This window comes from Schistocerca serialis, chromosome 6 (assembly GCF_023864345.2).
Source record: "Schistocerca serialis cubense isolate TAMUIC-IGC-003099 chromosome 6, iqSchSeri2.2, whole genome shotgun sequence".
Taxonomy (NCBI): domain Eukaryota; kingdom Metazoa; phylum Arthropoda; class Insecta; order Orthoptera; family Acrididae; genus Schistocerca; species Schistocerca serialis.
Genome location: NC_064643.1, coordinates 231398617 through 231542795, shown reverse-complemented (window position 1 = coordinate 231542795; position 144179 = coordinate 231398617). Strand labels below are relative to the sequence as shown.

Here is a 144179-nt window from a genome sequence, read left to right as displayed (position 1 = left end):
CCATAGAAATTGAAAAACACGACAGGAATTTCAGTTGGAAGGAGAAGGGCGTGAAACTGAATGACATCTGTTGTCCAGTTCTCCTCATTCTAAACAAGTGCGGAAGCAAGAGGAAACGGTTTTGCTGTAGTCATTTCCATGCTAGGGTCTGAACTGGACGCTCAAAGAATCTACGATCCCCCCTTGGAAATATCCTCCTCAGATGGGAACGAAACGTTGGTTTTTAAGGTGAAAGCCATTCGACGACGGCGTAATAACCGGGAACACTTTATTATTTGTGTATGGAGGAAACCACAGCATCTCAGTCCCTAACAGTGGTGCTGGGAAGCGTGACCATCCGAAACAAGTAAAATGTGCCCTTGAGATCTGTATTTGTTCAGATGGAAGGAAGACAATACCTGACTGGCCTTCTATGCACATTCGGAGATCTGAATCGATGATCGATTTGGCAACCCTTTTGAATATTAGGTTTTCTTTGTAATGCCTTTTCTGATTATAAAACGAGGAATAGGATTCTCCTGCTGCAGACCTTACGGTCGGAGTCGAACCCTACTCTCCTGTATTAGCATGATAAAAATTCTTATGTGGGCTGAATAAAGCACTTTTCGCCTGGTCCCAATAATATTTGTCTAAAACCCTGGTCCAATGTGACAGATGGTCCGAATCAGATCAGGTTCAATAAATAACTAAATACATAAATAAATAAAACACACTGTCGGAAAGAAGTACAGCACCTGAAAACAATTTTCATCCAATGGTGACACATAAAACTTGGAGAATAGTAGATAGATAACGGTTTCGACATCAAGCGCCAACAGATAGCATAGTTGCATGGCTACCAGAGCGCAGTCTGTCTTTTAAAAGGGAACGCTCGCTGCCAGAAGTCTCTGTGTGCTACAAACGTGTGAAGCAAGCAGGTTACCATGCTACGGAGATGCACTCATGCTTCCTACAGCCAACTGAGCAAGTTTGGAAAGGCTTAAATTGTGGCTTTCCAAGTGGAAGGATGGTCATTTCCGTGAACTGCGACACAAGTTGGACGTGCTACGTCAGTTGTGCAACGAAACTGATGTCAGTGGTCACGTGAACATTCATATACCAAAAGAAGTTCTGGACGTCCACGCAGCACACATGCCTGCCAGGATCGTCGTATTGGAAGGGCAGCCGTGGCAAATCGCACACCTACCACAGCACAGATACATTGATTTCTGAGCCCTGACGTGTTTACAACGGCCTGTGAGGCCGAGCGGTTCTAGGAACTTCAGTTCGGAACCGCACGACCGCTACGGTCGCAGGTTCGAATCCTGCCTCGGGCATGGATGTGTGTGCTGTCCTTAGGTTAGTTAGGTTTAAGTAGTTCTAAGTTGTAGGGGACTAATGACCACAGCTGTTAAGTTCCATAGTGCTCAGTGCCATTTGACGTGTTTACACGAACTGTTGCGAATCGGTTATTATCATTGGGACTATGGAGCACACACCTCTAACCCGCCTTCCATTCAAGCCACAGCATCGACGTCCACGGCTCGACTGGTGCGGTAAGAGAATCACTTGGAAAATGGAACAGCGCGCCGTGGTCCTCAGCGGAGAAAGCAGGTTCTGCCCGCAAACAAGTGATGCTCGTGAGCGCTTACAATGTACAACTGGTGAGCACATCTCCTCGAGTGCGTTCGTCCGAGACACATTTACGGTCTGCCGTGCGATAAGGTTCAACTCTCGTTCACCTTTGGCGTTTCTGGAAGGGACTCTAACCAGTGCTCGGAACGCGCAGAATGCTGTTAATGTTCTATCTTGCCACAAGAAACGATATGATGTTCCAACAGGATAATGTTCACCCACACATTGGCCGTGAAATTCAACGCGCTATGCAAGACGTTGTAATGGTTTTTTTATTTACGTGACCATTACGCCACTCCAACCCCAGTTCTCGATACCAGTAATATCGTACTACTTTTCTGCGAAGTAACAGACATTTTTTGTGACAATATTCACATTTTGTATTATTAATGTATAGGTACTCCGATGTATCGATATATTACACTGATATGATTCTTGTGTGTATTCATTTCTGTGAGACTTTCATAATCTTTGACAAACTTGTAACCGTTTTGGCGTGAAAGCGCACAGAGCAGTCTTCGTTTCATTTTGGAAAAGTTATTATTTCGCTTTGTAAAAGAACAGTCAAGTCTTGTGATTGGTTGAAGTGGAAATTAAATATATCAAGATTGATGATGATGTGACAATTAAGAAGAAGTATATGTGAATTTACAAGAAGTTTATTAAAAATATGGATCGTGAACATCAAGTAAAAAATTATTTCTACCATACCATTGTTCTGATCTGAGAGTGTTTCATCATTAAGAATTTCCTGAAAAAAGCATTTGTTAGGTCTTCAAATATTGCTAAAATACAGATCGGTGCCATCTAGCAGTCAAAGTGGAATCACCCTAGAATCAACAAGTTGAGCCATAACAACTGCAACGAAATCTACGTGGGAATCCATTCAATATAGGTGCCAAAATATATGACTTTTTTACAGTGACTTCATTATTTCCATTCTGACGATACCATCCACAGTCAATAACTTTGTTGTTACCCGATAAAGTGAACATGTGCTGCGTGAGCAACATTATTAATCTGATTTCTATCCTACTTTGCAAGTGGTGGTATTGTTAGAACGTGCAGCGAATTCCCTGCCCAGCAAGATCTCGGAACTTTTCTCCAGTCGAGCACATGTGGAATTGACGGGACGAGAAGTGACTCGTAAGGCACCTCAACAAATAACTCTTACAGAACTACATGAACGGGTGGAGCAGGCATGGTGTAACGTAACCCAGGACAGCATTCTCTATCTGTACGATCAACTGGATACCACAGTCAATGACTGCATTGCCACCAGTGGATGCTACGCTATGTACTCATATGGATGTTTCCACATGGATCGGTACTTGGTACCTCAGAAACGCTAGTGCGCTTGACATGTAATTGCAGTCATTTCATGTATTCCATATGCAAAAAGGTGGGAATTTGAGGAGATGAGACCTGGACAAACTGATTAAACCAGAGCTTGTACAGAGTTTCAGGGAGAGCATAAGGGAACAATTGTCACCAATGGAGGAAATACTTACAGTAGAAGAAGAATGGGTAGCTCTGAGGGATGAAGTAGTGAAGGCAGCAGAGGATCAAGTAGGTAAAAAGACGAGGTCTAGTAGAAATCTTTGGGCAACAGAAGAGATATTGAATTTAATTGATGAAAGGAGAAAACATAAAACTGCAGTAAATGAAGCAGGCAAAAAGGAATACAAACGTCTCAAAAATGAGATCGACAGGAAGTGCAAAATGGCTAAGCAGGCATGGCTAGAGGACAAATGTAAGGGTGTAGAGGCTTATCTCACTAGGGGTAAGATAGATACTGCCTACAGGAAAATTAAAGAGACCTTTGGAGAACCACTTGCATGAATATCAAGAGCTCAGATGGAAATCCAGTTCTAAACAAAGAGGGGAAAGCAGAAAGGTGGAAGGAGTATATAGAGGGTCTATACAAGGGCGACGTACTTGAGGACAATATTCTAGAAATGGAAGAGAATGTAGATAAAAACGAAATGGGAGATTCAACACTGAGTGAAGAGTTCGACAGAGCACTGAAAGACCTGAGTCGAAACAAGGCCCCTGGAGTAGGCAACATTCCATTAGAACTACTGACAGCCTTGGGAAAGCCACTCCTGACAAAACTCTACCATCTGGTGAGCAAGATGTGTGAGACAGGCGAAATACCCTCAGAAGAATAAAATAATTCCAATCCCAAAGAAAGCAGGTGTTGACAGATGTGAAAATTACCAAACAATCAGTTTAATAAGCCACGGCTGCAAAATACTAACGCGAATTCTTTACAGACGAGTGGAAAAACTAGTACAAGCCGACCTTGGGGAAGATCAGTTTGGATTCCGTAGAAATATTGGAACACGTGAGGCAATATTGGCCTTACGACTTATCTTGGAAGAAAGATTGAGGAAAGGCAAACCTACGTTTCTAGCATTTGAAGACTTAGAAAAAGCTTTTGACAATGTTGACTGGAATACTCTCTTTCAATTTCTAAAGGTGGCAGGAATAAAATACAACGAGCGAAAGGCTGTTTACAATTTGTACAGAAACCAGATGGCAGTTATAAGAGTCGAGGCACGTGAAAGGGAAGCAGTGGTTGGGAAGGGAGTGAGACAGGTTTGTAGCTACTCCCCGATGTTATTCAATCTGTGTACTGAGCAAGCAGTAAAGGAAACAAAAGAAAAATTCGGAGTAGGTATTAAAATCCATGGAGAAGAAATAAAAACTTTGAGGTTCGGCGATGACATTGTAATTCTGTCAGCAAAGGACTTAGAAGAGCAGTTAAACGGAATGGACAGTGTCTTGAAAGGAGGATATAAGATGAACATCAACAGAAGCAAACCGAGGATAATGGAATGTAGTCGAATTAAGTCGGGTGATGCTGAGGGAATTATTTAGGAAATGAGACAAAGTAGTTTAGGAGTTTTGCTATTTGGGGAGCAAAATAACTGATGATGGTCGAAGTAGAGAGGATATAGTATGTAGACTGGCAATGGCAAGGGAAGCGTTTCTGAAGAAGAGAAATTTGTTAACATGGGGCATAGATTTAAGTGTCAGGAAGTCGTATCTGAAAGTATTTGTATGGAGCGTGAAACATGGGCGATAAATAGTTTGGACAAGAGGAGAACAGAAGCTTTTGAAATGTGGTGCTACAGAAGAATGCTGAGAATTAGATGGGAAGGTCACATAACTAATGAGGAGGTATTGAATGGAATTGGGGAGAAGAGGAGTTTGTGGCACAACTTGACAAGAAGAAGGGACCTGTTGGTAGGACATGTTCTGAGGCATCAAGGGATCACAAATTTAGCCTTGGAGGGCAGCGTGGAGGGTAAAAATCGTAGAGGGAGACCAAGAGATGAATACACTAAGCAGATTCAGAAGGATTTAGGTTGCAGTAAGTACTGGGAGATGAAGAAGCTTGCACAGGGTAGAGTAGCATGGAGAGCTGCATCAAACCAGTCTCAGGACTGAGATCACAACAACAACAACAACAACATATCCATTGTTGCAGCAATAAATCTGATGATAAATTCGGAAGATCCAAATATATTGCGTAATTTGCTGATCTGTATGAGGCTGTTACTGCATCGCTGAAAGAACGAGATTGTGTTTCCGTATACGAAGTACAGAAGCGGTAACAAGAACCCCTCCTGTCCAGTTGTTTCTAAACGGTATCAGAAAACTCTTACTTCACGTTGCCCTCAAGATAAATTCCTGTTGTTTAGGTGGCGGTGGGTCATTTAAAATTCTGGGCACGTCGTGGGCGGCGGCCGCTAGGTGCTCTAAAAATAAAAGAATAAAATACTACAAAGGAAGGAAATGCGGAGGAGAACTGAGGGGAGCGGGGGATGGGGAACGATGGTGTTGGGGGAGCCAGTGGGTGCCGGTTCGGGCGCCTCGTAGCATCCACCTCGAGCCCCACCTCCGGTGGCGGGGCGTTTCTAAATCCCTCATCTTCCGGAATCCTCTTTGCTATATAAAACATACCAGGCAGAAAACGCCTGCACGCCGCAGCGGGAATGGCCCGAATTGGGCGGCGGTTGGAGGAAAAACGAGCACCGTGGGAGGTGGGGGAGAGGCGGTAGGGTGGCTGAGGGGTGAGGGGGTGTGTGGCTAGGGGACCAGACTGCAGTTGCCGGAAGAGGTGGAGTGGGATGGAGCGGGGAATCGAGCAGGGGGGGGGGGGGAGGAGGGGGGAGAAAATTGATTACGAACAGAGGCAGGAAATGCGGCCATCATTCACACTTGGGGGACTGCGCTCCCCTGAGAATTGCGTGTACACCTCGCGCAAATAACGGGCGATCCCCCGCCACTTGAGCGAGCGGACCGTGTGTGGCAGCGCTGCGCTGTGCACGGGAATAATCAGACAGGATGGGGGATGCGCGTTTTTTTCCAGCTGCGAGAGCGGGTACCGGCCGAGAAGACTAACACAGCGGAAAACAAAGGATGAGTAGAAAAAAAGCTCTGCAGGCTCTTGACGTGACGGCGGTGGGGAGGGGGGGGGGGGGGGAGGGCATAGGGGTAGTAGGGAAATCTATGCACTCATCATCACGATCCGAATTTCCATTTCAGGGCCCTACTATTACACCACTTGGAAATATTGTACGCTTCTCATTTGTGTCTGCAATGTGTTTGGTTCCCCGTTAGCGATGATATTTATTCCATTTTCTTAGAAGATCTGTGGGATGTCCAACCAAGCCCTGACTAACATACAAACAGCAGTGCCAGTTATTTGATCAAAAGTATCAGGACTGCTATTAGTGGACTCTAGTAATGGGAGTGTCCATCGTTAACCTTTCTGACGCTAGAACTGTGCCGTGGAAACTCACAGTATGGCGTCTGAATGTGTCTGACAAGGAGACGACACGACCGTAGGGTGGGGGATTTGTCCGAAATTTTGTGTGGTGAAAGAGGACCCGTAACACCTCACGTGGTTAAAATATTAGGACGCTCTACTCGGAAAATCCCGGGAAAAAGCAATCCAAAGTTTCTTAGGTGCCTTATGAGTATAAAATGTTAGTCCAGTGCCGACACGCCGTCTGGCTTAGATGTTTAGGCCTCGGATTCTTATGCCAGAGGCCTCGGGTTCGATTCATCCTCTGCCACTTTTTTTTTTCTTCTGTTGCATGCAAAATTGCAGCGCATTGTTACAGAAGAATCGTGAAATTAATTCCCGGGAAGATTGTATAAAAATTCATTCTATAATTCACCAATATTCCGAGACATGATTCAATATGCCTAGTTTGCCTCAAAATTATCAGAAACTCAAGATATATTCGTAAATGTTAATAGGGAATGTTTTTGTACAGATTTATTGCAAACGCCCTGTGATTGAAAAAAAATCCGCCTTTATATGTTGCGCAAGATGTCGCAAAAATTATTGATTTGTTTGTTTTTACGATAATTACCACTGCGGTTCTTGTTTATAACTATTATGTGTATAAAAACTAAACGTTTCCCAATCGACTTTGTTATTCTGATTAAAAACCCAATGTTTCCCCTCATATAATTTACAGTTAAAAATGGAAAACCCACCGCCATGAATTGTGTCGTTGGACAAAAAGAAAATAATTTTTATTCAATTAAGTAACTAATTTGTTAAACATAATGTAGGTTTGGGAAACTTTCTGAATAATTGGTGGAATAACAGAAGAAAATGAAACAGATGAAAAAAAGTGCTAGAAGAAGAATCGAACCTGAGATCTCTGACATAGACTCAGGGCATAAACATCTAGGCCAGACGGCGGCTCCGCATCGGGCTAACATTTTACACTCAAAAGGCACCTAAGAAATTTTGGATCGATTTTTCCCGGGGTTTTCCGGGTAGTGCCTCCTAACATTTTAACCACGTGAGGTGTTAGCGGTCCTCTTTCACCACACAAAATTTCGGACAAATCCCCGACCCCACGGGCGTGAAGTCTCCTTGTGAGAGGATTGACAGCTTATTCGGCCTCAAGAGCTGATGTCAGAGCAAACAGAAATGTTGGAGGCTAGGGTCTAAAGCGAGGTTCACGTTCTAACACACCACGAAAGTGTTCATTGGATTCCGATCGAAACTTCTGGCAAGATAATCTGTTTCAGGAATGTTATTGTACATGAACCAATTTCCTACTGATGCTGTTTCGCGACATGGTGCTTTCTGTTGATACAGTCAGCGGCCCCAGCACTGTTCCCTTATTGTACGCACCCAACGCACTGCTGTGAAATGTGTTTGTATCATTCCGCATTTAGCGTTTCCTAGAACGTAAATGAGGATCAAACCCTAACCACGTAAAATCATAAAATCGTCCTATACCATACCACCCACCTCCTCCGTACTTCACACCTGGCGCCATACACTATGACAGGTAACGTTCTCCGGGCATTCGAGAAACCTTCACTCGTCCATCTGATTGCCACAGGGTATACCGTGATTCAGCACCTCAAGGTTCTTGTTTCCAGTCATTCACTGTCCAGTTGCATCACTCTTTACACCATTTTTGCTGTCACTTAGTACTGACTACAGAAATACGTGGCTTATGACTAGCTGATTGCCCACTGTACCCCATTCTTTTTAAATCCTTATGCAAAGTCATTGTGCCAGCTGGACTGCTGGTAGACTTTGATACTCACTTCTGCTTATTTCATGCGATTTCTTACAACAACCCTCCACAAGTCTCCACGGTCTCTGTCGTGTGCATCACGTCTGCCTGGTCTTGATTTACCTGTCGTTACTTCACAATGACATCACAAAGGTCGATTCAGGCATCTTTAGAAGAGACGAAATATCCCTTAGGGATTTGTTACTCAGGTGACATCCAATCGCAAGCTCACTTCCAAAATCGCTGTTCCATCGTGAGCGACCAATGCTGCTGTTAGCGCTTATCTACTGACCACACACTACTCCCCGCCTGCTTTTAAACTGGTGAATTCTGGGTTACAAAGGAGTGTCTGGACATTTTTGATCTGATTGTCTTGTTGTATACGACTAATGACTAATGAAATTACCCCACTTTCAGTTTAACCGTACCATTAGTTACCTATTCTGACAAATCAGTTTGTTACCAGAGGCTCAAGGTGCAAAGAATGTGCTCACAATCGACACATATCTAGTAACTATCACGAATGTGAGTGCCGGCTCATAATCTAATTCTTTTTAATATGGAAACTGGTTGTCTCCGTTATGTGTTCTTGAGCCACGAATATGAGTACTGAGGACTAGACGGCTACAAGCTTGAACACACTATGGAGATTACTGTAATTTTCTGGTTTGTCATCTTATTTGTGTGCTCCACTTCCACCAACAGAATGCGTTCTTGTAGTTAATCACCGCCTTCAGGGCTGGGTAAAGGGAACAGTTAAGAATCGCTCACACGAAGCTCCGCGTAAATTGTGTCTTTGTTCATATCAGTAAAAACGTGCTGAAGCTGTTGCCCGTGCTGTTCAGAGTCTGTAGGTATACGTACTTCAACTTCTGACAGGTATGGATTTGCATTAATTCACGAGATACCCTTCACACTGCATCCGTAACAAACTGTTCTTATTTACGATTCCGCTTGTAACTGTCGTGATGAGAATAAATGTAATCTGCAAGACGCTATAACGAAGCAAACGTTGAGAAATTTGTGAGATATTCCCATTTAATGAATATTTTCATTAGCATTGAAAGTTTACACCACGGTATCAAGTCTGTGGATGTTCATGTCTCCCGAAACCGTCTGTTGTTGTTGACCGTTAATCTTACGACACCAGTCTCTTAGTCGACAGACAATAATTATTATTTAATCTTCCACTCACTATTACAGACGGAGCAAATATATCCCGTATCTCAACTTCGTGTGCTTCGGTACCCTACGGACAACGGGCAGCTAAACTACTGTACGCTAGCAAACCGCGTTATTGTAGCTTGATGTTTCAAACGTTTAAAAACTTCGGCATTTGCAGATGAATACTGTGTTGGTAATCCATCTACGTAACAAATTCTGTCATTGGATCGATTGACAGTAGAAAAGTCGATGTATTTCCTGTGGAAAAACGTATAACTAATGTGCTGACCGACAAACAATAACTTTGGCCCGTAACAGTATCACTTCACCATGGTGACTACTATCCTCTTCTTGCAGTTAAGAAATCACACCACCTCCAGAGTCACTTACAACATCACTATTCAGCGGCACAAAACACATCATCCACTGTTCAGTACTTAATAGCTTAAACGAAACCTACAGGATTATTAGGAAAAAGGAAGCACCCGTACGAAACTGGTACTACCTCCGAATGACGATTAATACTAGTTTGAAATTGAAATCTTCATGTTTTAATGGCTTGTATACGTAAATTATGATAATCTTTTAATATTCCTCACTGTGATTAGTTGTGAATTTGGGCAGGTTGTGAATTCGTTAGACTTTGAGCAAGAGGTATTTTGAATTCGTTATAAGAATTTGTCTATTCAGCTTATGTTTTAAAATGTATTCTGAATTTCCTATATAAATTGAATCTTTATATCATCTTGTCTGATGTTTTCATTACTTTGCTAGTCTGCTCACGTAACTGACTGGTCGGCGAGCCTGACTGCCATGGAATGGGCCTGGGTTCGATTCACGGCCTGGTTTGATATTTTCATGGCTTGGGGACTGGGTGTTTTGTTGTCCTTATCATCATGTTACCATCGTCATCGGCACGCAGGTCGTCCACTGTGGCCTCAACTGCAGAGACTTGTAACTCGGCAGCCTAACTTCTCCAGGTGGTGCACCAGACCATGACCGACAATCATCTGATTTCATTTAATTATGTCGTTTGTGCAATTATGGACACTGCCTCAAACCATTCTAGTATACTGCAGTGAAAAACGTTAGTTCGAAATAATTAAAGTACCATAACATATTAACCACCCAGCGGACATGAATGATAGTGTGGAAGTATGTTTGCCAGAGGTCTCCTAGTCGTTTGCAGTATGTTGGGTGTCACATGGCGTGACTTCAGCGTGATTGTCGATCCAAATGAAGCTGCCAAGACAACACGAGGCAGTTTAAGGATCGGGAAAAGACATGTTCGTTTGTCAGCGAGCAGTTACTACGCAATGTGTTGGTGTTTTTCATTAGAACGTGACCGGGCGGCCGTATTAGGGTGATTTCACTGGGAAGGTGAAAGAGGAACGATGGGTAACGAGTGTAGGCCATGAGCTCGCTATTGTCCACAGCATAGTTTCGCATGCATGGGGAGCGTTCCGAACCACAGGCACTGCTGGCCGGAAGAGTGGAGTTGTTCAACAACGGTCAGCTGCAGCGGCAGATGACTCCTGTGTTGTGCTACGTGCAACAAGGGACCCACGTCCAAGAGCGTGTGTAATTGCAACCACATTTGACACGACTGCAGCGCATGAAGTCTTAGATGCCACAGTCGCATTGCGATTGCATGGGGTTAGTTTCATGGCTCGATGGCCTGTGCGTTGTTTCATTGAAACTCGCACATGGGTGTCAACGGCGATGGTGCCAAGCGCACAGCTCCAGGAACTACGAGAAGAGGAGGAGCGTGCTATTCTCGGATGAAAGCAGATTCAGTCTGAATAGTGATTCAGGACGTACTCTAATATGGCGAGACGTCGGACCACGTAATGCACCCAGGAACATTGTCGGACATGACCGTTCAGATGGTCAGATTGTTATGGTGTGGCAGGGCATATGTAATGTGGCATGCACGTTCCGCCCTCCAAATCTTCGGACACGGTAAACCCACCAGTCGACGCTATTTTGACACTGTACTCCTTCAGCATGTACGTCTTTTCATGGGTGTACTCGCCCTTCTTTTTCATGGATGGCAAAGCGGGACTGCCCCAAACAGTGCAGGCGAAGGAAGTCATGGAAGGAGGTGTCCGATGACTGCTTTGGCATTCCCCTTCCCCTGACTAAATCCCATCGAGATAGAGTGGGGTGCACTAAAGAGATGTACTGTAACACGCCCCTTACTCCAACGACCAACCAACAACGCGAAGTAATACAAAAAAACAAAATCATCAACGTCAGGGTCAGCGATCAGATACGGAATCGTCATCATTCCACATCCACGCTACATCAATGGTGCTACCTTTAATGTCCTTCCATAGACTCGGTTGGGGCTAGAAAGGTGTATAGATTTGGGAAAGGAAACAGCGTCCGATGGGGCAGTTTTTGTCAATGAGGAACTCAAGGATTGCTTTCGAGACTTTTCATCATATTCCTGCATCTTCTGAAAACCAGTTCTTAAGTGACCAGTTTTCCACATAGCATTCCTTGAACTTGCTCCTATGGTTTCTCTGTACATCACGCCGATGATTTCCTCTGTAGTGAATAGGCAACAGTGATTTTTTCACATTAAATGGATTTACACTCCTGGGAATTGAAATAAGAAGACCGTGAATTCATTGTCCCAGGAAGGGGAAACTTTATTGACACATTCCTGGGGTCAGATACATCACATGATCACACTGACAGAATCACAGGCACATAGACACAGGCAACAGAGCATGCACAATGTCGGCACTAGTACAGTGTATATCCACCTTTCGCAGCAATGCAGGCTGCTATTCTCCCATGGAGACGATCGTAGAGATGCTGGATGTAGTCCTGTGGAACGGCTTGCCATGCCATTTCCACCTGGCGCCTCAGTTGGACCAGCGTTCGTGCTGGATGTGCAGACCGCGTGACACGACGCTTCATCCAGTCCCAAACATGCTCAATGGGGGACAGATCCGGAGATCTTGCTGGCCAGGGTAGTTGACTTACACCTTCTAGAGCACGTTGGGTGGCACGGGATACATGCGGACGTGCATTGTCCTGCTGGAACAGCAAGTTCCCTTGCCGGTCTAGGAATGGTAGAACGATGGGTTCGATGACGGTTTGGATGTACCGTGCACTATTCAGTGTCCCCTCGACGATCACCAGTGGTGTACGGCCAGTGTAGGAGATCGCTCCCCAACCATGATGCCGGGTGTTGGCCCTGTGTGCCTCGGTCGTATGCAGTCCTGATTGTGGCGCTCACCTGCACGGCGCCAAACACGCATACGACCATCATTGGCACCAAGGCAGAAGCGACTCTCATCGCTGAAGACGACACGTCTCCATTCGTCCCTCCATTCACGCCTGTCGCGACACCACTGGAGGCGGGCTGGACGATGTTGGGGCGTGAGCGGAAGACGGCCTAATGGTGTGCGGGACCGTAGCCCAGCTTCATGGAGACGGTTGCGAATGGTCCTCGCCGATACCCCAGGAGCAACAGTGTCCCTAATTTGCTGGGAAGTGGCGGTGCGGTCCCCTACGGCACTGCGTAGGATCCTACGGTCTTGGCGTGCATCCGTGCGTCGCTGCGGTCCGGTCCCAGGTCGACGGGCACGTGCACCTTCCGCCGACCACTGGCGACAGCATCGATGTACTGTGGAGACCTCACGCCCCACGTGTTGAGCAATTCGGCGGTACGTCCACCCGGCCTCCCGCATGCCCACTATACGCCCTCGCTCAAAGTCCGTCAACTGCACATACGGTTCACGTCCACGCTGTCGCGGCATGCTACCAGTGTTAAAGACTGCGATGGAGCTCCGTATGCCACGGCAAACTGGCTGACACTGACGGCGGCGGTGGACAAATGCTGCGCAGCTAGCGCTATTCGACGGCCAACACCGCGGTTCCTGGTGTGTCCGCTGTGCCGTGCGTGTGATCATTGCTTGTACAGCCCTTTCGCAGTGTCCGGAGCAAGTATGGTGGGTCTGACACACCGGTGTCAATGTGTTCTTTTTTCCATTTCCAGGAGTGTATATGCTTATGACTATCAATAATAAATAATGATGATGTCATGATGATGATCCGTTCTGTCCACGTAGCAGCCCCATCACTTTAATCTCAGCACTCAAGCCCTTCTACCGGTTTTCCACCACCTATTTCGCAGCTGCTTATGTTTCTTATTTTACGTGTGCCTTTTCCACCTTACATTTGTCTCCAGATCAGCATCTTAGACGCCTCGAAATACATTTCCTCTCTCTGTAGCAGGGTCCAAATTTCTCCAAAGGACAGAGCAACGTTCCACACAAAAAACGAACACTTCGCTAAACTTCTCCTGAGTTGTTTATTTAGTAGCCCATTGAAAATAATTATCATTCTACAAACTGTCGTTTCGATATAACTATATTTTTCTTCATTTGTAGATGACATGACATTTTGCCGTTTATTTTACGTCCGATGTACTTGAAATTAAGAACTTGTTCCAGAACAGCACCACATTTTTTCTCTTTTTTCTTTCCTCATTGCCTTGTAAAAACCATTCATTGCCTCAGTCTTTTACACGTTTATCTAGATTCGATACCCCTCATGGGTGGTGTTTAACTTGTCGTTAGTTGCCTTTCATTGTCATCAGCTAGTTATAAATTTGGCTGTCCTTCCTTCTTTTATCACATCACTCCTTTCTTGGAAGTAGTTTTTAACTGTGTCATCTAGTTCTTAAAGATAGTCGGTGAAGGAAGATAACCATCCTAACTCCTTCCTCAATCTTTATTCAGTCACTGATCTCATGCCCGTTTCTTACTTCCACTTGTGTCGTATTTAGATTTCTTCTTAGTCTCTTTTCCTTCCATTTAAATTTGGTCTGATCCTACATATATAAAATTTTAGTCCAACGAACTCTATCAAAGGCCTTTTCCGAGTGACTACAAACAGCACACCCTTTCCTCTGTTACCCTGGGTACTTTTCCTCGAGTATTTGCATCAGCCAATTGGACCTTAAAAGGTCATCGGACAGACTTATAGTTGTCCCCTCAAAAGATCAGACTGATTTGTTTTGGAGCACTGTAGATGGTATAAAACTTGCGACAAATGGTCGTGACTCTCCACGGCAGACTGAATAGTGGAACAGTGAAGTAGTGTATTTGTACCCCAGTATGTATTTCAGCACAGTAAGATGGGCCCACGTGGAAAAGTGACGCAATAACTAAGAGCAGCTGTCGTGTTTGGACGCACTGTAGACGAAAACTGAATGAAGGTGCACAATTTATTGGTGCATCGAATCGAACGGCCAGAAAGTCTACAAGAAATGGCATACTACTTGCAGCAGTATGTGATGGCACAAGTACGGAATCCGTACACAGGTCTTAACCTACACTGACCTGAGACCAGTCTCTAACCTTGTCAGTAACAACTGATTCCAAACAAGGCACAATTTCTGCTGTTAGTAAATGAAGATCCATCTCAACATGTTGCCGGGAGAACATTACGAAGGGAAATATATACAATGGGCATTCAGAATCGGGTACCTAGTAAAAGACCATCGCTCACAGTGGAACACAAACTACCACGTCTGTAATGGACAATCCAACAACCCTGAAACTGGACAATAACTTACTGGAGGGTATTGTGCGGTCCGACGAAACGCGATTTCGCCTCCTTTCAAATGACGCAATGCGGCGAGTGCATTTACGACCGAATAGGATGTTTTACCTCACACTGTTTGTGGACGATATAGTCCACAGGGAGTAATAATGACTGAATAGCTGCAACTGAATATAGCATCCCTCAAGAAACCTTGCCAAATGAGACGATTGTCAAAGCTAGAGACAGTGTGGCACAGGTATTAGCGCGATGTCTCCTAAGGGTGACTAACTTTCACTTCGTTTCTGTTTTCTGTCTGTTTCAACTGAATAGTGATTTTCCCTGTCAACAAGCCAAAATCCGAATAGCTGTCCGTTTCTGGTACTATGTTAGCAGCTTCCAAAATTTTTATTTCTTCTCTGTATCTATTCCAGTCAGGAGAAAGTCCAAGTTATCTTTTTCGTCTGTCCTGTTCGTAACATGTATCTCCATTGATTAATCAATCAGTCAACTGAACTCAGCAAAGTTATCTCGTTTTCCTGTACATTTCATTACGTGTATTTCCAATAATTAAGGAGATTTGCACAAAGAGTTCTGGGCTCTCTTGCCGCAAAAATTGGGATAAAATTCCAAGCTTTCAATGATACCCTCCATTTTCGTGGTCAGGGACTAAAACTAGCTGTCGTGAACTGGCGAATTCCTTCTTTTATATCCACTGGACGGCATCTGATTCATGTTGGCGTGTACAGAGGTGGCCCGTCTACGTCCACAGATTTCTACTGCGCTATCTAGTGTTGCTTGCAGCGCCATCCATCACCTCAGGTGGTGAACTGTGAAAAGCATTCGCCTGTGTTTTTCTGTGTTAAGTGCACGCTTCCGTACACTGCTAAGTGCATACCTGGTGTCTTTATTCATTTGTCTGAACAGTTCGCCGAGACTACAACATTCAAGTCAGCCACTACTTTTAATCATTCCACCTTCTATTTTTCCTCCATCTTGTAAGTTTTACTTTAGTAACATCTCAGGTTGTCCGCTGTGTGGCATGCCTATGACTGTTCTTCCTAGATTTTTCTTATTTTCATCAGCTTTCACTGCTGTCGACCTTCCATACAAGTATCTTATCTTCGACTTGTGGTCCTGATACGGTGCTGACATCATGAATGTTTTTACTTCTGGGTAAATCGCTCGGACTGCGTTACTTGCATACTCTGCGTTCTGTTTTCCTATCATTTCAGAGACTGCCATTACACTCGGATTCGTTTTTTCTCAATTTCACCTTCAAGTATTCCAGCTATTCCTCGTGTACGAGGATTCAAGAATTTAATGCTGCTATTCTTAATCGCAGTCTTATTCTTGTTCCAATGTATGCTCCCTCAGTACGCCCCAACGGGGGTATCCAAACGGGAAGACATTTTATGGAGTCGATACACTTAAAAAAAAGAAGAAAGAGGTTCACAAATTATTGAGTAAGCTAATAACGCGTTGGTACACCTTTGGAAGCAGGTATTCGGCTTGACATTGATTGACACATTTGTTGGATGTTCTCCTGAGTGATACAGTGCCAAATTCTATCCGATCGGAGCATTAGATAGTCAAAATCCTGAGATGCTTGGAGGGACCTGTATTGAGGAGCCTGTATGGAGGGTCCTGCTTTGGAGGGCACTGCCTAGAATGTTTCAAACGTTCTCAATTACGGAGAGGCCTTTCTGTTCAAGGTATGGTTCGGCAAACACGAAAACAGGCAGTTCCGACTCTCGCTGTATGTAGCTGGGCATTGTATTGCTGAAATGTAGGCCCAGTATGGCTTGCAATGAGAAGCAATAAAACGGAACGTAGAATATCGTCGACGTACAGCTGTGCTGCAAGGGTGCCACAGATGACAACCAAAGCGTCTTTAGAAAAGAAATTCCCCCCCCCCCCCCGTCCCGCGCCCAAAACCATCTCTACTGGTTTTCGGACGTATGGCGGGTGACGGTAGAGTTGGTATCCCACTACAGTCCGGGTCGTTGTATACACGTCTTAGGCCTGGAATCTTGTTGATTAGAGTAGAATTGGTTTCAATGATGAGTTGCATTTCCAAATGACCCGCGATGGGAAGCGACAGCAGTGGGATACCTATCGCAATATCGCACGCTATACGGTGCGACAGCGAGTACTGATGGTCTGTAATGTCATTGCTAATCATAGCAGGACCCCGTTGTGTATTATCCGGTGCACTCCTGCAGCACAGCGATCCGTCGACGACATTCTACGCCGCGTTTTGTAGTCCTTGACTGCAAGCCATCCGGACAACGGCTAATGCTTGCCCCCACATGGCGAAACTTTCTACTGCTGGTCGTCATGATTGGAAAACCCTGCCTTGGCCAGCAGTGTCGCCAAATTTCTCCTCTCTCCAAATAGTGCAGGATTTTCACTATGTAACGCGCCAGTTCGACAAAATTAGGCACGATATCTCTCAAGAGAACGTATTGGTCATTACCAACTCCAACAACTGCTTCCTTAAAGGCAAGATCTGGATCAGCGTGTTATTGACTTGCTCAATTTGTGAGGCTCTCTTGAATGTTTTCCTGAAATTGTAACCATATGTTTTTTCTGTACATGTACATATTTACGTTCCATTCGGTAATTACTTTCTTGCGCTTTAAAGTGTTTGCTCTGAAAAAACTCATCATGATGGTTATACAGTTTCTCTCCAGATATGTGGTAGCACCACCATTGTATACTGAGGGATATAATAAATATTGTAATAACAGGTAATAGAATAAGGAAGAATAAGAGACATTGTTCAGCAAAAAAAAAAGTTTGAGATTAGCATCCTTTTGTCAGATTAGAACAACCTCTTGGTGTACACGTCATTTGTAGTTTTGAAGATCTATTCGTTCTACTAACGTCTATATGTGGTTCTCTTCATGGCTGCGGGCTATCTTCTTTGCTGTCTTTAGTGGGTTGTTTTATTTTCTTACTATCAAATTGTTGTTACATATTAAAATTTAGAGAAACATTTAGTGCAAAAGGTTTACAATTGTGAGTGGAGAATTGTTGTAAAATATTGTACGTCATTTGATTACAGTTCACAGTTGATATATGTATTAACGACTTGATGCACTGTATGTTGTTTATTACATTATGTCTAAAATTCTAGTTACAGCTTAATTGGAAAGAGAGTGCATGTATGCATTATTTTACACACCTTACATGAAGCTATTGGGTATTTATGTTGGCAGCTAGGCTGCTACACAATCTACAAATTTGCCATCTGCAAGCAGCGAAGCGCAATTTTTACTTTTCTGTTTATTATGCATTTAGAAACGGAAATAAATATACATCAGGTTTTATTATTATTTTTAACGTACGGCTTTGATGTCGTAGTGTTCTCTCACATGTTTTGGCGAGGTGAATTCGCTGATTTCTGTGACTTATGGTGGTTTGCCAACACACTTTCTGTGAATTTTCAAACATGAGCAGAGGTTTCGCCGCCATTACGCGTTGTTCTAGCTGTGTAGACTGAATTCGCAAATGGTGGTGGTTTGAGGTCAGTGGAATGCAGGTTACTGGTTGTCTGGGTCAGAGGAGTAGATAAAGCAATCGATTTGTGACAGTTCGTTGGGTCACTGTGGTGCCAACTGCTGCTCAAACTGATGCTGCAGATGCAGTACGATGCGAGAGGCCCACATGTCGAACACCATGGTCTACTCTTTCAATAGTGCCACGTGGCCGTTTGGAGCCCAGTCTTCTTGCGACTGTAGACTCTCGTAACCACTGCTGCCAACAATCATGTACAGTGGTTAGATTCCTGCCAGTTCTTTCTGCAATATCGCAGAAGGAAAATCCAACTTGTCGTAACCCTGTTACACGATCTCGTTCTAATTCAATTAGGTGCTGATAATGGCGTCTTGCTTCTCTTAAAGGCACTGTTGACTAACGTCAACTCACCGCGTCCAAACCGAAAGGTAGCTAACGCTCACGACCACTATAGTGTGTATTGAAAGCAAACCTGATTTGCATCCTCAAAGCGGCGCTACTAGCATCACATATGCGACTGCTGTCAAACTTGAATAGACGTCACGCGTAGCAACTTTCGTTTATTTCGCACAACTGCTTCTGATGCTGCGATTTTTTTCTGTCAGTGTAGAACCGAAAGGAATCGTTCTGCACGAAGTTGAACAAATACGTCAGAATATTCCCACTCAAGGTGTACAAAAAACTACTGAGACAAGAGAAGTACTGTTGAGTTCCATAAGGTAATACATGAAATTTCGGGCAGAATAAGTAACATGTGGAACGAATTTTTGCACATCTTGCATTTATAGCGTTTAATACGCTACCGCTCTGATCAAACACTTCTGTGTGCTAGCCCTGCTTTCACTTCAGTGGGTTTCATTATAGTTGAACAGCCCTAGTATCGAACATGTCCATTTATGAAGCTTAACGTGCTGATATCTGAGAATTTGCGTGTATCTTTTCCATTGTATTTGTCTCATACAATCCTCCATGTCTGACACTTGCATGAGGTAAACTATGCCCATAACAACATCCTCATGTTCACAAACTTGTTTTACCATTTTTTCTTTTTGTTTGAAAAACGGCCCCTGTTCAGAGAGAATGACCTTCCATGTACGTAGATAATGTAATTTGCAGAACTTTAAAACAGACAGTCCGATAGGGCAATTTCTGTTTATTTTTCCTTTTAAATGATAAACACACCAAGACTGATGAGCTTTTGAATGACTGTCGTGACGTTATCTTCAGTCAATACTAATCGTAACACGAGCCTTATTTCTTCTGTTACGTCACTGTGTGAAACATGGGACCATAAAATCTTCTAAGTCTTGTCCTTCTTCATTTTGGATAAAACTAAACATGCGAAAATTAAACAGAGATTATGATACACTATTATGATTCTGAAAATCTAGAAGCTGGACCTTAGCTTGACGTAAGGCACAGCTATTAACCAGACATCAATGTACCGCGGGTTTCACCCTGCCAGTATGCCAGAAATACAACTGCAGAGATCATATCTCACCAGCAGCTGTTATGATGCCAGGTAGCAGCTGCATACCGCCCCACATGCAGTGCTGCTGTCACTGGCAATATCTCACGAATCACGTACCACTGACATGGTTACCCCTTTTTTCGGCTATACGCTCGCTCTCCAGTCAGTCAACATCGGAAGTTCACGGTTCACGGTTCTCTCAGTTTGACACCGATCGCTTCGCGGTCCATCAATCAGAAATCCATTCGCCGAGTGTGCAATACATTCATGGCCTTACGCCGGCAACGCCAGTCGTCCACATCCTGGAGCCTGTTGCCTCGCAGTTGTGTCCTAATCTGTGAGTCGTTGCTAATGCACAAACCACGGACTGCGCCCACGTACGAACATTTCCCGATCATGTCAGTGGTAACCTATCAGGAAGAACCAGCGATTTCGTCTGTGATACCCCTTTAGATCCCACCAGAAAACGTTTAGAAACTGCGGCAGCATTAACGGAGATGCCACATACATCATAATAAACCGTGACTTTGTCAGTTCAGCAGACGTCCGTAGGGTTACATTGTTCGTTGGGTACCTGGACAAATATCAAGCTGGGATCTTTTTTTATATTTAACGTAGTTTTGTGTGTCAGATCTCAGTCCTTCAGGAACGTATCTGTCATAAAGGCACGTTACGTCAGAACGACGACTGAAGAAATTATTATAGAGAAACGTTGGAATAATTATTTTTAATTATTATTAGTTCTGGTGAAGGCTTACGGAAACATGTGACGTTGCTTCTTTGACAATAATAGTATACTGATTGAGAATTGAAAAAAACAGAAATTAATTGTTATTCCTACAAGTCATCAGTTCTCATGTATCTAACTACGAGTTTTAAAATATTTTTACAGCTCCTAATAACTGTTCTGCAATGCTCCTGCACGCATCTGAGAACTTACCTCGTCTTGAAGCTGCAACAGAGTGATCAGCGACATGCTGAAATATTTCAATATTAATACTGCGATCCATTCAGCATGCAATGCAAGGTCTCAATAACTGCAGCAACTACTACCACATTTTTAAATTATCTAAACTGAATGGTCAAGACTTTACTTACAATATTAAAAAAATACATAATTTTTAACATTGACAAACCTTACAAAGACCTTACTTATTTCACAGCGTCTAGATTCAATTAACACGTCTCTGCCCACAACAAAGATACGAATATTACCCTCAATATAAGAATAACAAATCTGACAAAATACTTCCAGTTCGCAAGCAAGCAACATCTACGCACAATAAAAGAAGGCAAATTACCAAAAATCCGCAATTAATACCAAAGCCTCCTCCGGCGCTACTTGCACGATCACGGCAGGCTGTGACCTATCTCATGTTGCGCGGCTTTTCTCCACCAGAGGCTGCATCCGACCACTTCCGATTCCTCTCAACTCTTCGCTCCTATTACTCGCGATAATAATATGTCACACTCATAGTCTATGTATGCAGACCACAGCAAAATCATTGGTAAACTTTACAGTCAAGTCTTAGTGTCCAACTTTAATAACCCTCCACCTTCACATTTAAGAATTCGTGGGGTGATTCTTGCCTAACACGTTGGAAAGGAGCAAATGCAAAATTCTTACATAGCAAAATTGAGGAAAGTAGCATCGTTTCGGTTACAAAAGTGGTAGAATACATGCACGTAAGCATAAGATTATGTAGGTTATGTACATTATAGGGAACTAATGAGCCATACAATGCAGTCAAGAAGAAATAATATGCAAGTATCATCTTGTGCATGTAAACACTCATCTCCACCTGACATTTATAATACTTCATTACACAGGATAACAAAAGTTATAGTTCTCCAGGAGTGTAAAAACAATCTTTCAATTGCGTAGATACTAATATTACACAGAATTGCAAATAATGCAAATGCAGAGAAAAGTCGCAAGTATACAAGTTTCATTGTGCAGATTAGCACTTATATCTGCTTGAGATTGACGGTTATTCATTTGACAAGATATCAAAAAGATATTTACAATTCTTGAAGAGAGTAAAGATCAGATGGCAATAAAAACAACAGGTAAAGAAACACTCATTTTAGGTGCAGCAGACTCAGGGCAACTTACACTATATCCGCTGAAAACCACACCAAAATGTTTTAGTGTTTCTATATTCTGATAAAGATCCTGTACAGAATCAGTAGTAATAGCATAAGGCAAAGAATACTTTGTTGGTTACCAAAGCATTTATGAAGATCATAAAAGCATTGACGTTGTGTCCCTTTGAGAAAATAGGCTCTCATAATTGACGCAGAAGATCAAAAGTCTCCTATATGGCACAATAATAGGACAAATTGTAATGAATAAATGAATAACAGTAAGTTATATTCGCTTGTATATGAAAGTCAGCATTATGTGAAGAGGCACATAATCTTAGAGCTAATTAAATGACTCAAAATATGTATGACCACAGATAATTACCTGATGGTACAGTACACAGTGGCCATAAAGTACTTGTATTGATCCAGTACATGCTAAATGTGTGACATATAACATCACTGAATGACATACAGTTTAGTCCAAAAACATTAATGGTGACAAAATAAATCTCTGTGAATATATATCACTACGACTTTATCTTAGAATAAAGTTAGCACAAACAGAGCCTTCACGGATCTCGTACAGCTGTGGATTGCTTCCTTTAAAGATTGTACATTCCTTAACTTGTCTGGTTCCATAAATATCTGCAAAAAAAACCTCTTCCTCATTGAATCGTATATAATGTCCCGTCTGTCTTTCTCAGAACAGCACACTTCATTAACCTTCAGCATAATATCCTACGAATCATAATGCACTTCGGATAATATAACATAATTGGGTCTTAATAAACCATAATTACACTATAAGGCTCACATGGCAATCCTAAAGCAAAATTCCTCATCATATTCCATATGTATATCGCAGACCACTCCCTAGATTCGTCATGTGTATGCATACAACTCTGATATTATCACTCTTCAAAATGCTTCCTAAACTGGAGAACAAGCATGAGTCAGAAGTATCCCTGGTTAAACTACTGACCATCAGAAGTACATTTCTCAGTTGGGAAGCACTTATACACAGTCTCTCATCCAAAACAAAGTCAGCACTTATACCTCTATAATTCATTACCTACTTCACGAAGCACGTACGTACAGAAAAGTTCATCCCCTGCACACCAATCTGTCTGGTAAAGATACAGAAAAATGTACATCACAAATTATAACAAGACACAAGAAACTTCATTATACGTGCAAACTATCTTCCTGAAGAAAAATTATTATCTTACTGTACTTTGGTAAAAATATGTAGTGGCTATCATAGGAGCCACAGCTGTTGCAGTGCATTTTCTTACTTTAGCTTTCAGCATTGTTTCATATTCTTTAACTAATCATTATATCTTTAAATGTATCTCGTACTGTCAGTCTAATTAATAGGGAATTTTAATGAATAGTTATGATCTATTTTTTGTGTGTAAACGAAAGTACTTTCAATTATCTAAGCATAGTATGACAAGGTGATAACACAGCGGAAACTGACAATTTTTTCGTATCAGTATTTGCATTACGACAATATGGAATGATGAGTCATCTGCGAACAATTTGAATTCAACTGTTATTATTCTGAGCCTACTGTTACAGTATCTAACTGAAATATAATTCTGTTGTCTTATTTCATGAGTTTGGAACTCTTCTTTTGAGACCTTGGTACAGCAGAGTGCTTTATTTACGCTGACAATCTTTAGTCAGACCTTAATTATTCCACAGTGTCCGTATTCAACAAACACATCTCTGACCACAGCAAAGATACGAATATTACTCTCAATGTATGCAAAACAAATCCGACAAAATCCCTCCATTGTGCAAGCAAACAACAACTACGCGCAATATGAAAGGCAAATTAAAAAACGTTCTCAATTAGTACCAAAGACTCCTCCGGCGATACTGCCACTATCACGGCAGGCTGCGACCTCACATATGGCGCGGCTCTCCACCGCAGGCTCCGTCCGATCACTCCCCACTCCTCTCAACAACTGTTCTCGGGCTACTACTCGCGATAACAATATGTGAGACTGCGAGTTTGTGTATGCACACCAGAGCGGAATCATTGTTCAACGTTAAACAGAAGTATTAACGTCCTACTTTTTAGTATGAAACGAATCTAACATTTGTCAGCATTTTTTCTATTGAAGCGAGCTGATAGCAATTAATGTTATATCGTACTAGCCGTCACCAAGCGCACAAAAATTTGAAGATCTTGCAGCCATGCGTACTGTCGTAAAAACTCTGCTGAAGCTAAGTAATGTAATTCTGCTCTTTTACCAAACTGTATCTGTTGTAATTTTTTTTCTGTTCCTATAGTGGAGTTTATTTCATTTCTTGGTGTCCTTACTTAATCTCATTAGGTAATCATGTTTGTTTACAATTTTGGCATCATGTAATATATGTGACTTCCTTCTGAAGAAGATATCCTTAGTGGTATCGATGCCTGGTCATGGTTTTTACCTTAAACTTATGCAATCGGTTGGCTGTAAAGTTATATGCAGAAAATTTTTATGAATGATGATGTAGTAATTTCTAGAGTAAGACGGTGATTACCTTGTGGAAAAGTGGTGTGTATAATTGGAACTGTGTTGACACCCTCTTGGAGTGGAGATTTTTATGTTTATTTGCAAAATTAAGATGATGTTAAAATGTATACACGTTTGTTAACCCAGCACCACCTCTCCACAATGACCAGTTCAGCTACAATTAACAAGTCGCTCCAGGCAACAAAGTTGAAAATGATCCCATTTATGGCTACCTTTCAGCTATTACTGGTGTAACGCAAATTATTATTATTTATTACTTTTACTTGTTTATCTGACGTGCTCCGTTACATTATAATATTACATGAAACAGTTAAACTAAAACGTTATCTGAATTGTCTATTACCAAAGATAAAACAAACCATACAGTTCCATCAGGTACAGTTCTTTCCAAAAAGAAAAAAAAATTTGAATACATCTCTTTCCAAAGTAAAGAAATAAGAATAAATCAAAACACAGCAGTTTACTGAGACATCACGTTTATATCTTACTTGTATAGATGTTTATCTTGGATTATATGCTAGCATTCTAGCATACATCCAGGTTTTTTGGGGTACAGGCTGCGTAGACTTATTATTCACCAGAGTACTGCCATACATCATTTGTCATTTCATATTCGTAAGTAGATCTATGCATAGTCCATAACAGCGCGCTGAATGTGTGACATAAGTATGATATAGATTCTTTACGAATTATTGATCAGCTTAGCGATTTCTCCTCCCCTTCCTTTCTGGAAATAGAATCTCTAAATCTTGCACTGGGGAAAAGGGTCGTTTTCCCCCAGCGAGGGAACTAGCGCCACACCGCCGTAAATCGTAAAGAATCTGGTTATCTGCTCCGTTCTCGAACACTGGTTCACATTTCGATAAAGCCTCACACACACAATAGCTTACCATATTTTCGAGGAAATACATAAAATGACTACAGTGAAGCGTTACGAAGTCATGAATAACCATGCACGATATCAAAATTACAGTTTTCAAAGGTGAGGGATGCAGTAGAAGCCTTAGCACTCCATTGTAATAAGAGAGTTAAAACGATCTTTGTCATACGAAGTATGTAAAAGAAAATAACGTAACTTAATTTGGCGTGGTTCAGTCTTCCATGCTTGGTTGCAGTTCGAGGACACTCGTATCCGTTGCCAAGGCACCCAGCCCCCCGCCCTCCCCCCCCCCCCCCCCCACACCATATCCCTCAGACAAAGGAAAAAATGTAGTGTAGCCAGGTGTTTTTCGTTCAAGAAAATGATTGAAGAGTAGGTTTTTGTAGGCTCTTAGCAAGGTCTGAACTGAACCTTTTTAATGGCTACTTAAAAGTCACCATTCGTTTTCCGAAACCTAAAAAATACTACATACCTCCAGGTGTTGGACCTTAACTGCAAACTGTCGTGTGGGCACCCTTGATTCAGTTGACTATGAAACATGTTAAGTCACCCATAATATATACAGATTCACAGTTAGCAAATTTCCTATAAGTAGCTGACAGGTACATCAACCTGCAAACAGTTTTTAGAGATTTCGTAGAGAATTATTGTTTATGCCCCTTTCTTCAATTATCGATCGTTGTCCTCTTGTTGACTGTTTCGATTTTCTGTTTATAAGAAACATATGCCTTGGCAGCAAGATAGTTGTGGTTATTTGAGTGTTTTATTTTCATTCGTGAGAAATAGTACACTCACACAGTCATTCGATAACTGAGGAAACAGAGAAAGTGTAAGATGTGAACAAACGGAACTTTGAAAAACAGTTTCAGTATCTGGAAACCGTAGTTAGTGAAATTAATAGCTGAATAGATATCTCGAATACAATGTTTCTTCTGTTACATTACGTCTGGCAATGGATGTACATGCACAATTTTCCATCAGCAGCAGCTCTTCAGGACGCTGTCTGTGATCATAAATGCAGGAGCAGCTGTCGTGTAATACAGCGTCTTCCTCTCTGATGATTTCAGTGAGTACCAAAAGAACTGGGAAGCTGTGTGCCCATCCGCTGCCAATAACTACGTCTACTCCTACATCTACATTAATATTCTGCAAGCCACTTACGGTGACAATCTTTTATGTTTGATGCTCCGCACCTTGTAAGTATGAGTTAAAAGAAGTTTCTCTACCACAAGTTGCAATTAAAATATTTAATCGGCAGACTGCTATTCGTGCATAGAGCCCTTGGTTGATATGGATGTGAATGATGCTGGGCTCTTGGCCAGGAAACAGACTGAAAAATAATATTTTATGTTCTTCTCTTGGTTTACAGCGAGATGTTATTTAAGAACAGTGTTACGTACTTTGTGTACCACTGTCATTTCCTGCCTTGCCTGTCCAAGTCGTGAATGGTCCGCAGGCCGAATGATCGTTGCTAAGCTCGAATTTTACCATCATGGTCTTTTTGCGAGGTATACGTTGGAGGAATCTATATGTTGGTTGATTCTTCTAGGAACGTATGATCTCGAAATTTTAACAGTAAACCATGCCGTTATCCGAAATCCTCTCTTGTAGCACCTGCTACTGGGATTATCTCGAATATTCCATAATACACTCCTGGAAATTGAAATAAGAACACCGTGAATTCATTGTCCCAGGAAGGGGAAACTTTATTGACACATTCCTGGGGTCAGATACATCACATGATCACACTGACAGAACCACAGGCACATAGACACAGGCAACAGAGCATGCACAATGTCGGCACTAGTACAGTGTATATCCACCTTTCGCAGCAATGCAGGCTGCTATTCTCCCATGGAGACGATCGTAGAGATGCTGGATGTAGTCCTGTGGAACGGCTTGCCATGCCATTTCCACCTGGCGCCTCAGTTGGACCAGCGTTCGTGCTGGACGTGCAGACCGCGTGAGACGACGCTTCATCCAGTCCCAAACATGCTCAATGGGGGACAGATCTGGAGATCTTGCTGGCCAGGGTAGTTGACTTACACCTTCTAGAGCACGTTGTGTGGCACGGGATACATGCGGACGTGCATTGTCCTGTTGGAACAGCAAGTTCCCTTGCCGGTCTAGGAATGGTAGAACGATGGGTTCGATGACGGTTTGGATGTACCGTGCACTATTCAGTGTCCCCTCGACGATCACCAGTGGTGTACGGCCAGTGTAGGAGATCGCTCGCCACACCATGATGCCGGGTGTTGGCCCTGTGTGCCTTGGTCGTATGCAGTCCTGATTGTGGCGCTCACCTGCACGGCTCCAAACACGCATACGACCATCATTGGCACCATGGCCGAAGCGACTCTCATCGTTGAAGACGACACGTCTCCATTCGTCCCTCCATTCACGCCTGTCGCGACACCACTGGAGGCGGGCTGCACGATGTTGGGGCGTGAGCGGAAGACGGCCTAACGGTGTGTGGGACCGTAGCCCAGCTTCATGGAGACGGTTGCGAATGGTCCTCGCCGATACCCCAGGAGCAACAGTGTCCCTAATTTGCTGGGAAGTGGCGGTGCGGTCCCCTACGGCACTGCGTAGGATCCTACGGTCTTGGAGTGCATCCGTGCGTCGCTGCGGTCCGGTCCCAGGTCGACGGGCACGTGCACCTTCCGCCGACCACTGGCGACAACATCGATGTACTGTGGAGACCTCACGCCCCACGTGTTGAGCAATTCGGCGGTACGTCCACCCGGCCTCCCGCATGCCCACTACACGCCCTCGCTCAAAGTCCGCCAACTGCACATACGGTTCACGTCCACGCTGTCGCGGCATGCTACCGGTGTTAAAGACTGCGATGGAGCTCCGTATGCCACAGCAAACTGGCTGACACTGACGGCGGCGGTGCACAAATGCTGCGTAGCTAGCGCCATTCGACGGCCAACACCGCGGTTCCTGGTGTGTCCGCTGTGCCGTGCGTGTGATCATTGCTTGTACAGCCCTCTCGCAGTGTCCGGAGCAAGTATGGTGGGTCTGACACACCGGTGTCAATGTGTTCTTTTTTCCATTTCCAGGAGTGTATGTTCTGTAACTTGTTCAAAATTGGGTAGGATAAGGTGAAGGAATGAGATATTCTTCAACTTAAACGTAGAGGTGTTTTGTGGGTTCCATCGACGGCGTATGTCATGACTGCCCTCGTAAAGAGGCGAAACATTTGACGATGTTTCGAGGCGGCAGCTGTTCGTCTTTTCAATCACATTCGATATTTCATCTGGGAAACTCCCACACATCTTTAGATAAGTAGCTAGACACTGGCGTCGGCTGGCCACGTCGCGCAGTGAGTATTTGATGCTGGAGACGAATCGTACACTCACAGGAAGCACATAGAGACACGACTAACCTTGAGTATACAAACAAATACACTCATGTTCAGAGAAGCAGAACCCCTGAAACGATTAGAGATGGGACATTCATATTCACAGGACATATATATTAATATGTGCTGCAGAAATGATTAGCTGTTCAGTCACCTCGATTCAGCACGTGTCCTATTGCCTAGTAGGCACAGGGTCCGCCATGGGGCCTCACAATTTGTTCCATGCATGATGGCAGCATTATAGTTCACAACAGATAAGGGGAGCGGCATCATAGTGACTGTATTTGCATAGCCAGCGCCACATCGAGGCCTTTTGGTGTGGGGTACAACTGGCTACAACTACAAATCACAGCCGGTGCATGCCCAGGATAATGTGGCCTATCTGAATGACGTCCTGAGATATGTAGCCATACACTTTCTCCACACACCCAGCGCTGCCGGAACTCTTCGACCCACAGCAGCAGCAATTTCCCGGATGAATGTTTCACATTCCCTCACGGCAATCATGGGCCCTCTTTCAAACTCACTGGTGTCTCGGTCGGTTCGCTCATACATCTGCGAGGCCTCCTACACGTTTGCTTAAGTCACACTGAGCCCTGACCTCCGGATTACAGAGAGACGCAGGCATATTGCACCGGTAGGTGCTGTTGCACTGAGGTTTCGATGGTGACCTTAAACCTGCGGGCCGACATGGTCCAAATGCTAATTATTTCTGCATTACATACTAACGTACATGTTCTGTGAGTATGAACTTGTTCTGTTTCTTCTGAGCATGAGTGTAATATTGCAGCTAATTGCACCGCATATAAGATCAAGAAAAGTGTAGTGCTCCAGACCAACGTTGGGTTCTGCAAACAACATCAGTGTGAAACTAAAGAATATCTCAGAAATGTGCAAGCAGACGTGGCCTCCTGGGGTAACCATAAATTGGACATAAAATACCGTACGTGAGAAACCTCAACTCAGTACCTTTCATTGCAGAGCGTTTTGCATCCCACAAAGGAAACCAAAATGGTAAATGTATTTGACTGTAGACCACTGACTGTGTTTTCTTTCAATAAAATGAAAGATGTATGGTAATGTAAATGAAAATTTTTCAGTAGTTGCACAGATTCAATTTAAATGCTTTCAGCTTCTTCTTATGCATTTGTTCCGCATCGACGCAGGGTCTGTATGGTTATTGAAGGATATGGTTTCGTTAGTTGAAAGGGTGGGCGGATGCCCTTCCTGTTGCCACCCTGGTATCCACCCAGGAAAGACGTGTATTCCAACAGGCTTTGTGTAGTGTCATCCATGTGAAAGTGAGCGAAAGTATTCAAAATGTTTGAGGATCATGCAGTGTTTGAACCAGCGCAGTATTTACCTACCGGGGTGTGGGATATCGCCTAAAAACCCATGCGGGCAGACCAGCACACCGCCCCTCGAACGGTAATCCGCCGGCAGATTAGATCCGAGATCGACGCACTTCCCCGACCCGGAAGCGGCGCTTTACACGCACGGGTATCCCAGCGGGTGCTGAATTTTAATACGTGCAACAACTTTAAACTGACGAAGTTGCCACGCAAATGAAGAAATTAATTAAGTTCATTATCATATTTCCTTAATTAGCAGATAAGTTGTATTTTGGGCTTAGTTTTGACCAGTTTCTGTTTCAGAGTCAATAGATGCTTTTATGTCTTATGATATTATGGCATAGACGCAGAAACTTATTCGTCTTCGATCAGTACGTCGATCACCAGTGTCACAAAACCATAGGATTCTGAACGTGGGAGTAAATAATACAGCAGAGTGGAAAATACGTTTGGCATTCTTGGTACGGTAGCTAAACGTTAGTGTGGGTAGTAATCCAGGCGCGCAAGCTGCCGACGATGGCAAAGATGGTGCCCGAGTTCTCGCAGACGGAGAACATGCCTAGCGAGGCGACGCTGACCTGCGTCCCGGCGCTGACCAGTGGCCCCCCGGCGTCGCTTTTGCAGGCCGCCTGCCCGGCCTCTCCGGCGCACACCATGCGCGGCGTCGTCTCCAGCGTCGGCGTCGGCACCGAGTCGATGAGGAGCTGGCAGGCCTGTCGGTCCAGCACGCAGAGCTCCACCTGCTGGAGGGTGTCCGCCTCGTCGCCGTCGAACATGAGCGAGCCCCAGCCGACCAGCGTCGCGGTGAGGCCGCCAGGTTGGTCGCAGTCCGCGGCGGCGAGGCTCACCACCTGGACGTTGGCTCCCAGAGGAAACGAGTCAGAGATCTGGAAAACCGTTATGAGGTATTCAACTCGATGCCGAATTCACACCGTGTTGGTCAGCTGTAATCGGCATCGTGTTATTACAATCTGATTGTGTAACAACTGCGGTCGGTCATCTGATGTTCATACTTCGGTTTAAGGATCTGTAGCGATATGAAACGGTGGGTAGCCGCGCGGTCTAGGGCGTCTTGTCACGGCCTGGACGGCTCTCCCCGTCGGAGGTTCGAGTCCTCCCTCGGGCATGGGTGTGTGTGTTGTTCTTAGCGTAAGTTAGTTGAAGTTAGATTAAGTAGTGTGTAACCTTAGGGACTGATGACCTGAACAGTTTGGTCCCATAAGACCTTACTTCAAGTTCCCAAGTTCCGATATGAAATGGAACACTCACAAAGGCACGGCTGTAGTTAAAGCAGGTGGCAGACTTCGGTTCATTGACTGTGTACTAGCAAAGTACACTGGTGTGGACAACTTAAAGACAAAAGTAGCTTTCTCATGAAGCGTCACTGCCAAATAGCATAGCCCTCTGAAACTTGGAACATACACAGAAAGAGCACCTAGAGTGTAGCACGGAAGTTAACCGTAAGAGATGCACATAAGTTGAGCGATAATGACAATTTTACTCAAAGACAATAGTTACACTGAAATAACCCCGAATCATGGTAACTTCCTAGATGCGGGATTAAAATTGTGTGCCGGACCGAGACTTGAACTCGGGAACTTTGTCTTCCGCGGGCAAGAGCTCTACCAACTGAGGTACCCCATCACGACTCACGACCCGTCCTCACGACTTCAATTCTGCCAGTACCTCGTATCCTACCTTCAAAACTTGCGGGAACATGGCTTAGCCACAGCCTGGGGATGATATTTTCTCTCTGCAGCGGAGTGTGTGCTGATATGAAACTTTCTGGCAGATTAAAACTGTGTGCCGGAGAGAGACTCGAACTCGGGACCTTTGCTTTTCGCCAGCAATTGCTCTACCAACTGAGCTACCCAAGCATGTCTGACGAGCCGTGCCAGCCTGTGTGACCGAGCGGTTCTAGGCGCTACAGTCTGGAACAGCGCGACCGCAACGGTCGCAGGTTCGAATCCTGCCTCGGGCATGGATGTTTGTGACGTCTTTAGGTTAGTTAGGTTTAAGTTGTTCTGAGTTCTAGGGGACTAAGTCCCATAGTGCTCAGAGCAATTTGAACCATTTTTTTGACGACCCGTCCTCACATCTTCAATTCTGCCAGTACCTCGTCTCCTACCATCCAAACTTCACAGAAGCTCTGCAGCGAACCTTGCAGAACTACACTCCTGGAAGAAAGGATATTGCGGAGGCATGGCGTAGCCACAGCCTCCTATACTGTCCACCATGTTGGTAAGGAATCATCATCCGCCATTTCGGTTGACGAGTGCTTACGGTCATGCCTACACGTGGACGTATGAAATATACCGCTGCAACTTATTCCACACATGTTCCATGGGACTTAAGTCTGAGAAACGATTAGGACAGCAAATTCGCCAAAAATTCTACCTTTCAAAGAGCTCTTCCACCTGCGCTGTTCGACGCGGTCGCGTGTTGTCATCCATAGTAAAGAAGTCCATTCCAAATTCACCCCTGAAAAGACGTACATGGGAAAAGTGTACAGTGTCACAACAACGTTAATCGACATTGTTTGTGGGTGAAGTACGTTTTCAAGCCTCTCGCCGTATGAGGCTAGGTCCAGCGTTATAGAACACGATCGTTTTGGTGCACCTGATGTCATGGTTTTGGGAATATTAATACTGCATGAGTGTACTACCTTCAAATCTTTAAACACGATACACTCACCGGTTAACATTATTGTGATCCTGCATTCTTTCCCCATGTGCGAATTTTCGGGGGGGGGGGGGGGGGGGGCACTTCATTAGCTAACAAAGCGCGGCCGGTAAAATAGCGCCGCAGGAAGAGCTCAAATTCAAATGGCTCTGAGTACTATGGGACTTGACTTGTAAATAACAGATTTCAGCTATCAGTCGTCCTTTCGACATTTCAATGAACTGTGGATGAAGCCCAACCAACAGGGATCACATGCATTGATCAAAAATGTAGTGCATTGAGAATGGCTAGTTTCTATCTGAATTCTAGATCTGCCAGTAGTATTTCAAAAGGACGATTGATAGCTGAAATCTCTTATTTACAAGTCAATATAAAAGTCGCTGCGTGCAACAGCCTCTGAATTTAGAGTAACCTGACTATGGGACTTAACATCTAAAGTCATCAGTCCCCTAGAACTTAGAACTACTTAAACCTAACTAACCTAAGGACAACACACACATCCACGCCCGAGGCAGGATTCGCACCTCCGAACGTAGCGGTCGGACGGTTCCAGACTGACGCACCTAGAACCACTCCGCCACAGCGGCCGGCTGGTGGAGGAGCTCCTGAAACGAGAGGATATTCGTAATAGTGGACTGGCCTGCCCCTTGCCCCGACTTAAACCCCGTAGAGCACGTATGGGATCCACTGAGAAGTAATATTGCTGCGCAGGAGAGAGAGCGAGAGACCTGAGGAGCATAATGTCAACCATTTGGAGAAATTTCCAATACATTTGACCAAGCTCTATTGAGGTCTATAAGAGATGCAAGGGTTCGACAGAGGGCGTAAAGAAATGTAAAGGCATACACTAGTCTCAGTTTTGTTTTTCATGTCTGCAGTAGAAAAGTACACCATACACCACTTAGCCAAAATGTTACAGACACGTTATCAATAACGCTTGACATCACTCTATGCGTACCATAGCGTAGTACTGCAGGAAAATTGCATCGACTTCACGCAAATTACTGTTAAGGTGTACTTTGAGGATAAAGAGTGTTATCAAAATTAATTTTCATCTATAAAACTAGTATATTTTACTTATACTGTAGACGATACGTCAAAGAAGTACGGAAGAGAATCATTGCTCTAGAAGAGGCAGTGAATATTAAATCGCATCTGAATTAACTACCTATCAGGCATCATGGCCCACTACTGAAGAGATTCCATTGCGTTTCAGGTACACACATATCTGTGACTGAATGATCCACTATGGATGTTTTTTTTTTCTTGGCTGTAGTACTGCACATAAGCCATAGATCGCTAAAATGAAGTAGTTACGACATTTTAATTTAAGACAAAGCCATTTAATTAATGACTATTGAGATATCTAATAAGTTTCTGGGGCGTATACGGTTGTTGTGTTACTGTGCTGTGCCAGAAGGTTTGTAACTGTGAAATTAGTGAGTTGCTGCGAGGGTGTGGGCTTGGTTCTCCGGTTTGAGGATAGATCACACTGATCATAAGTTGACTGTAGATCTGTATCAGCATATTTTAATTTTGATCATGTGATTCTTCTCTTATTGTAGAAAGACTCTAGGATCTAAGTTTTCTGCCCAGTAATAATTGTTCTGCCCCACAAGGTTATACCTTCGTATATTGGTAACAGGAATTTAGATTGCTGGACTGGTCTGCCTAAACGTCCACCTGAACCAAAGAAAACTTCTTTGCAATGAATCGGAACTGTGGTTTAGAGCGACAAATCCAACCACAACTAGTTTGTTGTAAAAGCAGTCACAGGCAGCAGATATGCAACTGATTTATTTTACGTTTCGCCCTTGGAGGACCTCATCAGATACAGTTCAAATTAATGCCAGGAGTATTTCTCATCACTCGACTTCGGATAGGACACAGTCCAATGACGCATGGCCTCCTGCTCCGGCGAGAGGACCCTCCAATGTGTGGTGCTTGTGGCGTCCAGGTCACTGTGCGCCACGTTTTATTGGATTGCGTTTTATTTTCTGACCAGCGGGCCGTGGATGACTTGCCGGCGGATCTGCCATCTCTTTTAGGAAATACCCAACCGAATTTTGTTAAAGTTTTAAAGTTCAGTGGGTTGTCCAATGTTTATACGAAGATTTGAGGGAGAGGGTCTTAATTTGTTCACAAGTTGCCTGGCTCACGCATGTTTTATGTAAGTGGACAGCCAGTGACAATTTCCTGTGGCATTCTTGACGCACCGTTTTCGTTTTACTTTCTTATACAGCATTTTTTTTCTTTTCCTGCTTTCTTTGCGTATATGCTTCCATGATGCTAAGTTTGTCCACATTCGTTTCATGTAATATGTGTCAGGGCGCTGATGACCTCGACGTTGAGCGCCCGTAAGCCCCAACACACGCACACACACACGCACACAAACACACACACACACACACACACACACACACACACACAACTTCAAATATTTGTCTGGTATGTAGTCCGGAGCAGAAATGAAACGTAGCAATACACAGTTCATATAAGAGAACAGCCTTTGAAATGAAAACTGCTGAATAGAAGTGGGCATATAGAATAAATAATGAAGAGGTATTGACGTGAACCGGAGAGAAAAAAACATTGTTGCAGTGCTTGAACAAAAAGAGGGACATCCTGATAGGAGACATCAGGGGCATCAAGGAACAGTCAATCTGGGAATGGAGGAATGTGTGAGGCGTAGACATTATAAAGGGAGACTATTATTTTACGACAGTAAGCAGGTTCAAATAGATGTAAGTTAGAGTCATGGAGATATGAAGAGACTTTAATAGGATAGGATAACGTAGAAGGTTGTGTCAATCCAGTCTTAAAACTGCAAATCGCAACAACAATATCACAGACAAAAGGAATTCTTTAAGCGCCGGCCGGTGTGGCCGAGTGGTTCTAGGCGTTTCAGTCTGGAACCGCGCGACCGTTACGGTCGCAGTTTCGAATCCTGCCTCGGGCATGGATGTGTGTGATGTCCTTAGGTTAGTTAGGTTTATGTAGTTCTAAATTCTAGGGGACTGATGACCTCAGATCTTAAGTCCCATAGTGCCCAGAGCCATCTGAACCCTTTTTGAATTCTTTAAGCGATTGATTATTTGTCTGCTGTCTTTCGAACGGTGCTTAATGGTACGTGACATCTATGCATCCCTTACATATTCTTTAGTGAACATGCGGTAGACCGTGAGAATAGCTGGTACGGCTTTGAGTATCTCAGTATCAAATCATACCATTACTTTCTGGATTGTATGAACACCGAACCAGAATGTGGAGAACATTCTCTCGTAACGGCGATGAAAGGTTACTTGTGGATAAATGCATTGCAAGTACAAACATGTATTTTCCTAGTCGACTTTTGTTGTGACTCAGGGAGTACGGTTAATGTAGAGATCATAAACATCTGTAAAACGTCTTGCAGTATAAGTAATTGTTCAAAACAATGGGCTATGCCTACATTCGAGTTTGGATACTACATCATGCTTTGCACCCTACCTAAGATTTACAGATTACTAATACTGCAGAAATAATGTGCTAGGGGAACTATATGGACTTTGTGGTAATCCTCCGCACCACGCTACAGAGCTCTGCTCTGGAATATTATTACTCCGTTACAGATAGTTGTGCTCCAGTAAGGCTAAACTGCCACCACATCAGACTAACCGCCGTCCTACCAAACATTACTATGCGTCTAATCTGGGGAGCAATCAGAAGTACGCACAGCCACTGTCCACCAGCTGTAAGCCATATTCTCTATTCTTTAACACGGAGATCTACTGCACTTTTCACAGAGTGCAAGTTCTTGAAAATCCACAAACACCAATAAATCTTAATTTTAAATGAAAATCCGACCCCGCGCAGGTCGCTGTGGCCGAGCGGTTCTAGGCGCTTCAGTTCGGAGTCTCGCGACTGCTACGGTCGCAGGTACGAATTCTGCCTCGGGTATGGATGTGTGTTCTCAGGTTAGTTAGGATCAAGTAGTTCTAATTCTAGAGGACTGATGACCTCAGATGTTAAGTTCAAATGGTTCAAATGGGACTTAACATCTGAGGTCATCAGTCCCCTAGAACTTAGAACTACTTAAATCTAACTAACCTCAGGACATCACACACATCCATGCCCGAGGCAGGATTCGAACCCGCGACCGTAGCGGTCGCGCGGTTCCAGACTGATGCGCCTAGAAGCGCTCGGCCACACCGGTCGGCTCAGATGTTAAGTCCCATAGTGCTTAGAGCAAATTCAACCATTTTTGAAAATTCGACAATGTTATTTTGAAGCCAGTAAAAGAGTGGAGAAATATATGCATCTAAACAATCGAACCGAAACTTCGCAAAACGTAGTGTATCCCAGAAGTTTTTTAACTACCGCACTTAACTGGTTGAGTAACAACCATAGAGGGTGTGTTAATGTAATGGACAACTACAATATTCCAACTTCCTGGCAGATGAAGACTTCCTGGAAGATTAAAGCTGTTTGCCGGACCGAGACTCGAACTCGGGACCTTTGCCTTTCGCAGGCAAGTGCTCTACCATCTGAGCTACCAAAGCACAACTAAGCCCCCTTCCTCACAGCTTTACTTCCAGCAGTACCTCGTCTCCTACAACTCCGGGTTCGAGTATCGGTCAGGCACACAGTTTTAATCTGCCAGGAAGTTTCATATCAGTGCACACTCCGCTGCAGAGTGAAAACCTAATTCTGGAATATTCAGTTTTCTCCACAGACTTATTGTGACTTCGAAACACAGAATATCCGTCACATCACTCTACACAGCTACCTGATTGCATATGTGAGATATCAAAACGATTTTCTAATAGTGACAGCAAATAACACTCATGATATTAAGCACAAGCACTTACGTACCTAGGTGTACAGATATTGACATTGATACTCACATCAGGATATTTTTATGAACTGAAGACCAGAATAGCCGAAACAGTAATTTTGAATTGTACAATCTGCGTGATCAAAGTGGACCTGTACAAATATTTTGCATAACATGATCGTGGTCTCATTTACAGAGTCTATGTCAATGTTGATGATATTAAGCTTTCTACTTTGACGTATTTTTGCTATTATCATTAACATTCTGCTATCTCATTTTTTATGGTTCTGCAAATGTATTGTAATACCCTTAGTTGGTGAAGTGTGTCATGCAGTGTATAACTACTGCTGCAGCTTCAAAGCTGTCCAATGCATTTCTTAGAACGCAGAGGATCTGCCATGAAGCTATGTGACTAGGACATCTGCGGGAATCGCCACGAAGCGGAGTAAAGCTTCTCGTCAGTGTAACATACACTTTGCCAATAAAAGAAAACGCGAATACTTGCGACACTGCTCAAAATTCATGTTCCAACAGCGTGACTACCCTCCGCGTACACAAACGCTGATCTCTGGACCATGCCAAGGATGCCAAGGTGATATGGGTATGTCCACTAGGTATGCCATTTTGTACCCGTTGTAAGTGAATCTGTATCTAATTAGGGACAGGAGATTCCAGTGCCCAATTATATTGTGAGGAGTGCATCTGACATCTTCCACTCATATCCCCTCCGCCATAGGGTGACATACAATGAAGAGCCCAAGAAACTGATACACATGCATAATATCATGTAGAACACCTACGACCACACAGAAGTGCCACAAGACGACGTGGCATGTAGTCGACAAATGTCTGAGGTAGTGCTGGAGGAAACTGACACCAAGAATCCTGCAGAGCTGTCCATAAATCCGTAAGAGTACGAGGAGGTGAAGATCTCTTCTGAACAGAACGTTGGAAAGAATCAAGGAAACGCTCAATAATGATCATGTCTGGGAGTTTGGTGGCCAGAAGAAGTGTTTAAACCGAGAAGAGTGTTCCAGGAGCCGCTCTGTAGCAATTCTCGACGTATGGGATGTCGCATTGTCCTGATGGAATTGCAAAAGTCCGTCGGAATGCACAATGGATATAAATGGATGTAGGTGATCAGACAGGATGCTTGCATATGTTTCACCTGCCAAGAGTGGTATCTAGACGTATCACGGGTCCCATATCACCCCAACTGCACACGCCTCACACCATTACAGAGACTCCACCAGCTTAAACAGTCCCCTGCTGACTTGCAGGCTTCATCACTTCATGAGGTTGTCTCCATATCCGTACACGTCCATCCGCTCGATATAATGTGAGACGAGACTCGTCCGAACAGGATACATGTTTCCAGTCATCAAAAATCCAATATCGGTGCTGACGGATCCAGGCGAAGCGTAAAGCTTTGTGTCGTGAAATCAAGAAGGGTACACGAGTGGGAATTCCGCTGCGAAAACCCATTTCGATGATGTTTTGTTGAACGATTGGACACTTGTTGATGCCTCAGCATTGAAATATGCAGCGATTTGAGGAAGGATTGCACGTCTGTCACGCTGAACGATTCTCTCTGGTCCCGTTCTTGAAGGATCTTTTCCGGCCGCATGGATGTCGGAGATTTGATGTTTCACCGAATTCGTCATATTAGCGGTACATTCGTGAAATGGTCGTACGGAAATCCCCACTTCATCGCTGCCTGAGAGATGCTGTGTCCCATCGCTCGTGCGCCCACTGTAACACCACTTTCAAACTCACTTAAATCTTGATAACCTGCAATTGTAGCAGCAGTACCCGATCTAACAAGTGCACCACACATCTGTTGTCGAATATATTCATTGCCGACGGCAATGACGTATTCTGCCTGTTTACATACCTCCGTATTTGATAAGGCAAAAAAAAAAAAAAAAAAAAAAAGGTTCAATCAGCTCTAAGCACTATGGGACTTAACTACTGAGGTCATCAGTCCCCTAGAACTTAGAACTACTTACACCTAACTAACCTAAGGACATAACACAACCTATGTCCGAGGCAGGATTCGAACCTGCGACCGTAGCGGTCGCGCGGTTCCAGAATGTAGCGCCTAGAACCGCTCGGCCACTCCGGCCTGCTTGAATAGGCATACCTATACCAGTTTCTTTGGCGCTTCAGTGTATTTCACCATAATGACATGTAGTCCAGATAAAAACAGAGAAAAACATAATAATGACACCAGAAAGCCGTAAATTAATCTGAATTTTCTGAAAGTTTAATTTAGTCAGTGTTTCCTTGTATTTCTTGTACAGCAGTGTACAATAATGAACTGTACAGTGATGAACCTAAACATTATGACTACCTGTTATCTAGCGCAGCAGTTCATCATCGATGTGGACGCAGAGGTGGTGCCCAGTAGTGTCCAAGATTTGTGCCAATGGGTTTAGATCAGGTGAATTTGATGGCTAAGAAATCAATGTGATTTTAGAGAACATGGTTTGCAGATGATAGTGATATTTCATCAATTACCATTTAATAAAACAGTTAAAACCTTAATAATCATTTATTTAAAAATAATGACCGATTCAGCCTTTGCGCTGGCCGTCTTACGATCTAACGCAGCATAAGGCTGAAACTGTTGGTTCACCGACAGGTTCCGTGAAATCACGCAGTAGACTACTGTGATTTCACCATTTTCGTAGATGTTCATGGTAGTAGCACGCGCACAGCCCAACAGTTTCGGCGTTTCCGAGGTAATCGCTGCCAAACGCTTGGCAATAAGAACCTACACATTATCAGACCGTCTTATTTGGAGGGAATTCCCCACTTTCACCCCCGGCTGTACACATGTGGTGCGTTAGATTAAAAGATGTTCAATACCAGAGATGCTCGTTCCCAAGCGCCTGGCAATAACAACCTACACAGTATCAAAGGCTGTTATTTAACGGGATTTCCCCACTTGCACCGCATATGGCCACTAGAGTGTTTTCCCATTCGTCTCCTTTCCGCATACACAGAGGTGATAAAAGTCATGGGATAGCGGTACACTCATATAGAGATGGCGGCAGTATCGTGTACACAACGGATACGAGGACCATGCATCGCCGGATCTGTAAATTGTACTGAAGTGATTCATGTGAAAAGGTTTCCGACGTGTTTATGGCCACAAACTGGGAATTAACATACTTTTAACGCGGAATGATAGTTGGAGCTAGAATCATGGGACATTCCATTTCGGAAATCGTTGTGAAATTCAGTATTCGAAGAACCACAGCGTCAAGAGTGTGCAGAGCATATCAAATTTCAGGCACTACCATTGTAGACATAGAGTCAAGAGAGCAGTGGCGTTTGCGTACAGTAGTCACTGTTAACAGGTAAGCAACAGTGCGTGAAATAACGTCAGAAATCAATGAGAGACATACGATGAACGTGGGCCCAAATCTGGCGTAAATGGGCTACGGCAGCAGAACGACCGAAGTTAGTGCCTTTGCTAACTTCACGTCACCGCATCAGGCTCCTGTCCCGGGCTCATGACGATATCAGTTGGACTCTAGAGGACTGAAAAACGTGGCCTCGTCAGATGAGTCTTGATTTCTGTTGGTAAGAGCTGGCGTACGGTTCAAGCGTGACGCAGAGCTGACGAAGCCATGGACCCAAGTGGTCAACAAGGTACTGTGGAACCTGATGGTGAAGCCGCTCGCAGTGACCACGCGGGTTGAGGCGCCAAGTCGTGGTTTGCGTGGCCCCTCTCGCCGGAGGTTCGAGTCCTCCCTCGGGCACCGGTGTGTGTGTTGATATTATCGTTAGTTAGTTTAAGTAGTGTGTAAGTCTAGGGACCGATGAACTCAGCAGTTTGGTCCCTTAGGAATCCACACACATTTGAACATTTGAACCTGATGAAGTGCAAAATGGCTAAGCAGGGATGGCTAGAGGATAAATGTAAGGATGTAGAGGCTTATCTCATGAGGGGTAAGGTAGATACTGCCTGCAGGAAAATTAGACCTTTGGAGAAAAGAGAACTACTTGCATGAATATCAAGAGCTCAGATGGAAACCCAGTTCTAAGCAAAGAAGGAAAGCAGAAAGGTGGAAGGAGTATATAGAGGGTCTATACAGGGGCGATGTTCTTGAGGACAATATTACGGAAATGGAAGAGGAGGTAGATGAAGATGAAATGGGAGATATGATACTGCGTAAAGAGTTTGACAGAGCACTGAAAGGCCTAAATCCAAACAAGGCCCCTGGAATAGACAACATTCCATTAGAACTACTGACAGCCTTGGGAGAGCCAGTCCTGACAAAACTCTCCCCTCTGGTAAGCACGATGCATGAGACAGGAGAAATTCCCTCCGACTTCAAGAAGAATATAATAATTGCAATCCCAAAGAAAGCAGGTGTTGACTGATGTAAAAATTACCGAACTGTCAGTTTAGTAAGTCACAGCTGCAAAATACTAACGCGAATTCTTTACAGACGAATGGAAAAACTGATAGAAGCCGACCTCGGGGAACATCAGTTTGGATTCCTTAGAAATGTTGGAACACGTGACGCCTTGGGAGAGCCAGTCCTGACAAAACTCTACCCTCTGGTAAGCAAGATGCATGAGACAGGAGAAATTCCCTCCGACTTCAAGAAGAATATAATAATTGCAATCCCAAAGAAAGCAGGTGTTGACAGATGTAAAAATTACCGAACTATCAGTTTAGTAAGTCACAGCTGCAAAATACTAACGCTAATTCTTTACAGACGAATGGAAAAACTGATAGAAGCCGACCTCGGGGAACATCAGTTTGGATTCCTTAGAAATGTTGGAACACGTGACGCAATAATGACCCTACGACTTATCTTAGAAGAAATATTAAGGAAAGGCAAACTTACGTTTCTAGCATTTGTAGACTTTGAGAAAGCTTTTGACATTGTTGATCAGAATACTCTCTTTCAAATTCTAAAGGTGGCAGGGGTAAAATACAGGGAGCGAAATGCTATTTACAGTTTGTACAGAAACCAGATGACAGTTATAAGAGTCGAGGGACATGAAAGGGAAGCAGTGGTTGGGAAGGGAGTGAGACAGGGTTGTAGCCTCTCCCCGATGCTATTCAGTCTGTATATTGAGCAAGCAGTAAAGTAAACGAAAGAAAAGTTTGGAGTAGGCATTAAAAACCATGGAGAAGTAAAGCAAAACGAGGATAATGGAATGTAGTCGAATTAATTCGGGCGATGCTGCGGGAATTAGACTAGGAAGTGATACACTTAAAGTAGTAAAGGAGTTTTGCTATTTGGGGAGCAAAATAACTGATGATGTTCGAAGTAGAGAGGATATGAAATGTTGACTGGCAATGGCAAGGAAAGCATTTCTGAAGAAGAGAAATTTGTTAACATCGAGTATTGCTTTAAGTGTCAGGAAGACGTTTCTGAAAGTATTTGTATGGAGTGTAGCCATGTATGGAAGTGAAACATGGACGATAAATAGTTTAGACAAGAAGAGAATAGAAGCTATCCAAATGTGGTGCTACAGAAGAATGCTGAAGATTAGATGGGTAGACCACATAATTAATGGGGAGGTATTGAATAGAATTGGGGAGAAGAGGAGTTTGTGGCACAACTTGACTAGAAGAAGGGATCGGTTGGTAGGACATGTTTTGCGGCATCAAGGGATCACCAATTTAGCACCGGAGGGCACCGTGGAGGGTAAAAATTGTAGAGGGAGACCAAGAGATGAATATACTTAGCAGATTTAGAAGGATGTAGGCTGCAGTAGGTATTGGGAGATGAAGACGCTTACACAGGATAGAGTAGCATGGAGAGCTGCATCAAACCAGTCTGTGGACTGAAGACCACAATAATAACAGTGACTCCATAATGGTGTCACTAGTATTTACACGGAAGGAACCTGGTCCCTTTGCTCCAAATGATCCTATCTTTGGCTGGAAGTGATAATGTTCGGCTACTTGGAGACCAGTTGCAGACACGCAAGGACTTCACGTTCCCAGATATGTCACCGGGCAACGACTGTCATCAGTTGGTTTGAAGAACATTCTGAACAATTCGAGGTAATGATTTGGCCACCCGCATCACCCAACATGAATCCCTACGCCTGGCAGAAGGAGGTCCGTCAGGATATTAGTAGGTATCCCATGACATTTGTCCCCTCAGTATACCACATGGTGCGCCATAAACGCCACCAGGCGTCTTTCGATCTAGTGGTTGGCTGCTATCGTGATGTCTGGGCCCATCATTGAAGTCTGTCCGTGTAAACTGTATTCCAGCGACATACTGGTCTCTGTCGCAGCAACAACGTACGGAACGCGGGAGACTCACCTGCACTACTGCGATGTCGTAGTCATAGGTGTAGTAGGGGTAACTCTCGTGCCACTTAACAGAGAGCGCACAGTGAACCGTGCCGCCACTGTCGCGCTTCGTCGTCCCAGCTCGAATGCCCAGCGCGCTTGCGGGCACGAACTCGACGCAGTGGGCAGCGGTCAGAGTCCAAGTCTCGCTGATAATGGACGCTCCGCGGTGATGGGAGCCACCGCGCAGCAGCGACGCCTGGTAAGGTAGTCAGAGATGCTGGCGTTGCTGCTGCCGATGACCCGACCGTGGCCAGCGGACAGGGGCCACGCCCTGGTGGGCGAAGCCAGACCCGCAGCAAACACGCACACTGCTGCAATGAACACACGGGGCATGGTGGATGATGAGTGATCTAAGTACATTGCTGTATTCAATTTATTGTATTTCATGGCGGGACGGACTCGTTAACGCTGATAAAAAGTTCATTCGGAACTAGGAATTCTACAATTAGAGCAACCACGTCCTTCCTTAGATAAATCGATGTGCCCTTTGGACAATAATACATTAAGATCTTATCTTACTCGAAGATAAAAACACCTCAGGGGGAGAACTGGGATATTTCTGAAAATGCAAAACTGATTTCTTCTTCAAATGACATTGAGCAGCTTAACAGCGTTAGGACTGTGTTGAGAGACAATAATTATAAGAGATAACGTGAGAAAGAGCATCTTTTAACTCGTTTTACTAACAAATCAAGTCTGCGTAATCGTCTCAGCAACAATTTTTCACTCTAAAGTATTCCAGTGTCACTCGGTGAATTACGTCGACCATCTGCTGATATCTCCCTCGTCTCTCTCTCTCTCTCTCTCTCTCTCTGACACACACACACACACACACACACACACACACACACAAACACCTCGTGCTTGTGTGTGCGTGTGTGCGTGTGTATGTGTGGGTGTTTGTGTGTGCGTGTGTCTGCGTGTGTGTGTGTGAGTGTGTGTGTGTTTATGGATTTAGGGAGCTTAACACGGAGGTTCTTACTGCCATTGGTAAAATAAACCAAGTTACGATGGTTAAAAGTACTAGATCTAAAATTGGTAAACATATAATGTGAATTACAATTATAGTATCTAGCTCTCATTTTCACTAACATTCATCGACCCAGTCAAACCCTAAAGTATTACATACAAAGGAGCTTTGTTTTTCCTGTAACATTTATTAGGAATCCTTTTCTCGCGCGTATGTGCTTTATTTTCTTTGAATACCTGAAAGCTGTATTTAAATCTCTGTAAGTCAAAAATCATTAAATCTAAAAGTAATTGGAGTACCATATTCCAGAAAATTAACAATATAACGTCAGCCTGTAACTGAAACAAGACCCAAGTATGACGTGGTTTTTCACTTGTCTTTTGGTAAGAGCGTAGCTTATAACGCTAACTTGCCATGTATGATGCACAAGCCTACTGTGAAGCAAGCTAACGTTACCCTCTGTGATGACCACGCGTGTATCTAATGGACAAAGGTATCGGACTATAATTTTGAATATGGTGACATTAACAGAAAAACTAAACAGACTTTAACCTTGAGAGTTAATAAAAGTGGAAAAAACATTTGTGAATGGAAAAATTAAGGGTCGCCAGCACAATTAGGCACATTAATTTGGAAATATGTGTTTAAGAAACTTGAACATTGGTTATTAATGCTATTTACGTTGATATTTCCCTTTGAATAGTGCACAGGATACAAACTGACAAAGGGTACTCTGAGCTGTGCGCAGCAGCAGTCATCGGTAATGCACACACCAGTAATCATGGAAATCAAATTTGCACTAAGCTCATACTAATAACAGCTACCTGTTGTGACTTGGCAAGACAGCCAAGCCACTATGAGATAGCCGAAAGGCAGGCGTTTAAGCTCACGCAGGCTGGCGTGAGGTCTGGAACAGTTAAAGGAGTTGAGTCTAGTAAAAAAAGTACGGAGCTTCTGGAATACTTAACTTTAATCCATAATTGGTGAACATCGGTCTGACGGTACATGCATCACAAGATAAATAGCAAATGATAATGGCGCCTTGCTAGGTCGTAGCAAATGACGTAGCTGAAAGCTATGCTAACTATCGTCTCGGCAAATGAGAACGTAATTTGTCAGTGAACCATCGCTAGCAATGTCGGCAGTACAACTGGGGCGAGTGCTAGGAAGACTCTCTAGACATGCCGCGTGGCGGCGCTCAGTCTGCAATCACTGATAGTGGCGACACGCGGGTCCGACGTATACTAACGGACCGCAGCCGATTTAAAGGCTACCACCTAGCAAGTGTGGTGTCTGGCGGTGACACCACATTCCTCCCCCGCAAATCGGCGGATGGTTGTGGTATAAGGCTTCCGCCCGCCGTGGAGAGGACCCCATGTTGGCGTATGCGACGAGGTGGGGAGCCTAACAACAGGCGAAGTTGTGCCACCCGCACCCTGCCATTCGGTCCGAGGGGAGCTAGGAAACGCCTGAAAACCTAGTCCAGGGTGCACGCCAACATGCGGTGTATGCGCCCGCAGGAGGGGCCGAAGGGCCAACCTCCATCGGGTCGGGGCACCCGACGGGCGAAGGCGCCATGTGGTCCGGAGCGGGCAAGAGGTCCATGGCGTAGGACAACTGGTCACGGGAAGCGATCGGCTGCGCGTGACCCAAGGAGGCGCCCGGCGGCTGCCGCGACGCGTCCACTGCGGGCGTCGCCGGCGGGAGAACAGGTGGCGGCGGCGTCGGCGGCGGCGGCGCGTCGCCATGGGGCAAAATGGAAGGCAGCGTCGGTAACACCTGGGGATGAGGCGAGCCAGTAGATGGGTCCCCAGGGGGCTGACCGGACGGCACCGTCGCTGAAAGCAGTCGGGGAGCGGCAGAACCCGTGCGACGACAGAGGCGCAGCTGATTGAGATGCCGACGCACCTCACCAGAGGCCCCCAAAACCAGATACATAGCGCGGCCGAGGCAGCAAAGAATGTGCCCTTCGAGCCAACGCCATGAACCTCGATAGTGGCGATAGTAGACAACGTCGCCTGGGACAAAAGCAGGTGTCTGCCGCTGCACAGGAACCTGATGCGGCGGATGTAGCAAAGACATCAAGGTTCGATGAGGACGACCGTGGAGCAACTCAGCCGGCGACCGACCATCTCGGGGTTGAGAGCGATACGAGGACAAAAAGAGCAATAACGCGTCCTCCCGAGAATGAGACTCCTTCTACTTCAACATCTGTGACTTGAAAGTCCTGACCAACCGTTCAGCGGCACCGTTGGACTGCGACGAAAACGGCGCGGAAGTGAGATGTTGAATACCATTGGCCTTGCAGAGTGACTGAAATTCTGCGGACATGAATTGTGGGCCATTGTCGGAAACAATAGTCTGAGGAAGACCTTCAATGCAAAAGATAGTAGATAACGCTTGGATGGTGGCAGAAGACGTCGTGGAAAACATCCGGACAACAAAAGGAAAATTACTGAATGAATCGACCAGAACCAACCATCGAGCATTCCAGAATGGACCAGCAAAATCGATGTGTAAGCGTTGCCAAGGGGAAGTGGTTTTGGCCATGCAAAGAATTTCCGCGGTGGTGCGGCTTGTTGTTCGGCACTCGCCATGCAAGAAGAGCACATATTTGTAATCGCAGCATCGATTCCGAACCAAGTACAGTGCTGACGAGCAAGTTGTTTCGTTCGCACTATACCCCAATGTCCTTGGTGGAGAAGCCGTAAGACAGAGGACTGCAACGAACGTGGGACCACGACCCTGGACTGATCAGTATCAGAACGCAACAGCAAAACACCACGTCGTACAAAATGCCGCTCCTTGTGAGCAAAAAATCGGCGAACCAACAGATCCTCGATTCGTGACTTTGACAAGGGCCACTGCGTAGCAACAAAACGCAAAACGGAAGCAAGGACAGGGTCGGCAGCTGTGGCTGTAGCAACACGATGAAAATCAATCGGAAACGAGTCGACCACGTCATCGGTTTCCGAATCAATGAACATGCAAGCAAGTTCGGAGGAATCGAATGCTCTATCCTCAGCAACAGGCAAACGGGATAACGCATCGGCGTTTCCGTGCTTAGCAGTGGACCGATATAAGATATCGTAGCGGTACTGCGAGAGGAAAATAGACCAGCGAATGAATTTCTACGCTGTACGTGGAGGTACAGGCTTGGTCGGATGAAAAAGCGATGTCAAAGGTTTGTGGTCGGTGATGATGGTAAAGTGACGACCATACAAGAAATCATGAAACTTTGTAACTCCAAATACGAGAGCCAATGCTTCTTTCTCGATCTGTGAGTAATTTCTTTGCGCAGACGAGAGCAATTTGGACGCAAAGGCAATAGGGTGATCGTGCGATCCATCTTTGTGCGCAAGCACAGCACCGATCCCGAAATCCGATGCATCCACGATCAACAAAACGGGCTTCCGGGGATCGAATGGCGTAAGGCAAGTATTGGAAAGCAACGCCGGTTTCAACTGGCGAAAGGCGCGTTCGCATTCCGTCGTCCAGACGAACGGAACACCTTTACGGCGTAAGCAATGAAGCGGAGCTGAAATGGAAGAGGCGTGACGCACATATTTATGGTAGTAATTGATTTTTCCCGCACACTCTGTAGCTGCTTCATATTCTGCGGCGAAGGCAAGTCCTGTACGGCACAGAGGTGCTCTGGACTCGGATGTATGCCTTGGACATTGAGTACATGTCCCAGATATGGTAAGTCCCGAGCAAAAAACACACATTTGTCCTTCCGCAAGCGAAGACCATTTTGTCGCAAGACCTGAAATAATGTTCTGAGATTTGCTAAATGTTCTTCTTCCGTCTTTCCGGAGATCACAATATCGTCCAGATAGTTTGCTGCAGTAGGGACCGACGCACAAACAGTTTGTAGATATTGCTGAAACAATGCAGTGGCGGATGCACACCCGAATGGCAGCCGTTTGAATCTATACAAACCAAGATGCGTGTTAACCACCAAAACGCGCTGGGGTTCTTCGTCCACCGGTATTTGCAAGTACGCATCTGCTAGGTCCAACTTCGAAAAATATTTGCCTGGGCACAGTTTGTCAAAAACATCCTCTGGGCGGGGTAAAGGAAAAGTTGCAGTCACTAGTTGTGGATTCACTGCAGCCTTGAAGTCCACACAAAGTCTCAATTTTCCGGAAGGTTTTTTGCAAAATTACTAAGGGTGATGCCCAGAGAGAAGCCTGCACACGTTCAATGACACCTTGTGATTTCAAATCGTGTAATGATTTTGCGACCGCATCACGCAATGCGTGGGGAACATTGCGCGCCCTGAAAAATTTCGGTTGCGCGTTTACGTTCAGTTCCAAATGTGCTTTATAGTTCTTAGCGCAACCAAAGCCCGGTGCAAAAATGTCTGCAAATTCGTCACATAGACGAGAAACACTGGTTGAAGGCACAAGACCTGATTTACTATAGACAAGTTAAACAACTGAAATAAATCGAAACCAAACAAGTTCACTGCAGCAGAAGAACGAAGGATGTACAATGACACAAGTTTTGTTTGTCCCTTGTATGTTGCAAGAAGGCTGCACTGTCATAACACAGGGAGCCCGTGACCTGAATATGTAGTTAGCTTAACTTTGCAGCATGCAACGGAGCTGTGCCCAGCTGTTTCTACGTGTCGCGATTGATTAGTGAAACTGCAGCTCCGGTATCGAGCTGGAACGGTATCACTTTGCCATGAATATCCAAGTCCACAAAAAGTTTATTGTCCTGCTGACGATAAGAGCGACTGTCCTGTGCAACGTGAACTGACTCTGGTACAGAATCATTTGCGACTTGACGGGATTACCGGCGATGTCGACGCACACTATTTGTGGGACGAACACAGTCACTGTGAGAGAGAGTAGCACTGGGTGGAGTGGAATGAACTACATGAATTTCCATAGGCGAAGTTGCACGAGCCTGAGTATCCTTGGATCGATTTCGGCGCGAAGCAAAGGGTCTGGAATGGTTGTTAATGTCTGATCTGAGCTTTTTCTGGCAAACACTTTGAACATGTCCTTTTTTATTACAGAATAAGCAAATAGCTTGGCGTGACGGGCAATTCTCACGCGAATGTCTAGTTGCACACCATGGGCATGATTTCACTGCAATTGCTTGCCAATGCGGGACATAGAGCCAGGCGGCTTTGGCGCGGCCTGGCGTGAGGACTGTTTACTGTTCCGTGCAGCTCGCCTGGCGTGCCGGTTAGCCTGACACACAGGTGGCGAAGTTTCAAATGATTCCTGAGCAAAGTCAAGTGTGTCCTGCCGATCCAATACGTCCATCACTTGTTGAAGGGAGGGATTGACTAGTTTCAAAATCTGTTCCCATATACGAACATCAGAAACGTTCTGTGCAATAGCATCACGTACCATAGTATCTGAATAAGGGAGTCCACATTCACACTCAAAAGCACAATCCTTGCAAGGTTGCAACCCACTCCCTATTAGTCTGACCTGCGGTACGTTTTGTACGAAAGAAGGTACACCTTTTCGCAACTACATTGACTGATTCTTTGACATATGCATCTAATGAAGAAAAAATTTCTTCGTAGGACAGAGTTGCTACATCGCGTCGGGGAAATACTTTCACTATCACACGGTACGTCTGGACGCCTACAGATGCTAACAGAAAAGGCTGCCGCTGATTACCTTGAATTCTGTAGGCGGCGAGATGGAATCCAAATTGACGTGACCACTCCGTCCAGCTTTCCAGTGCAGAATCAAAAGGACGAAAAGGTGGTGCAACAGCGTCTTGTGGCTGCGTGAGCGGTGAAGCGGAAGCTGCCACATCATTTTGCATTGCACGTTGACCCTGGACGAGCTGTCCAAGGGCATCCAATAAGGCCCGCGTCTGCTGATTCTGCAAGCGATAAAATTCGGACAGTACATCTGGAGATGGTGGCGAAGCCATGACACAAGTAAATCAGGGCAGAAGTGGTACAAACGCGATCCCATCCTCGTCGGCAACTTGTTGTGACTTGGCAAGACAGCCAAGCCACTATGAGATAGCCGAAAGGCACGCGTTTAAGCTCACGCAGACTGACGTGAGGTCTGGAACAGTTAAAGGAGTTGAGTCTAGTAAAGAAAGTACGTAGCTTCTGGAATACTTAACTTTAATCCATAATTGGTGAACATCTGTCTGGCGGTACATGCATCACAAGATAAATAGCAAATGATAATGGCGCCTTGCTAGGTGTAGCAAAGGACGTAGCTGAAATCTATGCTAACTATCGTCTCGGCAAATGAGAACGTAGTTTGTCAGTGAACTATCGCGCGGTGACACCACACTACCCTCAAGATCATTACTGAAACTAAGACTGAAATATTACTGCATGAAGTGCAGAACTAAGTTTGGACATGAGGGGCTTGTATCTGAACTGACATGAAGAAACACAAATAAAGATAAATAATATCATAAATACACTGTTTATACTCCTCTTCATATATCAGTTTTCCTTAGGATCAGTAATAGTCCAAGATATGGTTCCGGATCCATATCTATAGCATTTGGATTATTGTTAAACCACATACACAGATTAAGTGGTCCATGCTCATATATATAGCTGGATGTATAAAGTTAGTAGAGCAGTGGTGAAGTTTTGGTGGCAAGCGACACAGTGACTAACTGTACCCACAGCTCTTATGTTCGAATGCTCTATAAAATTTCTTCTTGGCGTCGGCTTTTCAACATATTAGAGACATTCCTTTTTGCTGAGAATACCAAATAATAGCCTGATCCACAATCGAGGCAAAAGTCCTTTGCAATGCAGCTTCCAATTGCCTCTCTTAGCACCGTCGAAGTGTACTGTGCTACGGCTAGTCACATACTGCGTATCGTTCACACCAAGGAGCCTCCCAGTTCGACCGCAAAAACCACCTTTTACCCCATGACACTTCCGTTGCGGAGGAATTTCCCTACGTCTATTATGTATTACACATACAAGTGTCCTAAGCATGAACCAGCTTTCAACAAACATTGCCTTTCTTGTAAACATACACATATTTATTATTTTTGGTTTTCTCATATATACATTACAAAACTCTAAATTTACTGTCACAAATCAATGGCTTTAGCTAATAAAGAATACACACTCCATAATTGCAGATACACAGTTACATAACATAAACCTACCTCTAATCGATATAAGTGTTACAAGCTCTGCAAATTTTTCATGTGTCTTCTTCCTCCGTCTGCCTCAGTGAGCAGATGCATATTATAAGTGTACAGATGTTGTAACCTCCCCACAAAAAAAAAAAAAGAAAGATAATACTCAATTGTAATTGGACCTAGAGCTAAGTGTAACCTCCCCAGAGAAATTTTAAACACAATAATGGGATGTTAACGAGAATACAACCTAATGTAACCTCCAAGCAAATAAATTTAATGACAATGATAATTAAATAAAAATTTGCAATCTGACCCAGGTATAAGCTGCCCACAAAAATGTAAGTCAATTCAATGATAATGAAAATGCAAATAGACCGAAATGTCGATCTTAGGCCCTGATTAAACTTAAATTCTTACCTCAGTAAAACTGCATCTGCTCTCATTTTTCGCCATAGCTTGGAGGAAATGGATCGAAAACATTCTTTGAACTTAAGTGATTCTTTTTAAAAGGAAATGGAAGGCAAATATTTTTCAATAAAATGTTTGTTTTGTTAAAGTACTTGGTTTGAAAACGAAAATATTATTGGGGCGATTCTTGAACAAATTAGTTACAGTTAATTTACATTACATTATCAAATGTGCGCAGTGCTGCTTCATTACCTTATTTACAAATATACCTCGTCCTGAATCTTGACCAGTGTGCCATGTCGACGCCCGCCGACTCCTCACACTCAACTGCAACTATCTCTCGCGCGCTACTACCACAGATTACGTCATCTCGCATGCGCTACTACTCTCCAACTGCCAACTCGCAACTGAACTGCACTCTCGCGCGGTCAAGCGCAGACTACTAACGACAAACAGCTGTCTGGTCAGAGACTCTGCAATGCCTCGCCATCGCCGCCACACAATATACGTGTTTCATAACCCTCCACTGGGGGGGGGGGGGGGGGGGGGGCAAAAATTTGGCAGCGATGTTGAGTCATTTGGACTTGCCAAGCGCGGCAAAATTTTTTCTTTAATTAATTAACTTTTACAATTTACAGAAAATTCAGATGTAGTACATGAATTAAATGTGGAGCACATGCACCGAGTACAAAAAATTTCAGACAAAGACAAAATATAAGTACAAAACATATCAGGAAAATGTATATACAAATTATTTGATAGATAACAAAGTGCACATGCACTGAAAAATTCTTTAGCATTTTCAGAACAGAATGGCCAAAAAATCATGTTGACAAGTGACATGAGTGCACATGCACTGCAGTTCAGAACATATCAGCAAATGACGAAATGTATATACAATGAGTAACAAATGACATAAGTGCATACGCACTGAAGTATTGAACATATCATAAAAGGTATACAGAATGAGTACAAATCATACTGAAAAATGAGAAAAGTGCACAGGCACTGAAGTTCAGTAGAAAACATACACTCCTGGAAATGGAAAAAAGAACACATTGACACCGGTGTGTCAGACCCACCATACTTGCTCCGGACACTGCGAGAGGGCTGTACAAGCAATGATCACACGCACGGCACAGCGGACATACCAAGAACCGCGGTGTTGGCCGTCGAATGGCGCTAGCTGCGCAGCATTTGTGCACCGCCACCGTCAGTGTCAGCCAGTTTGCCGTGGCATACGGAGCTCCATCGCAGTCTTTAACACTGGTAGCATGCCGCGACAGCGTGGACGTGAACCGTATGTGCAGTTGACAGACTTTGAGCGAGGGCGTATAGTGGGCATGCGGGAGGCCGGGTGGACGTACCGCCGAATTGCTCAACACGTGGGGCGCGAGGTCTCCACAGTACATCGATGTTGTCGCCAGTGGTCGGCGGAAGGTGCACGTGCCCGTCGACCTGGGACCGGACCACAGCGACGCACGGATGCACGCCAAGACCGTAGGATCCTACGCAGTGCCGTAGGGGACCGCACCGCCACTTCCCAGCAAATTAGGGACACTGTTGCTCCTGGGGTATCGGCGAGGACCATTCGCAACCGTCTCCATCAAGCTGGGCTACGGTCCCGCACACCGTTAGGCCGTCTTCCGCTCACGCCCCAACATCGTGCAGCCCGCCTCCAGTGGTGTCGCGACAGGCGTGAATGGAGGGACGAATGGAGACGTGTCGTCTTCAGCGATGAGAGTCGCTTCTGCCTTGGTGCCAATGATGGTCGTATGCGTGTTTGGCGCCGTGCAGGTGAGCGCCACAATCAGGACTGCATACGACCGAGGCACACAGGGCCAACACCCGGCATCATGGTGTGGGGAGCGATCTCCTACACTGGCCGTACACCACTGGTGATCGTCGAGGGGACACTGAATAGTTCATGGTACATCCAACCCGTCATCGAACGCATCGTTCTACCATTCCTAGACCGGCAAGGGAACTTGCTGTTCCAACAGGACAATGCACGTCCGCATGTATCCCGTGCCACACAACGTGCTCTAGAAGGTGTAAGTCAACTACCCTGGCCAGCAAGATCTCCGGATCTGTCCCCCATTGAGCATGTTTGGGGCTGGATGAAGCGTCGTGTCCCGCGGTCTGCACGTCCAGCACGAACGCTGGTCCAACTGAGGCGCCAGGTGGAAATGGCATGGCAAGCCGTTCCACAGGACTACATCCAGCATCTCTACGATCGTCTCCATGGGAGAATAGCAACCTGCATTGCTGTGAAAGCTGGATATACACTGTACTAGTGCCGACATTGTGCATGCTCTGTTGCCTGTGTCTATGTGCCTGTGGTTCTGTCAGTGTGATCATGTGATGTATCTCACCCCAGGAATGTGTCAATAAAGTTTCCCCTTCCTGGGACAATGAATTCACGGTGTTCTTATTTCAATTTCCAGGAGTGTATTAACACATAACATAAGTGCACATGCACTGAAAAACTCTCTAATATTTTTACGACAAATAAACCTAATGAGTACAAATTATATTGACAAATGACAAAAGTGCACACGGACTGTAGTACTCTGTAGTATTTTTCTACAACAAACAAACAAATCAAGGAGTGTAATAAAGTGCACATGCACTGTAGAAGTCTTCAGTAATTTCAGGATAACAGATCTTATTAACAAAAGAAAGGAAGTGCACACGCACTGTATATGACTTTTTCATTTTACAAGAATTATGGAAGGAATACGAAGGATTGCATCCTGGTTGTAGCTCTTAGGTTGCACGCAGCTGCACTGAAAGTCCATATCTTTCCACAGAAATACAACACCAAGTGAGACAATTTGCAGTTCTTTTCCCAGAAGTATTTATCAGCGTATCCAAGACACTGAAATGTCGTAGTAATATTTCCTGTTATCATTTTGACAGTACATCAGGTACACCAAACAGTGGGACCATAATAACGTCTTCATTGCTCACGGTGGTGGACAGCATGTCGTGTCAACACCACGTTCTTACAAGGCACACCAACGCAGAATTAGTGCAAAAACCAAATATAGTGCTCCATGATCATGAGGATAGACAGGACAAATGGATATTACAGTAACTCCAGGTAGTTAGGTCAGGAGGTGAAGGACATTAAGTCACAGACTAGTCTTGATTGAGAATTACATTAGTAGTTTGCGGCATTCAAAGCCCAGTTATTGAACATTTCTGTACCATGTATTTAGTATTACAGAATAATGTTCATAAAATTAAATTATTGGCATCATGGGTAATCGTATTACAATAAACAGTGGCAGTCCTTGGCCAGTTACAAAGCATATTTAGTATGACAGAATAATGTTCATCAGAAGTCATCATTGAAAAGGAGAGTCAATTATTGTCATAGCATTAACATAATTCATTGAGTTATACAAATTATTGGCACTCATTGGCCAGTTACCTAAACATCAAAAGTCCATTGAAAACAGGAGCTAATTAATGGCGTAATTATTAACATAATACATTTAGTTACATTAATTATTGGCACTCAGTGGGCAGTTACCAAAACATGAAAAGTCATCATTGAAAACAGGAGCTAATTAATGGCATAATTAATAACATAATTCATTTAGTTACATTAATTATTGGCACTCAGTGGCCAGTTACCAAAACATGAAAAGTCATAATTCATTTAGTTATATTAATTATTGGCACTCAGTGGCCAGCAAGTATTGAATAGTATAAAACGTTGTTCATCATTCAGTATTATTCAGAACTCTCTTGAATGGGTAGCATTATTTGGAACTGGTGATTGTTTGTTAGCAATGCATTGCTTTGGGTAAATATAAGAGAAAGCAAGAAGAGAAAAGAAAAAAAATTGCTTCTGGGTTGTTCCTGTAAATGAAAAACGTGTAACGTCATTCGTCATGAGTGAGCTGTAACAAGGTTGTGACACAACTGGGTAAAAAAATGCAAGTACTAGTATAGCTTTAATAAGTAACAAGTTTAGTAAGTGTCATGAAAGGCTTCTCCTGAAAAAAAATACAAAATGCATTATTGAGCTGAAAGAAGAAACGCAGACTATGCTGAAAAGTAGTGAACTTCGAATTAACAGGTAGTGAAATGTGTATAAAAAATGTGTTCCATAGCTGTCCTTTCCAAAACCTTCAGTCATCATACCATATGATATAAAACATACTGTCAAAACAAACTGCAACAAATACTTGAATAACTACATAGCATAAATACATAAACTTCAACATCATCCTCATCTATAAAGAAAAACTTCATTATCCATATTATCATAACTTCGTTATTATCATCACCTATAAAGAAAAACTTCATTATTCATAGTAGCATATCCTTCATCATTACTCTTCATCAGCATTCATTATCATCTGCAAAAATCACTTCATTATTCATTACACAACTATTCCTTATCTCTAGCATATTTCATCACTTAAAACTAATATGTGTAGTTCTGTCTGACAGCCTGCATCAATCACTTTGTATTCTGAAAAAAAAAATTAGTTATGACTGCTATTCTACGATGTGTATAGTATATTCTTGTTAATGCTTGTTAATTCTGATCCATTTACTCTTCCTCATAAGGTCTTTGTATCTTCTTTCGTCTATTCCGTAGTTGAAATTCCCATTTCTGTTTAATTTATTTCCTTTACGCATCATTTCTTTCTGAAATTGATGAACAAAGATTAATGCCTTGCATTTATATCATATACCCACTAAATAATGACTGGTTAATGGTGACAAAATGAAGCATACAGCATAACATGACAGAAAACGTAATATGTCAAAAGCATAGACAGTGTTCAAAGGCAAAAATGTTCAGAGAATATCACAATGCAGCAAAAAAAAAAAAAAAAAAAGAAAAATGTAAAATAGTCACGATGTTGAGATATCATAGGGCAAAAAATGTCAAAGTCAACTGGTGTGTTATACCGTAACTATTTTACAGTGCATACAAACAAAACATGAAAACAATCGTACATACGTAAGAAAGACAAAATGTGACGTTCGTTGTGTTCAGCTTGTATGTAGTGCAGTTAATAGAGGCGAGAATTAAAGACTTTAATGGAGAGAGAATTTGATAAAATTAATACATCACTACATCGAATTGCATAATTATTCATAAAATGCGTAAGTTCATCTGGAAAAATATGCACGGCCCGATGTGTAACGACAAGCAGAGCGACCTGCTAACCTTACCTTGCCGGGCACTTGTCAAGAAAAAAATACGATAATCATCAGTAATTAGTCATGTGAAAATAATTGCAGAAATGATCATAAAAATTAGTAAATAGCATTACAGCGTGATAAATCGTAAAGTATGTTCACTCAATAAAGGGTTTTATGTTGGATAAGTGGTGGTTTCCTTTCGATTTTCTGGTTCTCAGAGTTTCGACGTGCACCACATTGGGATGAGGAATGCTGCGAATCCGATGTGGACCTGCGTATAGAAGTTCAAATTTACTGCACTCACCTTTTATTTTATTAGATAAATAGTGTGTTCGTACTAATATCTTCTGTCCAATGCGAAAGTCTCGGCGTGTACAAACCTGTTTTTGCTGTCTTCTCCGGCGCTCTGCGGCACGTTTGATGTTGTTCAGCGCAATGTCAATTATTTCGTGGTGTCGTAATCGACGAGATGTAGGAAATGTTACTAATTCTTTAATTTTGTTTGGTGGTTCAACGTTTTTCAGTATAACAGACGGAGATAGCATAGTGGATTCATTTGGAATGGAATTAATTACATCTTGGAATGAGAATATGTGTGTGTCCCAATCAATATGTCTTTTGTGGCAGTATATTCTACACAGTTTACCAATTTCTTTCATTAATCGTTCACAAGGGTTCGAAGAAGCATGGTACTTGGATATATAGATCGGAGAAATGTTTCTAGCTCGTAACATACGTGTCCATGTAGCAGAACGAAATTGTGATCTAATGTCGGAAATTACTCTCATCACATGCCCTACATGAAATAGAAAATGTTTTACAAATGCTTTCGAAACAGTTTTAGCAGTAGCTTTCCGTAAGGGAGTGAAAGTAACAAATTTTGAAGTCAGTTCAACAGCGACAAAGATGTAGCAAAAACCTCTATTAGTTCTCGGAATTGGACCAAAAATGTCTACTGCGGCCATATGTATTAATTTAACAGGTATAATGGGATATAATGGAGGAATATGTGAAGTGGTGTCTGACTTAGCTTTCTGGCAAATTTTACATGACGCTAAAACTCGTCGTATACGTTTTTCCATGTTGGCAAAATAACAGTTCTGTCTCAGTATAAGAAAACATTTTCTGGCTCCGTAATGTGCGTAACGTAAATGAGTGTACCAGATTAATTTGTTAACCAGTTCGTCAGGAATGCATAATAACCAATTGCTGCTGCCTGGATGAGAGCGGCGAAATAGAATGTCATTACGTACAGTGTAGTGGTTCCTAATCGTAACATTATTCTTATTTTGCCAAAGGTGTTTAATTTTTTTCCACACATTGTCTTTACTTTGCTCTTCTGCTATATCCTGTAATGGCGATGAAATAAAATTTTCAAATGCAACTTGCTGAATGCACATGACACTGAAATTTGCTTTGCAGAAGTTGGTTGCTACGTCTTGCTGATTGTTGCTGAGAGAACGCGATAGTGCGTCTGCTATAACATTTTGTGTGCCCGCAATGTGAACTATTGTAAAATTAAATTCCTGTAAATAAAGTTTCCATCTACTTAACCTGTCGTGAGTAAATTTAGCTGAAAGTAAAAATTGTATCGCTCTGTGATCTGTGTAAACGGTGGTGTGTCTGCCATAAAGAAAGTGCCTAAATCTCGTAAAAGTCCATACAACACATAATGTTTCCACTTCTGTAACGGAATAATTTCTTTCAGCAGGTGACAAAATGCGACTTGCAAATGCGATGTTTTTAATTAGTGTTGAGCCATCTTCTTCAATTTCCTGAAAAATGTGTACGCCTAAAGTGGTGTTAGAACTGTCGGTGGCAATGGAAAAATTTCTGGTAAGATCTGGGTGTGATAAAAGTAGTGCATTCAACAAAGCATGTTTCAGATAACATTCTCGTGAATAAGATTCTGCGTGTCAAAATTATTGCTTATGTTACTGGAATATGCAATCTGTGCTGTATCTGGTTAAATTCTATCGTACGTGTTGCTATTTACTGGAGGATGCTGTGGCATATCCACTATTTGAGCTGCTCTGTTATTTCTTACTGACGTGTTACGCTATAGATGACACCTATTATCTGGGTCATTCGTGATAATATGTTGTTGCTGATGTTGTTGCTGCTCATAAGATCGACTGTTATTTAATGTACGCTGAAAATTGTGCTCATCATTTTTACGTCTGTCATGATAGTAATTTCTATACGGTGCATTCCGATAAGAGTTGAAATAGTGTGTTGTCTGTACGTAGTTGTTTCTTTGCTGCCGTGCGTTACTATTTGTTGTATCAGGGACTATACGTGCACGCGGCGAAACATTAAAGCTTGGTTGACCTTCTAGACTGCATTGTTGGTTAGGTATGCTAAGCGGCTGGCTTTCATGCTATTGTGGTGAAAAACGTCTATTGTTACCAAAATGCGTTTGCGACAGCTGAAAATTTTATACATACTGATGATTATGATTTCAACTGTTATTAAAGTTCTCGTTGTTGTCATTTCTGGAGTGCTTAATGAAAATTGTCACTTTCGGTAAAAATTTGTCATATCCGGTTTTCATTACATATTCTTAATTCTAGATAGACCAATAGTTAAAGAGCTGTTTTGATAGACATAAAGGATAGTAGAAGAGAAGGCAGCAGTGCAGAAAACTAAAGATGAAACAGCACTACTACAGCTCGGGGCCCTAAGCTCGCTACGGCACATATTCATTAAAGCGTAATGAATCCCCTGAGGTCTATTACGCACCGCAAATAAATTTTAGCTTTTGCGTTACAGGCAATAGCGGTGAAAGTATAAAAATAAATTGTCGTATACAACTCAAAGCGTGTACCTGTGTTCTGTCATTATTAAATTCCTTTGATTTTCTTACAGATGCAAATTGCTTATAATCAACGTTCTCGTCACTGAATTTGAGAACACGTTCAGTTTTGTGTGAGAATCTGTTTGTCTGTGTCATTTCGGATTTCAAGTTGCGTAACTTTTCAGATTTTAAGTCGCGTAGTCTCTGTAAATTGCTCAAATTATACACGCTGCGTGAGTCTGACAAATGTTCGAAAAGTGGCGTCTGTTCTGATGTGTTATCAACTGAAATATTTTTCATCTCTGTTATTTCTTGCTGTAAATTTGACAATTTTCTACGCAACGTGTTATTAGATGAATCGATCTCATTAATTGTCTGCTGTAGATTTTGAAATTCAGGTGTTTGATTAAATGAAACCGGTGAAGTATCGTCTGATTTGCTGTCATTATTACTTTCAATAACGTCAATACGACTGGCCAATTCATCACATTTCTCCGTCAGTAATTTTACCTGATCATCGGTTTTAGAATCAGAGGCATTAATCTGTTTTTGCAATTTACGTGTTGTTTCGTTCAGTTTTTTAACGTCAGCTTTGACGACATCGGAATCCTGTGTTATTTCTAATTGTTCAAATCTGTCCGTCACTGTCTGAATATCTGCTGTGTGTGTATCTGTTTTTGATTTAAGATCAGAAATTTCATCACGTAATTCCGCGTTTAACTGTTCGATGGTATTAATTTTGTCGGACACTGTAGCAATATTGTTGTCTACGTATGTTTATGCTTTCGCAAATATTTTACGTTTGTCTTCTCGTCTCTTTGCAGTGATTGTTTCCATTACTTGACTTTTACTTTATTTTGATCCTGAATAAATTTACGGAAACACGTATCACTGTTTTGTATGTGAAGACTAAGACGTTCGTTAATTTGAGAGTTCTGTTGGTCGAATTTCGCGTCAATCTTTTCATCCATCGTGCGCGAAAGTTCTGCTGTCATTGCTTTAAACTCGTCGTGTAATTGTGTAGCCTTTTCAGAGCATTGTTTAGCGACTCCGCTAATTTCGTCTCTAAGTGTTTCTGTTGTAGCTGTTTGCATATCCCTTAATTCTTGAGCAACAGATTTAATTTCTTCGCTACATTTCTTTGAACAAGCCTCAATTTCCTCGCGTAACTGTTCCGTAGTGTCATGACAATGCGCGGCAACGGCTCTAATTTGTTCACTAAGCTGCCTAGAATTGTTGTCTAATTTTTCATTTAAATGCTGTTTGAGATTTTCGTTACCTTGTTTGTTCTGTTCTCTACGTTGTCTGAAATTTTCATCATTGTTGTCTAATCTTTTATTAATCTCTTGTTTGAGATCTTCTTTATTTTCATTAAGTTGTTTACTCATTTGTAGCAAAAATGCCATAATTGGATTCGACACAAAATTATCATTTCTATTCTTCGTGTTGTTTAGTGGTGTACCTGGAATTGTCTCGCTTTCCGTAACCATTTGGTTATTCTGAAATTCACAATAAGGTTGGTCAGTCGGATGTACACTGTGAGACATTATTTCGGAAGTAAATAAATCCGTCGTACTTTGTGTATCCTGTTCATTTTCATTAGACAAATTTGTGTGTTCGTCACGTGAATTTAGTAAACCGGTTGTGTTAAGCTGGGCAGCGTTCATTACGAGAGCGCCCCGCGTCATCAATTGTCGTCAAATCAACAGAGGACATAACCGAGTTCGTTTGTTCATCATTAAGACAAAAGTCATCATTAGAGGTTGGAACGCACTGATTGTCGGTGAACACAGGATTGTCATCATTACACTGCGTGTCATAATTACTATCGGTCACGTTGTTTAAGTCGGTAGTTTCATTGATAATACCTCGTGATACACTATTCACAGTCTTTCGCGGCATTTTTACAATAGACACAATTATTCACAAATAAAATAAGCACAATGCAAAAAGCAACAAACAAAAATACAACAGAGCAACGAATTGCCGATGATCTGTGGAAAGAAAGTCACAAAATTAGTAAAAGCGTTGCGCCATATGCTAATTATATTTAAGCAAATAAGAGCAGATATCTGACTGTTTTTCAAAAGATTCTCAACGAAATACGATCCTGGACCGGGTGTCGCCAAGTGTAACCTCCCTGCAAAAAATGGAAGGATATTACTCAAATGTAAATGGACCTAGAGCTAAGTGTAACCTCCCCAGAGAAATTTTAAACACAATAATGGGATGTTAACGAGAATACAACCTAATGTAACCTCCAAGCAAATAAATTTAATGACAGTGATAATTAAATAAAAATTTGCAATCTGATCCAGGTATAAGCTGCCCACAAAAATGTAAGTCAATTCAATGATAATGAAAATGCAAATAGACCGAAATGTCGATCTTAGGCCCTGATTAAACTTAAATTCTTACCTCAGTAAAACTGCATCTGCTCTTATTTTTCGCCATAGCTTGGAGGAAATGGATCGCAAACATTCTTTGAACTTAAGTAATTCATTTTAAAAGGAAATGGAAGGCATATATTTTTCAATAAAATGTTTGTTTTGTTAAAGTACTTGGTTTGAAAACGAAATTATTATTGGGGCGATTCTTGAACAAATTAGTAACAGTTAATTTACATTACATTATCAAATGTGCGCAATGCTGCTTCATTACCTTATTTACAAATATATCTCGTCCTGAATCTTGACCAGTGTGCCATGTCGACGCCCGCAGACTCCTCACACACAACTGCAACTATCTCTCGCGCGCTACTACCACAGATTACGTCATCTCGCATGCGCTACTACTCTCCAACTGCTAACTCGCAACTGAACTGCACTCTCGCGCGGTCAAGCGCAGACTACTAACGACAAACAGCTCTCTGGTCAGAGACTCTGCAATGCCTCGCCATCGCCGCCACACAATATACGTGTTTCATAACCCTCCACTGGGGGGGGGGGGGGGGGGGGGCAAAAATTTGGCAGCGATGGTGAGTCATTTGGACTTGCCAAGCGCGGCAAAATTTTTTCTTTAATTAATTAACTTTTACAATTTACAGAAAATTCAGATGTAGTACATGAATTAAATGTGGTGCACATGCACCGAGTACAAAAAATTTCAGACAAAGACAAAATATAAGTACAAAACATATCAGGAAAATGTATATACAAATTATTTGATAGATAACAAAGTGCACACGCACTGAAAAATTCTTCAGCATTTTCAGAACAGAATGGCCAAAAAATCATGTTGACAAGTGACATGAGTGCACATGCACTGCAGTTCAGAACATATCAGCAAATGACGAAATGTACCTGTTGTTAAATAAAATGACTTCTTATGGCTAACAGAAACGAACAACACAGTTTCTGGTGCATTAATATCACATAGACGGAAAAAAATTGCAACACCAAAAAATAATTAATTTACATTCGGGAATACATTTGGCTAGGTAACATTTTAAAATCATTAACATTGCTAGAACTCAGGTTGATGTAAGAGAGAGAAAAACTTTTGCAAATCTCAAATATTGGTATATTAATAACATGCGCAATTCTATGCATGTTGAATGGAAGCATGCAAACGTGCATGAATTGAGTTGTACAGGTGCCGGAAGATCAATTTGTGAGATGGAATTCCATGCCTGTTGCACTTTGTGGGACATTTCAGAGACGGTTGATGTTGTTTGTCGATGACGCTGGAATTGTCGCCCAATGATGTCCATATGTGGTCGACTGGAGACAGATCTGATGATCCTGCGGTCCTAGGCAATGTATCGGCACTCTTAACAGCACGATGGTTTACAACAGCGGTATGTGAGCGAGCGTTATCTTGTAGGAAAAAATCCTGTGGAATGCTGGTCGTAAATGGCAGCAAAACAGGTCGAATCATTAGACAGACATACCCATTTGTTGTCAGGCTGCACCTGCTGTCATAAGACGCGTACCCCCGACCATTAGTCCAAGACCGTGTCCAGTGTGTCTGGAACGCAGACAGGTTGTTTACAGGCTCTCAAATTGCATCCTCGTAACCAATACACGGCCAGCACTACCTTCGAAGCATAACAACACAGTAGACGCCCACACTGTCCTACAATAAGGCTCTCGCTTGATACCACTGAAGTGACAAAAGGCGGTGGTTTTGTATCAGTTGAACGCACACCGCAGGGCGTATGGATCGGAGCTGTCTTTGAAATAATCGATTTGGAACAGTTCGTATGTCACTGTCGTGCCAAATGCTGCTCAAGTCGTTACTGCAAATGCAATACCATACTACAGAGCAGTAAGACGAACACATTGGTCTTCCCTCTCGGCACTGTCACTTCGCTGTCCGGAGCCCAGTCTTATTGCGACCGTAAATTCCTATGACCACCGCTGTCAGCAATCATACACATTGGCTACATTCCTGTCAAGTTTTTATGCAGTAAAGGAGAATGAATATCCAGGCTCTCGAAGCCCTATTAGACGATCTCGTTCCAACTCAGTGAGGTGTTGATACTGACCTCCTTGTCACCTTCAAAGATTTCGTGACTAATATAAACCCACCAAGTCTCGTCGCAAAGTTAACGAATGCTCGCTACCGTTACGGAATGTATTTAATAGAATCCCGATTTTCTTCCTCATAGTGACGCTACTATCGCTACTCTTATGCGATTGGCGTGAAATTGGAACGGATATCAGCTTTGAGATGTAAAAATACTCCTACTAACTTTCACAACTGTCACGCAACTCGTTCTCACACTCAGAAAAAAACAGAACACCTTAAACTACTACAGAGAGGACATTCATATTCACAGTGAGCCGTGCGTGGCTCGTGTTCCCCCCAATTATGTATTTTACACCCTTTTTTTAACGTACTTCCACCTCACTGCGTTAATTTAAATTCCTACTGTCACTCAGTTGCTGCTTTGCCAGACCGTGAGTGGCGTTAGTAGCGCGTATCGATATATCCCCTCTCGTAGTGTCTTTGCTAGACTGCTACTACTTCCCGGTCGTTGTCTATCGTAGGGGAGTTCCAGTTCGTCGGCATTACGGGTTGCGAGTACGGGTGTGCCAGTCAGTTGGAACGCGTCTGGAGCGCGGTCCGGACCTGCCAGTCGGGGAGTTGCATGCGGCCCTAGTGTAGTCGGGTTGGAGCAGCAGTGAGCTCAGCGTCGACATGGCCGCCACGCAGCACTTGAGCCAGGCCACCGTCTTGGTGGATCGTCGGTCGGTCGTCCTACGGGACGACGAGTTTTGGCTCGCCGATCGTTCCTTGAGTCGGCTGTGTGTGTGTGTGTGTGTGTGTGTGTGTGTGTGTGTGTGTGTGTGTGCATCGACTCCCGATTTGTCTTCGAGTGTGTTTAGTTACTGTTGGGTGTCGCTCAAGTCTTCGTGCAGTGTTTGTCAGGTTGTGTGTGCAGTTGTGATTTCGATCGACAAGTTATTTTAAATGTCGTCGCCGTATTAGCTCTGAGCGCTTCTGGGCCCTTTCAATTATCATCTAGTGGAACTTGTGTCGGTCCTTTCCTGGTGCAGTGATCACGTTTAGCCTGTGGGCGTGTTTCCTCTGCATTGTGGGGTCCGAGCCAGTATTTCCGCCGTTGTGTGTCTAGAAGTGAGTCGGAGACGCACCAGCAGTGCGGTCGCGACATAGCATCAGTCGCGGACGGACCAGCGAGCAGTCGGTCGGTTTTTGCGGCCCAGGGAAGATATCTCCGAGCGGTGCAATCACCTGCGTCCGCTGCCGGTCCCTGCGCAGTGTCGGAGCGTGTGTGGAGCTGTTCCATCGCTACGAGCATCGTGGTTCACCGAACCAGGACGTCAGAGTTGAGTAGTGGTTTCGACTACCCAAGCCACGTCCGTTCATGTTGTGGTGGTTCGTTTCTGTGGTTTGCTGTTGGGGAGATTTTGTGTTTTAATTCTCATGTACTGTTTGACGGGAAGCAAGTCGTTTGGTCGGTCTGTCCATGGCTGTCCCCTGGTTGGGTTGCGACCTGTCTCGCCTAAGTGAACAAGGGCAGACCGACCTCCCTGGAGGCCTTCTGATTGCAACCGGTATTTAAATATCTGTTGTCACCAATTTAAAATTTTAGGCTTATGGTTATTTGTTTTGTTTTCTAAAAATTTTGCAAAATTAATTTTTGAATTTATCTTTCAAGTTTAAGCACTGCGGTCTTCTGCCTTTAAAGATTATGGTAATATATTTCAAAATTTTGAAGTGAATTGTGGCCCTCAGCCACCTTGTTTATGTTGCTTCTTTAAATTACACTCCTGGAAATTGAAATAAGAACACCGTGAATTCATTGTCCCAGGAAGGGGAAACTTTATTGACACATTCCTGGGGTCAGATACATCACATGATCACACTGACAGAACCACAGGCACATAGACACAGGCAACAGAGCATGCTCAATGTCGGCACTAGTACAGTGTATATCCACCTTTCGCAGCAATGCAGGCTGCAATTCTCCCATGGAGACGATCGTAGAGATGCTGGATGTAGTCCTGTGGAACGGCTTGCCATGCCATTTCCACCTGGCGCCTCAGTTGGACCAGCGTTCGTGCTGGACGTGCAGACCGCGTGAGACGACGCTTCATCCAGTCCCAAACATGCTCAATGGGGGACAGATCCGGAGATCTTGCTGGCCAGGGTAGTTGACTTACACCTTCTAGAGCACGTTGGGTGGCACGGGATACATGCGGACGTGCATTGTCCTGTTGGAACAGCAAGTTCCCTTGCCGGTCTAGGAATGGTAGAACGATGGGTTCGATGACGGTTTGGATGTACCGTGCACTATTCAGTGTCCCCTCGACGATCACCAGTGGTGTACGGCCAGTGTAGGAGATCGCTCCCCACACCATGATGCCGGGTGTTGGCCCTGTGTGCCTCGGTCGTATGCAGTCCTGATTGTGGCGCTCACCTGCACGGCGTCAAACACGCATACGACCATCATTGGCACCAAGGCAGAAGCGACTCTCATCGCTGAAGACGACACGTCTCCATTCGTCCCTCCATTCACGCCTGTCGCGACACCACTGGAGGCGGGCTGCACGATGTTGGGGCGTGAGCGGAAGACGGCCTAACGGTGTGCGGGACCGTAGCCCAGCTTCATGGAGACGGTTGCGAATGGTCCTCGCCGATACCCCAGGAGCAACAGTGTCCCTAATTTGCTGGGAAGTGGCGGTGCGGTCCCCTACGGCACTGCGTAGGATCCTACGGTCTTGGCGTGCATCCGTGCGTCGCTGCGGTCCGGTCCCAGGTCGACGGGCACGTGCATCTTCCGCCGACCACTGGCGACAACATTGATGTACTGTGGAGACCTCACGCCCCACGTGTTGAGCAATTCGGCGGTACATCCACCCGGCCTCCCGCATGCCCACTATACGCCCTCGCTCAAAGTCCGTCAACTGCACATACGGTTCACGTCCACGCTGTCGCGGCATGCTACCAGTGTTAAAGACTGCGATGGAGCTCCGTATGCCACGGCAAACTGGCTGACACTGACGGCGGCGGTGCACAAATGCTGCGCAGCTAGCGCCATTCGACGGCCAACACCGCGGTTCCTGGTGTGTCCGCTGTGCCGTGCGTGTGATCATTGCTTGTACAGCCCTCTCGCAGTGTCCGGAGCAAGTATGGTGGGTCTGACACACCGGTGTCAATGTGTTCTTTTTTCCATTTCCAGGAGTGTATTTTATTGCTATGATAATTGGATTTTTATCTTGTTCATATTTTAAGATTTCTTGTTTTTAAACATGCTGGCCTTCTGCCTTTAAAGGTCTATGGCAATATATTCTGAAGTTTTGAAATTTGATTGTGGCCCTCAGCCATTTGTGTTGCACGTTGTTATGTTGCTTTTCGAGTTTTAAATTATTTTATTGCTATCTTAATTGAATTTTTATTTTTTTTATTTCTTGTTGACCTTTAGCCTTTAAAGGTGTATGGTAATGTAATCTAAAATTTTGGAAATTAATTGTGGCACTCAGTCATTTGTATTGCACTTTGCGAGTATTGTTTGAATTATTTTATTGCTATCTTAATTGCATTTTTATCTTGTTAAGATTTCTTGTTGGAAGCCTTCAGCAGTGAAAGAGTTGCTAAATTTATAATAAATGACAATTAGAAACAGAAACTGACTTCAACCCTTTGCCCTTTCCACAATCCTATTACCTCATCTACCCAGCAGGTTTAGCGGGCGTCTCACACAGGACATGTACATTAGTATGATGTGCAGAAATGATCAGCATTTGAAGCACATTGGCTCGCTGGTTCAAGGTTAACATCGATATCGCGGCGCAGCAGCAGCTCCCGGAAAAATGTGTCGGCGGCTCTCGTTGTCGCTGTAAACCTGCAGTAACGGATTAGAGAGACTTACGCAAACGTGCAAGACGTGTCGCAGACATATGCGCGAACCGTATCGTCAGATCAGTGAGTTAGAAAGAGGGTGCATTATTGGCATGAGAGAATGCGATGCAATCATCCGGGATATTGATGATCGTATGAGATGAAGTGTTCGGCAGTGCTGGGGGTGTGTGAATAATGGATCGCGGAAGGCCGTAGAACGCGACAAGGTCGCATCACCAAGACCACCCCCGAGAAGATCGACCCTCATCACAATGGCATTGCGGGACAGATCTGCGTCCTCCTCGGCTGTGCTGCAACAGTGAAACATTGTAACATATCGTACACTATCAGGAATGTCAGTCCGTCGCCGTTTATTATGGCATGGGTCACGTGCGAGTCACTTTTCCGCCTTCCTTTGACGAGTGTGCAGAAACATGCTGTACGCCATTGTTATATGGAACGACGTAGCTGGGAACAGGAATGACATCAGAAAGTATTTTCCGACGATCCAGGTTCTGTTTGCTTGAAAATGAGGGTCACAGTTTGGTGCGCCGTAGACACAAGGAGTGGCAACACAGTTACTGCACTCGCACAATACACATAGCGCCTACTCAAGACATTATTGTGTGGTATGGTATTGGGTACAGCAATAAATCACAGTTAGTGCGTTTCCAGGGCCCTAAGTGGAGTATGACTTACGTGAATGACATACTGAGATCTGTAGCCATACCTTTTCTGCGCAACACCCCAGATGCTATTTTTCATCAGGACAATGCACAACCAAATGTTGCTGCACGAACATGTGCCATGTTGGTGTCACACGATGTCAGCCTTTTGCCCTGGCCTGCCAGATTACCAGACTTCTCGCCACCAGGAAATGTGTGGGATATGGTGAAGCAATGGGTGCAGCGCTGTGACCCAATGGCAACCACCACGGACGAAGTTTGGAACCAGGTGAATTCGGCATGGATGGTTATATAACAGGACGTGTCAGTGCCAGCACTCATGGAAGAAGTTATCAGGTCGCATGGCGGACGCTGTGCCTCCTAGGCAACAACATACATCCTGAACCGAGGTGACTGAAATGCTAGTCATTTCTGCGGTTCATTCCAATGTCGTGTGAGTATGGATGTCCTATCTCTAGTTGTTCAAGTTGTTCTGTTTTTTTTTTCTGAACGTGTCCTTATCGCACAGCTACAAAGTACAGCGGGGCTTTGGGGTCAGTGGAATGCACACAGTCAGGCGCCTGGCCTCGGTGTTGTCCTTGAAGTAACCAATCTGTAACGGTTCGTTGCGTCACTGTGGTTCCAGCTGGTGCAGAAGTTGCTGAAACATATATAGTACTATGCGCTAGAACCATACACCAAACATGGCGGTCCTCTCTTTGGGTAATACCACGTGACCGTCCGGACCCCGGTTTTCTTGAAAAGGTAAAATGTGAACAATGCTGCCAGCAGTCACGTAGAGCAGCTGTATTCGTGCCAGATCATTCTGAAATATGACAGAAGAAACATCCAGATCGTCGTAGCCCTATTACACGACTTCTTTCTAATTAAGGGGGGCTTGATGCTGGCGTCTTTGTCGGGTTAAAGGCATTTTTGACTAACACAACTCACCGCGTCCTTCGTCAGTGGTAACTAACGCTCACGGCCGTTACAGTGTGTATTTAAGGAAAACCTGATTTTCATCCTCGTGGCGTTACTGGCGCTTCCTTTTTGGTAACTGCGATGAAATCGGGATAAGAGTAAAAACACGCCTACCAACTTTCGTTTATTCGCAACAACTCGTTCTTAGTGTTGCGATTTTCTTTCGTCAGTGTAGTCAGTTATCGTGTGGATGGTTCACCCATACTTCATCGATCGTGGAACATCTTGAGCAATGAAACGGTAGGAGGTCTTCTGCCAAGGGACACTTAGTATTAGCAAATTAACTGAGCTTCACTAATCTATTAAACATTTTCTCCTTGTTCAAAATGGATATTTGTATCAGCTGCCAATAGCCTCCATTTCAAACGTTTTCTGTCTTGTAACTGGTTTTTCTAGTACTTCTTTTTTATTTGATTTCACTTATTGACTAATGGCATGTTATAGAGTAATAGCATGACACATAAACTATTAAAAACAGTACTGCTAAATTTTGCCCTGTCGCAACACTTCCTAATTTTGAGTAGAATATTTGTTCCCATGTACAGAGCCGTGTTGTAGCTTAGGACAGTTTTCCTTATTTTAAAAACCTTGCTTTTACGGGGCAATATTCGCAATTCCGGGACAGCGTTGGAGCACACATAAAGTGAATGCTATCATTTCAAAATGGAATAAAGAATGGATGAAACTAATATTACAGGAGGCGTAGTCTGAAATACGCTCCAAGGCACGACACTCACCTCTAGGGCTTTCTGTACCCTAGCTGTGCCATTCTTCGATGAAATTTCATTCGATGCACTCCTCCTGCTTTATGAAAACGCACCACACTTCTTTGACTTCTCTGAAGCCTTCATTTCTCTGTCGTCAGCACTACTGAGGACAGTGGACAGTTGAAGGGTGCACGTGCTCGCCCGCCGGCCGTCACGTGGGTGTGCGTCGAGACTGTGGCCTCTGCGATACTGTACGAACTACATGTTGTTACGTAGGCAGTTACATTGCGATGCCGTTAAGGTGAGGAACTACCCGTGGTCTAGGGATGCCGGCACGGTGTAAGAGGTCCATGACTAAGGAACGATTGCGCTAGCAATAAATTCCTTAGTCACGGACCTCTTGCATCGGTAGCTCAGCCTGTTCTGTCTGAGAGCTGGCTGGTCTCTGTAACAAAAAACTGAGTGAAGGGATCAATGACGAACTTCAACTAAGGTCAAGTGACGTCTGCTATGACGCAATAACGAACAAAATGCAAGAAAAGGGATAGAGTCTTTGATTAGTAATCAAACCGTTTTTCGTCCTGGGTTCGCAACCCGTCACCGCTTAAATTTGGTTAATAATCAATATTGTCGGCAGTAGAATTCCGGCATATGAAGTCAACCTCATTATGCCAACGGCCTTGTCAAAGAGAGCTGAGGAACGGACAAAGGTTCACGGCACACTCTTGTCCTTGGAATGGGTAACTGCCCCTAAAGGCGGAAGAACCAGCTGTGATCAACGGCATGAGAATGCAGAAGGCAATGGAAACCACTGCATTAAAGGTAAATAACCAGTATCCTCAGGACGTGAGGGCTGTAATTGAAAAAGTGGCATGACGATCTTTCAATTGGCAAAAGATTCCGGAATAAGCCCCCCATCGGGAGGGATGGGGAGGAGCCCATGAGAAAAAGATTCAATTATCAACGGAAGTATAACGGTCTACGAGTCGGGGTGTGGAATGTCAAAAGCTTGAACGTAGTAGGGAAGATAGAAAATATGAAAAGGGAAATACAGAGGCTACATCTAGATACGAGTATAGTAGGGATCAGTGAAGTGAAATGGAAAGACGAGAAAGATTTCTGGTCACATGAGTTTAAAGTAATATCAGCTGCAGCAAAAAGTAGTATAACGGGAGTAGGATTCATTATGAATAGAAAGGTAGGGCAAATAGTATGTTACACTGAACAGTTCACACTATAGGGTTGTTCTTATCAGAATCGATAGTAAACCGATGTTTACAACAATAGTTCAGGTATACATGAGGACATCGCTAGCTGATGAAGGGATAGATAAAGTGTATGAGAATATTGAAAGGGTAATGCAGGGATATTGAAAGGATAATGGAGAACTGGATACAGTTGGGTGCGGGGGGTTAAGGAGTAGAAGAAAAGGTTATGTGAGAATATGGGCTTGGGACAAGGAAAGAGAGAAGAGAAAGACTAATTGAGTTCTGTAACACGTTTCAGCTAGTAATAGCGAATACTCTGTTCAAGAATCACAAGAGGAGGCGGTGTACTTGGAAGTGAGAGGTTGGTACTGGGAGATTTCAGTTCAGGGAAATTCTGGAATAAAGAAATACAAGTCGCTGAGGAATGAAATAAATACGAAGTGAGAGAAGCTAACATGAAATGGCGGCATGAAAAAGTGAAAAAATTGAAAAAGAAATTATTGTCGGAAGGACACAATCAGTATATAGGAAAGTCAAAACAACCTTAGGTGACATTAAAAGCTATGGTGCTGGCATAAATAGTGCAACGGGAATTCTATTTCTAAAATGCAAAGGAGGTGGCGGATAGGTTTGCACCTATATTCAAGACCTCTATCAGGGGAAGACTTGCCTGATGTGATAGAAAAAGAAACAGGAGTCAATTTAGTAGAGATGCGGGAGCCTGATTTGGTAGAAGAAGAAACAGCAGTCAATTTAGAAGAGAGACGGGATTCAGTAGTTCAATGAGAGTTTAAGTGAACTTAGGGCGACTTAAGATCAAATAAGGCAGAAGGGGTAGATAACATTCCATCAGAGTTTCTAAAATCATTGGGGGAAGTGACAACGAAACGACTATTCACGTTAGTGTATATAATGTATGTGTCTGGCGACATACCATCTTACTTTCGGAAAAATATCATCAACACAATTCTGAAGACTGCAAAACCTGACAAGTGCGAGAATTATCTCACCATTAGCTCAACAGCTCATCCATCCAAGTTGCTAACAAGGATAATATACAGAAGAATGGAATGGAAATTGAGGATGTGTCAAATGACGATCAGTTTAGTTTTAGAAAAGGTGAAGGCACGAGAGTGGCAATTCTGATGTGGCGGTTGTTAATGGAAGCAAGACCAAAGAGACATCAAAACTCGTTCACAGGATTTCGTGACCTGGAAAAAGCGTAGGACAATGTAAAATGGTGCAAGATGTTGGAATATTTGAGAAAAATACCGGTGAACTCTAGGAAGAGACGGGTAATCTACGATGTGCACAAGAGGCAAAAGGAAATAATAAGAGTGGACGACCAAGAACGAAGTGCTCGGATTAGAAAGGGTGTGAGAGAAGGATGTAGTCTTTCCCTCCTACTGTTCAATCTGTGCAAAGAGGAAGCAACGATGGAACCAAAAAAAGGTTCAATAGTGGAATTAAAATAGGATATCAATGGCACGACTCTCTGATACCATTACTGACTTGAGTGAATGTGGAGAAGAATTACGTGATACGCTGAATGGAATGAACAATCTGATGAGTACAAAATATGGATTGAGAGTAAATCGAAAAAAGACGAGAGTAATGAGAAGTAGCAGAAATGAGAAAAGCGAGAAACTTATCATCAGGACTGACTGTCACAAAGTAGATTCAGCTAAGGAATTCTGTTACGCCGGCAGCAAAACATCGAAAGTCGGACGGAAAAAGGAGGACATAAAAAGCAGTCTAGCACTAGGATAAAGGGTAATACTGGCCAACAGAAATCTTTTACTATCAAACATAGGCCTTCATTTGAAGAAGAAATTTCTGAGAATGTACGTTTGAGCACTGCATTGTATGGCAGTGAAACATGGACTGTAGGAAAACCAGAACAAAATAGAATAGAAACATTTGAGATATCGTGCTACAAGCGAATGTTGAAGATTAGGTGGACCGATAAGGCAAGGAATGAGGAGGTGCTGCACAGAATTGGATAGGAAATGAATGTATGGAAAACACTGACAAGCAGAAGGGACAGGTTGATTGGACATTTGTTAAGGCATCAGGGAATGACTTCCATGGTACAAGAGGGTGCTGTAGACGGAAAAAACTGTAGAGGAAGACAAAGACTGGAAAACAGCCAACAAATAATTGAGGGCGTAGGGTGCAATTGCTACTCTGAGACGAAGATGTTGGCACAGGAGAGGAAATCGTGGCGGGCCGCATCAAACCATTCAGAATGTTTTTCATTTGACATCCTCCGGCTCGTTTTTGCTACATATTGTGTTATGCCAAGATGCTGTATGGGAGCAGATACGACAATTCGCATTGAATCGACCTTACCGAATATTTCATGTTCTAATGATATAGGTGATATAGGGGTTTTCAGGAACACTGAAAGGAAACATGCGTTCTCATTAAAGGCAGTTACTGCAGAACTTAAATGGACTTAAAAGTGTTGACTGAAGTACTACAGTTGGTAATAACACCTAAGCCATCATTAAATGAAACGTATCCCGCTACAAGCCCGTATCACTTTTTGAAAATAGATTTCGTAAATAATTAAATACAGCTTCAACGTTTTCTCAAGCTGTCGAAACGGCTTAAACTTGAAATTGGAATATCAGTATAGTATCCATAAACTTTCATTGATTAAACATCGATGAATGGAACGCCATGGAGAAGAGTATTTACAGCGTTCAATGCGGAGGTTGATAATATCTCTTAACATCACGTTCACTCACATTCTTACTCGTTTCACCTACACAGTCACACCCAGACATATTGAATGTGTTGCAGCTCTTATCTATGTTAAATGTACTGTTGGAGACCTAATTTAGTTATATAGCTTTATATAGAATAATAATTCAGGAAGGAATGTACTGCTGATCAACTTCAGTAATATGTTAAAGACACCAGTGTTTGTAAAAAGCGAAACGCTCAGCAGCAGTGTTACATACCACGATAAGAGAACGCGTCGAACTGTGGACCCAGAACAAATGATTTAAATGGCAGAGAGGTGGAGTGGACGTAGGCCAAACAGCTCCCTCTTTTGTGTGACCTGACTGGTCGGCGTTACACTGCCCAGTCTGTGCGGAGCAGTCATGCGAAGTGAAAACATATAATCAAGTTCCACGGTGCCTCGCTGATATCACAGGGTGGAAATCACGGTGTCATTGTGTTCGAACTGGGCAAAATCATAGATGTCCGGGGTGGAGGGGGGGGGGGGGGGATTTGTCCATTTTTCCATGACACTGCGGTTCGTACAGGGCACTCTACATCTACATCTACATCTACATCTACATCTACATTTATACTCCACACACCCAACGGTGTGTGGCAGAGGGCGCTTTAAGTGCCACTGTCATTACCTCCCTTTCCTGTTCCAGTCGCGTATGGTTCGCGGGAAGAACGACTGTCTGAAAGCCTCCGTGCGCGCTCTAATCTCTCCAATTTTACATTCGTGATCTCCTCGGGAGGTATAAGTAGGGGGAAGCAATATATTCGATATCTCATCCAGAAACGCACCCTCTCGAAACCTGGCGAGCAAGCTACACCGCGATGCAGAGCGCCTCTCTTGCAGAGTCTGCCACTTGAGTTTATTAAACATCTCCGTAACGCTATCACGGTTACCAAATAACTCTGTGACGAAAAACGCCGCTCTTCTTTGGATCTTCTCTATCTCCTCCGTCAAACCGATCTGGTACGGATCCCACACTGATGAGCACTACTCAAGTATAGGTCGAACGAGTGTTTTGTAAGCCACCTCCTTTGTTGATGGACTACATTTTCTAAGGACTCTCCCAATGAATCTCAACCTGGTACCCGCCTTACCAACAATTAATTTTATATGATCATTCCACTTCAAATCGTTCCGCACGCGTACTCCCAGATATTTTACAGAAGTAACTGCTACTAGTGTTTGTTCCGCTAACATATAATCATACAATACAGGATCCTTCTTTCTATGTATTCGCAATACATTACATTTGTCTATGTTAAGGGTCAGTTGCCACTCCCTGCACCAAGTGCCTATCCGCTGCAGATCTTCCTGCATTTCGCTACAATTTTCTAATGCTGCAACTTCTCTGTATACTACAGCACCATCCGCGAAAAGCCGCATGGAACTTCCGACACTATCTACTAGGTCATTTATATACACTCCTGGAAATCGAAATAAGAACACCGTGAATTCATTGTCCCAGGAAGGGGAAACTTAATTGACACATTCCTGGGGTCAGATACATCACATGATCACACTGACGGAACCACAGGCACATAGACACAGGCAACAGAGCATGCACAATGTCGGCACTAGTACAGTGTATATCCACCTTTCGCAGCAATGCAGGCTGCTATTCTCCCATGGAGACGATCGTAGAGATGCTGGATGTAGTCCTGTGGAACGGCTTGCCATGCCATTTCCACCTGGCGCCTCAGTTGGACCAGCATTCGTGCTGGACGTGCAGACCGCGTGAGACGACGCTTCATCCAGTCCCAAACATGCTCAATGGGGGACAGATCCGGAGATCTTGCTGGCCAGGGTAGTTGACTTACACCTTCTAGAGCACGTTGGGTGGCACGGGATACATGCGGACGTGCATTGTCCTGTTGGAACAGCAAGTTCCCTTGCCGGTCTAGGAATGGTAGAACGATGGGTTCGATGACGGTTTGGATGTACCGTGCACTATTCAGTGTCCCCTCGGCGATCACCAGTGGTGTACGGCCAGTGTAGGAGATCGCTCCCCACACCATGATGTCGGGTGTTGGCCCTGTGTGCCTCGGTCGTATGCAGTCCTGATTGTGGCGCTCACCTGCACGGCGCCAAACACGCATACGACCATCATTGGCACCAAGGCAGAAGCGACTCTCATCGCTGAAGACGACACGTCTCCATTCGTCCCTCCATTCACGCCTGTCGCGACACCACTGGAGGCGGGCTGCTCGATTTTGGGGCGTGAGCGGAAGACGGCCTAACGGTGTGCGGGACCGTAGCCCAGCTTCATGGAGACGGTTGCGAATGGTCCTCGCCGATACCCCAGGAGCAACAGTGTCCCTAATTTGCTGGAAAGTGGCGGTGCGGTCCCCTACGGCACTGCGTAGGATCCTACGGTCTTGGCGTGCATCCGTGCGTCGCTGCGGTCCGGTCCCAGGTCGACAGGCACGTGCACCTTCCGCCGACCACTGGCGACAACATCGATGTATTGTGGAGACCTCACGCCCCACGTGTTGAGCAATTCGGCGGTACGTCCACCCGGCCTCCCGCATGCCCACTATACGCCCTCGCTCAAAGTCCGTCAACTGCACATACGGTTCACGTCCACGCTGTCGCGGCATGCTACCAGTGTTAAAGACTGCGATGGAGCTCCGTATGCCACGGCAAACTGGCTGACACTGACGGCGGCGGTGCACAAATGCTGCGCAGCTAGCGCCATTCGACGGCCAACACCGCGGTTCCTGGTGTGTCCGCTGTGCCGTGCGTGTGATCATTGCTTGTACAGCCCTCTCGCAGTGTCCGGAGCAAGTATGGTGGGTCTGACACACCGGTGTCAATGTGTTCTTTTTTCCATTTCCAGGAGTGTATATTGTGAAAAGCAATGGTCCCATAACACTCCCCTGTGGCACGCCAGAGGTTACTTTAACGTCTGTAGACGTCTCTCCATTGATAACAACATGCTGTGTTCTGTTTGCTAAAAACTCTTCAATCCAGCCACACAGCTGGTCTGATATTCCGTAGGCTCTTACTTTGTTTATCAGGCGACGCTGCGGAACTGTATCGAACGCCTTCCGGAAGTCAAGAAAAATAGCATCTACCTGGGAGCCTGTATCTAATATTTTCTGGGTCTCATGAACAAATAAACCGAGTTGGGTCTCACACCATCGCTGTTTCCGGAATCCATGTTGATTCCTACATAGTAGATTCTGGGTTTCCAAAAACGACATGATACTCGAGCAAAAAACATGTTCTAAAATTCTACAACAGATCGACGTCAGAGATATAGGTCTATAGTTTTGCGCATCTGCTCGACGACCCTTCTTGAAGACTGGGACTACCTGTGCTCTATTCCAATCATTTGGAACCCTCCGTTCCTCTAGAGACTTGCGGTACACGGCTGTTAGAAGGGGGGCAAGTTCTTTCGCGTACTCTGTGTAGAATCGAATTCGTATCCCGTCACTTCCAGTGGACTTTCCTCTATTGAGTGATTCCAGTTGCTATTCCTTGGACACTTATTTCGATGTCAGCCATTTTTTCGTTTGTGCGAGGATTTAGAGAAGGAACTGCAGTGCGGTCTTCCTCTGTGAAACAGCTTTGGAAAAAGGTGTTTAGTATTTCAGCTTTACGCTCTGTTTCAATGCCATCATCATCCCGGAGTGTCTGGATATGCTGTTTCGAGCCACTTACTGATTTAACGTAAGACCAGAACTTCTTAGGATTTTCTGTCAAGTCGGTATATAGAATTTTACTTTCGAATTCACTGAACGCTTCACGCATAGCCCTCCTTACGCTAACTTTGACATCGTTTAGCTTCTGTTTATCTGAGAGGTTTTGGCTGCGTTTAAACTTGGAGTGAAGCTCTCTTTGCTTTCGCAGTAGTATCCTAACTTTGTTGTTGTACCACGATGGGTTTTTCCCGTCCCTCACAGTTTTACTCGGCACGTATCTGTCTAAAACGCATTTTACGATGCCTTGAACTTTTTCCATAAACACTCAACATTGTCAGTCTCGGAACAGAAATTTTCGTTTTGATCTGTTAGGTAAACTGAAATCTGCCTTCTATTACCCTTACTAAACAGATAAACAGTGAGGCGTGTGTGGAAGCAGTGGAGAGGAGAGGGTCGTATACAGCGGCGACAAGGTACTGGGCGACAGAGTGTGACCACAGTGCGAGATGATCGCCATCTTCTCCACTTGGCCGTAACGAACAGAACATTTTCATCCGCAGCGTTGGTGTGATGCTGGAGCAATGCCACAGGTATGTGTATATCTACGTCTACGGCTCGACGCTGTTTTCTGTGAATTGATGGGACGCATTCTACTGTGTCGGCTTCCATTGGCCAGAATCCACCAACGCCGCAGACTGCAATTGGCACGTGAACGCCGTCACTGGCGTAGTGAGGGTTAAATGTAGTCTAAGAGCCTCAAGGCAGAGTGTTCCCCAGGAGCGTAATGTAGCATATTCACGTGCTCCTTGATTCCATGCCACGACGTCTAAGGGCTCTGACGGTAGCCCGTGGCGACGCTACTCGTATTGTGTTACCACAATGCTTGTATAGGAGTGTAACGCTAATCATTTGTGTATTATCACGTCCCTAATATGGGAAATAAATTTCTTTGTGATCACATCTCTCGGTCTAAGTATTCCACTTTTTCCAAAGTGAAGTGTATGTGGATTTCAATAACATGACACGTTGTCATATTTTATCGGTCTCGTGCCAGTCACATCAAGTAAATTTCTTGTGCTGCGTCAGACTGAAACATTCGTTTCCCGCATTTAAAACCTCTTCTGAGCCTGAACATGCGCTCCCGCCTTATTTTTCGCTTGATTATTGGTACGAATGCATGTGCCATTATATGATATTGGCTAAATTCATACGTAGTTATTTACTTTTGCTACGAAAGTACTAGACTGATGTGATTCTGGCCTCCAACCTAGATTATTCGGCCGACAGCTTCGAGAAGTCTTGGTTGAACATCGATCACAATGTTTAACACTTAAGTTTACATTTCATTGAAAGTGAAGTGCCTGGAACGAAAGAATTTACTGCGGCATTTTAAAAAACATTTCAGAAGACATTTTGACACCCAGATGACTGCTGTGTCCCGAAATCATTTTCACTTCTCCCTTTGCTTGCTGCAACAGTTATTTTCCTCTCGTGTCATCCAGACGATCCAGTTGTATATCTTTAAATGTTTTGTCGTCTAGATTAAACGTTGAAATAGTTTAGTTTCTCTTACATAAATCATAAACTATTACTGGATACTATAAGGGCACATTTGCATGCCGTGCGTGAGTTTCCTCGGAAACGAGAAATCTTGATTAAATAATTAATCTCTGACAAATAAATAAAGCCTATGCCACAGAACTGCAGCGCTATGCCGCTGATAAAACAAAATACAATTATGACACTCTTATGTTTCATTAACAAGAAGTAGGTCGAGTAGAATAGCTGGTGCGGGAAGCACGTATATTTTATTAACTGGCACACCGCCATATTTGATGTTCCATAAGAACACTGCGAGTTGCAATCTTACTAGGCACTCGATTCTGTAAAGAATTTATATTTATGAAAGTAAGTTGAATCATTTAACTGTAGGCTTATTCGTTGAATATATCTGATTTAACTAACTGTGTAAACTTTTTTATTTTTAGTAGACAGTCACCTCTGTACGACGTATTGACATGGCTGGCAAATTATTCTAATATTGAGATTTAGATTTTGAGTCCGCACCTACCGCAGCAGTCTTTGGAAACGATTTAAATACGAAGTCCGATTATTTGAGTCTTATTTCACGGTCAACTACGAATAACATTGCATTTACGGAAAAGCCATTGTCAAGCGTCTGATACCAAACAATTAAACGTCCACGTTCCAGATAAGCAAATATTAATTACAACCAATCACTATAATATATATATACAATAATTAACATTTTATTTTATTTTATTTATTTTATATTGGCGACTGCGTGTCGGACTTGTTATTTTGTCATTTGTTACATTGTTCTCTTTGTTTCATGTGAAAAATCAACTTTCTGGACCTGGATTTGAATATATGAGAAATATGAAGATATTTTCTAGTTCTAAAATTTTGCAGGAAGACGCAACGAAGCTTCCAGCAAAATAAGGTAAGACGCAGCATCTTTGCATTGGCAGGCTTGACCAGACGCATAATTCAGTGTATTAGCTCTTCAGTAGATTCTGTAATATTTCTTTCGCGCGTATTAGTTTCCAGTGGTAAATTTCATTCTCGGCGCTTTTCCTTAAACAATAACTTCTGCAACAATACCAGTACACGAGTGTACAATATGGCCGACTTCTGTACGATACGTTGTAACATGGCCAGCAGCCATAAAGAATAATCCGTTATTCAGTTTACATTTTTAAATTAACAAACAGCCATTGTTGCTGCGAGCGATTCATGTTTAACTGCATTATATTTTAAAACCAGTGTCAAACTTTATTCTCTTGAAACGTATATTACGTGTGGCATGGTCATAACTAGAAAACAATACGCAAAGATGGAACAGCAAAGACATACTATTCAGACGCAATCCGACTCGGACGAGAGACAAATGTTAGAAAATGACTTTACGACAGCAATCGGTAGTGACGATTCATCAAATATTGACGCAAGTGTTAAGTCCACCACAAAAATTTCAAAGTCTCAGTCAGAGCCCATGGTAATACATGACGTCACGTCTAATGACGCGGCGGGCGCAGTGACCTTGCAAACAGTAAACATTGCCGACATGTTACAAATGCTAATGGAACAAAACGCAGAAAATATGGCAACCTTAAAGACACAAAATGACGAAATTAAATCTGATCTCATAGCAAACAAGATATGTAATAACACTTTATGTAAACGTGTGGAACTTATAGACGCCACACTCACCAAACAAATGACTGAACTCAGTGCGAAATTTTCCAAGCTTAATATGATACAAGAAAAGACTACAAATGACGTAGCACTTTTACAGACACAAGTATAAAACCTTAATGTCACGTGTGAAGCTCTTACTGGACAAATTCAAACATATCCTACAGTGCATGACTACCTTGAAAAACGAATTACTGATGCAGAATAAATTTGACGATGTTGAACAACACCTGACTGACACATTACAACCTGATGCCGCAACTCATTCAAAGTACTAATAAGGAATTTCGTGATTGCGTAGAGAACAAAGACAAACATTTTGATTGATGCATACTTGAAAATATACCAACAATTGTGCACGACTCCGTAGCGGAATACATCACTAATAACTAACAGCTGATTAGTGACGCAGTACAGTCTGTCACTGCACCAATGACACAATTCACCGATCAACCACAGTCTGAATGTAACGAAAATATCAGTCAAAATGTACAGTTCAGAAACCAACATACATACGAGTATCACGCACACATACCGCACACAACAAACACACAAGAACAAAACACACCACGACAACAACACATACCACGTCGTGCAAACACAATCACAAGCTATTATCATGGTAAACCACAGCAACATTATCGTAATTACTCGCCATCTGAGCATTACAGTAATTACAGTGGAACAAATCCATATCATAATCCAAAGGAAGAAGAAAACTTGATAAAACACAGGCAATTTCAGACTTTTATCCCAGAAAAACGAACCATTCATCCGGTGATTTTTCTTAAATCTTTTAGTAACGCATTTCCACGAACTTGGAGTGACCGGAAAAAGATTTCATATATTGTCGGTTACATCCAAGGCGATGCAGCTGTCTGGGCATACAGTCAAGCTGACGTATGTACCACGTACAGTGAGTTTGAGCGTGCCTTTCTGAACAAATTCTGGTCGCAATCCGTCCAGGAGCGACTCAGAAGACAACTTTTAGTACCTGAAACTTTTAACAGTAAAAATGGTAACTTACGCAGATATTTTGAAAAATACTTGAACATGGGACATTTTTTGGACGAACCAGTCGCAACACGTGATGTGCTCCGTGCGTTGAAGGCCGAATTGCCCTTCAGCATTAAAGAAAAACTCTTACATATTCCGGATGACGATCCTGATTATTTTTTAACAGCTTTAGATTCGGTTGACATGTTACTAGAAGATCAGCGCTTCGCGCGGCAAAACAGCAGCCACAACGTTTATACTAGTGGTATGCAAAACATGCAGGCTTGCCAACTGAATTCTGGCGCGCCCACAGTTGGATACGCGGTACAGCAAAAACAGCAAACTCACATGCCGTCTCAATACGGAATTCAAAATCAACACGCGTATTCCAATACAAACAACAGTTACAACAGTAATAACACTTCATGCGGCAATCCATACAAAAGGCACAGCGGTAATAACAACAACGGTAACAACGTATATAAATATAACAACAAAAACACAAACAGAAACAGAAACAATAATAACTACGAGGCAAGACAGCATCAAGGCTGGACTCGTAGCGATCACTACTTTCATTCAAACGCTGCTATACCACAGCAGCCACCAGGACAAAATTGGAGCATACCTTAGGACCGACAGGTAAGTCATAATGCGCAACTGCAACAACAACCGCAAAAGTTTGGAGATCACAACAGGCAATATCCGAATGTGAATATAATAGAAGTGACACCGGATACACAACCTCAATCTGTGTCAGTACCTAATACAAATGCTAATCCAACAAACTAGAAACAGTCGCTTCTATGCCCCGTGTCGTGGCTGAAGAATTCTTAGGGGGCGACTTCAATGTTAATCAGTTATTTGACACCGCCACATAACAGCAAAATATTGATATGCCTAATAATTGTGAACAAAAACTACCTGTATTATTTATAAGATACAACCACAATGAGAATATATCAGATGAACTTTTGCAAGGCAGTACACAAAGTCGTTCAAACAGAAATGAAATTGTTTTAGCCTCTACTACTGGTATAGTAGGTGGGATTCCAACTACTATTATCTTAGATACAGGCGCAGCTGTGAGCGTTTTGACTTTTAATTTCTATAAAAAGATGTGTGAATTGGAGCCTGCGCCTGAGTTTCCTGCCCAAAATTGTAAAATAATTACTGCTCTAGGTAATAAGTCATGTAGGGTTAAGAAGCAAGTTTTTGTAAACATTAACATAGGTAATGGAACCTTGCAATGGCCATTCCTGGTTGTACAAAACCTTGTGAAAAATTGCATATTAGGATTAGATATTATGAGCGAGAAAATTTGTATTATAGACTTCCCCAAAGGCAAATGTACTGTAAATGATAAAGGCAGTGTAATTATTATTGATTTGGACAGGAGAACTCTAAAGCATGACAAACACTGTACAGGGTACAAGGTTCAATTAGTACTTGACAAAGACATTCAAGACACGCACACTCATCTGACACAGAGCTAATGGACTTGAAAACATTGCTTGATCATAAGATAAATGAAGCTACAGCTCTCAGTGCACATGAACGTATCAAACTACAGGAAGTGCTATCCAAACATTTACAAGTTTTTACCAAACGATTATGTGTTATCAACACGTATGTCTACAAAATTGAAGTTGAGGCTCACAAGATCTTCTACCACAAGATATATAACGTACCGTTATCTCAACGACCTGCTGTGTGACAAGAACTAAAACAAATGTTAGACTGGAAAGTCATTGAACCATCCACCTCACCTTACTGTAGTCCTCTACTTGTTGTCAAAAAACCAAATGGTAAGATTAGGATAGTGTTAGACGCACGAGCAATAAATGAAATAATTTTACCGGTTCACACTAAACCCGAAAATTTAGAAGAGCAATTACAGAAATTTCTAGATGCAAAATATTTTTCCACAACAGATCTCGCTAATTCATTTTGGAAAGTAGGTATCACTCCTGATTTGCGGCAATATACTGCATTTATATTCGGAAGGGGGGGGGGGGGGCGAACCTATCAGTTTTGTGTTCTATCCTTCGGATTGAATGTCAGTTCTGGAGTATTCATTACAGCCCTGGATACCGTGCTTGGCGATGATTTAGTGGAGACAGTCACACACTATGTAGATGATATACTGATAGCTACACAGTCTTTGAATGAACACATTAACACACTTCAATGAATTTTAGAAACATTTGCACAAGCTGGAGTCACAGCCAATCTTAGAAAATCAAAATTTGGTTGCAGTGAGATAAAGTATTTAGGACATATCATTAACTCACAGGGAATACGTCCTGATCCCAGTAAATTAGATGCTATCAGAAACTTTCCTAGCCCTCGAACAAAAAAGCAGTTAAAATCATTCCTTGGGCTATGATCATTTATCAGACGTTTTTTACCACAACCACTTTTGAACAGTAAACATCTGTTAAATCTTCTCAGAAAGAATCAAGTTTGTTTCTGGTCGGAACAGTGCCAGAATGACTTTAATACAATTAAACATGCTTTAGTGAATGCAAACAAATTGAGCCATCCAGATTTCAATTTAGAGTTTTGTATGACTTGTGACGCTTCATGTTCTGGCTTGGGCTGTTGCTTATTTCAAGAATAAAGTAAAGGAACAGACAAGAATTATTGGATTTGCAAGTCGTACTCTAAGTGAATGTGAGCGCACATACTCCACTACTGAGTTAGAAACACTTTCCGTAGTCTGGGAATTGAAGAAATTCAATTATTATTTACTTGGCAAACATACAGTAATTTATACCGATCACCAGGCCCTGACATTTTTGTTAACTTGTAAACTTGTACATCCTAGACTATCACGATGGGCAATTACTCTTCAGAACTACTCTTTTGATATTAAGTACATAAAAGTTAAGGACAACACCACTGTCGACACTTTGTCTAGACTTCCACAAGGTATGAATGAAACCAACAGTGACTTAGAAAATATAAATGACTACAGAATTCTCTTAATGCAAGACAAGCAGTATCACCAATATTATATTGATATGTGCAGAAACATGGCTAAATTACAAAAATCGGATCCTCACTGGTATAAGATAATAAGATTACTGGTAGAAAAACACAATCAACCTTTGACTAAGTAGTACAAGTTACACAATGATGTATTATTTTATCGACGAAATCCAAATGCTACTAACTGGTGTGTATGCATTTCCAAAGAGTCTGAACGTAATTTGATTTGACACGCACACTTGGTTTGGGGTCATTATGGGACGGAAAAGTGTTTGGCAAAGCTCAGCACATACTCTTATTTCAGCAATATGAGAAGAAAAATTTACAGGGAACTGAAAACATATGAACTGAAAACCAAAACCTCAGAATTTATCCACAAAAACAGATTTACATTCTATTTTACCGAGTGAACCCCTGGAAATTCTGTGTACTGACATCAGTGGACCGCATCCACCAAGCTTTGGAGGCGTCAAATTTATCTTAGCTTTTTACGATATATTTTCTAAACATGTAAAACTTTATGCTTTAAAATCCGCCGCTGCAAATGCTATAATACGAAGATTCTCAAGTAATTACCTGACGCACGTGGGAAAACCTAAAGCAATTCTGTCAGGTAATGCAGCATACTACTCTGGGTACAAATGGAGAAATTTCTTGAAGGACAATAACATTAAAAGTATATTTATTTCAAGGTTTAGTCCACAATGTAACGCGACTGAGAGACTTTTATGAGAACTAAACCGATTCATGAGGACCTATATTTCATAAAAAGATACTAATTGGGTGTCCTACCTAAGTCTTTTCGAATACGTACACAATAACTTAAATATTTTACAAATTACACACCTAACGAGATCATGTTCAATTGCAAACAGAACGATCAATGGATAGAACCATTACCTAAGTTGTCAGACAAGGAAATCACACCTGAACAGAAAATAAAAGAAGTATTGACTATACTGACATATCACGCACAGATACGACACAAACATCACACAAACATAATAAAAAGAAAACAAAAATTCAAGGCAGGAATGCTTGTACTACTTCGTACTCATCACAAATCTGTAGCACTCAAACGACGCAATACTAAGTGGCGTCTGCTATATGAAGAACCTTATATTATGGTTAACATACCGCATGCTGGTGTGTATCTGTTACAACATCCTAGAAATAACAAAATTATTGGGCTATACGCACACCGACATCTTAGAGTATTTCATGCTAAATAATGTCGAAGTCATATCCATGACTAAGCAACTCGCAAAACTCTGTTTGCTACGACATAGATAATAGTACAGAAATTTTCATTTCAGCTGTACCAGTGACGTAGTTGAAGACAGAAGAACTTTTCTTTCAACGCCGCGGCACTACCAAGAAGACTGAATATTAAGGTAAAATTTATGATTACGTAGCAGTGAATGATATATTAATTTTTCACGGAACATTTGTGACTGTAGGTGCCACTGACTTGGAATGACACCTGACGAAACGACAGACGTCATCTGTGAAGGGACCTTTTACTTCGAGAAATAGATTAGACGCACATCTCTCAGCAAGAAAAGCATCTACCAGTAGCCAAGGCCACACAGACACTATACACACACGCACAAAACGCGAGGAATCTAACAGTTTTCCATCTCTTATTATTTTGAATATTTATTGAGTAGTGAAAACGCCTGGTCTTGCCTACTGATGTAATGAATGTTGTGTCTAACCTATCTTAATTTCAGATGACATCACAAAAAACATCGATAAAAACCCAGTAAAACCGTAAAAGAGAATGTAAATACCGGCAATTCATATAATTAAATGTGACATAATGTAATAATTTATAGCTATGTAATGATGATGTAAACATGTTTATGTGTAATTGTATTATGTTTATGCTAAGAAAATATGTGACGTGTATATGTATGATTACTTATGTGAAACTATGAACGATAACGAGTGCCACAATTTGAAAAACTAAAAAAAAAATTACATAGTGAACGATCATCATGCATCGTACCATTGTAAACGCGATGAACGATTTCTCTGATAAGCAACTACGAACATTGAGGTGAGCTATAATTAACAAAAAACTGAAAATGTGAAATGCATAATTGGTGCATCGTCTAGTGACATTACTACAGTATCTAATTTCAAGATGCTAACTGGAATCAATGGTCACAACATGCCTGTCCAGAAAACAGCACGACGAGTGGAAGAATTTTGGTTGGAACTTCAGGGAAAGGAATGTTCTCGAAATGTGACGAACACACTTACCTGGTCTGTCCAAGGATCGACGCCAGCTATGTGCCGTCCGAGGTTCTGCAACCAAGCTTCCACGGAATATTGAAAACGAACTGCATATGGACCAATTACTCGACGGGTCACGTCCGATCTGTTATAAACAATGCTTTTTGTCACAAGGAACTGCATCACAACGACTATAACGGAAATAAGAAATGCACATGCTTATGTATTAATTACGTTGTTATACAGAGATGTTACTGTGATCAAAAAACTTTACGACGACCACACTAGCCTGTGAAACATTACTGGGCAGCAGATGAATACAAACTGTAATTACGACACGATATGTATAGGTCAACGCACCTGAAACAAAAAGACAGTTTTCTTTGAAGCATTTCACTGCAATACTATGTAACTAAGAATATTCAACAATCTAAAGTTGTATTGTATTATGACAAATATTGTAATTTAAATATTAAGTTACCTCTCATAGAATGTACTCTTCCTATGTAATCTTGGTGGAATATTTTCTTTGTGCAACGACTAAGAAACGCGGACGCACACAAACAGTTATGAACTGCAATACTGTGCCGCGTGATCTAAATTTACGATATAACGGCAATGCCGGAGTCACATAGAGGCTTCTGGTCATGCGCGCACTCTATTTTGCCAACGTAAGAACTTTTACGGCGCACACGCCTCATTCAAATTTTGTATATAATATACTGTATAGTGTATGTCATGTAAATAGTTGTAAATAACTTAGATTTTCTTGTGCCTTTAGTTGAATTGCTCGCCTGCAGGTGTGTCCTTTCGCCTCGCAATTCAGGGGGCAATATAAAGGCACATTTGCATGCCGTGCGTGAGTTTCCTCGGAAACGCGAAATCTTAATTAAATAATTAATCTCTGACAAATAAATAAAGCCTATGGCATAGAACTGCAGCGCTATGCCGCTGATAAAACAAAATACAATTATGACACTCTTATGTTTCATTAACAAGAAGTAGGTCGAGTAGAATAGCTGGTGCGGGAAGCACGTATATTTTATTAACTGGCACACCGCCATATTTGATGTTCCATAAGAACACTACGAGTTGCAATCTTACTAGGAACTCGATTCTGTAAAGAATTTATATTTATGAAAGTAAGTAGAATTATTTAACTGTAGGCTTATTCGTTGAATTTATCTGATTTAACTAACTGTGTAAACTTTTTTATGTTTAGTAGACAGTCACCTCTATACGACGTATTGACATGACTGGCAAATTATTCTAATATTGAGATTTAGATTTTGAGTCCGCACCTACCGCAGCGGTCTTTGGAAACGATTTAAATACGAAGTCCGATTATTTGAGTCTTATTTCACGGTCAACTACGAATAACATTGCATTTACGAAAAAGCCATTGTCAAGCGTCTGTTTTTTTTTTTGTTCTTTTTGTCATCAGTCTACTGACTGGTTTGATGCGGCCCGCCACGAATTCCTTTCCTGTGCTAACCTCTTCATCTCAGAGTAGCACTTGCAACCTACGTCCTCAATTATTTGCTTGACGTATTCCAATCTCTCTCTTCCTCTACAGTTGTTGCCCTCTACAGCTCCCTCTAGTACCATGGTAGTCATTCCCTCATGTCTTAACAGATGTCCTATCATCCTGTCCCTTCTCCTTATCAGTGGTTTCCACATTTTCCTTTCCTCTCCGATTCTGCGTAGAACCTCCTCATTCCTTACCTGTCAGTCCACCAAATTTTCAATATTCGTCTATAGCACCACATCTCAAATGCTTCGATTCTCTTCTGTTCCGGTTTTCCCACAGTCCATCTTTCACTACCATACAATGCTGTACTCCAGACGTACATCCTCAGAAATTTCTTCCTCAAATTAAGGCCGGTATTTGATATTAGTAGACTTCTCTTGGCCAGAAATGCCTTTTTTGCCATAGCGAGTCTGCTTTTGATGTCCTCCTTGCTCCGTCCGTCATTGGTCATTTTACTGCCTAGGTAGCAGAATTCCTTAACTTCATTGACTTCGTGACCATCAATCCTGATGTTAAGTTTCTCGCTGTTCTCATTTCTACTACTTCTCATTACCTTCGTCTTTCACCGATTTACTCTCAAACCATACCGTGTATTCATTAGACTGTTCATTCCGTTCAGCAGATCATTTAATTCTTCTTCACTTTCACTCAGGATAGCAATGTCATCTGCGAATCGTATCATTGATATCCTTTCACCTTGTATTTTAATTCCACTGCTGAACCTTTCTTTTATTTCCATCATTGCTTCCTCGATGTACAGATTGAAGATTAGGGGCGAAAGGCTACAGCCTTGTCTTACACCCTTCTTAATACGAGCACCTCGTTCTTGATGGTCCACTCTTATTATTCCCTCTTGGTTGTTGTACATATTATATATGACCCGTCTCTCCCTATAGCTTACCCCTACTTTTTCAGAATCTCGAACAGCTTGCACCATTTTATATTGTCGAACGCTTTTTCCAGATCGACAAATCCTATGAAAGTGTCTTAATTTTTCTTTAGCCTTGCTTCCATTATTAGCCGTAACGTCAAATTGCCTCTCCCGTCCCTTTACTTTTCCTAAAGCCAAACTGATCGTCACCTAGCGCATTCTCAATTTTCTTTTCCATTCTTCTGTATATTATTCTTGTAAGCAGTATCGATGCATGAGCTGTTAAGCTGATTGTGCGATAATTCTCGCACTTGTCTGCTCTTACCGCCTTCGGAATTGTGTGGATGATGCTTTTCCGAAAGTCAGATGGTATATCGCCAGACTCATATATTCTACACACCAACGTGAATAGTCATTTTGTTGCCACTTCCCCCAATGATTTTAGAAATTCTGATGGAATGTTATCTATCGCATGTGCCTTATTTGACCGTAAGTCCTCCAAAGCTCTTTTAAATTCCGATTCTAATACTGGATTCCCTATCTCTTCTAAATCGACTCCTGTATCTTCTTCTATCACATCAGACAAATCTTCACCCTCATAGAAGCTTTCAATGTATTCTTTTCACCTATCTGCTCTCTCCTCTGCATTTAACAGTGGAATTCCCGTTGCATTCTTCATGTTACCACCGTTGCTTTTAATGTCACCAAAGGTTGCTTTGACTTTCCTGTATGCTGAGTCTGTCCTTGCGACAATCATATTTTTTTCGATGTCTTCAAATTTTTCCTGCAGCCATTTCGTTTTAGCTTCCCTGCACTTCCTATTTATTTCATTCCTAAGCGACTTGTATTTCTGTATTCCTGATTTTCCCGGAACATGTTTGTACTTCCTCCTTTTATCAATCAACTGAAGTATTTCTTCTATTACCCATGGTTTCTTCGCAGCTACCTTTTTTGTACCTATGTTTTCCTTCCCAACTTCTGTGATGGCCCTTTTTAGAGATGTCCATTCCTCATCAACTGTACTGCCTACTGCGCTATTCCTTATTGCTGTATCTATAGCGTTAGAGAACTTCAAACGTATCTCGCCATTCCTTAGTACTTCCGTATCCCACTTCTTTGCGGATTGATTCTTCCTGACTAATGTCTTGAACTTCAGCCTACTCTTCATCACTACTATATTGTGATCCGAGTCTATACCTGCTCCTGGGTACGCCTTACAATACAGTATCTGATTTCGGACTCTCTGTCTGACCATGATGTAATCTAATTGAAATCTTCCCGTATCTCCCGGCCTTTTCCAAGTATACCTCTTCCTCTTGTGATTCTTGAACAGGGTATTCGCTATTACTAGCTGAAATTTGTTACAGAAATCAATCAGTCTTTCTCCTCTTTCATTCCTTGTCCCAAACCCATATTCTCCTGTCACCTTTTCTTCTACCCCTTCCCCGACTACTGCATTCCAGTCGCCCATGACTATTAGATTATCGTCCCCCTTTACATACTGCATTACCCTTTCAATTTCCTCATACACTTTCTCTGTCTGTTCATCTTCAGCTTGCGACGTCGGCATGTATACCTGAACTATCGCTGTCGGTGTTGGTCCGCTGTCGATTCTGATTAGAACAACCCGGTCACAGAACTGTTCACAGTAACACACCCTCTGCCCTACCTTCCTATACATAACGAATCCTACACCTGTTATACCATTTTCTGCTGCTGTTGATATTACCCGATACTCATCTGACCAGAAATCCTTGTCTACCTTCCACTTCACTTCACTGACCCCAACTATAACTAGAATGAGCCTTTGCATTTCCCTTTTCAGATTTTCTAGTTTCCCTACCACGTTCAACCTTCTGACATTCCACGCCCCAACTCGTAGAACGTTATCCTTTCGTTGATTATTCAATCTTTTTCTCATGGTAACCTCCCCCTTGGCAGTCCCCTCCCGGAGATCCGAATGGGGGACTATTCCGGAATCTTTTGCCAATGGAGAGATCATCATGACACTTTTTCAAATACAGGCCACATGTCCTGTGGATACACGTTACGTGTCTTTAATGCAGTGGTTTCCATTGCCTTCTGCATCCTCATGTCGTTGATCATTGCTGATTCTTCCGCCTTTAGGGGCAATTTCCCACCCCTAGAACAAGAGAGTGCCCTGAACCTCTATCCGCTCCTCCGCCCTCTTTGACAAGACCGTTGGCAGAATGAGGCTGACTTCTAATGCCGAAAGTCTTCGGCCGCCAATGCTGATTATTCATCAAAATTTAGGCAGTGGCGGGGATCGAACCCGGGACCGAAGACGTTTTGAATATGAATCAAGGACGCTACCCCCAGACCAAATAATTGAACGTCCACGTTCCAGATAAGCAAATATTAATTACAACCAATCACTATCATACATATACAATAATTAATATTTATATTTTATTATATTTATTTATTTATTTTTAAGACGAATTTCATTGTGCCTTGATTTCGCTGCACAGAAAGTCTTCTAGCACGACTCAGCAGGCGGTGGCAACTTCTCAGCTTGCTGAGGGGGAGCTGGTGCCAAGAGTGGAGCTTACACTACCGCCACCGGAAATCAACAGGCTGGCAACGACGGTGGCACAAACGCAGGCACAGGTCTAGACTGCAGAAGTGAGAGGCAGTTGGCAGCTGCCGACACAGAGTCGACAACATCATGAACTGTGTGTGGCCTGGACGGCGTTTTTCAAGTTCCTCGGCAGACTGTGCTTGGTGTGCCTGGATGTACCTGTAGCTAGTGCTGTGTACGCTAAATACAGAATTGCTAAACGCAGCTTTCAGGCCTTGGAGTGTCCAATTACGGGGCTCTGCACCACTTCAAAGCTTGAAATTATTGATTTTGGTGTTTCTCATTGATCTCAATCTACGGAATTTCTCCTTTCCAATGTTGCCTTGTTTCTGGTTTCATCACTCTTATTCAGACAAAACACTGTGTGGGCTTGAGCGTTTTCCAAGAATCTGAACAGCTGAAGAAGCAGGATTTCATCAGTGGAATTAGTAGCTGAGGATTCAAAAGCTGTCAAAGCGGTGAAGAAAGAGAAGCCACCTGAATAAAATGAGTCACCGAAATGGAGTGCACAGGCCATGTAAAAAAGCGAATGTGTACGAGACTGTGGCGACTAAAAACAGCGTAAAAAAGAAAGAAATTAGAAGGCGGCAGAGGATTAGAGGTTATAAATATTTTCACAGAATCTAACGCAGATAAGCTTCCAAATTATTATGACAGGGACATCAGGCAAAATGTTAGTAGAGTAGGAGGAAGGAGAAAAGCTGTTGGGCAGTTTTGTTTCACCTCTCTTCACCAGACGATAAACCCTAAGCCATCCAGGAAGTGATTCTTGCTGGAAAAACAACAGGGCACACCAAAATGGTGAGAATTTTTTCACAAACCAGCTCTAACTTTTGCCACAGGTTAGGTGTTGAAATAAACTTTCAGAGATTTGTCAGATGTAAGACTATTGAAGAATTGTCTTCATAGCCGAACCCAAATTCTTAACGAATCCATCAGCAACGTAATCTGGGCCAGAGCTCTCAAGACAATGTTTGTGTCACTTATTACACGGCATTTTTGTCTTAGATGCAGTGCACCGTTCAATGAAGGAAATGTTGCAAGGTTTTATTTCCTGAAAAGACTACAACAAACGGCTGATCCTTTTACGATGAAGCAATTGTTAAACTCAAATAAAGAAAGGGTTAGGTAGGGCATCAGAGAGAGCTATTAGAGACCTTCAACCAAGGTCAAGATAACGCAGACGAGCGGCGAAAAAAGACATTGTCAACTTTAGTGGTTGTTTCTCGTAAGATGTAAACATGGTTCGTAGTTTATTTAATCGAGCGATGTTCAATTAATCGGGCTGTTAGCTAATTTCGACTAAGTTTTATTGTCAAGTACGTTTGTAACATCTGCATTTCATGTCGTTTTCAAACCAGTCATTTTACGAAAGTACCCAGAGTACGGTGACAGCTTTTAAGATCCTATTCTAATTTGTAATTAAGAGAGATTTGAAAATAACATGAAATGCAGATGTTACAAACATGCTTGGCAATGACGCATATTTGAAATTTATTAATCGCACAATTAAATAAACATCGCTTTACAGCTTACTACGGACCATATTTACGTTTATTAAGCATCGCGAGTGTCAAAGAAGCTAGAACCTTATGAACATAGAAAAATATAGACAGTTTCTTATTTTAATATGTACTTTGTACAAAAATTATTATTATCTTCAAACTAATCGATTTTTTTTAGAAATCCTTCTGTAAAAGTTGTTAGAAATGTGTAACCTATAAGACCATTTTCTTACAGACTTTTATTCCTCATAGTTTCTGATAAAAGGTACTTTTCCTATGAATAAATTTTACATTATTTAAGATAGGAATTACCAAGTTGCCCAAGCCACCTTAATAGTCGTTAGTTCTTGCTATGGAATCAGTGTCATGGCACAGAGACTTTGTTTGCTTGTGTGAAGATTGTATTTTCAAACTGTGCTGCTTATTGCTCACTATCGACTGACAGGCTCACTGTCAGTTGCCCAGTGTCTTTGCGTACTTCTTTCGTCTCATTGGAACAAATGGATGTTGCCACTGTTAAATAGTTGGTTGGATATATTGATACTGTGTCGTCCGAACAAGAAGCAGCCAGGTCAAAAACACCACAGGCGCAAAGATGCGATCTGGTGCCGGTGGCATAGAGATTCGCCACTTGCGCACCAATGACCGGACGGCAACGGACAGAAGCCTACTCGGAAAATAGAAGAGCAGCTGTTGCCCACTAGATATAGCTCATGCTTCAAGGCTGACTTAGACAAAGAACGTCGTCTAGTGAACTCTTGGAAGAGAACAGACAGTTGTTATATATTGCATTTGCTATGTACTGGCAGGTTTATCTACGATTATTTGCACTTAGCCATTGAGGGTCTTTTTATGTGTTATATTACACTCAGTGCTGCAGACTTCATTACTCAACAACTGACAAAGATAAGTAAGACTTTGCTGTCTTCATTTGAAAGCAGTGTTGTTAATAAACTGTGTATTACTATATCGTACTTTCTTTTACGTAACCGCCAGTCTGTTCCACTCCTCAGCCTGCGTTGCTAGTAGAGAGTGGTCATGAGTTCTGAAGGTATACAGCTATAGTACAGATTAAATCTGGGTACTGTTCGCTTCTTCTTTGTTGCAGTACGGCTGTTAGATATGTTCTAGGGTTGGAGTGGCTGCCGAAGGACGAATTCCCTACAAAATCGCTATTTGTGGCCAGGCCCCTGTAGCTAAAGTCTGAAAATGACCCAACAGCTTCGTTACGTTTTGGTAGAACCAGTTCAGATAACTTCTGAGGGTCATCAGATCGTAAGTACCGCTAGCACAACAGCTCAGTTAGCTTTGGCAGTGACTAAAATGGACATCGAACGAACTTTCCCTCACCGATTTTTTTCATATTGACGGGGTGTTTAGGACACAACTAGCACCTTAACGTAAGTAAACAGGAAGACGAAACTCTCAGCCGTTTCAGAGAAAATCGAGTTTCAACAGTCTGGGCGAGTTTATAAAGTTGGTATGGTCGCTTGTATTGAAGGAGTCTTCAATCTTGTGATTAAGCTCTTCGTTTCATAAGCGTGAGGACGCTGGGCCGAAAGTTGCTGCTGGCACTTTCTTTTTCATTCACGCATCATTCTTACAACAGAATTATTATGATTGTTCGCCTGATCAACATATATTTATTCATTTACTATAATCTTTATCGTGAGAAAAGGAGAAAAAGATGGTTTCGGTTGAAGACTGGAAGTAAAAGAAAGGTACATTAGAACTTTCAATCAGATCAGTATACGTATTTTATTTGTATTGTTTTATCTACATTTGTGACAAGTGAATTGCGTAACCTCCGGAGAACTGTACGAATAATACTGATCATAGAAACATGGAGAACGATAATAATTGCGACCTACAGCACATACAACTGAACGCCGAATTTTTTTTGTGCATGGTGTTTTCAATGTGTATTTCGCAAAACCAACTTCATTTATGTTTCCTGGTGTACCGTGCATATCGAAGCGTATTACCGAAACACTGTTGCAGACAACTAGTGGTGAACGATATACTGAACTTCTAAGCAAGCTTCTCTAGAATATATGTCCCTATTCTGTTCGATGATGTACGCATGGTTTTGCAACTGGTTCATAAGGATCATCATCTTGCTCAAATATAAACGTCTAAAGGCTGCATTTGCGGAGTACATTTTGGAAGAACTACTTTAATACTGCACGCTGCCAGACCCTCTCTATCGTCAAAGTTTCACCGTACCAACCCGAGTTCGCTTGCCATCCGCATGAATTGATGAGGAAAAGAAACTGTTTTTCTCTCACGTAGAAAATTCTTATTTAATAACGCTGTGAACCTGTTGGGCTTTCAAGATATTATCGTAACGTCTTGTACTCATCGAATGATTTCTTTTCCTCCCTTGATTCAAATGAGGCCATGGTCTTTTAACAGCATAAAGATTATAAAAATAATATATGAGCCATTAAATGTTGATAATTTGTACACAAATAATACATGCTTTGCTAGAATTACATGCGAATGAAAATGAAGTACGGACTGCGAGTTTCTATCCCGACACCTTGCACTTAACGAAACGAAGCGCTTACTCACTAGGTTGCAGACCCGTTTAATACAAGCGACCATAAATATAATAGAAGCACACGTAAAATTTTTAAATTCGATGTTTTCTAAAATGGTAGAGTGTTGCATTTCTATGTTTCTATATGTTGAACTGCGTTTCGTCCCCTACACACTCCGTCAATATGAATTAAATCGCTGAGAGGAAGTTCGTACGGTTCGCTTTTTAATCATTTATTAAATTCCTGGTAAAAGCCTCTTCATGGTGCCACTGGAAGAGATTGCAGGTGGAACATTCCGTTAATCATTTGTGTAATTTGAAATTTCTATGGAGGGAAGAAGAGAGGAGTGATGAAGTGAAAAGTCTCTAGAAAAAGACTGCGCAAATGGAGTTAACGTTTTATGACGTGTTCTCAGCATTGGCAGACAGACGGGAGACATATTGAATAATGTGAACAAGCAAAATAATGTTGGAGTTTACTAATTAAATGAAAATATTAAAAAATACAGAAGATAATTGAAAGAACTTATAGAGAGGTTGGGCGATGATTATAACCTTAAACAACACCTACAATAAACCCTAAAGTTTTGTGGACACAGAACAAGAAATTACGTTGGCTCATGAGTTCTGGCGTTTCTTTTTAAAGTTTAGGTTTCCTCAGAAACAAACAATAAATGAAATGCAAATGAATCAATAATGTATTTTACCTTGTTGTCTACAACTTCTTCGCAACGTTCAATAAGCTGTTCAGTGCCTTGACTATAGAAATCATCTGGTTTTCACTAGGGGAAATCGTTCATTCAAGCCTTCAGTTACATGTCATTATGTAGCAGACTCCCATGCTCTCCAATCGTTGGGGATCGGGCCACGTGGAAATCCGAAGACGCCATTGACATAGTGGACCGTCGACTGTATAGACTTAGATTCAAGAAGCTATGCTATTTTGTAAATGAATGAGTATTAAGATGAACCAAAGCTAAGACAGCTAATCACCTCGTGCTGCACCATCAGTTGGAGTCATTAACTGATTTGTGTGAAACACGCAAGTAATTATAGTGCACAACTTTTAAATAGAACAATCTTAATATTCCTGTCTTATTTTTCGATGACAATGTACAATGAAAGAAAGGCAAACACTGTAAGTAGGCTGTTTAGGTTTTTTTATTGGTAACGCCACCTCTGAATAAAAATCACTGGCTGTGCTGTGTGCAGTCTGTGTCTAGTTTGCATTGTTGTCTGCCATTGTAGTGTTGGGCAGCGGCAGCTGGATGTGAACAGCGCGTAGCATTGCGCAGTTGGAGGTGAGCCGCCAGCAGTGGTGGATGTGGGGAGAGAGATGGCGGAGTTTTGAAATTTGTAAGACTAGATGTCAATTATGACTATTAAGGTGAATACATTGTTTGTTCTCTATTAAAATCTTTCATTTGCTAACTATGCCTATCAGTAGTTAGTGCCTTCAGTAGTTTGAATCTTTTATTTAGCTGGCAGTAGTGGCGCTCGCTGTATTGCAGTAGTTCGAGTAACGAAGATTTTTTGTGAGGTAAGTGATTGGTGAAACGTATAGGTTAATGTTAGTCAGGGCCATTCTTTTGTAGGGATTTTTGAAAGTCAGATTGCGTTGCACTAAAAAAATATTGTGTGTCAGTTTAAGCACAGTCATGTATAATTTTTCTAAGGGGACGTTTCATATGTCGACCCTTAGCCGAGGATACCTCACTGGAATCTTCTGATTTTTTCTTGTAGTTTGTGTAATTAGTGTAGCTATTGTTTATTGCTAGCGCGTAATTGTAGAGAGAATTTCCTTTGTAGTTGTAGTTTTTCATTCTTGTACAGTAAAACAGTTGTGGCATGCATGTAGATTTGCACCAAGTATTTCGCAGCTGCGCTTGCAATTAACTAGATATTATTGTCAGTGCTATGTTAATGTGTTCTCTTATTTTTGCTCTTCAAATTGTGTTTTCCTGTGTTGTCGTGTGAAATATTGTGACAATAATGGCGTGTGAAAAACGTAATACTAGGCTCCAAAGAAAACTGGGAAATAACGGTGAAGACGAAAGCAGTGTGTTAACGCCACCATGTAATGAATTAACAAATATTCAAAGTAGTAATTTGGTAACTGTGCATAGGGAAATGGAGCGGGCGTCAAATAATGGTGTAGGCAGTGAAACAATTAGTGAACAGGGAAGCATTATCGATCGATCGGTCGGCAACAGCTCGCCTCAGGGTTCCGAAATGACAGGACACAATCTGGTAAATACTGTAGATCCAGGTTTTGCGTCCTCACCCTTTTCCCAAATAAGTCAAGACACATTTTCTGCTTTTCAAACTGCGAATATTGCCGGTTCAAATGCATTGCCGAATAGCACTGAGGAACATGTTTCAGACACCAGTGCATTGTTATTACAATTAATGCAACAAATAGGACAAAAGCTTCAAAAGTTAGACACAATGGAACAAAATCGGAGACAAACACAGCAAAAGTTAGACACAGTGGAACAAAATCTCAAAAAGTTAGACACAGTGGAACAAAATCTCAAAAAGTTAGACACAGTGGAACAAAATCTCAAAAAGTTAGACACAATGGAACAAAATCTTCAAAAGTTAGACATCACACTTGAACAAACACGTGAAGATTTAACTACTGAGTTACATAACATTGAATCGAAATGTCAAAAAGTCTGTAATGACGTAAAAACACAAATTTGTGAGCATTTTCAACCTATTTTTTCGCGGCATGAAAATGCATTACAGAATCACGAAGCAGCCATAAAAGAACTGCGAACCATTGTTCATGAAAATCATGAGACCTTGTGGGCTAAAATTGACTCAGTTGCATCTACCGATTCTGTTACTCAACTTGCAAAAACTCAAGAAAACTTAAAGGACACAGTAGATACGATTTCAACACAAATGGACACTCTGAAACTTGGTTCAGAAAAACACGCTGAGGAAATGTGTTCACTATCGGAGAAAGTAGCCGAACTTTCGGATAAGGTCACTAACTTATCTACAAAGGTAGATGATGATCTGAATGACACAAGACCTGTAGCCTTCACTGACACAGAAGAGTATGAACAAATTAGAAAATTCAAACAGAATCAAAATCAAATCAATACACAGTACAAAAGAGAAATCCGAGAAGTACAAGATCAGCTGACACAGGTAATACAAGAATTACGTATTTCAGAGGATACTCGCGCCCCAATACGGGAAGAGGGACACAGAAATACGGAACAGCCACAAAATAATAACACAGGGCATTTCGGAAGTTATGAAAGAAATTGGCAAGGTGCACCGAATTTTGAAATGGAACCGCCGACACGACGTAACAATGACCGATATGCGACTCGCCGACATGATGATTTTGACTATAAGCTGTTCATTACTACACGTAAATTCAAAACATTTAAGAATTCTGGCAAGACATTCATCCACAAGCATGGCTCCATCAATTCTCTCATTGTTTTCCTCCAAACTGGTCATTAGAGCTCAGATTAGAATTTATGTGTGGCTGCTTAGAGAATGAACCAGCTGTAAGAATGCGATCGGTCATTCACGATTGCCACAGTGAAGGAGAATTTTACCATGCCTTCCTCTCAGCATATTGGTCTCAAGCCACACAAGACCGAGTAAAACATGGCAGCATAATGATGAAACATTTCGAACAATCTGAATTCTCCAGTCTTGTGAAATATTTTGAAGACATGTTGCACAAGAATCAGTACCTGTCAAACCCATACAGCCCCTCAGAACTCATCCGCATTTGCTTAATCAAATTACCTGAACATTTACGACATATTATTTTAGCAGGACGTTGCAAAGAAGACATTGAGGCTTTTCAGGGACTGTTACAAGAACTGGAAATTGACACTGACAATCGGGGAACGCGGAAACAGGAGCACAACAGTTACAGGTCACATCTGTCACAATTCCGCGATGAAAGAAATAAAAACTGGACACGACAAGGCTATTCTCACAACATATATCGTGACCAAAACAGACACCACCCGTATGACAACCGTTGGCGGAGTAGTAATAATTACAGGGAAAGATCACCTCTCCGCAGTAGTGACTATCACAGAAACAATCAAAGAAACAGACAATTTGGGAACCAAAATAATTATTATCAAGGGAGCCAGAATAACTTTAGACGCAACGGTCCAGTGCGCAGTTACGATTCAGGGAGAAATTCTCCACCACTTAACCGACAAGAAAGAAACTACAGGAACTACCGACATGACGACAGACGATGTGATCGTAACGACAGACCTGAATTGCATCAGAACTGACGGGATTTAAACAGGGCAGGGCCCTCTCGTCACGGTGAATTTGTAGATGTTAGGTCTCCAAATCCCAATAACGACGCGCGCCAACAGAGACAATAGGCAATGACTCACACTGCTGGCAGCCACAAAACGTACTTATGAAACTGACGACGCAGCTGCCGTAGCTAGTAATTACGTAAAAATGGAAGACATTAGGGACATCTTACTCCAGGAACACGACGTAAAACATAACAACATTGCATATCCTGTGATTCACATTACTGTAAATGACGTAAAATTTACGGCAGTACTTGACTCTGGCAGTCCCATTTCAGTAATTAGTGAAACAGCTTTTAGCAAATGCAACAAATCGAACGATTGTCCCACACTTCCGTTACGTAAGATTAAATTACAAGGTGCAATCTTTGGAAAAAGTGTAGATGTACGCCAACAAACCAACTTAGAATTCTTTGGTCAAAGCCACAGCTTCTCTATGAACTTTCTTATTGTTCCATTATTGTCGACGGAAATTATATTGGGAGTAGACTTTTTGAATGAATACAAAGCAATCTTAAACTTTCACAATGCAAAGCACAGTCTTGTATAATTGTTCAAAAGGGGACGTTTCAACACTAACACAACGCCATATGAACTGTTTCCTATGATGACTGGGGACTATGACAGTGAAGCAGAAACGAAAGCGATAAGATTTGTCAGGTAGCAGCACAATGTTACACACGGCTGACGAAAACATGGCGAATGGTTCTCACCGTATGAATGAAACGATAACGTCTAACAAGAAAACATTGCGTGTATAGCAATTTAGTAATAAAGGGTTTCTAGTTTCACCTTCTGAAAACCAAGAGACATAATAATATGGATGAATAAAAGCATTAGTTAGTAAGCGGTTGATACTGTACGGATTGCCGTTGTAATTGTAGACTACGTCATTCCATACGACAGAAATAAACGGGAAGTAGAGTCGGTAGGCGGAGTGAGTCTTTAAATAATTTAATAGACTCTGGATGGACGGCCGTACGAGCAGCGACTGCAGATGTTTGGTCCTGAAGTGCAGCTGGCGTCAAGGTGCTTCGGACGGAAAATATCTATTTCGAAGGGCGTTTATACAACTTCAGTCGTGTACCTGCCGTGATTAACAGTTCTACTTAAATACCAGGTCCAGTATGTAACAATACGTTCACTTTCAGCTAATTTTAAGGCGTGTAGTTAAAAAGTGTGACAATTGAACTTTTTTTTTACAAGCTTCTATCTTGATACGGAATCCGTCCTAACCTTTCGGAAGTAATTGACGTCAACCTGGGACACAGTACTATAAAGAGTTACTATTTCACATAATCGTAGTGCTTGCTGTAACGTAGAAAATTACTGTAGTCCTGCAAGTACAGGCTGATTCCTTAATGATATTACGAACTCTCAGTGGTAATAGAGAGGGGTAAATGCATTAACTTCAGGCAAGGGGCTGTGGTCCAGGAACGACAGAGTCAAACCTGTAAGCGATGATTGTACTCATACCTATGACAGTGGAATACGGGTACCGGTACTGTTGTTGCTAGGATTGTAGGATAAGAAACTTTCGGAGGTGGTAGCATGAACCAAGAAAATGGCAGTAAACATGGCATGTAAACTACATAATAAATACCTGAAGAATTATAAGCACGTGTTCATCTTCGACATTGTGAAATACACCTCTTCTACAGCAAGTTCTTCGGTTGCAATGTTTTTGGAGAAGATAGGATCAATCAGAATAAGAAGAAGTCGTAGAGTACAAATGGACTCTGAAATGGATACCAGAAGAACTTTGAGCACTTGTAGATCATAGCTACTATGAAATATATTTCTTCTACTGACCAAGAATTCCTAGCTCTTGGGTTATGAATTGCCGAGATCATTTTTATTGAACTTTTTTTCTTGTTTTGTTCCATACTACCACATCTGAAAGTGGCCTAACCTACAGTCTTTGAAGTACACCTTACCATCCTCCCTCATCGCTGACAGTTTGTCATCATGGAATAGTCCTCTACAGAGGACGAAGCGCTGGCTTATGTAGTGAGTTCAACAAAATCACTGAAGGACTTCTCAGTGCATACAAAATTATGCCTTAAATTTTGGTAGTAATTTTTTTACCTCAGTCGACTGTAACATCGTATTAATTTCACGTGACTTTTAAATTAGTATAGTATTACATCAAGGAAAATAGAGTAATCCTAGTGCCCACGTAAGCAGATAGCCTAATGAAAATTTTAAAATTACTGAACCCTCAGTTTGATGATCTATGGCTGTAAAATCATCTATAAAATGTCTGGTACAGGAGGACCTGGGGACGGATTAGTTTGGGTTTTGGAGAAACTGGGGGACGCAAAATGGGATATTACCCTAAGATATATCTTAGGGTGTGTGGGTTTCATATTCCGTAATGGTTGTAACACACAGTTACTGACGCTACTGTCATCGTTACTTAACTAGGACTTTGTAACCAATGGTACTTGTATGTTGGAAATGAAGCACGCGATTATCGCCGTTCCTTACCAAATGGACAGAGAACTTTAAAATTCCGTGCTGCGTGGCGCTGAGTCAGTAACAACAGATACCATGCGTATTCCAACTACAAAAAACAATGGAGACAATATTTATATGTCACATTAGCTGTTGTCCAGTGAGACACAAGACTGGAATCTGTAGCTGCTGCTCAAGTGGAACTTCAAAATGTAGACGACTTAGTTAAATTCTGCTAATTTGTAAGCAAAATAACACACAATAAACGATGGAGAAGGAAGTAAAATACAGAGTGGCATAGGCAAAGGAAATCTAGTAGTGTGAAACACAGACCCTTAGTCTGCAACACATCGTTGCGTGGTAGTAAAAAAGGAACTGCATGAAAACTGGAATGAAGAGAAGCGCACTGAGATGGAGACTTCATATTTTACTGCAAAGTCATTGGTCAAGGCAAGGGGCATGATTGGTACGAATTTTCGTTTTAAATCCCGCCATTGTTGAATACGTGAAGAAAAAACTAGTGCAGAAACGAAAATTATAACTTGTGGAATGAATTTCAGACCTCGCACTTTTAGTGAACGTGATTGCACACTGCCCATAGTAAGACACTGCAATCTGAGAATCATCTTATTTCTGATTTGTTGCGTATGAATTTAAAAGGAAAATAGCAATGTAAATAGGACAAATTCTGACAAAAAATTTTTTGCTGTCTGTCAGGTTTCTTATATCACTAGGTAAGTGATCAAAACTTTTGGTTTCATCATTGTATACCGCAGTTTGTGGTACAGACAACCATCTTAATTGTATAAAACTTCATAATATTCTTCTGGTATTGTGATTACGTACAACACTGTTCCTGGTGAAGCTTCTAGGGAGGAGAGGTGCAATATAGAGCGAGGGCGAATAACAATGGCTTCGTGGTTAAGAGGTTAGGGTGTTGGACTACCAAGCAACCCCTTGTAGTTTGTGTGTGTGTGTGTGTGTGTGTGTGTGTGTGTGTGTGTGTGTGCGCGTGGTGTAACGTCCGTTTGCAACTGCGAGGTGTAAGGCATAATGACAGTAAATAAATGTCGTATGACTTGGGCCTCCCGTCGTGTAGACCGTTCGTCGGGTGCAAGTCTTTCGATTTGACGTCACTTCAGCGACTTGCGCGGCGGTGGGGATGAAATGATGATGATTAGGACAACACAACACCCAGTCCCTGCGTGGAGAAAATCTCCGACCCACCCGGGAATCGAACCCGGGCCACATGCTGTGGCGCTGACCATTGAGCTACCGGGGGCGGACATAATGACAGTTTTTTTTTTCATTTTGTTTGTTGTTGGTCGTTGTATTTGGTCGTTGTGGATGTCACAAGACATCCGGTCAAGTTAGTTTGCTGATCCTTCCACTCAGTTTTTTATTAGAGAGGCCAACCAGCTCTCTGACCGAACACGCTGAGCTACCGTGTCGGCTTTTACAGGGTGTTTCAAAAATGACCGGTATATTTGAAACGGCAATAAAAACTAAACGAGCAGCGATAGAAATACACCGTTTGTTGCAATATGCTTGGGACAACAGTACATTTTCAGGCAGACAAACTTTCGAAATGACAGTAGTTACAATTTTCAACAACAGATGGCGCTGCGGTCTGGGAAACTCTGTAGTACGATATTTTCCACATATCCACCATGCGTAGCAATAATATGGCGTAGTCTCTGAATGAAATTACCCGAAACCTTTGACAACGTGTCTGACGGAATGGCTTCACATGCAGATGAGATGTACTGCTTCAGCTGTTCAATTGTTTCTGGATTCTGGCGGTACACCTGGTCTTTCAAGTGTCCCCACAGACAGAAGTCACAGGGGTTCATGTCTGGCGAATAGGGAGGCCAATCCACGCCGCCTCCTGTATGTTTCGGATAGCCCAAAGCAATCACACGATCATCGAAATATTCATTCAGGGAATTAAAGATGTCGGCCGTGCGATGTGGCCGGGCACCATCTTGCATAAACCACGAGGTGTTCGCAGTGTCGTCTAAGGCAGTTTGTACCGCCACAAATTCACGAAGAATGTCCAGATAGCGTGATGCAGTAATCGTTTCGGATCTGAAAAATGGGCCAATGAGTCCTTTGGAAGAAATGGCGGCCCAGACCAGTACTTTTTGAGGATGCAGGGACGATGGGACTGCAACATGGGGCTTTTCGGTTCCCCATATGCGCCAGTTCCGTTTATTGACGAAGCCGTCCAGGTAAAAATACGCCCACATGCATATCGCCGTCATCAATCCTGTGCACTATATCGTTAGCGAACGTCTCTCGTGCAGCAATGGTAGCGGCGCTGAGGGGTTGCCGCGTTTGAATTTTGTATGGATAGAGATGTAAACTCTAGCGCATGAGACGATACGTGGACGTTGGCGTCATTTGGACCGCAGCTGCAACACGGCGAGCGGAAACCCAAGGCCGCTGTTGGATCACCTGCTGCACTAGCTGCGCGTTGCCCTCTGTGGTTGCCGTACGCAGTCGCCCTACCTTTCCAGCACGTTCATCCGTCACGTTCCCAGTCCGTTGAAATTTTTCAAACAGATCCTTTATTGTTTCGCTTTTTGGTCCTTTGGTTACATTAAACCTCCATTGAAAACTTCGTCTTGTTGCAACAACACTGTGTTCTAGGCGGTGGAATTCCAACACCAGAAAAATCCTCTGTTCTAAGGAATAAACCATGTTGTCCACAGCACACTTGCACGTTGTAAACAGCACACGCTTACAGCAGAAAGACGACGTACAGAATGGCGCACCCACAGACTGCGTTGTCTTCTATATCTTTCACATCACTTGCAGCGCCATCTGTTGTTGAAAATTGTAACTACTGTAATTTCGAAAGTTTGTCCTCCTGAAAATGTACTGTTGTCCCAAGCATATTACAACAAACGGTGTATTTCTATCGCTGCTCGTTTAGTTTTTATTGCCGTTTCAAATATACCGGTCATTTTTGAAACACCCTGTATCTACACACCTAATTTGTAAGTCTGGTAAGAGAGTGAGATATGCCTCCTTGCTCGATATAGGTATTCGTATGAATTTGAATGTGATCACTCCCAAGGAAATGATGAAACCATTACAGTTTGTCGTATTAGCTGCAACAAATGACGGCAACAGTTTCACGATCACACAGTTTGTCTGTGCTCTGTCAAAACATATTTTTAATATTTCTGAAGCTGCGTCCCGTGTTGGAAGTTTTGATTCTTGAATTTCTCTGTTGTAACATAGTTCATACCCGTTTACTTGTTGTTTTCATTTCTGTGAGACGTGTATGTGGTATCTCGCCAACTCTCACTATTCATCGCCTTTATTTTCGACGGTAACGTTTTCTTACCACATGACTCATATTCTATAACCATTGTACAGTGTGACAACTGCCGCGGATGCGTAAAGAGAACAAACATTTCAATTCCAGGACGGACAGACCATAATGTTGTGAAAAAAGTAGGTAAATAAATGGCAGGGGGAAGTTTTCAACACAGCTCGCCCTCTCCACGGCCCAACACCATAACCACTTGCCCACGACACCGATGATTGTTATTAACTGCTCCTTATTGCAATTCTTTTTCTTGGACCGTTTCTAGTTTGGTTTATATTCATAGTTTTTCCTGTTTTCATACTTGATCTGTGTTCAGTTTTTAACGGGCTACCCACTGGGCCATCTTACCACTAAATCTGAGGGGGGAGCGATGAGTTTCCCGTGTGAGATAACTAAGGCAAATCTAATGTCGAATGAGTGAAATAAAATCACTACGATAAAAGTGCAACCATAATTGATGTATACAACAGAAAATATTGCTTGAGCAGCTCCACTTACGAATGAAATATGGCTCCTTTAAACTTTAGACCACGATAAGATTGGTTCCTACAGCCGTAAACAATGCAAGCTGTCGTTTTCGATGAAACAACAGTCTCCACACAATCAAAGCACCAAAGACTGCTCAAGCTGGGGTCAGGCACATCAGAGTGACGCCATGGGGAAGTATGACAGCGGTGAATTTTGCGGGTTGGGCTAATTGAGATGATGCACATCTGCTTGAAGTTTGTGACGTAATGACATATCCCTTCTTTTTGTATCTCCATGGCGCTGGTACAGGTTAGACAAGCGAATACATAAGATTTCTGACTTCAAACCTGACTGTCATCCACAGACGTTCATTACTGGACTGACAAAGGTGCATCTATAACTGAGGCCTTACGTTTGGTAAGGTAATATGGCGGTGTCCGGAAGTTTTTGTGTGGTACTACGACGATTTTCTGAAACGAAGTGACGTAGGTTTGCGAGGTGGTCTGAACAAGTTCTACGGTTGAGTAAATGTTTATGTACTACTTGAGTTTAACGTATATATTGTACCATTGCGTTATGAGAAGAACATCAAGTTACATTTACACAAGTTTCAAGCAGGTTATAGTTTTCGTAAGATCACCCGTATGAATAAAGACACTTCTTATGAATAGGACGTAATACTTACAGGAGATTTTTCATACCGAGCACACTATTCAAAGAGAAACTGAATTTTATGAAACATTGTTGAAACTCATCATTAAGTCACGTCTGTTAAAATCAGGTTTATTACAAACTTATAAATATGTTTTTACAATTTAAACGCTATCGGTATTTCAGACAAGACAAACTGTAATGCAATTATTTAGGCCTACATACAGCACTACACTAAAAGTAAGCAAGTTGTTTCCAGCTATGTTTGCACTGAGACACGTATCTTTCCCTGTATCGTCCGTATGACCTACGAAAAATTGCAGCCAATCATGCATCATGTTGCGCTTTCCGCCCACTTGACGCTCTCCGATTTTTTTCTTCTCGGGACCCTTAAATTTGTGGTCTTGACCGTTATGCCAAAACACTAAAGATAACATAGTTACATTAGCTTATCTCCATTTCTTACGAATCCTTTATCACCAAATACACTGCTATTTACACGTCCTTTGCGCTCGTCACCATATTGCGATTTTGAGTGTTGGCTTCAGTGACACCGAAGTTACTGTATACAGTATTGCTAGTCTAGTTATGAATGTCTGTGCTCCCACCATTGTCTGTAGCACGTACCAGATCAATCATTATACTACATTCCGAGTAATATTCTTGACCATAAACAAAGTACGAAAATTTTGTTTCTCTGTTTATAGAAGAAGGTATGTTAACTCATCAAGATGCATTGAATGCGTGCCATCTGTAATGTATACATTGTCGATAAAAAAAATTGATGCGTATTAAAGTCTTTGAGAATATTTTTGTTACACGTTGGGGCAGCTGTTTTCTATTTCAGCCTGCTTGTGGACGTACAACGGAAATAAATTTGATGTTGGTGTATGATATTGTGTTGTTTTTCAGTGGCCTCTCGTTCAATACGTATGTAAGTTATGACGAAATTCTGTCGCTATTTTGTACCTACCATTTCAGTGTTGAATGGATTCGCATATGGATTGTTTGGCACGCTACATATATTGCAATATCTTAGGTGGGAGTTACATGTATCCTGGTACTTACGTATCATCCATACATATTATAGAAAAGGAGGTGTGTGTGTGTGTGTGTGTATGTGTGTGTGTGTGTGTGTGTGTGTGTGTGTGTGTTTTTTTTTTTTTTTTTTTTTTTTTACTCCTGAACCAGTGAACTGCTTACATACATACTTGGTACACATATACCTCACTGCCAATTGACACTCACTGCAGGGATAAGAATCATAAAAGGGATGGGTTTAGGATGAAAAAGGAGTCTAGCCCGCGATGCGTTAATTTCCAGACTTTAACCATCCACTATCAGTGAACTACCGCAATTAGCGACTTGCAACGAACGTTACACAATATTTCAAACTTTTACGAAACATTTTTTCTCGTCCGCAGCTCGGGGTCGTGCGGTAGCGTTTTCGCTTCCCACGCCCGGGTTCCCGGGTTCGATTCCCGGCGGGGTCTGGGATTTTCTCTGCCTCGTGATGACTGGGTGTTGTGTTATGTCCTTAGGTTAGTTAGGTTTAAGTAGTTCTAAGTTCTAGGGGACTGATGACCATAGATGTTAAGTCCCATAGTGCTCAGAGCCATTTGAACCATTTATTCTCGCTGGGAACATCTACAAAATGATGAAAGAAAAAAGTTGGTCGCTTTCTACTTTCCCGATTTTCGTGTAGTAGAAGTAACGCATGAGGCATGGCGTTATAATTGAACATGTCTTTCTACTAATTGTATTCGCAACATACTTTACGAACAGAATGTATATTTACCACTGAATTTAAGTGCACAATTATATCATTGTAAGACACAGAATTTAGATGTGGTGTTATAAACAATGAGATGCGTCAAAAACTTCCGCATAATGTACGACGTTTAAATTTATTACTTCTTTGCTACAAACTGTATTCACAAAAAAATCGCAGACAGTATCCCCATATACCGCTGAATCTAGCCAAAAATATTTCATTGTGCGACACATAGTTCAGGAGATATGACTTCATAAACGTTAATTAGTAGTCCAGACGCTGCGTGGTACGGGCGTGGACGTTCAGCTACAAACAACGCCGAATTTCTCGGTTAGTACATTAAATTGTCAATATGGCCTTGTTGTTGTTTTTATATATATTACTTTTTTACTATATGTATGTGTTTTGATTGGGTTTTACTGATGTCTGAAAATGACTATGAAGGTGAAACTTGCCCATTTGCAAATCAAAATGGAAATTGTACAGACCATAACGGGCAATGTTCACGTCTATATCGAGTTAGTGGATCCATGTGAAAACAAAATTACATACTAGGATACAAGTTTTAAAAAAGTCAAATGCACATTTATAGCACTTGCATTAAGTGACAATGTAATTTGTGCCCACAAGTTTCAGTCTAGTTTTCCAGTTGTTCTTAATTCAAATGAAAAATGAATTATTTTAATCAAGACTACAGATATGGTTTGTATTATAAAGATTAAATAGTTTTATGATGACGTCTACATACAAATCGTGACCACATAAAATCGAATAATAAGTCCCATGTGTTAGTACCTAATTCGGCACTTGCTTTAAAATTTTAGAAGTGCAGCTTTTAGTTTGCCACTATGAAAACTGTAACATCCCCATTTAATGAAGTACCAAATAAAGCAAATTTTTCTAATCTCTTAGGTGCATAGTTTGATGACAAATTATAAAATGTTACAGTATACTATTTTTAAAATCTACTTTATATCTATATAGGAAAATACATTTATTTCAGTTCATTCATTACATCTTCACCCTCTCCTCGTTAATCATTTGAACTAATAAATATAGAGCTACGAGTATAATTAGGGATAGTGGACGTCAATGATAAACTCAACATTTTAAAATCCACCTACTTGTAAGAGTGTCTACCCTTCGATATTAAAAAGAGCTACGTTTCATATTTACTAATCCATTTAATAATGGAATTATATAGAGAGTTTGAGTGAGGGTGATGATTTCCATCGAAGGACTCAGTCTTTCTCTTGTATCACTGCGGATGACCTGGCGCTTGGATAGGAATCTTGTGAACTATTTAGTTAAAGTTCTTGAAGTTCAGGTTATGTATTTACCACAGCCAATTTGAGCTCATAAGTGAAACGTAACGGACCATTAGATATTGGTCTTGCTTGCGATCCAGGAGCGCAGACTGCCCACACTGGCGTAGACGGAGCCCGCTTTCTCGCAGTAGCCGCTCATCTTCCACGAGACGATGCCGATCTGCGTACCTCCGCTGACCAGGGGGCCGCCGGAGTCTCCACCGCATGCAGCCTTCCCCGCCTCTCCGGCGCAGATCATGCGCTCAGACACGTGGGACAGGTCTCTCACCCTGCTTATCGAGTTGATGATGCTCTGGCACGTCTCCCTGTCGATGACGTTGACGTCGACTTTCTGCAGCACGTCTGGTAGAGGACCGTTGGTTATAAGCACGCCCCAGCCGGTCAGTGTGGCAGCGAGACCCCCAGGTGGGTCGTAGTCTGCAGCAGGCAGGCCGATTGTCTGGACGTTGTCTCCCAACGGAAATGACCCAGAGATCTTGGAAACGAGAAGGAAATAAGAAGGTCAATATCGGTCACGTTAGCCATCAGAAAACGCTAACTATACAAAGTGTTCTTTGGAAACAGCTAGCTACAGAGGTTCGACAAAATGATATTAACTTCTTGAGCAAACACGTTACTTCTGTACCTCTTTTCTAACTGTCTATTAATGGAACAAATCTGTATTATACTCACGAAACTGCAGAAGCACACATTGTTACATAGCTATGTTAAGTGACGAGAGTCAGATTTTGCCTAGCCATCAGTGGTGGCCCTCTACGCTTGTCGTGTCGATAACGAGAACTACGGCTAACTGTTTATGTTAGGCTGTGAATACAGGACAAAATTCGAAATATTGCTTACGACATAGTTCTAGTTATGAAACTTTCTGGCAGATTAAAACTGTGTGCCGGACCGAGACTCGAACTCGGGACCTTTGCCTTTCGCGGGCAAGTGATAGAGCACTTGCCTGCGAAAGACAAAGGTCCCGATTTCGCGTCTCGGTCCGGCACACAGTTTTAATTTGCCACGAAGTTTCATATCAGCGCACAATCCACCGAAGAGTAAAAATGTCATTGTGTATAGTTCCAGTTCTCTACTGACATTTACGCATAAACATCGTTTGCATATACCAGGCTGAGAATATTTTGTGATATTAGCTGCAGGCTGCCCAGCGCAATGTATAGCAAATGAGTTGAAAGAAAGTCACTCAACATTAACAATGAACTAAACGATACAGTCGTGTATATTAACACGGAAAAGTGATTAGAAGGACACTGAAAGATAAAACAGTAAAAAGGACAATACTGTCAACATTTCTGTTTTTGACGAGTCTCGTGTTAAGGTATGTGACAAGAATGGAATGTACCTTCATAACTTTCATGAAATTAAACTGGAGATAAGTTGAGCATTTCTCTCTACAGTAGAAATATGGCTGTATGAATATTTGTTGGCAAATATCGGATGACGTAGACAAAGGTCTATTGGAGAGAGCAGGTGGTACATACTTGGTTGCTAATGTTCCAAGTAATAACGACCAAGGGTTAGAGGTAAACACCTCGTTCATGGAGAGAACATTACAGACGGATAGCTAGCTCAGCTGGAGGAGGCAAGGGTACGGAGCGTAAGATAGTGAAACTACGTGGACTCGGATTGGTGAGAGAGCACTTGCTAGCTGCCAGTTTACAGTTAGTGGTACTGTCCTTTCATTGTCTATAGCGTTATCATAGATTTTGAGAAGTCTGAAACGGGTCTCTGTGTATCTGTGACTGCTATCGTCTGACGATGGACGATATTCCTACAGTTCTACTTAAATAATGCATAAACAAAAAATAACTAATAATCATACTGAAGTAATAATAATTTGTACTTTTCAGTTTGTGAAATGTAAATCATCTTTATTAAATGATTATAGGTTGATGAGCAGGTAGTTACTGGCCTAAGTTCCGTATCTCATCCAACATCTTATCCAGTTACACAGACAATCACTGTAGTGTCGAACGACACCACGGATTATTTTATGTCTCATTTGTTGTTTATAGACAAGGGATGCATGCAGCAGTTAGTATCAGACCCGAGAGCATCTTATCAATCTCTACACATTCCCGTTGGGAGAACACTGTGATGATGGTACAGGGCTAGGAGAAACCATTAGGACAGTGAACAAACATTGTCCCAGGGATGATATCATAGTTCTGTTGTCCAAACTGCAAGGGGTGACCTGGACGATATTTTGGAACTCTCCGTTCTGGATTCCACCAGCAGACAACAGATGTGTACTGTAACGTTAGGTTGTAGACCCCTACGTGAAGATGCCTTCGAGTGTGTTATGTCCTCTATGACGCAACAAGAGTGACCGAGGTAGGTAGCAAATTTTGACTTCTAGCCTTCTGCCCCTCTTTCCCTACCTCCACAGCAGACATCACTCCATTTTTTTAAAATTCTAACTGCTACTTAGCTTCATCATTTGTTTTGTATGATACAATGCAAAACATTCCAAACATACAGTTCAAAACCACACTTCTTCGTTTTTAATTTTTTCATTGGCGATCAAAGCAAAGCCAAGTGAGAAACTAAAGGCCGCAAAATCGCATCCTTACCGTAGGCATTCGCTTATTTGGCATTATCAGAGTGACGTGAACTGGACGACGAAGATAAGATTCAAGTGTGATTGTAAAAGGGTGAGATCGGTGGCACGGAAAGTCTCCTCACATTATCCTTTCAAATATTTCCACTCCACCCCACTTTAGTGCCCTCCATTCCTTCCATTCTTCTTCTTCTTTCCCCTCCTGCTTCGCCTCTCTGTTCCCATTTTCGTTGCCCTCCTTCGTGTTTTCGCCCACCCACAAAAATCCATTACTATGGAACAGACATCCTGTGCGCGTGCTATGGCTGCAGTAGCGAAGCTGCATAACGTTGTCCACCTCTAAACTATACACCTTTGTAATTGTAGCTCTCCCAGTTGGTATCACACTCGTAATGGACCATCAGTGACACCAAGGAAGCATGTGATATCACCAAACAATTCAACAAAAGTGGGTTTCATGAGCGTCCTTAACTTCCTCTTGCAACATTACCTAAACACTTTTATTTCAAGGAAGTTAAGTGTTGCCTTCTTCATTAATTCAATGAGGCGTACTGTAAATGGACCAACAAATCTGTGCTGTCTAATAATGGTGCCAGGAAATACGAGTGACTCACCTGCACAACTCCAATGTCGTAGTCGAGAGTGTAGGTATTGTACTGCTCATGTGAAATAGCAGTGAGAGCGTTATGGACTGTACCGCCAGTGTCTCGCGTGGAAGTACCAGCCCGGAAGCTCAGTATGTCGGTTGTGACGCCTTCGAGACAGTGTCCAGCCGTCAGCACCCAGTTTGCGCCGATGACTGACGCACAGCAGTAAAATTCACCGCTAACCATCAGCTGCAGCGAGTAGGGGTAGTCGGAAATGTTGGCATCACTGCCACCGACTACTCGGTCATGAGCGGTGCGCCAGTGCCTGCTTCCGCTGGGTATCGCCAGACACACAGCCACGAGGCACAAGACTAGAGCAGAGGCTGCACGAAGCATGGCGGGTGGCAAGTACAGCATGCCCTTCCCTTTAGCCGACATATATAGTACCAGTCTGAATGATTTATTATCAGTTCTCTCGAAATGTAATTTCCCGAAGTCAAAGAACATGAACAAAGTTCTCTTACTCAACCGATCACATTCTGTCGAGTGAATATATATTAAGATCTTATCTTATTGCAACTTTATATGTAAGTAGTTTCACATCCGACACTCTGTTCTAAATTGGGCTCATTCCTTTCTGAAAAAGTAAATGAAGACTTACACGATTTACATCAGCAGAGAAGGTCGATTACAGATAAGATACAGGTGACAGCGCCTTCTGATAGTTCACTCCAAGGTTAAAAAGTTTTATAGTGCCGAAGGATCTGTAATGGACACTCGAACTACTCCACTGGTAGAGAAGTTTTATTAATGCAGAAGTTTTATTAATACCACCTGTTAACTTGACTGTGAATCCGCTGAAAAAAATTGAGTTTTGCTTTTCATCTTACATCGATAATTAGAGCTTTTGAACACAATGGTGGTGAAAAGAAATTGACTGGACAACAGAAAGTTGCTTAAAAATCAACTTAAAGATCTCTGATTGTCCGCCCACACTCATGTTTCCGTTGCTTTCACATGTCTACGTTGTCAAGACTCCCGGAAGCATACATTATAGAACTACTTTTCAAGCTGACAACCCTATTAGAAGATACGCTTTCCGATGCTGTTAAGTTTCCTTTGTATACCTTTGGGTTTTCAACGCTATTTTGTTTATAAACATTTCTCTACTTTGAGTTGCTGCTATTTTGTCATTCTCGAGACTTATTATATCTGTAATTTGTTTTAACGTGGGGAAGTCAGCTACTGTGAAGTTCTAGAGTTGCTATGAATATATTATGGCTTTACTATGAGACCAGCCAAAGCTGGAATGTGAATCATTGAGGAAATTGTGACGCCGGAAGGAGAGGGAGTAACCAGAGAAAGAAGAGAGAAGATGAGGAACGTCTAAACTAAGAATATTATGAATATTACACAAATGGAAGGTATTAAAGAAACCAAAGGCGAGGCATTGATCAAATTTAATTTTGAAGAGAATTTGCCAGCCCAAGAATTAAATGTTCTGACATGTTTACTTTATACATAAAAGTCTATTTCAGCTAGTGGTCTGAAATTTGTTGGGATTTTTGATGGTACTATTTGGAGGACCAAAATCTTGGGTATGAAATGATGAGTTTAGTCTAATAAACAGGTACGTTGTCAATGTGTACTTACACGTTTCAAGCATCTAAGTAAGAGTCAGTGCATAGATATCAAACACGAACTGACTAACAAAAATTTAATTTACTGGTCTCCACAAAAATAAGTGCAACAAAATCAAGATGAGAGCTAATGTAATTAAGTGTACATCAGATTTTTCAGCAAGAAGCATGCCTATCAAAAATGGCTCTGAGCACTATGGGACTTAACATCTATGGTTATCAGTCCCCTAGAACTTAGAACTACTTAAACCTAACTAACCTAAGACATCACACAACGCCGGCCGCTGGTGGCCGAGTGGTTCTGGCGCTACAGTCTGGAACTGCGCGACCGCTACGGTCGCAGGTTCGAATCCTGCCTCGGGCATGGATGTGCGTGTTGTCCTTAGGTTAGTTAGGTTTAAGTGGTTCTAAGTTCTAGGGGACTTATGGCCTCAGCAGTTGAGTCCCATAGTGCTCAGAGCCATTTGAACCATTTTTTGAACATCCAACACCCACTCGTCACGAGGCAGAGAAAAAGCATACCTATCATCCTATAACTTTCAACCTCCTAACGGTCCACGTTTTCTAGTTGGAATAATATAAACTTTGTGAAAATTGTTGGTTTATTTCCTCGTGTTTACAGGTCAGTGACCTGATTCATGGCATGACATATTGCTTACAGGTAGGTTGTCAGATTTGGTGGGCGATTAACAAGTCAATTCTCAATGTTTAACTCTTTGGTAGAGTGTACGCTATTGCGAAATTACCTGGCAGATTAAAACTGTGAGCCTGACCAGTTTTCGATCCGGTGACTCTTGCTGTCTGCAGGCCATTATGCACTTGACTGACCTATCAGGGAGCCACAGATGACTCGCTATCGCAGCTCTAAGTCAATCAGTACCTCTCTCCTACTTTTCAAACATCACAGAAACTGCTTTTGAAGAGTATGCTTTCTTCAAAGAGAACTTACCTCATCAGATACAGGTGAGCTGCTGTACATCTGGAAATGAAGAGCAAACGAAATGAAAAAATCTAAACTGTGAGTATTGTTTGTGTGTCATGCTGAACAGCTTAGTGGCTAAAAAAATTATTCCTAGATGATAAAGTTCCGGCCTGTTGTTTTAATCTAACATAAATTACAGCTAACTCACATTCGCCATTGATCAGATATTACCAGTGTCCTACTGTATGCTGGCGCTACTCTGCGATTTCGAGGTCATAATTACAGGTATCGTATCTCACATAGGACATTGGTTGATTGTGCGGGGAGCTCCACGACCTTGATGAAGCCAAAGAAAAACATTACTTTCTCCATGTATTTATTGTGCAATAAATTTTTCGGTATACCAAATGGCCATTTTCGATATTTAGTTAATTTCCTAGTCCGTCAATGAATGTGGACACATTCTTCTAGTAAGTATATTTGAAATGCCCCATTCTAAGCAGATTTATGCACTGCATAGTAGTCAACAGACACAGTGTATTCAACAAATATTAGTGGTTTTCAACATGAATGTGGCAGTGCGAGGATCCTTTTGCGCCTAAAGTAGTTGCTCGTTGTAAGGCGGATTGCTTGAAAAGCCGCACTACAGAAAAAATAGCTTTATAGAAACAACAGCTGAAGTTAGGGCAGCATCAAGCAGCTACATTTTATAAACATAGAAAGATATTAATTAACACCCAACTAAAGTACGATGACTATGCGTGCCAATGTTTGTTAAATGTGACGTTGCGCAGATAAACCTATGAAGACTATTCTAGTCCTGAATCCAGTGAACGTCGAGTAATATAAATAGTAGAATGGCCAATTGGACTCATCTCGTTGGCGACTATAAATATGGTCTGGATGCAGTCTTGGAATACTGCCGATACTCCGAATACTGCCTGAATGCAGGTGTACGTCTGCTAAAAGCACCGTCTGGGTATTGAATGTCCGCCTTGGAACCATTTGGTTGACGTAAGTTGGAAACATAACATAGTCCATGTTGTGTGTGCCCTCTTAAGGCGTCTGATCACAACTATGTATCTCACCTTCGCAGCAATAATGCCATCAGCAAATCACAGTTTGGGTTTCAGAAAGGCTTCTCCAATGATAATTCCATCTACATCTACATCTACATCTATACTCCGCGAGCCACCTTACGGTGTGTGGCGGAGGGTACTTATTGTACCACTATCTGATCCCCCCTTCCCTGTTCCATTCACGAATTGTGCGTGGGAAGAACGACTGCTTGTAAGTCTCCGTATTTGCTCTAATTTCTCGGATCTTTTCGTTGTGATCATTACGCGAGATATATGTGGGCGGTAGTAATATGTTGCCCATCTCTTCCCGGAATGTGCTCTCTCGTAATTTCGATAATAAACCTCTCCGTATTGCGTAACGCCTTTCTTGAAGTGTCCGCCACTGGAGCTTGTTCAGCATCTCCGTAACGCTCTCGCGCTGACTAAATGTCCCCATGACGAATCGCGCTGCTTTTCGCTGGATCATGTTCACTAACAAGAATGTGTGATCATTAGCTAATAAAATTGCGTCGGTTGGTATTTTATGCGATCCTTCTAATGCATTTGACTGTGAATCACATTATTATCCAAGATAATCTGAAGTTTTATGGGGTTGGTGGGTGATGTCACACTTAACGAGACTGCAGACCGTTGTACTTTGTAATCCAACCAATTGAGTCCGGCCCGGTGACGTATTTCTGACTGGAGAGAAATCAAGTACGGTATTCTGCAAGGCTCAATCTTAGCTGCACTGCTGTTTCTCATATAGGTTAATGATTTTCAGTCTACTAAACGACAGGCAGAGTTAGTTCTTTTTGCAGATGGTACCAGCACTGCAATCAAGACAAGCCTTCACACAGACACAGAAGAAATGGTAAACAACGTTCTTAAAAGTATTATTGACGGGTGTTCCGCGAATTGTCTCATCCTCAATTTTGGAAAGATGCGTAACATTCTGTTTCGCACATCTAGCGGCACGACACCAATGATACGTCTATCACAAGTGAGAAAATAACAAATATGTAGGAAAACTGAATCTTTAAGGTGTCCAAACTGATGGGAATTTAAATTGGAATAAACGTGGTTTGGAACTCCTAAAACGACTTAATTCAGCCGTATTGGCGCCTAGAATCATTGCAAACCTTGTGGAGATACAAATCAGAAAGTTTACTCTCACTCAATAATACCACATCGAATAATGTTCTGCGGTAAATCATCTTTAAGAAACAAAGCCTTCATTTGCTGAAAAACGTGCTGAAAGACTGATACGTAGTGGTCAGGCACGATCGTCTTGTAGACATTTGTTAAAAGCAGGGCATTCTAATTACTGTTTCACAGCATAACTATTTCCTCACGAAGTTTGTTGTAAACAATGCCCTGGAGTTCTAAAAGAACAGTGAGAAATATAATTACAACATCAAAGGAAAAATGACCTCCATTACCACCCTTTAAGGTGCGCAATGCTGCAGTTCAAATTTTTTATCATTTACAAGGGAATTTTAAATTCCCGACGGACAACAACGTAAAAGATGAAAAAAAAATTCTGGAAAGGTATCCTCTTGTCTATATTCAGTAGCAGAATTATTTCTATTAGTGAAATCGGTGAAAGGTGGTGGGGTGGAATTACTAACTCACGTCTCTATATGTTTTTCAAAGCAAGAAAGCGTTGTAAATGTCAGCATGTAGCCATGTTTACAAAATAATTCTCGATGTGAACGTAAACTATTATTCAGTCATGTTTGAAAAGAATATTAATTACATGCGTGGAGTATTTTGAGTGTGAATTTTTGGATTGCCTAAGGATGGGAACAGAAGACATGGTTAAAGAACGTTCATTACCTTCGTAAACAAAATAACTGCCATTCCTTTTCAAATCTGGACTACGGCAATTAACATTTTGAGCCTAGTGACTCGAGTCGCATACGCGTAGTAGCAGTCCATGTCAGCGTGTAGAACCAGATGGAGATGACACCTCGCTGGTCACTGCACCTTGAAACTGTGAGTGACGGCACCAGGCCAGTACAATTTGCAAAGCAGTAGTGCGCCATCACTGACAATGAGCCTCTCACTTTACCTTGCCTCTGTAAGATGTCACATGGTAGAGTTTCTCTTACTTAGGAGAATGACACTTGCGTCTGCTTTTAACGTATGAGAGGAACGACTATTCCATAATGGTCCAACTGAAATGCCCTGTTTAACACCCAGGACAGGACAGATAGAATAAATTGTGGAAAGGGGCCAAAATAAGGGACTCTCAGTTACACTCTAACATACAACTTTATTATTTGATAAACATTCCAAGAGCGCCCAAAAATTTTTTAACAAAAACCTTTAGTCTTTGGGACTTAATTATCAGTTGAAAGCCACTTTAATTTAAAAACGGATGAAGGCCAATAACTTAAAACGCAAGCATAATCAGAAAAACGCATCCTTATCTTAAAACAGTTCTTTAGCTAGCCTGAAGTAAACAAATTCATATCGGCTGAAGCCCAAAGACTTAAAACTCCAAAACAATTTTTCTTTAAATACCAAAGTCCTTACGTGAAATAGTTCTTTAATTTAGGATGAAGACCTTAAGAACAAACAACTGAATCTCAAACCAGCTAAAGGCCGAAGACTTAAAAATTCAAAAAAATTTTTAAATGCCAAAGGGCTTACGTGAAACAGTGCTTTAAACTAGGGTGAAAGCCTTAAGAGTAAGAAAACTCTAATTTAAAACACAAAACCGGCTAGAAGCCATACAAGTACCAACAACAAGACAAATTAAAAAAAAAGGCAGTACACACAAGGGCGCCCAGATGTTCGAGGGTCGGCCTATAATTCAAACACTAACGCTCGCTTAGGTGAGACAGGCAGTCGGGCCAACCATTCCCGATCCGACGATAACCCGACCGACAGTCAGCGGACCCACCAACAGGATAGCTTCCTCTTCACCCGACCAGGGCAGAACAGGGATTTCAACGGAACAACGTAGAAGATATTGGCGCCCACAACCAATCATACACGTAGCTGTCAAACTACACAACGAGCTGGACAGCAACAACACAATAAGGAAACTACACTGCCTGAAACTTACGCCAACACCCAGGGCACGTAACCGGAACGTTAACGGCTACAAGGCAGAAGATACCGCTGGTGCACTTCAATTCAAATAACCAAATACAGTGAAAATCCACTGGAGGATGGGTAGAATTTTCCAACTTGAAAACCACGTTGTTGCTCGCGGGAATATCCCAACATCCGACAACGAGCTCCAAACGACACAATGTTAACACTCTTGACTTGCTGGTAGGTTAAATCGAAACTAAACTTTTGTGTCCACGGTCGGTGAGCAACGGAGCTCGTAGCAATGGGAACAGCGCCACACACGGCGACACCGCTTAGAGACCGCCAGCGGGCCCCGGCCAAACTACGCCCCGCCGAGAATTCCTCACTGCTCCACGCCAACCGACCAACTCCTCGCACACCGCTCAGCCGGAAACGATAAGCACCAGTTCAAATATAGTGCAAAGTGCGAATATCGATACCCACCGCTGCTGCCACCCGCGGAAGGAGAGGATAACAGCATAATCGCGATAACCGCGAGAGACTAAAGACAGAATAGCAGTGAAGGTTTAATCCAGCGCATAGCATGAGCCAGCCACTGCTCACCAACATCGGAGAAAGTATTTTGTGGTCATCTCAACGTAACGCCTTGGTTATCGGCTTGGGCTCCAAGCACCGGTGAGAGTGATGGCAAGATAATTGGGCTCTAACTTCAATTACATGTATTCCGCCATTGCGTCCAGACGTGTTGATTAAACTTCCCTAAATTAATTGAACAAGTCATATACTTATCATGTCAGCAAAAAGAACATCTATTGTTGATGACACTAGTGATTAGTGTGCTGCTATTGCGGATAGTGATTCCGAAGACCCTGCTGATAATGCCAGTGGAGGTTGCGGTATATTGTTTCCCGTACGAAAATGGCCGTGAAGAGTAATGGTTGAAGATGACACCGATATGAAAACAGTATCAATCATCAATCATTGAAGCACTGAATTTGAAAAAAAGAAAATAACAAGCCAAAAACGAGGGGGTGTCGTTGGTTAGTGTTGAAATTACGAAAAAACTGGTAAAATTGTTAAAATGCATCGCTCTATCAACTATTGTGTATAGTAGATCATACCATATCGACGGTGTGTTTTCAATATTATTCATCCACTGGTATGCTGTTGATTTCCACACAATGATTGACTGACACCACCTTTTTAGGATGGAGAGAGTCTTGTTGGGAACAACACTTCCCTGAAATGGCCAAAACCAACTAGTGATCGCATACATGGCTCTAATATGAGGATTCAGTGCTCTTGGTCTCTTCGAAACGGAACACCGAGACATCTGGCTACCCAATCACTGTGGAAGATGAGGTCAAACGTGAAGATCATCGCCTATAGACAGCTGCTCAGAAACGCTCCACGATGCTGTGTGGGAGCTGCATAGTTTACACTATGCAGTGTCGAGCGTTCTGAGAGAGCCAACGAATCAAAACATGTTAATTTCGGTTTAGCATCAGACACAGGCCTCGAAGTCGTGGTGCAAAAAATGTATGCCAGTATACGAAGCGGTAGTCAAAGTCTGCTTGGCTATGTTACAGCAGAAAAGCACGCTGAATGCAGAAAATGGTAGATACAGCGCTCTCGGACATCCACTCAGTTCCGAATGACATTGGAATGAGCTGCAGGGTGTGTGGGACAGAGACTGATGAAGAGTTACAAGATGCTGAGCCACAGTCTAAAACCGCACTGACGTACTTAACAGATAGGTTCACATAAAGTAACTCGCTTCAATATATGAGAGTGAAATGTATACGATGCACTAGAGATTGTAATCACTAAAAACTATCTCCATAGTATTCTATAGAGGTGTCTGGTTAAATGGAGAAACTAGATTTCATATCGCTGACAGAATTTCTGCTAGAAAGTGTGTATGTTCCTTAGGCTACTCACTTTCTAATTTTGGGGAGAAGGGTGATTTTATTACGAGTTTACACCGCTGGTGACGTGCATCCTAACTTTCGGTTTGTTTAGTACACACCCTGCAATCGCCGTTTATGTTCAATGTCGCGGTATTTGTGTGGAAGACCATTTCACTTGTAAGGAATACCATACCTAGATTTATTAAACACCTACAGTTTTTAACATGGATATCGTTAGCGATTAATTGTGTGTGCCTGTAGAACCAATAACGTATTTTATGCAAGGTGACAGTAATATGGTCGTGGCGATCGTGTTTTTAGCAGTTGGACGGTTATAAGACGATTACGTCTCTGTTCCTAAGAGACACCGGTACTGCTCACAAGAAAAGCAATTTGAGCTTCTACATGGATCGCAGATTTTCGCTCAGTATAGCTTGATGTCATCAGCATTCAGTTACTGTCGAAGTATTATACTTAGTAGAGGATGTGTGATGGATTCGCTGTGATCGGGAGGCTTATAAAGTATGTGTTGGGATGTCAAGTTGCTGTGGTCAGTGTTTCGACATGTGCACAGAAACTGTCTATGTCGGGTCATAAAGGAGGTATGGAAGGGCCATGTGGCTTTCTCGGAAGGATGGGTTATCAACAAGGGATCATAAATTAACCCTCAGGGGACCATAAACCACTTAGCAGAACAATAGGTTAAGTGGAGAGTGTCATAAATGTATCAACTCTCACAATTTAATTAATTTGGATATCAAATGTAGTGTGGAACCAACTTTGCCCCAATGCTTACAGCATCTGAGTTGATGACCATGCAGTGCTGGTATCTGCATGTTTCCCAGCGATAACTTGAAGAGTTTTTCCTTAAGTATGCTGTTGCGAAATATTCATAACGTCCCTGTCATCTTATAAACAGGCCCAGGCATTAAAAAAAATTGTGGCAAATGATAGAACCCAGAGCTGTACACATGGAAGTGACAAATGTCGTGGGGTACCTCATGGGGAGTCTCCTTTTGTCCAGAGCAGTGCAGCAACTCGATGTGACATGGAGTCATCGCCGGACGGAGTGGCCGAGCGCTTCTAGACGCTACAGTCTGGAGCCGCGCGACCGCTACGGTCGCATGTTCGACTCCTGCCTCGGGCATGGATGTGTGTGATGTCCTTAGGTTAGTTAGCTTTAAGTAGTTCTAAGTTCTAGGGGACTGATGACCTCAGCAGTTAAGTCCCATAGTACTCAGAGCCATTTTAAAGCCTTTTTTTTTGGGGGAGTCATCAGGTCGCTGGAAATGCCCCGCAGAAGATTTCGGGCTTGCTGTCGGTCGTCGTAAACTTCATTGCACGATATTTCGACTGGACAACTGCCAGCCATCTTCAGGTGAGCCAAACGAGGATTAACGAAGGCGCTCTCCGCTCCGTCTTATATAGTGCACTGATAGTACTGCCGCGCATGCGTTGCAGTCGCGGAGACAGAAAGACAACACCGCCCAGCGATAGCGCCTTCGCTGGTGGAACTGTATGACTCAGCTGCTGTCGGTATTGTCGCTGGCCGCAGCTATGGAAGTCTTCTGGCGTCTTCGTCTCGAGCAAATTTCGGAGATGACGAGATTCCATGCGTTATTCAATTGGTAACCACTGTCACGGTTCATTAGATTTCCCGTAATGCGTATTTCAACGGACTCTTTGATAATGGAGTCCCTAAATCTTGTTGCTGTGGCCAAAATCTAAGTTTTGTCGCACTCCAATGAATGACCATTAGAAACACAATTTTCGGCAACTGCAGACTTACGGGGTTTCAGTAGGCGCGTGCAACGTTGATGTTCTGTACAACGCTCTCCCACTGTCCGCGTTGTCCGTCCTATATAGGCCATACCACACCGACACGGTATTTTGTAAATTCCCGCCTTCCGCAGTAACAAGTCATCCTTCACCGATCCCAGGAAATCCGAAATCTTAGAAGGCGGACGAAACACCACTTTCACGTGAAAATTATTAAGAATGCTCGCTAGTTTAAAGGAGATGTTTTCAACGAAGGGAAGAAAAGCTATGGACTTGGCTGGTGCGTTCTCCTCTTTAACCACTTCCCGGTTCCTGGCTCTAGTTGAGTAGGCCCTGTTAATTTGCCGGGTCGAGTATCCACTGTCTTTGAACACCGTCCTTAAATGTGCTAGTTCCTTAGGCAATTTCTCTGCATCCGACTCCGTATGTTGTCTCTGCACAAGGGTTTTAAGCACACTCATGGTCTGGGATTTGAAGTGCAATGAAGTTTACGACGACCGGCTGCCAGTCCGAAATATTTTTGAAGCATGGTGCCATGTTGCGGAAGTGTAACTAAGTGCTGATGGCGCAGGATTTTGTTCACGAACTGGTCTCGCACGAACGTCGTAAAATGTTCGATGGGATTCATGTCTGGCGATGTGGGTAGCCAAATCATTTCATCCATACTAATTCCATCGTTGTTTAAGAACGTCAAGTCCGCGTGTGGCTGCAGATGCTTTCCAAGTGACCAAACATAACCATTTCCAGGAAATGATCAATTGATATCATGCAAACACAACGCACACCATTATGGAGCCACGGCCTGCTTGTACAGTGCCTTGTTCACGACCTACGTCTGTGATTTCGTGCCGTCTGCACCACACTCGAACTGCAACATCAGCTCTCACCAGTTAAAATGTGGACTCAATTGGCCAGGCCATGGTTTTCCAGTCCTCTAGGGTCCAACCGATACAGTCGCGAGTCCAGGGGAGGTAACACAGGCGGTATTATCCCGTTAGCGAAGGCACTTCCGTTGGTCGTCTGTTACCATTGCCTTTCAACGCCAAATTCCGCCGCACTGTCCTAACTTGTACGTCCGTCATACGCACCACGTTGATGTCTGCAGTTATTTCATTCAGTGTTATTCGTCTTTTAAGTCTACGCACACACCGCTACCTTCGGTCACTAAATGAAGGTATTCGGCCACTGCATTGTCCATGGTGTCACGTAATGACTGAAATTTTTATACTCCCGGCACACTCTTGACACTGTGGATCTTGGAATATTGAATTCGCCAGTGACTTCCGAAAGAGAATGCCTCATACGCCTTTCTCCAACTATCATTACGCGTACAAAGTCTGTTAACTCCCGTCGGGCGGCAATAATCACGGCGGAAACCTCTTCACATTTATTAACTAGGTACAAACGACAAAATGACAGCTCCGAAAGTCCATGGACCTTTTACTTCTTGTGTACGAGATGCTACCACCGTCTGTATAAGGTCATATCGTTATTTAATTGACTTCCGTTTGCCCAGTGAAAACAAGCGAGGTGGCGCAATAGTTAGCACATTGGACTTGCATTCGGGAGGCCATCCTGATTTAGGTATTCCGTGGTTTCTCTAAACCGCTTCGGAAAAATTCCTAGATAGTCCGTTTGAAAATGCACGGCTGTTTTTACCCCCTTCCATCTCCAATCTGAGCCTCTGCTCCGTCTCTAACGACTTCGGTGTCAATGAGACGTTAAAAACTAATCTCCCCGTCCTCCCCCCTCACCTAAGTGTAGTCATCACTGAAACTACCTTACCCAATGCGCTAGATGAGTAGTTACAATTTTAATGAAATTATGTGACTATTTTGTGGCTCACCAACAGCTGGTAAAATAATAATTAGGATGGGTTTGTACACGAAATAACGTATCTGAGGCAATCTCACCTTTATTTCTAAACCAAACATGAACTTTCCTCAGCTTTTTGGTTTAATGGTTGAGGATTCTGCCACAACAGTGAGCTTGTTTGTGAGAAGAATTTCTGCAAACGCCGCTGTTTTTTTACGCGAGTATCTAATTTTAACATGGCAGCAAGAGAAAGAGAAAATAGTTTAAAGTTCTGCGAAATTAAAACGCTCTTTCTTTTCCAAATTCAAAGTAGACTTGCATCCGATTATGTTCTTATATGGTCCAGTGACATTAATGTGACGACCGCCTATATCGGACGTCAAAGTGCATTAACAACACACACTCGCAGGTGACAGTACCATCAGGGTACAGTGTACAGGGTGTTACAAAAAGGTACGGCCAAACTTTCAGGAAACATTCCTCACACATAAATAAAGAAAATATGTTATGTGGACATGTGTCCGGAAACGCTTAATTTCCATGGTAGAGCTGATTATAGTTTCGTCCACCTACGCTCAATGGAGCACGTTATCATGATTTCATACGGGATACTGTACCTGTGCTGCTAGAACATGTGCCTTTACAAGTACGACACAACATGTGGTTCACGCACGATGGAGCTCCTGCACTTTTCAGTCGAAGTGTTCGTGCGCTTGTCAACAACAGATTCGGTGACCGACGGATTGGTAGAGGCGGACCAATTCCATGGCCTCCACGCTCTCCTGACCTCAACCCTCTCGACTTTCATTTATGGGGGCATTTGAAAGCTCTTGTCTACGCAACCCCGGTACCAAATGTAGAGACTCTTCGTGCTCGTATTGTGGACGCCATTCTCCAGGGCTGCATCAGCGCATCAGGGATGCCATGAGACGGAGGGTAGATGCATGTATCCTCGCTAATGGAGGACATTTTGAACATTTCCTGTAACAAAGTGTTTGAGTCACGCTGGTACGTTCTGTTGCTGTGTGTTTCCATTCCACGATTAATGTGATTTGAAGAGAAGTAATAAAATGAGCGCTAACGTGGAAAGTAAGCGTTTCCGGGCACATGTCCACATAACATATTTTCTTTCTTTGTTTGTGAGGAACGTTTCCTGAGAGTTTGGCCGTACCTTTTTGTAACACCCTGTATAAAGCATGACGTGGAATTTGGAAAAGAGAGCAGAGTCATTGTCGTAACGCGGAGAAGGAACGATTTATGTAACTTCGGAAATGATATGATCATTGGCATTCGGGCCCAATTTTAACATGGCAGCACGACAAAGAGAAAAGATTTTAAAGTTCGGCGAAAATAAAACGCTCTTTCTTTTCCACATTCAAAGTAGACTTGCATCCGATTATGTTCTTATATGGTCCAATGACATTAATGTGACGACCGCCTATATTGGACGTCAAAGTGCATTAACCACACACACTCGCAGGTGACAGTACCAGCAGGGGACAATATATATAGCGTGACGTGGAATTTGGAAAGGAGAGCACAGTCACTATCGTAACGCGGAGAAGGAGTGATTTATGTAACTTCGGAAAGGATATGATCATTGGCATTCGGGCCAAGGTGGGAACCATTTCCTAATGGCCGTCTTTAAAGAATACCTTGCGTAGCAAAATGGCGATATCCAGAACCGACTCCGGGGAAACTGTTGTGTATCATGAGCCATAGTTGCAGGTGAGCGACGGCTATGCAAATGCGTACGGGCGAATACACGTGTCACTGCCCAGATGAAACAGATTACCAACAATGTCCCCTCAATGACAGTTCAGTGAATGTTACGAATAGGGCTCTGTAGCAGGTGCCTCGTTCATGCACCCAGGCTGACTGCTGTTCACCAGCAACGACGGCTGGAGTTTGCATTCCATTACTGCAATTGGGCGTCCACTGAGTGATGAAAGGTTGCCTTTTCAAATGACTCCGGGGAAACTGTTGTGTATCATGAGCCATAGTTGCAGGTGAACGACGGCTATGCAAATGCGTACGGGCGAATACACGTGTCACTGCCCGGATGAAACAGATTGCCAACAATGTCCCCTCAATGACAGTTCAGTGAATGTTGCGAATAGGGCTCTGTAGCAGGTGCCTCGTTCATGCACCCAGGCTGACTGCTGTTCACTAGCAACGACGGCTAGAGTTTGCATTCCATTACTGCAATTGGGCGTCCACTGAGTGATGAAAGGTTGCCTTTTCAAATGAATCACGTTTTACGCTCCGCCTCGCAGATGCCGTTGACTTATATGGCGTGAAACGTCTGAAAGCAAACTCCCTGAAACCATGCTGGAGCCTTATGGTATGGGGAATGTTTTCGTGGCATTTCGTGAATGACCTCATCTTTTTGGAAATCTTGTCCCCTCAACAGGTCGTTTCTTTAGCCTCGGCACGATGGCATCTGCTAGTACGATGAGGTTCTCGTATTCCCCTGGCCCCTAAACTCCCCGTATTGGAGCCCAACTGAGAATCTGTGGGACAACCTCGATCGGACTGTTCGGGCCATGGATCTTCAAGCGATAAATCTAGCTCAGTTGACAACGTCACTGGAGTTAGCATGGCGCCACGTCCCTGTCGGCACCTTGCAGAAACTCACTCATCTTCTTCCTACACGTATTTCGCCGCAAAAAGTGGTTATTATCCCATTTGATATGTGGTCACAATAACGTGACTATACAGTGTATAATAAACAGTTGCATTGTTATTGGTCTTCCCTGCATAACCTGTAAATTCGATCGTTTGCACACGACGCTGGCTGTAGACTTGAAGTTCTGCTTGAAGTTCTTCGAGATAGAATTTTGTGTGAAGTTATGGCAATTACAGCCTCTTAATTGAGCCAGGAACTAAAACTGAGAAGTACAGGGGCAGTGTGAATTTTGCGCTATTTACTGACCCGTAGAACACAAATTTATTTTACACGGTTTCAATCGCTTAGCATCCAATAAAGGATATATTTATTTTTTTAAATTAATTAAAAGGCCAAATAAGGGGACACTCGTTTCTTTAAACAATTTACAGAAAATTTAAAGTTAACTTTAATCTAATATGACACCCTACATAAGGCACAGAATGTAATAAAGATAAAGTAGTAATGAAGGCAAACGTAAATTTACAGTACCAGAGCAGATCCGAACGGCCTTAACTACCAAGCGGTGAGAATAAAACATGATTTAAACGTCACTGATTAAAAAAGAAAACCTAAAACCATACTTAATACAATGAAAAACGATATAACACCACCATCTTGATAAGAAAATTTTAAACCGAGGAAAACCACATCAACTGAAGATTTAACCCATTTTCCAGTAACAGGATTAATTAAGTTACAACAGACGAAAGTATATGCTAGGAAAACCACATCAACTGAAGACTTAACACATTTTCCAATAACAGAATAATTAAGTTACAACAGATGAAATTATATGCTAGGACCCCGTCTCATCAAAATTTCCTTAATGTGAAGGCCAGAAGCTAACGAACACAAATTCAGAATTATCCTACGTATAAACTTATTGAACGTTAAGCTGTACTCTTGCGTTTGGAGGAACACCGCAGAAGACATACAGTGGCGAGAACTTTCAAGGGTATGCTCTCCAGATGACGTAAACGGCGGTCTAACTGAACCGACGAGGCATGAGTAAGTGGGACACGATCCTGGGTAACACGTACCAGCAATTATTAACGACAGTTTCCTGCAGCACAAATAATTTTAATGAGACATAATTCCAACACACAGATGTGCATCAAATAAATAAGTCTTAGGGTACGATTAATTAATCTTATCTCTTACCGAAAATTATGACAACTTAATTGAGTTTTTAATAAGTTAACAGCCGGCCGAATTGGCCGAGCGGTTCTAGGCGCTACAGTCTGGAACCGCGCGACCGCTACGGTCGCGGGTTCGAATCCTGCATCGGGCATGGCTGTGTGTGATGTCCTTAGGTTAGTTAGGTTTAAGTAGTTATAAGTTCTAGGGGACTGATGACCTCAGAAGTTCAGTCCCATAGTGCTCAGAGCCATTTGAACCATTTAATAAGTTAACAAAATGTTTAAGAAACCAGTTACAAATATTTTAAAACAATAATTTCAGCAATAAATGAGTAATATCGGAAAAATTTTCCCATTTGGCAAACCATTAAAGCAGCTACAAGAACACTGACATGACATTGAAAGCTCATCCTTACACGTATCATTCCATATCGGTTCGCTTCTGGGAACAGACTAAAATTTGTATGAAACACTTAAATGTAACAGAAGCTCTATATAACCTCTTGAACAGTGTAAGCCTTTAGCATTACCTTCAAAGACATCAGAACAACATAAGCTAATTATAAACAGGCCAATAAAATAGCAAAACTGACACACATTCTGGCATGATCATTTAAACATCTGTCGTAACTGATAATAATAAAAGTTTCACTGCACCTCCAATTGAAAATTGCGTGACCGATCATTTACTTTAAAAATCAGAAGAATTAATGGAAGGCGGACAACAACAAGTAATGGTTACACCAATGAGCACCAACCTTCAAACTAAGCTTTCTTCTAGAACACGGCGCTTTACGCTGTCCAAATGTTCACAAGCACCTCTGATAATTAAGGTTAACATATAACAAATTATAATGAGATGTCAACCAATGATTCAGTCTATAACGTGCACCAAATGCGGCATTCACAATGCCCTTCGAATACCATAGAGACACGGGCATCTGTACCAAACAGAAGGAAGACAGACCAAAATGACAATGAACACTGCCCTAACAGCTTGGCGCCCTCCTGATAAATCATTGCACAAGCCACCGGCTAACATGACTCCAGTATTGGTCGCTCACCAATAGATAAGACCACGGCGAAGAGACCCCGCGGAAAGCTCGTTACAGTTTCGTTCTTCAGCTCTTACTGCCCACCGAACTGGCTACTACCCCCGGAGCCGCCACACCAGAGGGCTCTGTGCTTAATATGTTAGTCAAAGATATCGATAGAAAAGCAGACATGGCTCAATCTCCCCCATCAAAGCTCCTACGCTGTACCGTACCGCGATTTAGGGCAAAGACTCTCGACTTTCCTTGACCTGGCTAACATGTACCCCAGATAACCTTCCAGTCTTAAGGTTACGTACTAATACATTAGCTGGGCTCAGTAACTGAAGAATCCAACATGGGCCTACTAGTCGGGGACACAGATTACCAGTAGGTTCTGGCTGTCGTCCTAGGTCATGGCGAATTAACATATAAACACATTATCACCAATTTTAATCTTACAGGGGTGCCTTCCGCGTTTATATCTAAGACGCTGCCTGCGATGGGCTAAGTCGATGTTCTTCCAACCCTTACTCAAGTTACTTTTTATAACTCGCGATTCGCTCTTGTTGGGCTAAATTTCAAGAGACCACAAATTCGCCAAGGGCGAGTTAATAAGCTAAGACAACATCAAAGAATCTGGGGTAGCTTTAAGGGCAGATGTATGGCAAAATTTCGAAAAAAGTCGAATTATTATTGCAAAATTTATTAGCATCATTCCTTAAGAATAACATTGCAGTGTTTCATAGTCAAATTCTGCCTAGAAATATGTTTTAAGAAAGTTTGTTTGTGCATCTGAGCCTGCCACGCCCCCTCTCTCTACCCTGTGATCCACACCTTCTTGACGCTAGAAATTTATTGTGCGCTAGTTTTTCGTTCACTCATTGTCGTGCCGTTCGGTGTGGCCGAGCGGTTCTAGGCGCTTCAGTCTGGAACCGCGCGACCTTTGATTGTTCCTTTCTATACGAGCGTTTTTTTAACCACGTGCTACAAGTTATTTCAGGTTTGTATGTATCAACCTGTTTTGCTCTAAATGGGTCGTAACAGTGGACGCATATCATAAAAGAGAGGAAACGTCGAACTTAAAGCGTAGAAAGAACAGGAAATTTAAATAAAAGTGTTAGAGATGCTGCTCCTAAGTGTGAAGAAGAAATCTCAACAAAGTTACTGAGTTCATCAAAGAATTAAATTAGTGAAGTAATTGAGGATGCTGTTTACCGTGCCATGACCGGTTTTCCAGTACATTAAGATTAATTAACTTAGAAATTCTTGCCCATGTGCTTAATGTTTCATGTGTGTGTGGTAATTGTGGATCAAAGGTCCTTAGACTCTATTATGACAGTGGCAGAACTGGCACTGTAAGTAATACACATTATTTCGCGTAATGTTTGTAAATATGATGTTCAGTTAAAGATTTTTGCTCTCCATGGGAAGATGTATGAGGCGAATACAAGGCTGTGTTACGTCATGGGATGCTTAGGTGTAGGCAGAGAGGCCACAAATTTGTTTTGTGGCTTGGTGAACATGCCTGCACCACTGACTAGATTCACTGATTACAACAGAACACTTCTCAGCGCCCTTGAAGTTGAGTGCAAGGAGGACATAAAAGCAGCTGTTGAGGAAGATGCAAATATTAACAATGAAACTGAAGAAGGACACCGTGTAGTGAAGGCAGATGTGTCTCCCTTGTGATGAATCTTGGATGAAGAATGGCTATACATCTCTTCATGGTATATTATCTGTCATTACTGTGAATGCAGGAAAAATCTTAGACTTCAAAGTAATGAGCAAACATTACTCTTAATGTGACACAAGAAAGAACAATGATGGCCGTGAAGGAGAAAGGTGGCAACAGGAACACAAAGTGCAGCAAGAATGACCAGGGGTCTGGGATGGAAGCAGCTGGGATGAAACTAATATTTCAAACATCAGTTGAACAATATGGTCTTAGATGTGTGAAGTACCTAGGCGATGGAGATTCCAGTGCTTTTGAGTCTTTCTTAGGGAGCAATCCTTATGGATCACAACTAAAATTGAAAAACTGGATTGTGTGGAACATGTTCAAAAGCGAATGGGAAGTACACTTTTCAGATTGAAGGAAGAAGTGGAAGGTAAAGAAATTAGAAGATGGAGAGGCACTGGGAAGTGTTAACAGACTGACAGACAAGGAAATTCACACTTAACAAATGTATTACGGAAAAGTTACCTGTTATAATTTACATAGTCTGAAAACAATGGAGCAAGCCGTGTGGGCAATGTTTTTTCACAAACTTTCTACAGATGATAATCCTCAACATTCGTTTTGTGTTATATCGTGGTCCAAATACGTTCAGGCAGGAGCCTGTGGAAAAACATACACCTGCAAACGTGGTTGGCCACTTGTTGTTTTAAGTGTTATAAAACCAATTTTCCGGTGCTTAGGCAATGCTGCACCGCTGAAAATAATGTGTACATGGGAAAACACTGAATACAGATAGCTACACTTACACTATATGGATGCATTGTCCAAAAGCAGTATTTGTGTCCCCAACTGTTGTGAATATATCTGTATGTGATGCCTGTCTAGTGTTCAACGGTGGAAATGAAGGTAGCATGAAGTGCCTGCAGAAACTAGGCTTCCATCGAGGTGCCTTCACACTGAGGACACTCAGAAGCATCGATGAAGTGTGACTGGACAAAACTCGGTAGGAGAAGAAAAAACGCAAAAGTTGGCTAGGCAAAGGAGGCAAGGGAAGGGATTACTCCTTAAAGACGAGGAAGAGAATAAAGATTACGGAAATGGACAGCATTAATCACAAGAGGTATAGAAATATCTCCAAAAACTGAAATCAAATCATTAAATCCGAACTGCTCTAAACAGAATTTTTTTTAGCTATAGTGTAGTTTCCTTAAGAACTGTACACACTGACATCCTGAAATGTGGCATAGTTGTTACGAATTACTGAATAACCCTGTGCAGAACTTTTCTGTTATCTTTCCTCTGAGAAGAGTTATCCTTTAAAATTTGAGAAATGGAGCAGTCCTGGGTGACACAAAATCAAAAAATTAATATCAGAACAAGTATGACCTTATACAAAATTCTATTCCCCGCATTTTATTTGCCACTTATGCAGTTGTAAACTGTGGAATTCCAGTTTCATTCCTTGATTAGTTTACGAGAATAGGTATGTAATATAAACATGGGTAATTAAAAATTTTAATCATTATAAAATGTGTTTAGAAGCGCATTTTCAAACAAAAATTGCCCATAATATATTGTCCATATTAATCTCAAATTTTACTATTTTAGCTGTAGCATTTTTGGAGATATATATGGTTAAGTAAAAGAATCATTTTACCCTACGTCAGATTTTATTAGCTTTATACTGAGCGATATTGAACGCAAAAGGAAGCCACTGGGTAGAACTGACCAACTTCTTATAGGTCTTAGCATGGAAGATAATAAGCGCCGATTTATTGTTCCTATTAACCGTTTTCACAAACGATCCGTGGGAATAATAAGCAGTCGTTTTAGCGTGATGAATTCCTTTTCGAAAACAAAATGTTCTGAACTCCTTAAAGACAAATTCGGGAGAGAACGTACATAAATCAATATAACTTTTTTCCATAGGGCATTCTTCGCAAGTATAGGGAGCCCTTACTGCTACTGTTGTCTCCTCTACGACGTCGCCTATGCAGCTTACGCAATTAGTACTCTGAATGATTTATTATTACCTCTGTCGAAATTTGGTTTTCAAAGTCCAAAGAAATTAATAAGGTTCTTTTTGATTACCCATTATTATTCTGACAAGTACATCAACATCTTATCTTAGTGTAACATTATCAGTTGTCTGATGTCTGACATTCAAGTGTGAATGGAGGTAATTCATTTCGGAACTTATAAACAAATACTTACGCAACTGACGTCAACGGAGATGATCAATTACAGATATGATATAGATGATAGCACTCACTGATCGTTGTGTTACAACATGTATTCCGCCCAAGGATTTCTTGTTTAAAATTGTAACTTCTCCTATTCGTAGAGGAATTTCGACGTCCTCGTTTTTATTAAAGCTTTTTAAGCACAACATAACATATCTACTTAGACAGAACGTAGGCGTACACGAAGAAACGTGGGCAATTACCAAGACGCTCCTTGAAAGAACCTTTTACACTGTAGCGGAATGTACGCTGTTGTGTTAAAACTGTGGTCCAGACCGGTTTTCGATCGCGTAATGTGACCTTTCATGGGTAGTGCTCTTGCCTGAATAATTCAGGAGAGACTTATGACCGACCATAGCGTCTTCCTCTCCCACACTTTCTATTCTTCACTGGAGTGAAGACATTCTTTCTAGAAAGTTTTCTGGCAAGGGATACAATAGAACTTCCGTACAATTGTGAACGTGGGACAAAACAACTACGAGAGTATAATTTTTGGGTATAGCTGACAGGACATACCTGAATAACTTAGTTGTAGAAATCATTTCTCTTAGAGGTAAGTTCTGGATTCAATTTCGAAAATCTTGTACCATTTTACATCGTCGAATGTCTTTTTCCAGGTTTTGATTTTTCTTTAACCTTGCTTCTGTTGTCAGCCGTAACGTCAGAATCGCCTCTCTGATGCCTTTACCTTTCCTAAAGCCAAATTGATCATCAACTAACTCATCATCGATTTTCTTTTACAGTCCTCTGTATATTATTCTTCTCAGCAACCAGGAATCATTAGCTGTCAAGCTGATTGTGCGATAATTCTATCACTTGTCAGCTCTTGAAGTTTTTGGAACTGTGTGGTTGATATTTTTTCCGAAAGTCAGTAGGCACGTCGTCAAGCTCATACATTCTACTCACCAAAGTGTCGTTTTGTTGCCACTTCCCCAACGATATTAGAAACTGTGATGGAATTTTATTTACCCCATGCCTTATTTGATCTCATCTTTCCCAAAACTCCCTTAAACTCTAATACTGGATCCCCTATCTCTTCTAAATCGCCTCTCTTTCCCTCTTCTACCATATCAGACAACTCCTCCCTGTCATAGAGCCCTTCATGTTACTATTTCCACCTCTTCACTCTCTCCTCTGCGTTTAACAGTGGAACTCCCGTTGCACTCTTAATGTTATCCATCGCTGCTTTTAATTACACCGAGGGTAGCTTTGACTTTCTTATATGCTGAGCAAGTCTTTCCGACAATCACATCGTTTTCGACTTCTTCACATAATTCCTGCAGCCATTTAGTCGTCGCTTCCCTGCATTTCCTATTTATTTCATTCCTCAGCAACTTGTATTTCTGTATTCCTGAACTTTTCTGAAAATTTTTGTTCTTAATTCTTTCATCAATCAACTGCAGTAGTTCTTCTGTTAGCCATGGATTCTTCTTTGTACTTATGTATTTCTTTCCAGCTTCTGCGAATGCCCTTTATAGAGATGTCCATTCGTCTGCAACTGTGCTGCCTGCTAAGGCTCTGAGCACTATGGGACTTAACATCCGAGGTCATCAGTCCCCTAGAACTTAGAACTACTTAAACCTAACTAACCTAAGGACTTCACAAACATCCATGCCCGAGGCAGGATTCGAACCTGCGACCGCAGCGGTCGAGCGGTTCCAGACCGAAGCGCCTAGAATCGCTCGGCCTGCTAAGCTATTCCTTATTACTGTACCTATAGCCTTAGAACTTCCAAGCGTGTCTCCTCAGTCCTTGGCACTCCCGTGTCCCTCTTCCTTGCGTACTGATTCTTCTTGACTGTTCTCTTAAGCTTCAGCCTCCCGTTCTTCACTACTACATTGTGATCTGAACCTATATCAAGTCCTGGGTTTTGCCTTTCAACCGAGTATTTTATTTCCAAATCTCCAGCTGAGCATGACGTAGTTTTATTGAAATCTTCGTGTGTCACCTGGCGTTTTCCAAGTATACCGCCTCCTCTTGTGAATCTTGAAGAGAGTATACGCTATTACTAGCTGAAATTTATTACAGAACTCTATTAGTCTTTCTTCTTTGTCGTTCCCTGTACCAAGCCCACTTTTTCCTGTAATCCGTTTTCCTACTCCTTCCCCTACAAATGCATTCAAGTCCCCAACGACTTGTAGATTTTCACCTCCGTTTACGTATAGTAATACCCTCTCAGTATTCTCATATACTTTCTCTGTCTCTTCGTCTTCACCATGAAACGTCGGCATGTATGTCTGAACTATAGTTGTCGGTGTTGATTCGCTGCCGGTTCTGATAAGAACGACCCCGTCACTAAACTGTTCACAGAAACACACTCCCAGCCCTACCTTCCTATTTATAACGAATCCTACACAGTTATACCATTTTGTGCCGCTGTTGATATTTCCCTATCCTCATCTGATCTCAAATCCTTGCCTGCTTTCCATTTCACTTTACTGATCCCCGCTATATTTAGATCGAGCGTCATTACTACCCTTTACAGATTTTCTAACATCCCTACCTAGTACAAGCTTCTGATATTCCACGCCCTGACTCGTGGAACGTTATTCCTTCTTCGGTTATTCAGTCTTTTCCTCATGCTCATCTCCCACATGGCAGTCCTCTCCCAGAAGTTCATATGGGGACTATTCCGGAATCGTTTCAGTTCATATGTCCTGTCGATACACAGTATGTGTCTTTAACGCAGTGGGTTCCATTGCCTTCTGCATCCTCATGCCGTTGATAATTGCTCATTCCTGCGGCTTTACAGTTCCCCACCCCAAGGACCAGAGATTGCTCTGATCGTCTGACCGCTCTTCCGCCCTCTTCGACAAGGCCGTTAGCAGAATGATGGTGACTCCTTATGTCGAAAGTCTTCCGCCCCCCGGGCTGATCAACAATCAAAATTTCAGCGACGGTGGGTTTCGAAGCCGGGACTGAGGACGTTTTGATCAGTAAAAAAGGACGCTACACCTTTTTTTTTACATACTAAGTACATGTAGTAACCATACACACGTTATACGTGAAATGATTTAACCAAAAACAGTTTGATCATTGCAATTAGGCTGATATAAATACAACAGAAGATTGTGTTATTGACTAAATGACCAGAAATAATTAATTTCAACATCAAGAAAAGTTTTTTAAAGACATTCAAACTTCTTCAAACATGAATGTATAAAGAACTGCACTCTGAAATACGTGTGCTCCAGTCTCTACAGAAGCATAAATAATACTTTATGAAGGCTATCAGCCAGTTTTTGGAATAATTTTTTCTATATTAATGTACACAAGGAAATTGTCTGCGTGGGAAAAAGGTTAAGGAAAGAAACTGATTTATAACCTTCTCAGCTTAGTCAGCATTTCACAGAATTGTATGAAAGTCGTCAAAACTTATATAGAATATTAGAAGATTTATGGCCATCACACATAAAAACTATTTAAAAATCATATTATATAATCTCTTAAACACTTGGGAATCGCGGGAAAGAGATGTTAAAAAGTTAACTAGCCGTCCAACTACATATTCTTGGCATTAATGGAATGTTAGTTATCTGAAGTGATCAGACCTATATAATAGATGTTCCAATGGAAAGCTAACTTACACATCACAGTGCAAGAATGAACAGGGCAATTTGCCAGCCTTTGAATATTACATCATATCAGACATAATCTTATGGTTTCAACCAATCGATAAGGACATTTCCCTAAAAACTGTCAAACTTTCGTATTTATACTATAACCCAACAATGCAGTTTTAATATTTTCTGTTTTGACACTATTAGACATACAGTCTGATTGTCACATTGTTTCTGTACATTAGCTTATAATAAATTAAAAACTACTTTCTGAAATAGAAAAAGGACACACCAAAAATTTGCAGTAATGTTTAAGTAATATCCTTAAGATAACTACAATTCATCACTGCCAACACCGACTTTTTTTATATATTAACCAGTGCCCATTCGTTCAAATATAATTTTCAACATTTTACCGAACTTTTCCTTGTGATGCGTATATCTTCTAATTTTGTGGTATTCACACAGCATGTATGCCTTGAGCTCTATGGTGCTGTCGGATCCTAGTTTGTTAATGACGTAATTAACAAAATTTCCCAGCAACCAGTAAAGAGCGTGCTTCAGGCCTTTGTATCAATGACAGCGATATACTCTAAGGGATGTCCTTCTAATCAGAGATATTTGCTCTCGGATCCACTTCGAACTATTCATGTGACCACTGCAAGTGTATCTATGAATTATTGAGTCAACTAGATGGTATTGTTGACATAAATTTGTTTCATAGCGACCGATGGCATACAGTCTTTCATTGGTGATAACTATGTTGTTAACCGTCTTGTACCATGACATTGTTATATTAGACGTGAGAACATTGTAACTAATGTTTTTCCAATCCTCAGCCCAATCAATGCTTGTCGTTCTCTTTTGTTTCTTCCATCGCTTTTCTTTCGTTCCGCATTGTGGCTCTTGATGTTAAGAGTCGTGACTGTCTGATATCGGCACTTACATAACTGGACTCAACACAGAAAACCCTCACATTCTGTAAAAGACTGTTCATATTTTGTACGACATTCGGAGGAAGCTGGCTACGAGGTTTAATGATCTCAGAAAGTTGGCTGCTTATACTTTCTCGCGAGTCTCTTATTAAATTAACTTGCCTTTTGATAAAAAGTGCAGAGACTTTATCCGTTATATCAGTTAATCCTAGTACACCATTTTGGGATCTAAAGTGGCTACTTCAACAGCTACTCTGAACACTAGACCTTTCCACAAAAAGTTTGTGAATTTGGACATTATTCTCCTCACTATCATTCTCGGTACTGGAAAAAACTGGGCAGTATAATAAGATTTAGCAAGGATGCATGAGTTGATTTACTTTGTTCTTTGAACTTGGTTCAAATATCAAGTTAAATTCTCTATAATGGATCCTCGCACTTTATCTGCTGCAACTATCCAATTTAAAGTCGTTTTCATGGGGAATGCTTTCAGGGTGATCCCAAGTGTTTGATGTTGTCGCACTAATTTTACCCACTCGACAGTGGTATTATCAAAACCTCTGAGATCTAACATCTTACATTTTTTTCGTTTGCATTGACTCCAGATGCTGTACACTACGTATCAATTACTGTTGCTAGCGTGGTTATTTCTTCATTATTCCTTATATTGACCCGTATATCGTCATCATAGGCTCTTATAACTGTTTTATTTCCTGATAATGTTAAGCCTTTTGATCTAGCACGGAGATGTAGGAGGAAAGGTTCCAGTGAAATGGCGTAGGGCGACATCGACAAAGGACATCCTTGAGGAACCTCGTTTTAAGTGTGTCGTGCTGGATTGTTGACATTTCACCGCTATTTTTGGATTTATTCCAGTCGCTACGTTCTTTATCAAATGCATCACCTATCGTTGACACTATTTCCTTCAACGTCCGTAGAAGATCATACAATGAAGGCTTTCACGACCGGACGTTTCAGCTCTCGAGAATTCTTCCGGGTTGTATGGCCATGGTCCATGGAACTCTTCAATCCCTGACGTTTCGTCCAAGGCTACGTTGGACATCTTCGGATGTGCTCCTGGTTGTGCTGAGTCCTGCCAACTGACCGCGCCCGCTTTCCACGGTATTTACGCCGCTCTTCGACGTCCGACTCGTCATTCGCTAAGACTCAGCACAATCAGGATCATCTCCGAAGATGTCCAACGTAGCCTTGGACGAAACGTCAGGGATTGAAGAGTTCCATGGACCACGGCCATACGACCCGGAAGAATTCTCAGCAGCCGTCCGCAGAAGGTATTCATGATTTGCTACATCAAAAATGTTGAAATGTGTGTGAAATCTTATGGGACTCAACTACTAAGGTCATCAGTCCCTAAGTTTACACACAACCTAAATTATCCTAAGGACAAACACACTCACCCATGCCCAAGGAAGGACTCGAACCTCCGTCGGGAGCAGCCGCACAGTCCATGACTGCAGCGCCTTAGACCACTTCTAAAAAAATCTAAAGCACCCTTTGTGTTTGTTACAGAAGTTACTGCAATGATATCCCTGAAACCTGCTACATTTTCAAAAATGTTTCTGCCTTTCGCGCAATTATCATGTTTACTAATAATTTTATCTGTATTGCATGAAATTCTCTTGTGTACTATTCTAGCTATTAATTTATAATCAGAATTCAACAGTGAAACTGGACGAAAATTATTTTAATCTGTGTTTCCATTGTTTTTTGGCACACGTACAATTTTACTGAAACTCAGCCGGAATCATGTTTCCCTGAATAACCTCATATAGAATGTCCGTGATTTTGTCACCCACTATTGGCCAATGGTGGATGTAAAACTCTGCTGGCAGACCATCCGGTCCTGGGGATTTTTGTGGTGGTAAGCCGCACGGAGTCTCATTCATGTCCTCTTCATTGACTACCTCGAGAAAATTTTCGTTGTCATCTTCTGTCAGCTGTGGGGCTAGGATGTCAAGGAATTCTTCCAAGGATGCATTAATACTTTGATTTAGAGATTATAGCTCGCAAAAATAGCGATAAATCTTGTCCATGATATCCTGATTGGTTCATCAATAAAAGTCCTTCTGCCGTTTTTCGTGTGCTTCACTAAATGATACAGGGAAGTAGCTTCGTCTTTTGACACCGAATTTGAGTTCGATTTTATTTTCAACACTTGCATTTGATTTCTCGTGATATTAAGTATCTTCGCTCTGACTTCTTTTATGTCTGCTAACCGAAGTGAGGAACCTCCTGAGATCTGAACATATGGATCTTTGAAAACCGAATAGTAATATTCGGTAGTGCATTTCATTTCTCTTGCGCTCTGAGTACTGTACTGAATAAGAACCTTCCTCTACTTTGGCTTCGACATTTAACCCACCAGTCAATAGCAGTGGCATATCTACTACGAACTTGAAGGCATATTGCCCATTGTGGTGCTGTGTTGGTTCTTTTACGCCACTCAATACTTAATAAATTAAAGAGGCAACATTTACTAATCTCGAAAAAACTATAATATCATGGTGACGCTCAATAACGCTACTGGGCGTCATATGAAGCATTTCTTTTTTAAATCTTGGTGTCACTGATGGTGTGGCATTAATTCCACGAGGTACTACTACACGTGGGAGAAGTATTCAGATAGCTATTCATGAACATTTATAGGGGTGCGCCTACACTTGGCCTATATGAGGGCTTGAATTCTGTTGGGGAAACTTTCAGTGAGGTTTCTGAGAGCCTGTGGAGAATGACAAACCGCTTTTCCTCAAAAGTTGAAAACAGCGAAAGTAATGATGTGTGATACTGGGGTCGGGAGCGAAGTCGATGTTCTAACCCATTCCAAACGTGTTTTATTGGATTGAAGTCTGGACTGTGGTTAGGTCAGCCGATTTCAGAAATGTTATTGTGCACAAACCAATATCTCCAGGAATTTGCTTATCAAATCATGCACTGTCATGCTGATACAACCACTTGTTGTCTCCAGACCGTTGACCTATTAACATACACTCCTGGAAATTGAAATAAGAACACCGTGAATTCATTGTCCCAGGAAGGGGAAACTTTACTGACACATTCCTGGGGTCAGATACATCACATGATCACACTGACAGAACCACAGGCACATAGACACAGGCAACAGAGCATGCACAATGTCGGCACTAGTACAGTGTATATCCACCTTTCGCAGCAATGCAGGCTGCTATTCTCCCACGGAGACGATCGTAGAGATGCTGGATGTAGTCCTGTGGAACGGCTTGCCATGCCATTTCCACCTGGCGCCTCAGTTGGACCAGCGTTCGTGCTGGACGTGCAGACCGCGTGAGACGACGCTTCATCCAGTCCCAAACATGCTCAATGGGGGACAGATCCGGAGATCTTGCTGGCCAGGGTAATTGACTTACACCTTCTAGAGCACGTTGGGTGGCACGGGATACATGCGGACGTGCATTGTCCTGTTGGAACAGCAAGTTCCCTTGCCGGTCTAGGAATGGTAGAACGATGGGTTCGATGACGGTTTGGATGTACCGTGCACTATTCAGTGTCCCCTCGACGATCACCAGTGGTGTACGGCCAGTGTAGGACATCGCTCCCCACACCATGATGCCGGGTGTTGGCCCTGTGTGCCTCGGTCGTATGCAGTCCTGATTGTGGCGCTCACCTGCACGGCGCCAAACACGCATACGACCATCATTGGCACCAAGGCAGAAGCGACTCTCATCGCTGAAGACGACACGTCTCCATTCGTCCCTCCATTCACGCCTGTCGCGACACCACTGGAGGCGGGCTGCACGATGTTGGGGTGTGAGCGGAAGACGGCCTAAGGGTGTGCGGGACCGTAGCCCAGCTTCATGGAGACGGTTGCGAATGGTCCTCGCCGATACCCCAGGAGCAACAGTGTCCCTAATTTGCTGGGAAGTGGCGGTGCGGTCCCCTACGGCACTGCGTAGGATCCTACGGTCTTGGCGTGCATCCGTGCGTCGTTGCGGTCCGGTCCCAGGTCGACGGGCACGTGCACCTTCCGCCGACCACTGGCAACAACATCGATGTTCTGTGGAGACCTGACGCCCCACGTGT

General features: G+C 42.6%; 1 protein-coding gene across 1 annotated transcript; it reads right to left on the bottom strand.

The window, feature by feature from the left end:
- Positions 1-30590: 30590 nt before the first annotated feature.
- On the bottom strand, positions 30591-115066 carry LOC126484787 (trypsin alpha-4-like). Its single transcript, XM_050108383.1, has 4 exons — positions 114698-115066; positions 111594-111995; positions 43927-44154; positions 30591-31007 (listed from the first exon to the last, which is right to left on the bottom strand). Exons 1-4 carry the CDS (start codon positions 115064-115066, stop codon positions 30591-30593), a joined length of 1416 nt encoding a protein of 471 aa, XP_049964340.1.
- Positions 115067-144179: the final 29113 nt, after the last annotated feature.

Coding starts and splice junctions, on each gene's coding strand:
- LOC126484787 (XM_050108383.1), bottom strand. CDS start 115,066: ATGCTTCGTGCAGCCTCTGCTCTAGTCTTGTGCCTCGTGGCTGTGTGT. Junction 44,155..111,593: donor GCAGTCTGCGCTCCTGGATC/GCAAGCAAGACC, acceptor CTACCTTACCAG/GCGTCGCTGCTGCGCGGTGG. Junction 31,008..43,926: donor ACGACATCGCAGTAGTGCAG/GTGAGTCTCCCG, acceptor ACGGTTTTCCAG/ATCTCTGACTCGTTTCCTCT.